Here is a 144,179-nt window from a genome sequence, read left to right as displayed (position 1 = left end):
AATGAATGCAATGAGTAGGCTAAATGCCTGAAAATATCACGAGAAGGGAAAAACTTAAAATGACGTTTAAGTCATAGAGATTAGGTAAATTTTTACACCGGTCTGCCAAATGTATTCGTTTTGATTCAACGATGAGGCTGCCTCTTGCAGGGGAAATGAGAAGACATCTATTTCATTCTACACTTCAATCGTATTTTCAGTTGTAAATGAGCAGCAAAAAAAATGCTTTAAAATCTATGTAATCTTTATAAATAATAAGTATGCATTTTTATATAAAATATACAGAAATATCAGTTGTAAAAATGTCATTCAAAAACAGACCCCTGTGCAACCGACGCAAGCAAGCACACCCTACAATTTCCCCAGAAATTGTACCCTCTCTAGTTGGGTGTGCTTTGCCTTCGGCAAGGGCACAACCTTTGTTCTCTCACATATATATTATTATTTTTATTTCTTTTTGCCCCCCTAAAACTCAGTCAACATTTGGCCTACATAGACAACGTAGGTGTCAAAAGTTTCGTCTTGGTAGCGATTGAGTTGCTTCTATTGGAATTTACGTTCCGTTGCATGGTTTAGGCTTAAGTTAAGTTTTTGTGGTGAAAAGTGAAGCTAACGGTGGCTAATTTGCTAGCCACAGTCACTGACGTCACTAACGTCACTGCGTCACTAACGTCACGAAAACACGCGTGACTACCTTTGGCAGAACATTCGTTTCGCATCTGTTAACTTGGGGGATAGCTAGGCTAACTATAGTTTTACTGCAAGGCAGCTGCAGAAACGCCACAAGAAAAGAGGCCAGGGTGATAATTATTTACTCATTTTACTTTGTGATATGACACACAATTGTGATGTGTAATGTACAATATAAGCTGATATTATTAAGGAAGTAGGCCCACATCTACTTTTGGAAACGGTAGTCTACTATTTCACTGAAGCATTAGCATCATGACATTAGCCTCTGTTGCCCGGGCAACATATACTACAGTGGTCTATGATGCATCTGTTTTCAATCTTTAAAATAAACATTCCTCACAAATACATTTTCGTTGTAGGATTTATTATGACATTACATTACAAGTAAACGATTTGTGGGTGAAATTATCATTACCTGTGGTTTCAAACCAGTGTTGCTCACTGCAACGCTGTAGCCTACGCGAGACACTACAAAAACATCTACACAGCTGTAGGAAGTCAAACGGCGACAGAACATGTTCGGCACTCCCCTTACTTAAATCAAAAGTCTATCTAACTACTAACCTGAACTTCATTGCCACAGCCTAAACGTTGTCAATCTGTTCATGAAAATAATTAATTTCAGCCTAAACCGTACAACGGAACGTTAAATCCAATTCAACCAACGCAATCGCTACCAAGACGAACACAGCAGTAGTCTAGTAGTACTGTACCGCAGTAGTACAATTCACCGGGGCAGCTTCTCCACACAGGGCTATATCGCATTTTGCGTTGTTACTGACAATCATCGCTACCAGTGAGCTTTTTATGAATGAGCGATTTTCCACTAAATAAATGTCAAGCTTATTTACGTTTTGGGGGGCATATTTTCAGTTAGCAGATGGGACTGTCTGAATCGCGATTCCATCTTCTACTGCCGGGTAACGTCGTAGAATAATCTTCAAAGGGGGTTCTTTATGAATGCAATGAGTAGGCTACATGCCTGAAAATATCATGAGAAGGGAAAAACTTAAAATGACATTTAAGTCATAGAGATTAGGTCCATTTTTACACCGGTCTGCCAAATTTATTCGTTTTGATTCAACGATGAGGCTGCCTCTTGCAGGGGAAATGAGAAGACATCTATTTCATTCTACACTTCACTCGTATTTTCAGTTGTAAATGAGCAGCAAAAAAAAAATGCTTTTAAATCTATTTAATCTTTATAAATAATAAGTATGCATTTTCATATAAAATATACAGAAATCAGTTGTAAAAATGTCATTCAAAACCGGACCCCTGTGCAACCGACGCAAGCAAGCACACCCTACAATTTCCCCAGAAATTGTACCCTCTCTAGTTATTGTTGGAATGCTGCTCCAACAATGCAGACTGAAACGCTTAAAGTGGAGGGCAGCTTCGGATGTCGTTGAAAAAATATTTCTAGTTTGCCAGCATTGCCACAATTTTCGCTCTTCATGCTTCATTTTTGGATCAATAGATAGCTAATTTTGTGCTGGTCGTAGACAGTTGTCTGTTGAATCCAACAGACGTACACATTTGTTCAGAGCCCCACGAAAGCGAGACAAAGTCCAACTCTCGCCCCATAGAGACCAATGCAAATCTGGTGACAAAATCGTCAGAGAAAGCAAAAAGAACAAGATTTTGAAACTGCCGGTAGAGTCGTATTTCTGACCGCACAGAAATATAAAGGACATCTCTGGTTTCGGCAGAGTCTTGGGTCTCGGAAAATATTCTTATTTTTTGGATTGTACGTATAGTTTTGCGTCTAGGTTAACTTGTTTGAGGTGTGGATTCTAGCTACATTTCTGTTATTCTCTCCCCCAGCGCGTTAGCAATCACAGCTGCACCATCACCGTGGCAACGACAGACACGCACCACTCAGTCTCACGCAGGTGATTGGTATTAGCTGATTAGTGGAGTCACTAGACAGAGTTTGATAGTATTTCAACCTAATACAATTTACAAGAGGTGACTCTGCAGGTGCTGCTAATATCTCCTTTACTACTATTGCTAATGGAACTGTTTTATTCTACTACGCCAGAGTGCGTTTACTTGACCATGAGAAACCCGATTACTAGCAATTGTCGGTTTATGCCATAAGATTACTCCGTTTACATGTGTAATTAGTTATGCGATTACTCAATAAGTGCGTCTACATGATTCTTTTTATTAATGGTTGTATGCTCCACGGACAAAACTTGCACCATCATCCTTCCTGTATTGGCCCTACTGCTGTATGTTTAATTCAATCAGCACATTGAATCCTACTAAGAAAGCCGAGTAAACGCACTCAATGCACACATCTGCTACTGCTATTACTATCCCAACTATAATTTCAGCTGTTAAGACTATAATATTCTTTTTATGACTAACTAGCCTAGGCCTACTTCTTCTGTTTAACAGTTCAGCTTTCAGATTCTCCCGCATTGTATTTCAGCTCTTAGCGTTGTTAGATGATGCAGTTCAGTTTCCACACTGCCTCTTTTGTGTGACTCACACATTTTTTGACATTCATTTCAGCTTGCGGGTATTTTCTCATTTCTGTATTTTCTGCAATTTAAGAAAAATAATTTCATCTTTCAGCATTCCAACGCATTTTCAGCAGGAAATGCCTTTCTAGTTAATCATCTTCCTCTCCCATTGGAGTCTATCACAGCCCCTAGAACCGTATGGTAAAAAGTTGTGAAATTTGGCACACTCTTTGAGGACAGTCCCCTCTTTATTTTCACCAAGTTTCATTTCTCCCATTCGAGCTAGCGCCACCAACGGGTCAAAGTTGGACTTGTGTTTACACACGTAATTTTTGAACCGTATGACCGATTTTCAAACATGAGGTACCGTTGGATTCCCTGGATCAAGACGAGTTCAACACACCATATGACGTAAATTTCCGGTTATATAGATTTTCCGCCATTTCCGGTTTGATCAAAAACCTTTGAAAGCCTACTCCTCCTACAATTCTTTTCCAATATTCCCCAGAATTGACACACATCATCGTCAGAGCAGCCCTCACTCAGGTATTACTTTCATATTGGATTTTCAAAACCATTTGTCCGGTACAGCCAATCAAAATTGGCAACAAAGCAACACAACATTTCAGGCAATTGTGGCATCCCACTCCCACTCATTGCTTGGTCTTTAGCAAAGGCCCATGTGGATCTTGATGGTATTGCATTTCCGATTTTGTATGCAATGGTTTAAAGTTCTAAAAATCCTGAAACATTGATAGTATAGGCCAAGAGTAACTACCACACCACAAATGGCCCAATATCACCCATAAGTGACGCTACAGGCCACGCCCTGATACACAAAGATACAAGGCTTTCTGGAATGGGTAGGCTCACCAAGCCCCCTCCCTTCACTCCTTGGCTTGAAATAAAAGCCCTTGTGGATCTTGATGGTATTGCATTTCAGATTTGGTATCCCATTGGTAAGTATACAGCATGGATGTTTCTATACAGTGACAATTTGTGAAGAATATACATTTTTCAATGGTTCGCAATGTTAAGAGGAATCCGCCATTGCTGCTTGCAGCTATATTTATTATTATTTTGTACCCATGGGAGTCAATGGCAGCCCCTAGACCAGTACTGTCAAAAGTTGTGAAATTTGGCATGTTGAAACTGCAGACCATTAGTAACTACCATACCAAACATGGGCCATATGAGACAATAGGTGGCGCTACAGGCCACGCCCCAATATGTCAATTTTCAAATTGATGCCATTTGCAGGCCATAAGTCCCAAAATTCTGAAATTCATTACATATGCCTTATTTCATGAGGAACAAAAAAGCCTCTAGAAGCTATAACGGCCGCCATATTGGATTTTTCTGTACAATAAAGATTAAGGAAACACGTTTTTTCGCTACTCCTCCTACATTTTTGGTCGAATTTTCTTCAAAATTGCCATAGATGATCTCCGAACTGAGCCTCACAAAAGTTATCATAGGGATTTCTGATTTTCAAAACCGTTTGTCCGGTAGAGCCAATCAAAATCTGCAACAAAGCAACCAAACAGGACGTTTGGTCAAATCTCAGCAAATCTTTGAGATATCAACACCAAACTTGGTATGTCACGTGGAAGACACTACAACATGTTACCATGTGCAAAGGCAACTTCATACCTCTAAAAATTATTGATATAAAGCAAATCGAATTTATCGCTGACGCTAAAATAATGCTTTACACATCCGCCAGCCAAAAACTGATACTCTGATCCAATCACAAGTTCATATGAAAACTCTTGAGAATGTTTAGTATACAAATCTGAGAAAAAGTTGACTGTAAGATGAAAAGTCGATTTTTAGTGAATATTTGAAACATACATGCTTGGCTAATTGCCCAGCGCGTGCTCCAAATTCTCACACACTCAGCCTTCCCTTGACACACACACATGCTTTCTTGAAATTGTGTGCTGACCAAGCCCCCACCCTCGTTTTTTAGCCCCTGTTTCATTTCGCTTCCAATCGCAGCTTGCCGATACGAATATAAATTCTTTTTCGGCGGCCATTGTTGTTTTCAACTGGAATCGCGTGATAGCCGTGTTGGAGGCAGCCACTTTCGGTAAGTCCTATTTTTACACATTTTAAGCTAGAATTAATGATTGGGTTTGTGAAAGTTCACTACTCTGGAATTATGGTGAAGGTTTTAGCACTTTTAGACCTTTTAGATCGTGAGTCTGAAGTGACGTAAAACCGAACTCGAAAAGTAGCTTTTTTCCTCTGTGTTTTTAATGAGTGAATCATTTTACATCTCGGCGAATTGTTCATCAAAAAGGTCGAGGATGGTAGCCTTTAGGAGAAAAAGCAATTCCCCACAGACCTGTCGGCTCATAATATTGAGTGCTCAGTTAGGTCTACACGAAAAAGGTCGAGGAGGGCAGCCTTTAGGAGATGTGGGAATTGTGCTTTTTGCCAGATGCTCCGATTATTTTTGTGATTTGTGGACTTGCAATTGGAGTGATACTGCGTCCCGGGGGTACATTGTTTTGACGTTAGCCTCAGAGTCAGGCTCGGCTCGCCCACTGGTAGTGTGTAAACAATTTTGTATTTCACTCAATTCTACTCCAAAAACGTCAGGGAGGACTGCTTTTTGTAGACAAGGGCCTGCTAAAGATAGCCAGTATATCTGATTTTTCAAGGCGAGCCTGTTTCATTCGTCATATGCCCTGAGAAAGCGACCTACGTTAGCCAGGCTAGTTTTGCCAATTTCAGTAAGTCAGGCTATTTAAAGGTGTCTGACAGTCAGAATCACTGTTTACAGGCAAAGGTCGAGCTGGGCCCCGTTCGTCGTAAGGGTTGAAGCTAAGTTAATCAATTGTCCCTTTAGCCCGTTAACATTAGCGAAATGAGTGAGAACAGCAAATATCGGTTCGTCAACGGCTGATCCGCATCCAAATCATGTGGTTAATTTCAATCAGGTTAAACTTATCAGGGAAATTGCACGTGCACGTCCTACTTCAAAAGGCAGGAAAGGTCGATCACCAAAACCGTGATTTTCTAACGGTATGATGGCGGAAAAGACGAAAGAGAGAGCGGTGAGGCTATTCTCGCCATCCGAGCAAACTATTATAATGAGTCTGTCTCTACGAAGACAATAAGCATATTATCATGGCTAAGTCAAACACCGCCGCTGCCAGAGCAAGACAAGCAGCTTGGCAAAAAATTGCCGGTAAGCTATAAATGCGAAAGTTTGGGGGAAATGTATAGGCTCATCTTAAGTGCCTCATTACCCCAATCAGATCACATTTCTTTAAATGTGCCTGCTGGCAGTAGGCTTAATGGAAATTAATAATCGAATGAGATCTTGCAAGCGAAAATAATGATCTCAACTCTTTCAGAATAAGTAGGCTAGATAAAAACAAGGACAAAGAGTATCTAATTGATACGAATTCATAGACACTTATGAGGATATATGTAGGCTACTGAGCTTATATCATGTACTATATATGTGTATATGCATGTAGGCCTATGTGTAAATCCCTCTGATTTTATTGACTGAAACATGGCCAGGGAATATGATGAATTGATTCATCAGCTGGTTAAGAGCCAAGTACACTTTTCTTACAGCAACGCTGCGGCTTTGCCAATGTTTTCTGCATCGCCTATACTGTATAAAAAATTAGCCTATACCTGACGCAAAAAAACTCAAGGCTATGCAGAGTCTGAAGCACAGTTAAAGTTTATTGTCAATCTCTTCACATGTCAAGACATAAAAAGGAATCGATATGACGTTTCACACTCTCCCACAGTGAAACATAAAAAGCACAGGCACAACAGATAAGACAAGACATTTCCTAAAACATAGCGTTACATTTTCACATACAGCAGCATAAGCTCATAATAAAGCATAAAGCTTGCTGCGGCGTGTGATATTTGCAAAGTACGGCCCGAGAAGGTCTTGCAAATAAATGAGTCCTTGTCCGCTGAATCGATATCGCTCAAACAAGAACTCATCCGTGTGAAATAAAGGATCTTGGCAATCGCGAAGAACTCTATTGGTATGGAAAGCTAATCGAACTAAAATATAGCTCCTTGGTCAACTGGGTCTCTCAAAAAGGGAGCTGCCATGTTATTTTCCGGGGGTGTGGCAAGCTTATCCAGCTACACTTACGTTAGCCTGCTCTGGAGCAGGTTAGTGCTAATTGATATGTTACTATGGTGATTTATCGAAAGTTGCTTCCACGAACCAAACAGAGGGGCGTTTTTTATCTTAGCCTGAAAATTAGCTCGCTAAACCGCTTAGCCAGCTACGACGAATACCCCCCCTGGTCTTTTGTCAGATGTGTATATATTGACCAGTTTAGAGGTAAATACTCTTGCCAGAGCCTGGAATTGAACCCGTGTTTTGAGTGACTTTGCATGGGACATTTGACAACCTCAGACAGTCTGCCACTGGGCCAAATTAAAAGGCTCTTGTCTTCATTTGCAATGCACCTAGACCATAAGGGGCAATGCTGGGGCCACTTGTAATGTTAGAAAGGCCAGTTGCATTAAACATTATTGCTGTCATATACCATGTTCCTTTGATTAAACGCTGCAGCGTTTATTACACAATGATCATTTGTGGTGCAGCGTTTATTCGAGGGTGGCGTTTATTCAAGGGCAACGTTTAATTAGTAAGAGAGATTCAGTGAATTGTAGCTGCAGTGCGGCCATAGACAAACACAGAATAGACAAGGAGGTCAAACAAAAGCCCAGTGTAAAATGTATGCCGCGCGCGTGTCTACTTTGTGTACAAATCTGACGCAGCATGCCGAAACATTCTTACACTTTAGCTTTTAAACAGAAAGCTGTGCAGAAAGCACTCACCACCAGAAACAGATCTGTAGCACGCAAACTTGGTGTTGATGAAATGCACATTCAGGAATGGTTAAGTCAGCTACCTCGCTACATTGTACACAATATGTTTAACTATATCTATAGGCCTGAATGCAATTGTCGCAATTGCATTACAATAATGTATACTTTTTTTTCAAGTAATGTCTTAATTTTGAATTATATAATTGTATTCAGTATTATTACGTGACTTTATTTTGAAGGCCTTTTGGGACGCTCATGAGTGAGAGAGTCGACAACCTAACAGCAAGCGAAGCACAGACAATTTAATGCTCTGATAAAAGTTTCAAGTTAAAGTTTATTATCATATACTCATAAACATCATTTATAAGTAATGACATTCTTTGTGCTCAATGTCCGTTCAACTTAGAGAATAAAAAAAAAATTATACTGGAGAATGGAGAAAAAGGGTAGAAAAAATAAGAAAAATTGTAGTGCGAAAAGATATTTCAAGGACAGTTCAGCATCCAGATGGCATGTGGGTAAAAACGATCCCTGTATCTGCTGGTACAAGTCCTTATGCTTTTCTATCGCCTTCCAGAGGGCAGGAGGGAGAAAAGACTGTGGCAGGGATGACTAGGGTCAAAAAATGATTCACTTGGCCTTTCTCCTGAAGTGCTGGCTGTAAAGGTCCTGAATGCAGTCCTTGTAATACGCTGTGCAGATTTGACCACTCTTGTAGTGTCTTCCTGTCCTGGGCAGTGCTGTTGCCAAACCATGTTGTAATGCCACCAGTCAGTGTGCTCTCAATGGTCCAGTGGTAAAATTTGGTCAGTATAGTGCAGTCCGTGCCAAATTTCCGCTGTCACCGCAGAAAAAAGAGCCTCTGTTTTGCTGTCCTTGTAACCACACCAATATCAATATGGTGGTCCAGCTCAGATCCTCGCTGAAGTTGATACCAAAAAATCTGAAACTTTTGACTCTCCACAGCTGTGCCCTCGATGTGAATGGGCATGTTTTCCCTGCAGCCGCCTGTAGTCCACTATCAACTCCTTGGTTTTTGCTACATTAAGCAACAGGCTGTTATGCTGACACCAGGATGTCATTGTTGCCACCTCTGCTCTGTAGGCAGACTGATCACCATTCTTGATGCAGCCGATAATGGTGGTGTCATCAGAAAACTTAATGATGGTGTTGGAGCTGTTAGTGGCTTCACAATCATAGGTGAACAGAGAGTACAACAGTGGGCTTAACACACAACCCTGTGGGGCACCAGTGCTAGACTAGTGTTAGACTGGTTGAGGTGATGTTACCTAGCCGTACTGCCTGTGGCCTGTCTGTCAGGAAGTTCAATATCCAGCTGCACATGGAAGGACTGATGTTCAGGTCCTGTAGTTTCATGATGAGCCTGGATGGTACTATGGTGTTGAAGGCGGAGCTGAAGTCGATGAAGAGCATCCGCACGTATATGTTGTTCTGATCCAGGTGAAAGAGAGCAGTGTTCAAGGCCAAAGCTACAGCATCATCTGTATGTTCATATTAAGCTAATGTGGTCTTTATTTTCTCATTACAGCGTGAGTTTAGTTTTAACGTTGGATTTGGAGAAGAAGCTTCAAATAAACCTGTAGCAAGTAAGACACTTGTGCCTGCCAGTGCTTCATGGGAATTATAGTACACTACACTTGTGAATTACTTGTGTAATAAATACTGTGTTTTAATTTAAACCAATTAAATAACCTTTTTCTGATTTTTGGGGGGAGGCGTTTAATCGAGGGTGCCATTTATTACACAATGTTCATTTTTGGTGCAGCGTTTATTCCAGGGCAACCTATAATCAAATAAAAACTGTAGTTTGCTTCCCAGCATTGCAAACACTAACAGGCAAAAGCAGTGGTGCCCACTGCTTTTGTATGTTTCATAGGACTGGCGAAAAAGAGAAGCACAAAGGTACAACATCCTCCCACTACCATTATCTCAAATTCACTCTCCTGAGTTTCCTCAGGACAAGCTGTTTTTGGATTTTTTAAAAGTTAGCAGAAACTATTTGATGGCATTGCATCAAGGCCTAATTGGAGCAGAAGTCATAGGATATTTACAATTGTAGTAGGCCAATAGATCTGTTTTAAAAGTTCAGGGGTGTAATTTGTTGGATATAAAAGGTGAAGCACAGACAAAAGGGAAATCAGATTTTCCTTGGAACCCTCTCGTTGCTGCTCTGTGCTGTTTTTGGACTTTGAAGAAGTTGAATTTGGAATATGATCAGAACTTTGAAAAAAGTATCCACAACAGTGCCTCTGTCAGTTGTGTGTCTATGTAAACGGCAAAGGTAGCCCACATGACCTCTACTTTCTTACTATGATTGCCTCAATGCACTTCATTAAGACGTACAACAGAACTGAAAGCGTAATTTAGGTGGAGGGAGGGAGGGTTGGGGCGTGGAGTGTTACTTGCACGGGTGTGATTGATACCGTCTGGCACTTTTGGCCTTGTTTGAACACACACTGGAGCCCTGTCTTGTAATGTTTCTAATATATATTAAAGAAACTTAATATATATTAAAGAAACTTGGGTTCATCAAAGAGTTATTAACTAAGTAGCAACTAGCAAACGCGGTCAACATGTGCCTTCAGTTTGGTGTGTGTGTCTTCTACTAAAGAACCTGCTGCCATGTCGTCAAGATTGTAGGCCTGCAGATCACAGGAACATTTTTTTTAAAGCTAGTCGTTGCTGCCCTCTGGTGTTCGCAAGTAATAACACCCCCAATAGTTTCACATTTCCCCCCCTCTCTCTTTTTCACTTGTGCCAGTATGCATAATACGGCCGATCAAACAAATTAGTAAATGGCTCGTTATACCGTTTGTGTTTTATGGATATTCCGTAATTCCAAAATGAAACAAAACAACGGAAACCAAGCCTTTCCCCATAATCTGGTTCTGACATCCAAAATGGACAAAACGATATTACGAGGCTATTTTTCATTTTTTGCAGATACCAGCATAAAGGATATGGAATAATCAAACAAACGAGTAAATGGCTCGTAATACCATTTGTGTTTTATGGTTATTCCGTTATTCCAAAATAAAACAAAACAACGGATACCACGCAATTCCCCATCATCTGGTTGACTTCCGAAATGGACAAATCGATATTACCAGCCTATTTTTCATCTTTTGCAGATATCAGCATAAAGGATATGGAATAATCAAAACAACGATTAATGGCTCGTTATACCATTTGTGTTATATGGTTATTTCATTATTCCAAAAAAAAAGAAACAACCAAAAACAAGCCGTTATACTTAAATGTGTGTTCGATTTACTAAAGTGACAAAACGATATTACGGCCCTATTTTGCGTTTGTCAACACAGGTTGCAAATTAGAAAAACCAATGGCCACAAGGTACACGGACCAAAATCGTTACCACAATTCAAATTCAAATGCATTTGCAGAAATGCAAAATGAACGAAAAAGCATTCTGAGCGGCGCAGCAGAGTGACGTCAGTAGCCACTCTTCTTCAGCTCCCTGCTGACCGAGCTAACCATCTTGTTCGGTAGGGAGCGGTGTGCCGGGAAATTGATTGAATTGCCGGGTCTTTAGAGGACGCATCACAGACTGAGCAACTTGATGTCAAACAATGACTAAAACAGTGGCAGAGCTACTATTAATGTGTAAATCTGTGACGGCAGAGTATGCAGCCAAGCTCTCTATGACTTGTTCTACTCGGTCACGGGCATCAGACTCAGATATATTATTAGATTCTACCTGTTCAGCTAATTTTAACAGTGTTTGCACAATTTAAGGGAGCGCCATGGTCTGTGATGCATCCTCTAAAGCAGCGGTCCCCAACCTTTTTTGCGCCACGGACCGCTTTCATGTAAGACATATTTTCACGGACCGGCAGAACGGACTGGGAGGAAAGATAGGCCCTGGACAGCTGCGCTGCTAATGCATGTACATTCTGGGTTTGATGTGATCCTAGTTAGTGACTTCCACACCTAATGCGAGCGCGCGGAGCGCGCGAGAAAAATAGTTTAGCTGATTTGAGCGATTTTTGGGGGGGGAGTTTTATGTAAAATAAAAAGCCGTTCTTTCAATTGACCCATCTTTAAGTTTCTTAGCCTGGTTTTCCATCGTTATATTGTTACTAGCTAGCTTTCAATGTGTCAGTCCCACTGTTGTGTGTGTGACTATAAGCTACGACAGTGACACCCGAAGTGCGTTCCTTATATCCAGTTCAGGCCTATTCCATAATTTTGTTTGATTGCTGTCACGGCAGAAAATCCCGCTTGATGTTGGAAATGGAAGCAGGGTTTTCAGTGCTTTAGTGGCGATCTCAGGATAGCCTTCATACAAAACACCGATAGAGTTGTTGTCTCTAACAGGCTTCATTGAGTGGTAACTATCACTTGTCATGTGTCAAGAGGAAGAGACGCGCATGATACCGTTCAATAAAGCCCACAAACTTGCTAAAAAATGAGTAAACACGTCTTTGCAGAGCTTTTTTGCTCAGGGGAAAAGGCCCGCGGAGAGGGAGAGAATCAGGTTTTTCAGAATAAAACGTCTTTCAGACTCTAGGCCAAGAGTAACTACCACACCACAAATGGCCCAATATCACCCATAAGTGACGCTACAGGCCACGCCCTGATACACAAAGATACAAGGCTTTCTGGAATGGGTAGGCTCACCAAGTCCCCTCCTTTCACTCCTTGGCTTGAAATAAAAGCCCTTGTGGATCTTGATGGTATTGCATTTCAGATTTGGTATCCCATTGGTAAGTCTACACCACTTTCACTACAAGATAGAGGATAAGTTAGAGCGTATGAAATGTGCGTACTTTTGTCGTGAATTCAGAACAGCAGACAGATTTAAGATAGACTATTTTGTTTAAAAGTTATGACAACTGAAGTGATGAGTGGGATAACGCAATTCCAAGCTAGCGCGATGGCTCTCCATAACTAACTTTTTTCCACAATCAACCAAATTGGCCAAACAAGGTATGTACATTGAACTTAAAGTGTACATAATCTAGCTAGATTATTTTTCTTTAAGAAAGTTTCACAGAAATCTGCAAAAATCGAGGCTCAACACTGTCATATCCGACTGTCACGAACAGCCAAACCGGGGGAAGGTTTACTGCAGCTGGCGTTACTACGAACAAAAGCTTCGTAACTGAAAAGTTTTTACTTTTAGTTGACGATATTGAACACAGACATTAAGAAACTTGTCTTTACTCTAAATTTCTTCTCCGTTTTCAATTTGAAGCAGTAAATCTAACACAGGAATTCTCCCACGACATCCGCTCGCTCCGCTTTGACAAATATGTTTTCTCAGTCCACCATACATTAGACAAGCTAATTTTCGAGCACTTTCAATACAAGATACAGGCCATGTTAGAGTTGATATATATATAAATAATTGTGTGGGCAATGTAGAACAGCAGACAGATTTGAAATATGATCTTTTGTTTTAAAGTTATGGCCATTCTAGTGACGAGTGCTTACAACGCTAGCTACGACTGTCATCATACAGTACTGTAGCTGCCATAGAACTGCGAGAACTGGCTACGTCTATCGTTCGTTACCTACAAACAAATGCTTCGTAACAGTATTTACTTTTTATCGGCGATATTGACAACAGAGGTTAAGGAATTTGTCTTTAATCAAAAGATCGTCTCCGTTTTCAATTTGAAGCAGTATCTAGCTTACTGTAGGAAATCTCCCATTGCATCCTCTTTCTAGCTTCTTCGGCTAAAGATGGACGACAATGACGATGCATGCATTATTCACGCCTACGGTGTTAATACAGTCTGTAGAAATGCCACTTTGACACACTTGCAAGAAATGATCCGCTGGCTAGATGTAGCATGATCTTATTTACCACCCACAATAGTTCTGCTTTTTTTGCAGCAGCATTCTGAGTTAGAGTAGCTAGCTTTTCCAGTTGCACAACAAAGTCACATAATGTGACAAGATTGAATTTAAAAAAAAATCACCAGGGACATCGACAACATCGGCAACCCTGCACTATGGATTATTATTTTGATGTCATCTTTAAATTAAGTGTCTGAACAGGACTGGTTGTGCAGGCACACATGATTAGTTTCTCCTTCATCTTGAACCTAAAACCTAGATTCTAGGTTAGAAATGTTGACAATGACCAACAGTTGCTACGTTACAAGAAACAAGGAACCAATCCGATTGGCCAACGCTCTTCACTGTTCCACTGTTCAAACTTTTTTCTGTTTCTACATCTTTCAATTATTAATACTTTTCAGAATGGGTTTTATTCGCCAAGAAACATCACACAGACAAGGAATTTACTGTGGCAGGAAGGTGCACACATTAAACATATAAGAATCTTAAATAAGAAGTGTACAAGTCTAACTAATACTAAGGGTTTAAAAATGTAAAAGGTTTAGTATGAAATAAAATATAAAATGGCTCTAACATAACGCTTTAACATTTATGAAATTAAATAAGATACCCTTTTCATCACTCTTTTTTCTCCTTTTTCAACCGTGAGAAAATATTGCAATGCATAACAATGACAGATATACTTTTAACACTGTCTCACCATTTTGGTTACAAAGCAACACTTTTTTTCACCTTCATACTGCTGACATACTTTTGTCTGCTATGATATTGATAACTGTTATGCAATATACTCTTCATCACTATATTTGCTCATTTTTCTAACTTCAAACTTTTTTCTGTTTCTCAATCTTTCATTCTTTAATACTTTTAATGCTTAAAAATGTATGAAAGTCAATAAGATACTCTTTTCATCACTGTTTTTTCTCCATTTTCAACAGTAAGAAAATATCGCAATGCATAACAATGACAGATATACTTTTAACACTTTTTCTCACCATTTTGTTTTTAAAGCACATACCTCTTTTAAAATGTTGGTAAAACCTTCTTCACTATTCAAGGCATCAAAACAATCGTTTCAACTGCTTACAGCAAACACACACATTTTCTTCAGGAAATGTACCTTTCTAGTTTTTTATTATTGTGAGAATGCTGTTAAGCATTCTCACTATTGTTTTCCTGTTTCTCTTTATTATTATTATTATTATTATTGTGAGAATGCTGTTAAGCATTCTCACTATTGTTTTCCTGTTTCTCTTTATTGTGAGAATGCTGTTAAGCATTCTCACTATTATTTTCCTGTTTCTCTTTATTATTATTATTATTATATCAACTTCTTAGTTCTTCCGCCGTTTTTTGGCCTTTAACTAGTTCTGCATACTTTCACCGATTCCTACAATTCTTGTATCAAAACGTTCAGCTCCTTCATGAGATGTTGGCTATGACTTTTGGTATTTCTCACTTTTATACTTTTTAAGACATTAAGGTTTTTGTGCAAATTATTCTCCCATTAAAAGTAATGGTAAATCCTTTCAAATCATTAAAAAGCTTCCTCCTCTTTCAAACGTAACTACTTCAGCATACTTTCAGCTAGAGACACCATTCAACCTTTAAAATGTTCACAAGACATTCAGCTATTCCCAAATGATTCAGCTTTTTCAAATATTCAGCCAATTTTGAATTATGACAGTTTGAAATACATAAAAATGTTTGCTCCTTCTTGATTTTTATGAATGAGCAGCCAGCAGAGTGGCACACTGCTGGCTGCTCTTTTTCTGATATTCAACTAAGTTGTCAAACAAATTCCTCTAACGTTCATATAGTTTAACGTACAGAAACAAGTTATACCTTAAAATGTAGGAAAAATGGTCCTCTTTCAGCCAATGTAACTACTAAAGAGCTCACATTTACAGATTTTCAGCTATGGGCCTTGAAGCGAGAGCAGACTTTCAAATTCTCTCACTAACTTCAATGGAGAGGTGGGTAAAATCCGTCAGAGAAAGCAGGAAGGAAGACGATTTCGAAACTGCCGGTAGAGACATATTTCTGACCGCACATACATATAAAGGACATCTCTAGTTTCGGCAGAGTCTTGGGTCTCGGAAATTATCCTCATTTTATTGATTGGACGTGTAGTTTTGCGTCTAGGTCAACTTGTTTGAGGTGTGGATGCTAGGTAAATGTTCGTTTTTCTCTCTGCCTAGTTCGTTAGCGATCACAGCTGCTCCATCGCCGTGGCAACCAAACAAACACGCACCAGGAAAGCAAAAGGAACACGTTTTTGAAACTGCAGGTAGAGTCGTATTTCTGACTGCACAGACATATAAAGAATATCTCTGGTTTCGGCAGAATCTTGGGTCTCGGAAAATATCCTTATATTTTGGATTGGACGTACAGTTTTGCGTCTAGGTTATCTTGTTTGAGGTGTGGATTCTAGCTACATTTCTCTTATTCTCTGCCCTCAGAGCGTTAGCAATCATAGCTGCACCATCACCGTAACGACAGACACGCACCACTCAGTCTCTCACACAGGTGATTGGTACGTTTACTTGACCATGAGAACCCCGATTACTAGCAATTGTCGATTTATACCAATAATACGATTACTCCGTTTACATGTGTAATTAGTTATGCGATTACTCAATAAACGCGTCTACATGATTCTTTTTTATTAATCGTTGTATGCTCCACGGCCAAAACTTGCACCATCATCCTTCTGCAACAAAGTGTTGCCGTGTCTTCCTGTATCGGCTCTACTGCTGTATGTTTCATTCCATCAACACATTGAATCCTACTAAGAAAGCCGAGTAAACACACTCAATGGTAGGCTACATCTGCTACTGCTATTACTATCCTAACTATAATTTCAGCTGTTACAACGATAATATTCTTGTTACGACTAGCTAGCCTACTTCTTCTGTTTAACAGTTCACCTTTCAGCTTGCGGGTATTTTCTCATTTATCACTTTTATACTTTTTTAAATATTAAGGTTTTTGTGCAAATTATTCTCCCTTTAAAAGTAATGGTAAATCCTTTCAAATCATTGTTGGAATGGTGCTCCAGCCCCTTTCAAAAATACCTTTCGGTTGCTTTGAAGCTTCAGCTTATAACTTTCTACTAAGTTTCACAATTTTCCGCTTTTTTAGCATGGTCAGCTATCCCCATTCAGGTTTTCAGCATTCTCACTGCTGTTTCGCAGGAACAGCCGTTTCTAGTTATTATTATATCAACTTCTTAGTTCTTCCTCCATTTTTTGGCCTTTAACTAGTTCTGCATACTTTCACCGATTCCTACAATTTTTGTATCAAAACGTTCAGCTCCTTCAGGAGATGTTGGCTATGACTTTTGGTATTTCTCACTTTTATACTTTTTAAGACATTAAGGTTTTTGTGCAAATTATTCTCCCATTAAAAGTAATGGTAAATCCTTTCAAATCATTAAAAAGCTTCCTCCTCTTTCAAACGTAACTACTTCAGCATACTTTCAGCTAGAGACACCATTCAACCTTTAAAATGTTCACAAGACATTCAGCTATTCCCAAATGATTCAGCTTTTTCAAATATTCAGCCAATTTTGAATTATGACAGTTTGAAATACATTTAAATGTTTGCTCCTTCTTGATTTTTATGAATGAGCAGCAAGCTGCTCTTTTTCTGATATTCAACTAATTTGTCAAACAAATTCCTCTAACGTTCATATAGTTTAACTTACAGAAACAAGTTATACCTTAAAATGTAGGAGAAATTGTCCTCTTTCAGCCAATGTAACTACTAAAGAGCTCACATTTACAGATTTTCAGCTATGAGCATTGAAGCGAGAGCAGCCTTTCAAATTCTCTCACTAACTTCAATGGAGAGGTGGGTAAAATAAGTCAGAGAAAGCAGGAAGGAACAAGATTTTGAAACTGCCGATAGAGTCGTATTTCTGACCGCACAGACATATAAAGGACATCTCTGGTTTCGGCAGAGTCTTGGGTCTCGGAAATTATCCTCATTTTATTGATTGGACGTGTAGTTTTGCGTCTAGGTCAACTTGTTTGAGGTGTGGATGCTAGGTAAATGTTCGTTTTTCTCTCTGCCTAGTTCGTTAGCGATCACAGCTGCTCCATCGCCGTGGCAACCAAACAAACACGCACCAGGAAAGCAAAAGGAACACGTTTTTGAAACTGCAGGTAGAGTCGTATTTCTGACTGCACAGACATAAAGAATATCTCTGGTTTCGGCAGAGTCTTGGGTCTTGGAAAATATCCTTATATTTTGGATTGGACGTACAGTTTTGCGTCTAGGTTATCTTGTTTGAGGTGTGGATTCTAGCTACATTTCTCTTATTCTCTGCCCTCAGCGCGTTAGCAATCATAGCTGCACCATCACCGTAACGACAGACACGCACCACTCAGTCTCTCACACACGTGATTGGTGCGTTTACTTGACCATGAGAAACACGATTACTAGCAATTGTCGGTTTATGCCAATAATACGATTACTCCGTTTACATGTTGAAGGATTCATTTATCTATGTGTCTATTCCAATATGTAATGATAGTATTCAATGACACAAATCTGTGTTCTAGAAAGAGTGGTCTGGAGTCGCAGAGGTCCGATAATATCAGCTTTAATGCAGCAGTTGGAAATCAACAAGTACAGAGCTCTGGAGTTGTCTACGTTTCCCTACCCGCAACAGAGTTTGGGTTGGTTCACGAAGTCCAACTGGCTATCTGTCCCTCCCCAGCATATATTTATACAGTGCAATTGAAACACAAGTATCAAAAAAAAGGTTCAGCTTGTTCTCTCGTGCGTCAGGGAGTTGTTCTTGCCTACGCGCGTCCCACCTGCTCGGGTGCCGTCTCCACCCGGTTTCAAGGTTGTTTCTGAAAATGAAGAGATAGAGACACAAAGAACAGCCTGCTTCCCACACCCAGTGTGAGACCCAATGTTTAAGCCTGAGCACACTTCTAAGTTTCATAACTTTAATAAGCACAATGCATAACTTTAATACATGCCTCCTTCATAAATCCTGTTGTTATATTCACTCGTGCACAGTGCCCGTGATGCATTCAGTGATTAAAATGCCACACATATTAATAACTGGGATCATAGTTAGTGCCGTGCCTGATATGCAGCTGGTGATTACAGTTCTAGAATATGTGTTGTAATGTATTATACATTCTTTAATGTGTATTTAGTTATGCGATTACTCAATAAACGCGTCTACATGATTCTTTTTTATTAATCGTTGTATGCTCCACGGACAAAACTTTAACCATCATCCTTCTGCAACAAAGTGTCGCCGTGTCTTCCTGTATCGGCCCTACTGCTGTATGTTTCATTCCATCAACACATTGAATCCAACTAAGAAAGCTGAGTAAACGTACTCAATGGTAGGCTACATCTGCTACTGCTATTACTATCCCAATTATAATTTCAGCTGTTAAAACGATAATATTCTTGTTACGACTACCTAGCCTACTTCTTCTTCTGTTTAACAGTTCAGCTTTCAGCTTCTCCCGCATTGTAGGCTATTTTAGCTGTTAGCGTTGTTAGATGATGCAGTTCAGATTCCACACTGCCTCTTTTGTGTGACTCACACATTTTTTTTATTAATTTCAGCTTTCAGCTTGCGGGTATTTTCTCATTTATCACTTTTATACTTTTTTAAATATTAAGGTTTTTGTGCAAATTATTCTCCCTTTAAAAGTAATGGTAAATCCTTTCAAATCATTGTTGGAATGCTGCTCCAGCCCCTTTCAAAAATACCTTGATGGTGATAACTATTTACTCATTTTACTTTGTAATGTGAAACACAATTGTGAAATGTAATGTACAATATTAGCTGATATTATTAAGGAAGTAGGCCCACATCTACTTTCGGAAACGGTAGTCTACTATTTCATTGAAGCATTAGCATCATGACATTAGCCTCTGTTGCCCGGGCAACATATACTACAGTGGTCTATGATGCATCTGTTTTCAATCTTTAAAATAAACATTCCTCACAAATACATTTTCGTTGTAGGATTTATTATGACATTACATTACAAGTAAACGATTTGTGGGTGAAATTATCATTACCTGTGGTTTCAAACCAGTGTTGCTCACTGCAACGCTGTAGCCTACGCGAGACACTACAAAAACATCTACACAGCTGTAGGAAGTCAAACGGCGACAGAACATGTTCGGCACTCCCCTTACTTAAATCAAAAGTCTATCTAACTACTAACCTGAACTTCATTGCCACAGCCTAAACGTTGTCAATCTGTTCATGAAAATAATTAATTTCAGCCTAAACCGTACAACGGAACGTTAAATCCAATTCAACCAACGCAATCGCTACCAAGACGAACACAGCAGTAGTCTAGTAGTACTGTACCGCAGTAGTACAATTCACCGGGGCAGCTTCTCCACACAGGGCTATATCGCATTTTGCGTTGTTACTGACAATCATCGCTACCAGTGAGCTTTTTATGAATGAGCGATTTTCCACTAAATAAATGTCAAGCTTATTTACGTTTTGGGGGGCATATTTTCAGTTAGCAGATGGGACTGTCTGAATCGCGATTCCATCTTCTACTGCCGGGTAACGTCGTAGAATAATCTTCAAAGGGGGTTCTTTATGAATGCAATGAGTAGGCTACATGCCTGAAAATATCATGAGAAGGGAAAAACTTAAAATGACATTTAAGTCATAGAGATTAGGTCCATTTTTACACCGGTCTGCCAAATTTATTCGTTTTGATTCAGCTATGAGGCTGCCTCTTGCAGGGGAAATGAGAAGACATCTATTTCATTCTACACTTCACTCGTATTTTGAGTTGTAAATGAGCAGCAAAAAAAATATGCTTTTAAATCTATGTAATCTTTATAAATAATAAGTATGCATTTTTATATAAAATATACAGAAATATCAGTTGTAAAAATTTCATACAAAAACGGACCCCCCTGTGCAACCGACGCAAGCAAGCACACCCTACAATTTCCCCAGTAATTGTACCCTCTCTAGTTTCTATAGTTTGTTCTTTGAGAAATGTGTTTCTAAGGAGTGGTCTCGCTATCCATGATGAAGATGCAGATGTTCCCTTCTGAGCAGGAATCTGGTGGAAAGGTGTGGCTTTGTTCACTGTCCTACCACCATTGATGACTGTTCCAAGTTCTTGAATGGAACTTGGATGAAAGGATCATGTTCTGAGTGGATTGATTGTTCAAGCAAAATCAGTCACATTAATGTTTGCATCTGTCTCATGATGCGCTGGACTGTGTGATTTGTAACACTGCTGGGATGTGGAGGGATTGCAATAACGGCCTTGATGTTGATCGATACTTAGATCCGTGCCAACTTTAGCTGAATTTGGTTCTCTTTATGCAAGGAATCCATGGATCCAAACGAACAATTTGGTTTTCTATGCAACGTTTTGTCATGTGGAAGATTTCAGAACTTTGCGTGAATTGTCTTTGACCAAGAGACAGATTCCACGTGTCGCGGCTTTATCATAATTGATTGTTACAGGTGTCGACCATTCAATTGGCTTTGGAACCCAGTGGTGCGTATGCGCTCCTCGACATAAAGCCAGGTTGTTCCCAGTCCAAGACTATACTTTCAGGGATAATTTCTATTGTTTGTTCTTTGAGAAATGTGTTTCTAAGGAGTGGTCTCGCTATCCATGATGAAGATGCAGATGTTCCCTTCTGAGCAGGAATCTGGTGGAAAGGTGTGGCTTTGTTCACTGTCCTACCACCATTGATGACTGTTCCAAGTTCTTGAATGGAACTTGGATGAAAGGATCATGTTATGAGTGGATTTACATTGATTGTTCAAGCAAAATCAGTCACAGTAATGTTTGCATCTGTCTCTTGATGCGCTGGACTGTGCGATTTGTAACACTGCTGAGATGTGGAGGGATTGCAATAACGGCCTTGATGTTGATCAATACTTAGATCCGTGCCAACTTTAGCTGCATTTGGTTCTCTCTAATCCATGGATCCAAACAAACAATTTGGTTTTCTATGCAACGTTTTGTCATGTGGAAGATTTCAGAACTCGGCGTGAAATGTCTTTGACCAAGAGACAGATTCCATGTGTCGCGGCTTTAGCATAATTGATTGTTACAGTTGTCGACCATTCCGTTGGCTTTGGAACCCAGAGGTGCGTATGTGCTCCTCGAAATATAAAGCCAGGTTGTTCCCAGTCCAACAACGAAGACTATACTTTCAGGGATCCCTACTGTAGTTGGTTCTTTGAGTAATGTGTTTCTAAAGTGTGGTCTCGCCATTCATGACCAAGATCCAAATATTCCCTTCTGAAAAGGAATCTGGTGGAAAGGTGTCACTGTGTTCACTGTCCACCACTGACAACTGTTCTAATCTGCCTTTTTGCGGCTTTAGCGTAATTGATAATTACAGGTGTTGACCATTAAGGTGGCTTGGGAAGGAATTGCGTATGCTCTCCTTGAGTTATAAAGCAGATCCTTTTGTATACAATAGCTTCTCTGAACTGTTGCACTTAAGAAGACTGCAGTTGAGTAATTCAGTAGATATGTTCTTACATACTTAAGCAATTTGGATGTTTCTGTTGCTCTGTAGTATTAACTAAGTATTTACTTTCTATGTGCACAATGTGTTTGGATAAAAGTGTCTGCTAAATGAATAAAATGAAAAAAATGTACAGCCAAGACTATCTCTTTCACTAGTAAAGTCCCACAGCATAATGACCCACTTCATCGTAACAAAGTGTGTGGTACATACGTTTCCACATTGTTAGTTCCAACACTTTACATTACTGAATATCCATTTATTAAAGAAGACCATCTTAACCTTCCTTACTAGAGTCCCCTCCTCTGATGAAGACCATACACATATGCTATTCCCATGTCACACATCCTGTCGTCCTCTCATATTCCTGTCTACACAGGACGGTGGAGGAGATAGGAAAGCAGGAAAACAGGAACATACTGCCTGACGGAGGGTGTGGACGGACACACACACACACACACACACACAGTAGTGGTGTGAGAGGGTGGTTGTATCTTCTGATGGTGGCATTAGCTTATACTAGCTCTGTGTTTTCTGGTGATCTCATTTTCAACAGTCCCTCTGATATTTTGTTCGTCATCACTTTGGACTGAATATCAGCTGATAAAGTCATAGTGACTAATATGATTGGCAATATGTTATCTAAAATGTCTCCTTGACTCAAAGCAAGATAACAAGTAACAATGCAGAATATTCATGTATGTCCACAGGAAACAGGATATGTCTGAAATTAGGTTTCCTGCTTTAAACAAAGATGCCTGTTAATAGCACGAGAAGGGACTGTGATAAATGGTACAATGCTTTTGACACACTGTATGAATAATAAAGGTAATGTAATCTGTGGTCAATGTTGTATATTATGTACATGCTGCTATGGGAGAGCTAGCATTGGGGTTAATGGTGTAAAGTAGCTGGAGCAAGACTGTGTACAGTCAGTGACACAGGATGACAGCCCAACTTATATTGTATTTTATATTTTTTATTAGTATTAGGTAGACTTGTACCTTTAGTATAGTTAGACCACATAATGAGGTTTTTAGGATTCCTATATGTTTAATGTATACACCTTCCTGCCAAAGTAAATACCTTTTCTGTGCAAACAGAAAAGGTATTTACGGCTGTGAGCCGTAAAGTGTTTTACGGCTCACGGGAAAAGGAATGGCAAAAAACACATTCTGATTCTGATAAACTGTGACAATTCTGCCAGTGGTTCCTTTAGGGGTCTATAGGCTGTACTCAGAGGACACAACTGATACTGAACCAGTTACTCACAACGTATCACACACACACTCACACATCTGCTCTGCTTGTGGAAATCAAACCTCTGATGTCTTGCAGTTTCCCCTCTCATACTACAGAGGGCAACAAAGCATTACAGTCTCTTCTGAACTGGAAGGGTACAGCACAGAGATCTGAGATTGTGAAGAGTGTAAAATGTCACTGTTGCAGTTGAAATGCTTTGGCCAACCATCTATCATCACGGTGGCATAGTTGGAAATCCTTCTTAGATATTTGCTCTCTGTGCTCTTGCGTCATATCATGTGTCTGAGGTGTGGCAGTCTCCAGGTCACAATGTTCCTTTATAAGAAGTCTTCTTTAACAACATTCTTAGTCCACTAAGCAACAACACAGTAACGCTAACACAATTAGCAGCGGGATGTGAGGTGTCCTCTCAGGTCCCAGGATGGCCTTGTCACTCCACCCTCCTGTCCTACTTCAATCAGACTCACAGTCAGGAGAACTCTAATTCCAACACCCCAAACAAGACCCATGCTATTAATATGATTTTCGCTGAATTCCCAAAATATTATTACTGTATAAGTTGTCATTTAGAGCTAACAATGGTAATAATTATATAAGAATATTGAACTTTGAGACTCAGCAATGTATGTATGTCCACCCTAGTGTACATTGGTTTTGTGCTAGGAAATTTGCAACCGTACTGCCCTATTGATTTTGTTCAATTGAGAGGACATCCTCGGCTGTTTAATGATATCACAAATGTGAACGACCTCAATAGCTGTGTAGTTATAGTTGGTTAATCAAGGTGTAGATGCACAACTGTGACAACAAAAATAATTTAGTTGTGACATTTCTTGCCAACACCCAAACATTTCTGGCATGTTGAACTATATAAAAAAAGCTATTATTAACTTTTCAATCAATAGGGTACTTCCCTTTACAAAAAACATCTTGTTTACCTAACACATGCCAGTAAGTTAACCAAGCATTGCAAGCTTTTCAATCCGACACATTATGGTGACAGCATTCAACTTTAACTAGTGTAATGCCTTGTTCTCAAAAGTAATGCAGCCATGTAATGCATCTGTTGAAGTGTAAGTACAAAAAAACCTGTGTTATGATGGTTGGACTAGGAGAGGGACAGGGAGTTGCACAGCTGGGATGGGGAGAGCACTTCCTGTAGGAAGTAAAGAAAGTAGGGAGAGAGAGGGGGAGAGAGAGGGAGAGGACTGGGTTGAGAAAGTCACGGCCGCCGCTCTTGGAGACTGGGGGGGTGATTCCCATCAATATCATCCTACATGTCAACTAGGGGACGTAAGGTGCCACAACAACCCTGTCTACATCCCCTCACTCTTCATGATGTCAGAGTGTGTATGTGTGTGTTGCATGACAAATATGACAGTTGAAACAAACAGGAACTGAGCCAGTGAAGTCCATGATAACAGACAGATAATGGGGTAGTGATTGATTATGTGCTTTATTGACAGGAAATCCCCAAATTTGATTTCTTTTTTCCGTTCTAGTGGCTAGACAGAAACAAATTCAGTCAAGATGATAAGGCGCAAGTAAATAACCCAACTGAAAATCAGTAAGTGAATGTCTTTATTTAATTCTTAATTTCAAACCAGTGTATATGAGGAATGTTCAACCATCCTAATTCACACACACAACAGGAACACATAACCACATCCAGTAACCTCTAACTTTAAGTAGTGGAGCACGCTTGACTAACATATACACACACACATACATACATATAGTACATAGAAACTGACAGAGAGAGACAGATATGAGGACATTACTGTGAACAGATGGTTTAGACCAAATCCACCCCTTCCTTCTACTTCTTAGGCACTCCTAAATCTGAGCTCAGCAAGTCACTCTGGTATGGCTTATCTATCCATGGGTTTTAGCAGAGATGTGTGACTTGGTTTGAGAACCAGCGTGTCTACAAGTCTGTACAGGTGGTTTAGTAATGATGGTGAATCACAGAGTGAGCATCCAGAGTATGTGTGTATTTACGTGCATGTGAGTGCCATTGACTTTGCTTTTGACCAAGAGATGACATTTCTCATATAAAACTACATCTCCTAAATTTAATCTGTGTGGTGTGTGTGTGTGTGTGGTACAGGTCAAATCGGCACAGGGAGGCAATCTGAACTATCCAGACTTTCCATTGCACATACAGTAGACTTTTACATCATCCGATCAGTCAGAGTAACTTCAGTAAATACAGATACAGTTCAACCCAGTACTTCCAAGAATACATACAGTACAAATAACACAGTCGCTTTTCAGCGGCCCAATGTGGTCATGTCTGGTTAAGCGTTGGTTAAATCTGTTATGTGTCCTGTAATGGCAGAGTCTGTGCCATATCTCTCCTCCAATCAGAAATCAGAATCCAACCATTGTCTCTGTCAGTTCACATCTTTACCAGTCACATCTTAAGACAGGAAGTTCATAGGAGAGTAATAGCTAAAGGGCAAAACACTGTAAGTATAACACACACAAGTCTCTAGAGGGTAAACTAGAAGCATATACAACAATACACATTTAGATCTTGGATAGACAGTTAAGTTGTCATGGTTACCTCCACACCGGTATAGTCCCAGCAGAGTTTAGGGTAACAGTGCTACACAACATGTCATGAGGAACTTTTTGAACTTGGTTGGTATATCATTATAAAGATTGGTTGGGCTGAAGGGAAGGATATGTATTATGTGGTTTTGTGTGTTTATGAAGATGAACCAATGGCTATGCTGCATAACTTTCTTCCACCTTCTGCACAGTAAATCAATGTAGGCCGCTGCTGCAAGTCATTGCATGTAATGCATTTTAATTCAATATCAAATTTCTCTTTGAAATAATTTGGATGTAAAACCAAATTATTTCCTTCAAATTCTTTCAATGTGGAACATTTTGATTCAAATTGGGATTATTCAAAGCAGTTACATGGGCAATGTTTGTAAATTAAATCTGCTGTTATTCTGAAGATTTGTATGCATGCAGAATATCAAGACTAGTACAGCTGGAAAAGTTATGTAGTACTAGACATGCCCCCTTTCTGGGTACAGAACAGATCACATCACTGTAGTTCATGCCACAACTACAGTTATTGATAATGCAGACAACAAATATATGAGGAACAATGGTCTACAGGCAGATTTTCAATATGTATTAGTTCTATGAGGTCTGACGTCCAAAGTGCCAAAGGAAAAAAAGGATCATACAAACCAGGCTAATGAAATAAAAATGCAATTACATTCCCATATATAGAGACACAGAGAGATCCTTTAGTTTTGATGCCAACTTCTCAATTGGGGTAGATACAGTAACTGCTTGACATGCATGTCTGTGTGTGTCTGTGTGTGTGTGTGTGTGTGTGTGTGTGTGTGTGTGTGTGTGTGTGTGTGTGTGTACTAAAGGGTCCAGATATCATTCTCTAAAACCTCTCATTTCTCCCCTTCCCAAACGTATAATAAAAAATAAAATCAAAACATACAGGTGAGAGGAGAGAAGGCCACACCCTTCACATCGAGACAGACTACACAGCATGACTACCACAGGTTCTGCTCTCCTCTCTTGAAGTGTGGTCCTTCACCTATCAACCCTTTTGTCCTCGCTGCCGGCTATCTTCTTCTTCCTCCTCCCGATGGAAAATAGAAAGAGGGAGAAGGGTGGGATGGAGATGGGGGAGGAAGGGGGGGATTACTCTGGGATTTTTCTCTTAGAGGGGGGCACGAGGTGCGACGGAAGGTCGGCGGGCAACTCGTGCCCCTCCAGTTTGACCTTGATGAGATGATTGGCTAAGGCGAACTCCTCGTCATCCAGCATCCCGTCCTTGTCGATATCGGCAAGCTTCCAGATCTTTCCGAGGACCGTGTTGGGCAGCTTGGACTTCACCATCTCCCTCTTGGCGTTGGCGCCTGTCACCTTCCCGTTCACGGGAGACAGTGTGTAGAAGATCTCGTCGTAGGCCGGCTTGTCCCGCGCCACTACCCATTCGGCCTCGTCGATGCCCTCGCCGGCACCCTCTCCGTAGCCATGGCCGAAGGGCCCGTTGAGTGTACCGTCAAAGGCGCCGCCCTTCACCGACTGGTTGGGCCGCTGGGTCTCCTCCTGGCGGACGAGCACCATGAGCTGGGCAATGTCGTGGGCCAGCATGTCATCCACCATGTCCAGCAGCTTTATCTTCAGGGGCTGGAACTTGTTCAGGTCGTGCGACTGAAGCTGGTCCTGCAGGTGGATGAAGAGAGAGGAAGGGGAAGGGGCAGGTTCAGGGTTGAAGTATAAGGTGGGACGTCAAGGGCGAGAGGATACAGTTTGAAAGTTGCACATGTATCTAACTGTCGACTAGGTTTCCATGTTTGTCTCTTTTTGTCTACATTTATTCTTTCTTCCCATGTAGGGAGTGTAGGGAGTCAAATGGCTGAGCGGTTAGGGACTTGGGCTATTAATCAGAAGGTTGCTGGTTCGATTCCAGGCCATCACAAATGATGTTGTGTACTTGGGCAAGGCACTTCACCCTACTTTCCTCAGGGGAATGTCCCTGTACTTACTGTAAGTCGCTCTGGATAAGAGCGTCTGCTAAATTACTAAATAAATGTAGTACTTTGTTCCTCTCTATCACTGACCTGCATCTTTTTCAGGTTGGGGAAGTCTCCTGGTGATATCTGGTGCTCTCTTTCGATGCGGCTGTAGATTTCCCCCAGGCAGCCAATCAGCTCCTTCTTCTTGTTGTCCTTCCCGAACACGCTGGGCATCTCTTTCTTCAGGGAGCTGATAATGTAGGCATGCACCTGAGATAAGCGTGTGTGTATGTGTGTGTGTGTGTGTGTGTGTGTGTGGGAGGGGGTAGGGGGGGTGTAAAAAAAACAAACAGTCAGTGCACCTTCCCCCAAATGTCCCCAAACCAGTATTTTATTTAAGTCCATTGCTTGGGAGCCAACAGAAGAATATATAATATTCTGATATATATATGTCAGGGAATCGGGCTAGTAATCCAAAGGTTGCCAGTTCGATTCCCGGTCATGCCAACTGACGTTGTGTCCTTAGGCAAGGCACTTCACCCTACTTGCCTCGGGGGAATGTCCCTGTACTTACTGTAAGTCGCTCTGGATAAGAGCGTCTGCTAAATGACTAAATGTAACATTTCTCTCCATCCCTCACAAATCTTTGAAACAGGGCACAAACATGTACGTCACATACTTTCCTGCTACCTACACCAATGCAAAAGTGGGTTCCCTTTCCTAGTGTTTTCCCAGAATTCCCGGAGATGAGAGGAAACATTTCCCCCTGTGATGGCTCAGGTGGGTGTAACCCCCCCCCCCCACACACACACACACACACCTCCACCTCACACACACACACCCCCACCCCACACACTTCAGTGGAACACTCAAGCCTGGTTTCCCTTCAGAGGGTGGAAGAGTCCAACTCTGCTGACAGAGGCGGAAGTATAACGCTCCTGTATGGTTAGGAACAGGGGAGAACAGGATGTTGGTGGGAAGGGAGTGGGGAATAGATGAGAGACTCCTGCACACTCACAAACGCCATGTAAAGCCACCTCAGAATACAACTACAGAGACGTGTTTTCACTTCGTAGTCTTCCTTCCCATTTCTCTGTTAACAGCCGGATTTAGCAGAGTGGACCTCCGAAGATATGAGGCTGATGGCCTTTCACAGCCACAGGATGCATGGAGAAAATGATTTCTGTAGCCATCAGCCTCCAAATATCAATGGGAATATCTTTTGTGGATTTAAATACAATGTTTCCATGTGTTTTTGTGAGTGTATGCTTACACACTAGCTATTGAAATATGTTTGTTGCCTGCAGATATACAAACAGAATGAATCAATAACAATTTGATGCATCTGGTAGGGTGGAGGCTAGAGCACAGCAAGGACATAGTCTTGGACCTGGTAAAGTAGATTTGGTGTCTGTGTGTGTGTGTGTGTGTGTGTGTGTGTGTGTGTGTGTGTGTGTGTGTGGGGGGGGGTTCTTTCCCTGTAATACCGATATGTTTGGGCCTCTCACCTTGGCGAGACGGGCCCTCTTGATGAGGTCGTTGAGTTTGCGCAGCGCGGCATTGCGTGGCAGAGACTGGATGTCCTTGAACAAGTCCTGCTCTTCCGCCTCGAACAGCTTCCTGTTATCTGGGATTAGCAGAGGGTGGGACCAGAACGATCCGATGTAGACTCGGATCACCTGGAGGACACAGTAACACAGTGTGTTGTACTGCAGTGTACTGTAGTGTTTTGTACCACAGGGTTTATTTGATGTATTTATTGTCTTGTCTGTTTTCATGCTGCTGACCCCTTTATGAACAGTAAAGAACATATATCTACCTATCACATGACCTTATGAGTGCCTACACATTCAAATGGTTATGAGACACATTTATAAGATTCTTAAGACGATAGCAACATTGTAACATTTGGCAGAGGGAATGGTTTATTTTTTTGGTCAGTCTAGATCAGGGGTTATTGAAAAGGAAGTCCTATAGATTGTAGACCTATATACCAGGGCTGCGTAGGTTAAATACCATTTTTATTTATCTCTTTCGGGCTCAATAATAATACATGCAACCAATTTGATAAACAGTGCCCTTCATCAGGTTTTCTTTTTGATTTTACAAAACTCTCTGGTTTTATGAATAGCTACTTAGGTGTAGGAACAGTATAAGAAAGCTTTCAGCATCTAGTCTTCATTCCAGGCATTAGATAACCTGTAGTTGGTGTTTGTCATCATGAAGACCAGAATTATGCCAAAGAACATTGGCCAAACCTTAGATTTACCTAAATCTACTGTTTGGAACATTATTAAAAAAGAATGCGAGCAAGGATCTAAGTGTCACCTCCAGACCTAGCTGGCACATTTTTGTACAAACCTCGGGCGTGTTAACGATCTTTCCCAGCGACCACATCAGCGCTCCATAGACCCTCATCAGCTGCTGCGTCTCAATCTGGTCGGCCTTGTTCAGGACCACCCGGATCTTGTCCTCGTGGTTCTTCAGAGCCTTGATCACCTCCGAGAACTCGTCCGATATGTCCAGCTTGTGGGCGTCAAACAGCAGGATGATGCGGTCCACGCGCTCTGCGAACCACTCCAGAACCGCTGCAAAATCATAGCCTGGGAGAACAGTGGGATGACCCGAGGAGTGTGTGTGTTGGGGGAGGGGGGGGGGGGGGGGGGGGGGCGGTTAGGGGAGATGTCAAGAAAGAGTCAAAAAGATGGAAGGACAGAAGCGGAAGAAAAGACAGGGGGAAGGAGGGAGTTAATATCAGAGATGAGGTTTCACTGGGTCAGTGACAATTACAGCATTCATAACTACATGCACGATTAAATCCTGAACTGCCTATACAAAGATATACAGATACCCATCCTCTCTCGCTCTTGTACTATACCATACAACAACTCAGTCCTACAAGATAGACCCATTAAAGACACCCACTGTTAGCACTCTTCTAGCCTGGCAGAGGTGACATTCATCGAGAAGAGAGTGGAAACCTAATCCTCTACTTCTCTCCACTCTCCTTCCCTAATGGAGTCATTACTGTAGCCCGAAAACAGTAGTCAGACATGAATATGGGGAAAACGATATTAAGCAGTCGAAGTACATTTCAATGTTGAACTGAAAGAACAATAACAGTAGCAAGGTTGGTTAGATGGTATTAGAATGTTAATCATTCAAATAGGCAGCACAGGATTTAAAGCCAGATCCATATTTAGACCAATGCTCAAAGCCCAGACCCAGATCTCCACCCAGGTCTAGAATGAGTCAGTCAGCCATGTTCCCAGGAGAGATCCCATGTTGCACATAGGATGGAAACAGATAAATGCACACAAGCCAAATCCATGATCTTTAACCACAGGAGCATTACAGAAGCCTTCTTGAGGATTGTCCAGGCACAGTTACACATCTGCTTTACAAACAAGAATGATATCCCAAATAATTATTCCTCAGACATTTCTACAGACCATTCATTGGCACAAAACATTCATGTACTGTTAAAAGTGTGCAATTATAGTCTTTGATTATCTGTCGTACTTACAATATTTACTACTTGTTTGTCGCTTTTGGAAAAAGCGTCTGCAAAATGAATACTAAAACTCAAATGTATATTCTGTGAAAGTTCGAAATCATGTGTTGTGTTGGTGAGCCAGTAAAAGTTTGCTGCAGTGTTACAGGAGATATTATACAATTAGGTGCTATGAAGGACATAGAGGGTTAATATACACATATGTTTCTTTATATTGTGTGGGGAAAGCTCCCAATAAAGCCCTCGGGATTAGATTTAGCCCCTGAAATATTTCGCCTAGTGCACACTGTTGCTGTGTGTGTATGTTGGGGTCTGGCGAGTTTCAATAAAATCCCTTTGCATGGATTTAATAGTCATGGCGGATGCAATCAGGTGAGGAAGGCTCATCATGATAGTAATAATAAAGATTTTTAAAAGAATCAAATGATTTGTCTGGAGCTCTGGTACCATAACATGAAGTGAAGCAGCAATGTTCGGAAGAATGCCTGCCCTCTCCAAAATGTAGCTCCCTAACAGATGTTCTGGTCAAATTTGCAGTAGTGTGCACTAGGTGTTAGCAAGGGGATAGCGGATGACAGGGAAGCCCATCATCATCCTGGGCTCAGCAGAAGACTTGAGAGTGTGGCTAAGACCTGTATGGAGAGCTGGGCCAATGGCATCACTGGAGACTCAAACTGTTCAGGACAAAGCTAATCTACCCAGTAACATTTTTCAATTGCTGGAAGTAGCTCTAATCAAGGAACATGTAAATAAGAAAACATCACAGACAGATGAAACACAGTTTTACATGAAACATCTGCTGGACTGGAAGACAACTCCATAAAAATGGCTCCTACCCTGTCAAAAGCTTTTTATGTACCTGACATAGGTGTGCTTGGCTGAAATTAGGATGTACAGTAGTTTGGCCTCCGTAAACCATTGGGACATACAGTATGTTAAGTTAATATGACAACATCACACAACTTTCCATGTGTCTGGCTTTGGCGAGGACCACTGAGATATAATATAACACAAAATGTGCTCTAAGTGATCTCTATGGCCCAGCTGCATGGGCAGGCTAATGATGCCGCTGGGTTAACTCTGCAGGAGTTAAGGGTCTTTGCAAGGGGTCCTTTCTCCACAATACCTCCATACGGGCATCTATGCAGCCAGCTATAGCCAGCCCCCTCTTCAGTCGCCACTGGAGACAAGGAGAGAGATGGAGATGCACACACACACAACAGGATGAACATGAAAATGTGCGCATTGTTTCAGTGAACTGAAATGGACATGAAGTGACGTTTGATGAGAGGTGTGATCTCGTCTGTCAGTAACCACTTATGGTTTACAGTAACTCCCATAACAGTTCTCTGGAATACTATGGATCTATAAAGTATCTTGTGTATTTGCCTGTGGTCAAGCACTGTGGTGCAAGACTATGGGTCATATTTAGACTGGCTGTGCCCCAGGTGCATCGACTACAGTTCTGCAGAGTGGGAGTGTGAGGGTAAACAAACAGCCAGTCTTCTCACAGAGAGATGACAGGGTTTGCACACATTTATAAGCCCACACACACATGCACACAAACATATGTACACACACGTACACGTCCACACAGACGCACCCACACACAAAAAAACACTGTAATTGACCATAAACACAGCTGCGCTGAGAAGTTTGCACACTGCAGTTCATGTGGGGTGTCAACATAACCAGAAGCAGCAATCATTCCCTTTCCTTCAGCAACGTTTCTGTAATAGGCCAACTATTACCAACTATCCCCTTGACCGCTGGTAACCTTTTGGTATCAAATAATAGTACATTCTTTTTATAAATTAGCTCTTAAAACACGATCATGACAGACTCAAACATGGCAGTCACAAAAAAGGCTTTTTAATTTTGTTTACTTGGAATTTCTTATCTTATTTCATACATTCAGTAGTAGTGGAAGAAAGTATCTCTCTTTTGCTGTTAACGTTCCCTCCATTCTGTGACTCCATCAACAGAACAGCGTGGGATTGTTCTTCCCCAAGTCACACCAAGGGCATTCTGCCTGCTCTGGTATGTGTACTAAATTAGTCTGTCAATTGCCATTGGGTTGGACACAAAGCCAGCAAGACAGACAGCCAGGGCCTAGACCTACTCCCATTTATCTTTCTGTGTGCTCTCTGTGTGTCTGTGCATGTGTGTGTGTGACATAGTGCTCTTGTCACCTCTTGTGTTTTAAACTTCCAGGAATTGAGAGGGTTACACCGTAATACTGGTTGACATAGTAACGCAGGCGCTTAAGCACAGTAGTCCACAATAAAAGAAAGTTATCAAATCAGAGCAGGTAGAACAGGCACAGCTTTAATAATTTATGATTTGTATTGAGGATGTCCTTCAAGTTTCAGTCTACAACAGAACTGAATTGACCTTGTAAGAGCTGGATTAGCAAGATCAAGACCACGCAAGAGTCCATCATTCCAAGCTGCAAGTTATCGGTTTGCTCCCTTTTTCCAGTTTCCCAGGACGACTTCCCTGATGGTTATGTGTAACAAACCATCTGACAAGTCATGTTAAGAATGAATATAAAAGATGAAAACTGCGGCCAACCAACATCTTCTAACACTACAGTCTGAACACTGCAGTAACTGCCACTTTCATGGCCCAGCTAACATCCAGGCTCTCTCCATTTCTCTCGTTTTCTCGCTCTATCTCTGTCTCTCCCTCAAATGCCAAACCCTGGGTAACACTTTAGAATAATGGTCCGTTGTTAACGAGTAGCTATTATGCAAGAAATAATAGGTAGTTCTACATTAACACCGAATTTAATACTATTAACTAATATGGAACCAAGATTAACTAAGCAGTAAGTAATAGCGAATTTAGTACAAAGGTAGTTCCTTGGTAGGTATTTCATTATTACTAAATAAATATATCCTCATTGAGAACTACCTGTGAACTATGACCAATTAAGAAAGAATAAGCAATGAATTACTAATCACAAAAGTAACGTCTAAAAAGTGAACAATTGTGTTTTTTTTACTCTTAACATGGTCATAACATTTCAGAAGCTTGTGCCTCAAATTAATTATTTGTGGAAACCAGTTTATGAATATTAACGTTATAACGTTAATATTATAATATTTGGGGAGGGACGTGTGTGACTGCTATTACGTCTTTCTGCAGCTCAGAAAATATCAAATCCTGGCCGGTCCATATTCCAAATCCAGTCGACTTGGCTTACCGAAACCAATTTACCCTGAAATCCATGTCATGTTTTCCCGAAACCTATACTCTGGTGCAACGTCAATGAGTGAGTTTGGAGCGCTAAATCATTTGGCACATTTTTATGGATGGTAAATATCCAGTATTTGGCTAACATAATCCCTTAGATAACGACTAGGTGAATTTCACTAGAATTTCAAATTGTAGAATTAGTGCGAATTTCGAATGCAATACTATACAGTTTGTATGAATGGGACTTTTTACAAGCTAGCCGACAGCTAGCCTGGCTTTACAGCTAGCAACAACTGTACAATAGCTAGCTGCGTTTTGGGCCACGTTCCTGTTCTCTGAATTGGGTTATCTACAGTGGCGTTTTTATATGTAAAAAAATAGGTGGGGCACAAACCATTTCGAAATATAGGATACATACCATTAAAGCTACAAAACTCCCTCTTGCTACTGATGTGTTTATTTAACACATCAACAAACAGCGTGGCTCCACAAAACACTTTTAACGACAGAGCGGCTTGCTTCTACCAGGTGTTGTAGTGGCCTACACAGGCCTACTGGAGAGACCTTCTTGTGTAATTGGGTGTGCTTTGCCTTCGGCAAGGGAACAACCTTTGTTCTCTCACATATATATTATTATTATTCTTTTTATTATTCTTTTTGCCCCCCTAAAACTCAGTCAATATTTGGCCTACATAGACAAAGTAGGTGTCAAAAGTTTCGTCTTGGTAGCGATTGAGTTGCTTCTATTGGAATTTACGTTCCGTTGCATGGTTTAGGCTGAAGTTAAGTTTTTGTGGCGAAAAGTGAAGCTAACGGTGGCTAATTTGCTAGCCACAGTCACTGACGTTACTAACGTCACTAACGTCCAGAAAACACGCGTGACTACCTTTGGCAGAACATTCGTTTCGCATCTGTTAACTTGGGGGATAGCTAGGCTAACTATAGCTTTACTGCAAGGCAGCTGCAGAAACGCCACAAGAAAAGAGGCCAGGGTGATAACTATTTACTCATTTTACTTTGTGATATGACACACAATTGTGATGTGTAATGTACAGTATAAGCTGATATTATTAAGGAAGTACATCTACTTTCGGAAACAGTAGTCTACTATTTCACTGAAGTATTAGCATCATGACATTAGCCTGTGTTGCCCGGGCAACACATACTACAGTGGTCTATGATGTAGCGTTATCTGTTTTCAATCGTTAAAATAAACATTCCTCACATATACATTTTCGTTGTAGGATTTATTCTGACATTAGTAAACGATTTGTTGGTGAAATTACCATTACTTGTGGTTTCAAACCAGTGTAGCTCACTGCAACGCTGTAGCTTACGCGAGACACTACAAAAACATCTACACTACACAGCTGTTTAGGAAGTCAAACGGCGACAGAACATGTTCGGCACTCCCCTTACTTAAATCAAAAGTCTATCTAACTACTAACCTGAACTTCATTGCCACAGCCTAAACGTTGTCAATCTGTTCATGAAAATAATTAATTTCAGCTTAAACCGTACAACGGAACGTTAAATCCAATTCAACCAACGCAATCGCTACCAAGACGAACACAGCAGTAGTCTAGTACCATCTGCTAACTGAAAATATGCCCCCCAAAACGTAAATAAGCTTGACATTTATTTAGTGGAAAATCGCTCATTCATAAAAAGCTCACTGGTAGCGATCATTGTCAGTAACAACGCTAAATGCGATATTGCCCTGTGTGGAGAAGCTGCCCCGGTAAATTGTAGTAGTACAATTTACGATTTTGCGATTTTCCACTAAATAAATGTCAAGCTTATTTACGTTTTGGGGGGCATATTTTCAGTTAGCAGATGGTACTGTTTGAATCGCGATTCCACCTTCTACTACCGGGTAACGTCGTAGAATAATCTTCAAAAGGGGTTCTTTATTAATGAATGAATGCAATGCGTAGGCTAAATGCCTGAAAATATCATGAGAAGGGAAAAACTTAAGATGACGTTTAAGTCATAGAGATTAGGTAAATTTTTACACCGGTCTGCCAAATTTATTCGTTTTGATTCAACGATGAGGCTGCCTCTTGCAGGGGAAATGAGAAGACATCTATTTCATTCTACACTTCACTCGTATTTTCAGTTGTAAATGAGCAGCAAAAAAAAATGCTTTTAAATCTATGTAATCTTTATAAATAATAAGTATGCATTTTTATATAAAATATACAGAAATATCAGTTGTAAAAATGTCATTCAAAAACAGACCCCTGTGCAACCGACACAAGCAAGCACACCCTACAATATCCCCAGAAATTGTACCCTCTCCTTCTCTCACACACACATGTAAAATTACCACTGTCACATTTGCAAACCTAAATTAGGAATGCAACCAAGCTCAGAACCAATTTGCCTACAGGGCCATACCCGAACAGCAATGAGCTCAACACCACTGACGGCCCCAACAAAGCGGAAATGTTTTGACTAAAGGTTCAATAAACACTAAAATAACAAAAAACTGAATTTTCTGTCTGTTAGTTGATGTGTCAGGCTTCACAGGGTTAAGCATCTGGGGGGCTGTTTCAATAACTATACGGGGCCCTACCCACATCTAACATAATAGAGCAGAAAAAGCAAGGACTCCTGTTGGTTTGCATCAATGGTTTATTATTTTATTATGTGCACTTTCATCTTCATGAACAGGCATCTAAACATAGAAATAATCCAACCTTATTTGATTAAAACAATATACATACAGCGTTTTATGTTGGAATAAGCCTCGCCCTTTCGGTAACTTCACTGCTTAGCTAATTGATTAGCGCAGTATATTTTCAGCTGTCTGGGCTGACTCAAACATCCCCTCAACTTGAATTATTTAACAAAAGCAAAGAAGAAAAAGTGTCTGACTGACACTGAACCGAACTTAGACTACTGGTATCATAAATAGAAACGATGGGCTCCGCGTTTCAGCACCGTGGACATGCAGGTCACCGGGCGCAGGGTTTGAGCTAGCTCTACAGATACTGGACCAAAGAAAGAGGTCACTTTTGGTAGACTGAATAAGCTTTTCTTTTGTTGTCCGATATGTTCAGCACCACTGGCATATGTACGTTTCATTTCTTTTCCTGCTCAAACTAACATTTTACCTTCAGATCGCTTAAATCGGTCACAGGGGTGGTAAACGTCGCCATGGTAACCGCGAGTTCGACCAATCAGAGATATTTACATTTAGTCATTTAGCAGACGCTCTTATCCAGAGCGACTTACAGTAAGTACAGGGACATTCCCCCGAGGCAAGTAGGGTGAAGGGCCTTGCCCAAGGACACAACGTCATTTTGCACGGCCGGGAATCGAACTGGCAACCTTCAGATTAATAGCCTGATTCCAGATATCAGTGTTGTTTTGCTTAGGATTGTGGGTAGTGTAGTATTTCAACAGAAGATAGCAAAAAAGGACTACTCGCTCTTCTTCTTTGCTGACTGATGTTGGCGCCAGACAGACAGACAGCCAATCAGGTATGAAATACAAGATGACGCTGTGGTGGGGCTACCGGCTCTCTGCCCCACTTGGCATCAAATTCGTGTTATCTACATTGATGGATTAGAATTCTGAGCATGCGTATTAATACTTTGCCACGTCCAATGTAAATTTCCTTGTGAGAGAGGGGCTAGCCCATGAGCCCAAGCCCTCGCCCCTCGGCTTGAAGCAACGGCCCCGGTGGATGTAGGTGGTATTGCATTTCGTGTTTTATTCTATTAACTCCAGTCAACATTTGCAAAGCTATCTCCCCCAATAATTTTTGTTCGATTCTCGAACCTGGCTCATACTACTAGCTTTTTCATAGAATAATTTTTCCTGATTTTTGCTAAGTTTGAAACCAATCCGAAATGGGTAAACTAGCACCCCATTTATTTGCTTACGTCAATAAAAGTTGCCTGCAAATGTGCTCGCGGATACTAACAGGGCACGAGCACAAAAGTTCACATTGGCCGATAGCCGATTTACCTGGAGCTGAAAGAAATGGCTTGAGTTGCCTGCCCTGTTGTAGCAAGTTTAGCAAATGGTTGTCACACATACATGAAATGTTGTTAATATAGTTTATTCCCGTTATTTTAAAATAGATTTGATTTTTCGTAAAAACGTTCATGACATGATGGCAAATATTATATTATGTTAAGCGTGAGCATAGATTGTTGACATGTCTATCTGGAGCAAAGACGAAGATTAATAGTACTTTAACTGATAACCACAATAGGAAATTATATATATATTTAAATAATATTAGTCTTGCCTTCAGAAGCTTTTGTTAAACACACTCATTATTCTTTTTTTGATCGTGTCAAGCCAGACTGCTTTTGTGGGACAATGAAGGTCCCCAGTGACTCTATGTTTCACCCCCACTTAATATCTGATGGAAACGTCTTGTATATAGTTCTGTTAATATGCCCCTTTCAAAGGCACGTTCAATAAAGTAGATTATATTTTAGACACACTTCTCAATTTATTACATTATTACCAAGTCTTGTTAGATCACGTTATATCCATTAATTGGCGTTTGGGTTAGGGTTAACCCTACAAAACCAATTGGTTTTGTAGGTTGAACATATAAAACACAAGCCACATTTCTACACTGATGTTAAATTGAAGGCAGTGTGATTTTCGTGGCATTTCGTTTGAATATAAAGTTGACAGTAAGCTATGGTAAATCTGCATTATGGAAGATTTTGTCGTAAAGTCATGACAAAAATAACTATTAAGCTTTCTTTGCCTGGCGAGAACAACGACGGAGCTAAGTGTTCATGTTAACAGTTTATTTAATCCGATACAATGCATTGGAAATCATACTCAAATCACGAAGAAAAAAAACAACATATGTGATGAGTTCCATTTAGAATAGCCCTATATTTAGCCCTATAGGCTATTTCTAAAAAACAAGTGAAAGGAATACTATACAGTGACAGCATACATTTCTGTAAAGTTTGCATCATGTCTCTGATTCTTATCGGACTTGTACCCCATTCTGCCACTGCAATGCCTTAGCTCACACGCTCGCAACCATATAAATCTATGCTCGCGACTGGTTGTCGCAAAGTATGACGTGTACAGCTAGTTGCAAGCGTGCACGAGGTCTCGGAGCTAGGGAAAAAAAGAGCCACTGTTTAAAGCTGGACCGGAAGAGTCGGAAGTGGAAAGATGGCGCGGTCCAGTTTCGTACTCTCGCTTGCCTCACTGCGCCGCTGAGCACTTTTCATAGAAATGAATGGGGACGCCATCTTGGAAGACAAAAGTTGCTTCCTCTAGTTATATTAACTCTATGGGCTAGCCCCACCAGAGCCCCACCTTCACGATTAGCCTCTGCTAATTCGAATCGGCAGAACGCAGTCTGAAGCAGCAAGGCAGGGACCAATGAACATGAAATAAAATCCTAACACAAACTAATGAAACGAAACAATTTAGGAAGATGCTATATTCATAGATAATAAATGATTCGAAGTAAACGAAAAAAAAAAAGAGAAATAAAACATAACAATTTTGTTGCAGTTCTTTCTGTTGATAACAGGTGGGGCACTGCCCCACCTGTTGTATTTCGCAGTAGTGGCCAATGCTAGACTCATTATAGAGTGAGTAGGCCTATACGCTGATTTGGGTTAGGGTTAGCCATGTAGCTACTTACTTATTAAGCCATTATGTTTGACTCAGTTTCTCATCACAGTTTGTTGAATGTGTTGAATGTTTCATTCCAAAATCCAAATTTTTTGTTTAAATGCTAGGTTTCATCATTGTGCCAAACAAAGAATGTTTCATTCAGACATATTTTACAAAATGCTTTATTCTTGCATGTCCATGTGCATTTTTGCATTATGTATGATTTTCTTTTACGATTTAATGTAAGTCTTCCAGTGCATATAATTAAAAAAAATGTTATCCAATCACTGCAGTTGTTTTATATTGTAGATCTTGCGAGGTGACGTTAGGTAGAGGTGATGTTAGTGAGGTGTTAACATGTTTTTCACTTTGAAATAATGGTCCAGATTACAGTTACTGCGGGATGACAAGGTAACGCTTGAGTAATTAGTGTGGAGTTAACATGTTTGTCACTTTAAAATAATGGCCACGTCACAAGTAGTTCCTGCAGGATGACAAGGTAACGCTTGAGTAATTAGTGAGGAGTTATACTGGTTTTCACAAGTAATATAAGTCTATTTTTATATTTGACATATACAGGCATACATTTATGTGAGGCACTAGTGATATTCTAACAAACATTGTAATCTGGAAGATGTGGTTTTGCGCTTATCGCAACATAAATGCAGGATGCAAATTGTTTTTGACAAGAGAACATCGATGTTTATATTCATATCCTAAAGAGAAGTCCTCCTCAGGCGGCTACTGTAACATAAAGGTAGGTCTTTGGAGTCTGAGACATATTGAACTGACACTCAAGAGCTCATAATAGTAAACTAATCCAATCATGAGCGTGTCAGCATCACTTCCTAATTATAATTTTTTTTAAACGAATTATCATTATTTGTATTACACCATGTTTAAGTTTGAAATAAACAGAACATACATCCATCCTTAGGTAAGAGTAGTCACAAGCTCAATCTGTAGCTAACGTATTTGGGGGGATATAATATTCATAAACTGGTTTCCACAAAGAACCCATTTGAGGCACAAACTTCTGAAAAGTCATGACCATGTTAAGAGTAAAACAACCAAATTGTTCACTTTTTAGACATGTTACTTTTGTGAATTTGTGAATAATTACTTTTAATAATTAATTGGTTATTCTTTTTTAATTGGTCATAGTTCACAAGTAGTTCTCAAGAGGATATATTTATTTAGTAATAACCAAATACCTACCAAGGAACTACCTTTGTCGTAAATTAGCTATTACTTACTGCTTAGCTAATCTTGGTTCCATATTAGTTAATAGTATTAAATTCGGTGTTAATGTAGTACTACTTAGTACTTCCTGCATAGCTACTTGTTAACAACGGACCATTATTCTAAAGTAATAGTACAGTCAGACAGAGGTGTCACATTACAGGAGCACTGTGCTATCAGGTGTCAGGTGGCTGAGCGGTTAGGGAGTCGGACTCGTAATCTGAAGGTTACCGGTTTGATTCCCGGCTGTGCAAAATGACATTGTGTCCTTGGGCAAGGCTCTTCACCCTACTTGCCTTGTCTGCTAAATGTAATGTAATGTATCAAACCTTGGTGAAGGTGAAATGTATTAGTTTGTGAAGATGAACATGCCTAGAGCAAGCAGGCTAATGTTTCTTTACCTATTATTCTTTTTTTCATTTTAGCCCAGTGCTGTTTTTGAGAGTGATGTGGTCTTCATTGAGAGAGAGACCAGACAAGGTGACACCAGGTTGTAGAATGTTAGTTAGGGGAGTTCCGTGTGCTGTCGCTACCCTACCTTACCTCACATTTGGGAAGAAATATGCACAGTTTGAAAAACATCTAAAAAATCTAAAATATCAGAATATCAAACCTAGGTTACAGGTTTGTTTAAGTGACAGTCCAGGGCAGAAGGACATGGAAGAATACTGTTCACCATAGAAATTAAATAAAAAGTAAGCAAGTTGTCCAAACATATATCTATATAAACACTAAGGCTTAGATTTGAAATTGACTCGTTAGCAGCAGTAGTAATAGCAGTAGTAGTAGCATAATAGCATTAATAGCTGTCTTCTTAACTTGTTAACTGTGTTTTGATATTGTAGGTACACCAAAGTTCTTTCTGTTATGATAAGCTTGATGATGAGCATCAGAGTTGGGCCTAGATACTTATTTTCAAGCCAATTTGGGTATGTGTGTGTGTCTGCACATACGGTAAGCCAGCCCTGTGTTTGATATTAGAGGTTGTACCACCAGTGTAGAATGTGATTGTGATTGAGTTAGCCCCGTGCAGAGCTGTGCTGCCTCTTAAGAGGCTCTCATTAGGACAGCTATATCTGTCTGTCACACACACTTGCTAATGAGTCGCCCACGACTGTCTGACCCAGGGAACGAGGGGAGTATGTGAGTGAATCAGGATGACCCAGCATGTAGTGCAGTGCAGAGACAAAGAGAGAGCAGTCTTTAGCAGAGAGAGTGAGAAACACAGAAAAAAGAGAGAGAAACAGAGAGTAAGCGGCTAATAGAGTTTTCTAGCTGATGAGACTCCCACAGAGCCCACAGGTGCGGCTCAGGGTCTCCAAGTCACACCCCCAGGGGCAGGACACAGGCCTCTTTAGCCCCACGGGCTAAGAGGAACAGGAAGAGGCTAATAAGGCCACAAGGCCTGAGGGGGAGGTTGAGGCAAGAGGCTGCATAAAACAATGATGGCTGTAATGGCCAAATACTAATGTACTACAGTACACACAAACATCTAACAGATAGACACACAAACGCACACACACACAGACAGACACTGTTATGGCTTCCTAACCTTTGACTCTCCCACAATCTCAAAAGTATTTAACAGTACAGTAGCTACTGTAAAAATACATTTTATAACTGTAATTCATGAAGTTATATTGATTCAGTGGATCTTTATGAGTAGGGCAACAGAAGGTCTATAATACTGCAGCTTTGTATCACACCATGATGAGCATTCAATTTCATAAAAATAACTAACTCGGGAGAAAAGAGAAGTACTGCACCATAGATGAGCTCAGTCAGCATGTTCATAACTGCTGTTTCTCCAGAACCCTCCTGGCAAATGGTGAGCCTCACATATGAATGTGTTTAACAAAATGCTTCTTCTAATATGGTCTCTCTCTCTCTGCTTCCTCCCCCTTGTCCGCCTCATAATCCTTCAGCCCAGCTAGTTAACCCTCTCTGACTGCTTTCACACACACACACACGCGCACGCATGCACACACACACACATGCACACACACTCCCCAAAGGAAAGTGCTGACACCATGGATAAGGGTGATTACTATGGGATAACTGGTGTCTGATGGGCACCAGCAAATGTGAAATGAAGTAACTACCAGGGACAAAAACACACAGCAGCACATGCCCACTGGCATCTACTACAGAAACACTACAAACTTCTTTAATCACATGGAAAGATCCACACAGACATCTGAAGTAACCTGACAATTCCTTCCAAGCTGAACTAAATCTGAAGAAGAAAGTAAAACTTGCTCTGGTCAAACCAAAACAATTGGAGTCGACATGAAAACATCAGTCATGGAGTATATTGAAAGCCTTTCAGTGAAAGAAGAGAGAGACTTTCAATCAGAATTAATTTGATGTGTTGACAATGTTTTCTCTGTGAACGGGAATTCCACAGGGAACACACACACACACACATAGCTTTATCATCTGGAACTCATGTTCCTACATATAGTCATTTAGCAGACGCTCTTATCCAGAGCGTCTGCTAAATGAGCGTTTGTTCCTAACACACAAATCTAAAAAGACACACTATATAACAGCTGAGATAAAAAAAATATTTCACTAAATGAATTTCACTAAATGTATTTAACTGTACGTAAGACATATTTACGTATTCTTTTCCTAACCGAAGCACTTATAGGTCAAGTAGAAATGCTCAAAACACACACAAAGATACACAGGGTCTCAAATATCCTATAAAATCTGTGTGTGTCTGTCAACACAGTTTGATCATGAGTGCATGGAGACTGGGCTCCGCTCTGCGATGGTATTGTCCCTGTAAATTTTGAAGGGTCATTCAGAGTAAAGGATGAAGCTTCAAAACACTGCTCTACGTCTGCAGTATGTGTGTGTGTGTGTGTGTGCGTGCGTGTGTGTGTGTGTGTGTGTACACGTACATGTGTGGGTGGGTGTTGATGTGGGGAGGAAGGTGTCAGAGATTGCAATCAAAACATCAAGACAACGCAAAGTACCCACAATACAACCAAATTGCCTCAACTCTAACATAACCAAAGTGAGAAAACAAGATGGGGTGCTTGGCTGGTCCTGGGGGGGGGGGGGGGGGGGGGGGGGATGTGTGTGTGGGTGTTTTTACCTCTGCTGATCCTCTGTTTCTCGCCAGACAAAATCCCAGGAGTGTCGATCACACTGATGCTCTCTAGCACTGGGTTAGGCAGCTGTGCACACACAAACCTGGACACACACACACACACACACACATTATTATAGTTTGGAAAAAGGTTCAGGCACACCATTGGTTGACTGGCATGTTCGTTAACTGGCTGTTGGACTGGTTGACTGACCAACTGGTTGGTTAGTCATATGGTTGGTGGCTGAATGACAGATTTATCAGCTGACTGAATGAGTAATTGGTCAGCTGGCTTGTTGGCTATCTGGTTGTCTGTAGTGGTCATCTGGTTGATTGGGTGTATGACTATTTGGCTGGTTGGAGAACTGAAGACCAGTGTATCCAACCCTTCTATCTTACTCTTTATCTGTCCCGTGCCAGACATGAATAGAATACAAGCTCCTGTAGATTCTTGTGAGTTTGAAACAGCAACACAACCAGGTCGCCCCTTTCCCTGTTAAGCACATAACAGCATGGCATAAGCCCAGCTGGAAACATCACGGAGCCTCATTCATTGCTCTTTGGCTAGACAAACTGCAAACAAACTGTTTTCCCCTAACCGAAACATTTATATCCTCTCTTATTCCTAGCTCAAAAGGAAACACAACCCATAAACCTCAAAACACCAGTTCAGTCTAATAGTAAAACATGCAGCCCTTGGCTCATTACAAAAACAATGCTACCTTTGAAAGAACCTCATAGTGCAAGACACGCTCAACCTGTGCCTGGAAAACATGAATTTCAATGAACAACTCCCGTTTTTAACGTAGTTGTTTCCCCTACAGAGATGGTTGTGTAAATCTCTCTACATCTGCAAGGATTTGCTCCTTCCCTCTCTCCTTCTGAGGACAGCTGGAGGAACCATCACAGGCCCTTCATTCACAAAGTGTCCCACAGAAACTTACGGTATGAGGCTCAGAGACACGGAGGGCGATTACCCTCACACACACACAAGTTTGTTTTTCTATCCTAGTGGGTCCCGACCATTCGATTCCAATCAAAATGGTGTTATCTCTAACCACTAACCCCTGACCCATAACCCTAACCCAAAGGACATTTGGTATCCATAAGGGTAGTTAAACAAGACCACCTCATATCATAAGACCCAGTGCTCATGTTGACAGTATATGAGGCAGCCTCGGCCAGGAGTAGAAGCGCAATCAGGAGAGGAATGTCGACGATGGTCAGCTAACACCTGCCCCCCCTCATCTCCCTTCCCCCCCCATCCCCATCCCCACCTCCCCTATCTACCATGAGGTTATACTGTCATATTAACATACATGGTTGACTGAGATACTGGTAGGAGACCCTTTCTCTCTCAAAACCACAAACACACCCTCACACATGCACAAGTGTTGCCCCCTCTCTCTCCCTATCTATCTTTTCCTCCCCAAACCAAGTTTTTTCAACATGTGGTTGTGTTTCATAAGACAGCCTCATCCAGCCATCATCAATCACAGACCACACAAGCTTGGCTTTGGATTCTAAACTGACTGGTATTCAGAATCTGATTGAAATTTTGCAAGAGTTGCAAGCGCTCACAAAGCACTAGTGCTTCCAGACAGGTATTTTAGAGACAGAGAACAAAAACAAGGAAAACAAACCCAACTCACTTCCTGAATGCTGCATTCTTGACTTCAGCGTTTACAACAAGGCAACATCGGGTAGGACGAAATAAGGTAAGACGGTAAAACGTCCTAAAGAAAAACCATACAGCACTCAGCTCACCTGTTGAGGAAGGCGTTACCAAAGGCATTGAGCTTCCTGAAGGGTTTCTTGGGGTCGACAACCAGAGCGTTGCCAGGGACCAGCCCCTCCACATCTCCATGCATGACGGCGATGAAAGAGTCGGTGGTGGGCTCTGGACCGATGCGCATCCCTGGGAAGTCCTGCTCTAGGAGGTATCTGAGGAGAAAGGAGAGGTGTTACAACTAGGATGTATCTTAGGAGAGAGGAAAGGAGTTACAACTAGGAGGTATCTGAAGAAAGAGGAGGAGTTACATCTAGGAGGTATCTGGGGGAGAGAGTTACACCAAGGAGGTATCTTTGGAGATTTGAGACAAGAGGAGTTAGACCTAGGTATCTGGGGAGAGAGGAGGGGATTTAGACCTAGGAAGCATTTGAGAAGATAGGAAAGGAGATAGACCTGGGAGGTATCTGAGGAGAGAGGGGAGGAGTTAGACCTGGGAGGTATCTGAGGAATGAGTAGAGATGTACGACGTGGCAGATATCTGACAGGAAGAGAGAAGAGTTCGGCCTAAACTAAGGGGAATAAAGAGCATGGGGGTGATTGATTCTTGCAATGCAATTTAAGAGTGTAATCGTAAAACAGACCTAAGGCTCAGAATGTTCCCCCATCTCTTCTACGTGTGTGTGCATGTGGGGTGTTTGTGTGTGTGTTTGTGTATGTGACATTCATTATAATGTTATTTCCCTGTCACGTTTGGTTTTGTATCAGCAGAAAAAATAGATGCCAAGCGTTTTCCAAAGGGACTACTCAGAGGGTGTAACCATAGTGATGGGACTACAGTCTATCCTTCCAACTCTCCAGCCTCTGTCCTCCAGTCATATCCCCATACTTTCCTCCAGGCCTTTCCCAAAACCTGTCCTCCAGTCCTATCCCCAGCCTCTTTCCTCCACCCACCCCTGTTCACCCATTCCTCTAATTCCCTTCATGTCCAACCCACTTTTTTAACTTTGACAGTGGACATTGGTTATCCAAGAGAGAACGGTCACCTTACCAGCTTGGGTTGTGTCCCTCGAAATTTACAGAAACTCTCAAGACATTTGACACAGACACATGCTGAGCATTTGTGTCAAATGTTTAAGAGTTATGATGCAGTTATGGGTGGTTATGATCATGTTTTAGCTTTCTCCAGCTGCAACAGTGAGGGGACAGCAGACGATCAGAGTTGTCAATGCACGTGAAACAGGATCTGTCGTCTGCAGTCGACCTTCTTCTGCCACTTATCGCAGATCACTCATATTCAGCATCTAGCTGTCAAAATGTCAACCTCACAGAGACATTTCTGGAATTCTGACCTGCCCCCCCAAACCCCCCCCCCCCCCCAACCCATCCCTCCCTGTGTGATGTGAGATGGGTCCACACCCCTAGCAACCAGCAGTAGGTTGTCATTCTCTCTCCTGTGTTTCTCTGCTTCCCTCTCTCTCCTGTCAGCGGGCCTCTGTAGTCTGTCAGATTGGTAAATAGCTCAAGTGTGTGGTGCCGTGCGTATGTAAGAGCTAAACAATCGAGGTGGCATGTGACTGTCCGAGTGTGGCCAAACCCTAAAACGGTACAGCTGCCGCAAACACTTTAGCTTAGAGAACAGAATAGGGCCCAGAAAGCCTGGGTTCAATCTGGGTGTTCTGAGATCCCATCTGTCTCTCATCCTTATCCCAACAGTCTGTATACATCCATGTCCTATTGCACGACTAGCTCTGAACTCGACAAATACAGACCTGACCACTCAAGGTGTTTCACCTTGCTTACATGTAATAAAGTTTAGCATGCACAAACAGTTTTACAACACACATGTCTGGGGCACGACTCCATCAGTGTATTTCTCCACTCTTGAGCAGATAGCTAAGCTGTCTTGCTCAATGTCATCGTAAACTCTTAACTAGACACATCTAAGAACAGCCCATCCTATGGATTTCACATATGATTTGAACTACTACTTGATGTACGGCTTTGGGTTGCCAAAAGCTCACATGTTTATCTTTGACTTAATGGTTCTCAAATTCCTGCTGGAGGGTTTGTCTTGTGCTCCATTATGACAGTCTTCCCCCGCAGTCTAGATATGAATGTAAATATAAATATTTTAATTAAAAGCCTACTATGGCGAAATGTATGGGTTATTTGTTCTCGACTATATGCTGTAAATCACAGGTAAGGGACCTGACACGGTCTGTAACACTGTCATAAGGCATAACTCTGCCCTAAAAACAGCAACGAAAGTGGCCTACCGTATGAAGCTGGTCTTCCCGGTGGAATACTGGCCCACGAGTAGGACCATTGGTTTGTTGTCAAAGTCTGCATCCTCGAGGGCGGGCGAGTGGAACTCGTGGAATTTGTAGTGCTCCTCAAGCGGCAGCAGTTTGGTCTTGTAGAGCTTCTTGAGTCCCTCGCTGACGGTCTGAAAGACCTCTGGATCCTTCTTCCTCCTGTCATCGGTACCCAACCAGCTAAACATGATGGTGCAGGGCAATGGACAACCTTATACTCTACAGGGAATCTCTATGGGGCGGCTGAGGGTGAAGATGATGATGGAGATTCGACAGCGAACAGCCTGTTTTTTTTTGTGGGGGGGGGGGGGGGGGGGAGGGTATTTCGAAATGTGCTTTTGTGGAAGTTGTTATTCTTTTTCTTTTCAATCAATTATTTTTTCTGAAGCATCCTTCATTGGAACAGCTTCCCAGGTCTGTTCAAGGCCACGCAACGCACAAGACACCACTGCATTCAGACGAATAAAAAGCCAGTTTACAACCACAACACATCGACCTTAGAGTATACACATGCACAAAGTCATATCACAGCTACAAAGCCAGATTCTCATTCACGTTGTAGAGGAATCCCCCACAAACAATGATGCACGTAACAAGCTGTCAGAATGTGATCTCGTCTCTTACATTGGGACACAGACGCGGTCAACGCCACCGAATACTTTCTGAATAAAAGATAACCGATCAAATCAAAATAGGAAAAACGGTAATATCGCTGTTGAAAAGCATCTATTCCGTATGCTGCGTAGCTTCTTGCGCGGCCACAGGAATCCACCGGCTCTTTCACTGCAGCACATTTAAATGCCAGTCCGACAACGAAACCTGAGCCGAGAGGAAATACCCAACTACTGGCAAAGCCCCACCCAGTATTCTCTACTGGCTGAAGTCAGTGATGGCAGCGCCATGTTGGCGGATGATGGGAGATTTGGAGGTGGGAGCAGTAAAGGAGGATGTCTCATGGTTGCTGCTCCTCTAGTGGTTGGCCTCTGTTGGAACATTGTTGTCAACAGAAAGACAAGGTGACAGACTTTTCTGTTAGCCCAAGACCACTCAACTATCCATCTCACACACACACACACATTTCCTTGTGTCTATACTTTGAACACTGTTCAAACATTTCTGATCCTTGATCTGCTGCTCTATACCCCATAGGCTGCTTGTCGTTTTGTGTAAAAGCATAGATTAATAATATGTAAAATATAGAATAGGAAAAAAAACTTTTCCAATCAAATAGTCATACTCTCTCCAGAAATTATGCTGTTAATGATTTATCATTAGCATATAGGCTAGAATTTGGAGACGGTCACAGATATTGTTTTCTTCACAACTTCAATCAGCTGGAGACTGTAATCAAAATGTTATTTTTGCACAAGCCTATATTTAAGCATTTGAGACGGTATTATTTATTTGTGTTCCCCGCGCCCGTGAGATGTGGGTAGCCTAGGGCCTAGGCTACAGACCGTTCCTTGAGACGCCCATGTAGGCTACGTCGCTTTGGATGAAAGCGTAGGCCAAATGAATAGAATGTAGCCAATGTAATGTATTCAGCTTCTATGACAGGATGACAGCAAACTATTCAGGCTATGTAGGCTAATATTATGTCCTGAAATTAGCCTTTTGAAATGAAACTTCAAAAATTAAACTTTTGTTTGCAATATCTAATAATATCTTAATTTAAGAATTGACAATACTACACTTCTAAATAATAGGCTACATTTCTAGCCATAGAAATGTAGCTGTAATTCAGATGTAATTCAGATGTAATTCAGTCATTTTTCTGAGGTAGATATCAAGTTAATGTTGCAATATTGACCGCTAGATGATGCTACAACACAACACATTACCCATCATGTTGGCTTTTTCCAGGGTAGACCTAGCCTGCAAGAAAAGGCTACCTTTCAGCAGGCGTGAGCTCGACCTCCCCACCTTCACCTTCCCAAAATGAAAGCGTATGCCTATACAGGCCTATGCACACCCAATTATTAAACCCACATTGACTTGTTCTCAACCTTTGTTCTCTCACATATATATTTACTTATTTATTTTCGCCCCCCTAAGGATCAGTCAATATTTGGACTACATACACAACGGCGGTGTCAAAAGGTTCGTCTTGGTAGCGATTGCGTTTTTTTATTTTTATTTACGTTCCGTTGCATGGTTTAAGTAGAAATTGCGTTTTTGTGGTGAAAAGTGAAGCTAACGGTGGCTAATTTGCTAGCCACAGTCACTGACGTTACTAACGTCACTACGTCACTAACGTCACGAAAACACGCGTGACTACCTGTAGCAGAACATTCGTTTCACATCTGTTAACTTGGGGGATAGCTAGGCTAACTATAGGTTTACTGCAAGGCAGCTGCAGGAACGCCACAAGCAAAGAGGCCAGGGTGATAACTATTTACTCATTTTACTTTGTGATGTGAAACACAATTATGAAATGTAATGTACAATATTAGCTGATATTATTAAGGAAGTAGGCCCACATCTACTTTTGGAAACGGTAGTCTACTATTTCACTGAAGCATTAGCATCATGACATTAGCCTCTGTTGCCCGGGCAACACATACTACAGTGGTCTATGATGCATCTGTTTTCAATCTTTAAAATAAACATTCCTCACAAATACATTTTCGTTGTAGGATTTATTATGACATTACATTACAAGTAAACGATTTGTGGGTGAAATTATCATTACCTGTGGTTTCAAACCAGTGTTGCTCACTGCAATGCTGTAGCCTACGCGAGACACTACAAAAACATCTACACAGCTGTAGGAAGTCAAACGGCGACAGAACATGTTCGGCACTCCCCTTACTTAATCAAAAGTCTAACTACTAACCTGAACTTCATTGCCACAGCCTAAACGTTGCCAATCTGTTCATGAAAATAATTAATTTCAGCCTAAACCGTACAACGGAACGTTAAATCCAATTCAACCAACGCAATCGCTACCAAGACGAACACAGCAGTAGTCTACTAGTACTGTACCGTAGTAGTACAATTTACCGGGGCAGCTTCTCCACACAGGGCTATATCGCATTTTGCGTTGTTACTGACAATGATCGCTACCAGTGAGCTTTTTATGAATGAGCTATTTTCCACTAAATAAATGTCAAGCTTATTTACGTTTTGGGGGGCATATTTTCAGTTAGCAGATGGGACTGTCTGAATCGCGATTCCATCTTCTACTGCCGGGTAACGTCGTAGAATAATCTTCAAAGGGGGTTCTTTATTAATGAATGAATGCAATGAGTAGGCTACATGCCTGAAAATATCACGAGAAGGGAAAAACTTAAGATGACGTTTCAGTCATAGAGATTAGGTCAATTTTTACACCGGTCTGCCAAATTTATTCGTTTTGATTCAACGATGAGGCTGCCTCTTGCAGGGGAAATGAGAAGACATCTATTTCATTCTACACTTCACTCGTATTTTCAGTTGTAAATGAGCAGCAAAAAAAAATGCTTTTAAATCTATGTAATCTTTATAAATAATAAGTATGCATTTTTATATAAAATACAGAAATATCAGTTGTAAAAATGTCATTAAAAAACGGACCCCTGTGCAACCGACGCAAGCAAGCACACCCTACAATTTCCCCAGAAATTGTACCCTCTCTAGTTATTTATAGCTCTGCACTTGTATTTCTGGGTGTGTTTATTTGTGTTACTTTCAAACCGACCCTTTATGAGAAATGGAACACGCAGGCCTATAGTTTAGGCCTATTCTAAAACTGTGGATGGAGATTAAAGCCTAACCTGATTTACTAACCTGAGTTAACTAGGCTACTTAATCAAAAAGATCGGCAGGTGGTGCTGCATCCATTCTCTTGCTTTAGGTATCCTAACTCTTCTCCTCAACTAGCTGATTGTGAACGGGCTGGATGCCAACCAGCGTAGTAGCCCACATTGCAGCTCTCGAGCAGAACCGTCATCGCGTACAACCAACCAGGCAGCTTAGGGCCCCGCCGCAAACACGGCGGTCACCGGCGGGCGCGCGGTTAAGACCGAGAGCACTGCGTTTGACAAGAGCGAGCACCTATGAGTGGGGTGCACTAGGGAACGGCTCACGTCTTTCGCAGTGACTTTCTTCCTGTGTTTCTCGTAGATTACCCTGCGAATAAATGGGCGATTTCTGCTCCGACTGCTTGCGGGAAAATGAAGCGGCTCTGTCGGAAGCTGACTTTATCGTTGGTGGTGCTCGTGTGGCTAGGAGCACTGGTCTACCTACTAGTGTTGAGTCGCAGAAAAGTGCCGGACCTGCGGAGTGAAGAGGACACGCATAGCAGAAAGGTAGTTGTCCAAAAAATGCAGTCAATTGACCTGACAGTCACTTTTTTATCTTTTTTTTCTCAGTATCACAATATCTACAGCCTATTGCATTTAACTTGAAAATAAACTTCTTAAAGCTAAATAACCGTTGACTTAGCCGCTCATGTCAATCCGGGTTGGTTGCGTGCGCGCAGGCAGTGCCCGTGTTTCTATGAAAATATTGATTTAGCCTCGAAAGGGTGTCAAAATTTCCACTCCAATGTAAGAAGTGATTGTGTACAGTAACGAGACTGTGCATGTGTGTTGCCCCAGTTTACAAGTTACAACAAGAACTGAATGCCTAATATCAGCTATTCATTCATTAGGCTTAGTTGCGTTTAAAGCTTTGTGGAAATGCTACAGGCTACTTTTTAATGGTGTTGACATAATTCCACCTGTTTTGATTGTCTGAAATTCATATCCCTTTCTGTTCTCTGGGTTCATTCAGACGTTTTCTCTTCAGAAATGTCGTTGCCTTCGAGTGCCCTGAGGGTCAACTTGTTGGAGTTGAAATGGAGAGATAGACATCAGACTGACAAACAGACACAAACTGTGTATAGAGAGGAGCATGATGGCAATTACATTAAAAAACGCTTTGGTTAATTAATAGACAGTATTTTTTTAATGAAGCAATCAATTCAAAGGATGGCATATGTATGGTTTGTCTCCAGCCTGCACAGATAATGTAAGTTTATGCACCGCATAATTAATGCGAGTTTACTGTAGTGCTGCCGTTCAAATGCTAATGTGGCATTCTCTGTCAATGCAGCCCTGTGGAGTGGGATGTTGTTTACTTACCTGCCTACCGAACCACAGACTGTACATCACATGAGCCAGCCATTCATCCTGACTCTAAAGAACAGACTGGGGGAGAGAGAAAGTGAAGGGGGAGGAAACGAGAGAGAAAGTCAGCTCAGAGAAAGAAATTGGGAGAGGGGTCTCGCTCCATCGGGGTAGTGCTCTGTGGGAGTCTTGGTTTCAGAGAATGGCAGAGAGGAAGAAAGAGAATGCAGCAGATAAGCCGATATCAGCCCAGAGTTGTCTTTATCAGCCCGACACAACTGGGAAAGAACCAGCTTATCAACAAAGACTGACGCAATTGAACACAAAACTGAAGAAGCACACTTGAGACAAGAAAATTGGAGGATAATAGGACTCATATAGGAGACACATGAACAGGGTGAACAGGTTTTTATTGTACTGTGTTTCTGTGTGTGTGTTTGTGTATGGGTGTTTGTATGAGTGTGTGTGTGTCCTGGCTTTCTATTTTCTGTGGTTTTGTGTTCCATTAATCACCGGACACCCCCCTACCTGGCTCACCTGCTGCATCCGCTTCCTGTCACGCACAACACCCGGTCCTCTCTCTATATCCAGTTAAAAATTCCCAAACACAAATCCATCCTAGGTCTAGCATCATTTCAGTCCGCTGCCTCCTCTGACTGGAATGCTCTGCAAAAACATCTCAAACTGGACACATTCATTTCCATCCCTGCCTTCAAAAAAACCATTTCATTCATCCTCACCGATTTCTGTAAATGCTCTCTCACCTGTTAACCCCTGCCCTTATTATTTGTTGTCCTATTCATCCCCATGGTCTGTCTGTATGATCTGTTGCCAACTATCTAGTTTAGTCCTTCTGTTGCACCAATGTTGCCTTGTCTGTTTCTCACCTGCCTGTATCCTCTGTTCATTCCTGCCAGTCAGTCAATGTCTTGATTGTGGTTGTTGTCTGGTGTAAATAGTCTGTGTCTTGCTTTATGTTCTTGTGCTTTTTACATTTTATCCTCTCTGATTCCCTATGTACAAATGCCCTGCTTGTTTTTCTTCTGTATGTTGTACTGCTATGGTTGTGTGCCGTTATGCTTTTAACCAGATTTTTATTCCATAGCCCCCTTCCCCTCTCCCTCAAAAAGCTTTTGCTTTTTGCCAGGCCATCTTTGTAAATAAGAATTTGTTCTTAAATGATTCTGCCTGGTTAAATAAAGGTTAAATTAAAAAAAATAATAATGATTGTATTGAGTCCACGTAGACAGACAATTCTGTCCAAAGTGTGGCATATTTCACACATGGTTGTTTAGATTGGCCTGGAGCTGTGGGTTAATGGTAGCTACCTCGTAACTAAGAGGGGGACAGCTGTCACATAGCACAATTGTTAAATGTAATAGCTAGGTGTATACAGGAGCAACATGCTAATCATTTATTTATTTAGGTGGACAGTCGTTCGTTTAAACCTACACCTGTTCTATTTTTTTTCCTTGCTATATATAAATCCTCTCATCTCAGTTGGTGGGTCCCAATCTCCCAGCTCTCAACACCTGACTTATTTTTCATAACTCATGTCTGTTTTCAGTAGAATCCTGTCGCTCTCCGAACAAACAAGATCAATGCTCCAATCAGGTCTCTCCATTTGTGTTTCACCAACAAATCCCTCCTCAGTGGAGCATAGATGCACACACAAAGGGGCTTGTGCTTTTACTAAAACACATGCACATAAACACACACGCACACATGGGCTTCAGAAATTATTAATTTCATTTTTCAGTTAGGAAATGAGCAAGGGACTGAGAGAAAATGAGTTCTGAGGAGAGAAAAAATAAGTTGTGAATGTGGAAATGAAGATATTTCATACTGGAGATAGAGAGGGAGTATTTTCAGCTCATACTAACCACCAAGGCTAGTGGAGAGGAGTTGTGGGAATGTACCATGATTATAAGGTCTGGCTCCTTGTCTGTCAGTGTGTGTGGGTGTGTGCATGTGTGTTGCGTTTGTGTTTGTGTGTACTTCAGAGACTAACTCACACAGAGCATTTGTGGCTCCACTATATCTGTGGGGGTGGTCTAGCTAAAAAAAAAAAACATAGCTTGTAAACACAGTATGTGGTGGTAAGAAGTTCCCTGGACAATATTTCTGTATTTCTAGGGTCTTAAAACACAGAAAACATACAGAATACATTTGCATGCATAATATTTGTGTAATTTAAAACACATATGCACTGTAAAAAGATGCAGATCACTTTTTGCATCAACAAAAACTTGACCTCACAGTTGGATGATAATTTGTTTTAAACATGAAATCAACAGATTCACACCTCATGTTCTTCCTTCCTCACTGTACTGCTCATTCTGTTATAATTGGCTTGGATTTCTGTCAAGCCGTCTTGTCAGCCTAGGAATTAATGCTTAAAGTTTTCAGAAAAGACTGCTCTAGTCAAAGGAAATTTCCTCAATATCGTTTGTAATAAAAAAATGTTTCTTAAACTTTTGAAAATAGAAACTTGCGCAACAATATATGTGTCACGGCTGGCTGCAAGGAGGACCCAAAAGCGGAGTGCGGAACGGAAAGTTTATTAAAGGACAACTGAAATCTCACAAGCAAAGCTCTGGAACAAAAACAGAAAACAAGCCGTAGAAGGTCACTCAAAAAGGGATGGTCCGAAAAACGTAGTCAGGAAAGGCAGGGTCCGAGATCGGGAAGGCAATCCAGTACGTCCAGGGAAGGGTAAGGCAGCGGTTCAACGTGGCTGGAACAAAGAGCGTATCGCAGGGTCTAGAACTGGTCTCAAACATAACAAAACTCTTCGGCAAAGAAGGAGGGAAAACAGAGGGTATTTATAAGGTGTAATCAGCGCAAAACAGGGAACAGGTGGTGAGAAGGAAAAAGCTGCTGACAGAAAGAGCGCTGCCATGAAACCCAGTGACCACTAGGTCACCCCTCAAACCCTGACAATATGCCACCAAATGAACACACTTTATGTGTAATGCATCCCTCTGGTCAGAATTAATTTCTAGTTATTACATATCAAAACTAATCTATGGCTTAACAGTGTTAGAAAGTAATTTCGGTGATAGTGTACATCTGGACATACCCCTTTATGTTCCCCAGACTTCAAAGTCCAGAAGCTGAAGGTGAGACAAGCTTTTTAACTTTAATACCAGGTTAAAATATTGTTCCTATCGCTGTTACCTGGAAAATACAATTTCAGTGTACCCAATTAACTTAATCTTTTACAATCAGGTTTTACTATCTGTATTTGTCAGAATAATAAGCCTATCCATCATATTTGATTCCAGAACAATCGAGGAGGAGAGTGGCTGCCTTGGCCTGTTGGTTTGACACAAAATTACATCAACGTTTCATCGCCTGTCATAGCGTTTACAGTTCCTTAAATGTGTTTACACAGACCAGCCTCCTCTACACAAGGGTTGCAGAGGCATGCTCCATTACCCACGTGTTAGCTAATGATTTCTCAGGGCTGTGGCCTGGACCAGTCTGCTAAACTGTTACTGGGAGGCTCAACGATGCAGCACGTACACATGTATGAAAACATACACACACACACATAGATTATTAACATTGTATGAATGCATATTGCACATGCACAAACACTTATGTATGCACATCACATTGCCACACATATATTAGGACAGTTATAAGAATTCACTTACTGTGGGAACAGAAACTCACACACACACTCTCACACTCAAGCACACTCTTCATCATCCTCTCATTTTCTGTGTGATCATTATCACCTTCGATATGGTAATGGTGGCGCATAAACACATAGCCCAGACTCCAGCATTCAAAACAGGGCTGATGTGTTTCTGTTTGGAATAAGGGAAAATGATATACTTTTATTTCTAAATGAACTGGCAGTTCTGAGCGGAGCCTTTTTTCGGCTTTGGCGGCCGCATTTGTAATTCTCACTTTTATCCTTCAAGGATTGAGCCATCAGTCTTATTTTGTCTGTACTGTTATCCAGGCCAAGGGAGAAAAAGGGGGAGGAGGTAGAAATAGAGAGATGGAGAGAAGAGAAAGAGTTCAACAGACAGAATAGTGACAGAAAGAAAATAAAAGGTGTTTAAGGAAGACAGAGTACAACGTCTTTCTGGCTTCAAGTCATTTGTACAAAAATGGTCAATGAGCATTGGGGTGTGAGAGGAAACTAGACAAGGAAGGGGTCAGTGCATGTATGTGTGTCAGAGTTAGGCTAACAGAATGTGGGCATGTGTGACATTGCCAAAAATACTGACTATCAATGTGTTTCTTTCTACCTGGTGTAAGATAGGTGTACTTGGTACCCTAACTGTAATCCTAACCCAGATCCTTGGTGTGGAATACCAGACCTCAGATCCTTGAAATGCCAGCACACACCTCCTAAACATCCATCTGGAGTCATTTTTTGGATTGATTAATTTCCCCCTGAACTTGTCCTCTTTTTTTGCTGGTTATGTGGCTGTACGTTTACTACAACATTCTAGCTAGTTAATTGCACATGAAAAGATAAATATCACAAAGGGGATTAAAATAATATTCCTAACATGCCTGACTTTCAGGAAAGTCTATCAGAATATTCCAAGCTCAGCTCGGCTCAACCGCTGCCTCAATAAAAGGTGATAATGAAGAGGATTAAGAGACACACAAAGTCTACACATCTTGAAGAAGTAGGTGTGTGCATGTGTGTCTGTGTGAGTGTGTGTGGGCATTCAGCTTTATTGCCTTTCAACCGCTCTCTCAGCCGGGACTAGAATAGCTGTCTGACCTCAGACAGCGCTGCAGTTATTAGCTGTTCTGTCTGTTGCCTGGAGCCACTTTGATAACCCCACTCCTGCCTTCTTTCCTAGGCCTGTAGAAGAGGGAAGAGAATGGTTGCGTGTATGCTTGTGTGTGTCGGGCGCATGTGTGTCCGTCAGGTTCTACTTTATCGTGTTAGTGTCTCCGCCGGCAAGGTAAACAGGCTCTGAAATTCGATTCGATCAAAAGCAGTCGCCACATCTGCAAAGAGGCAATCGGGAGATTGCCGTCCTGATTTCTCCAAGGAAACTCTGATGCTCATTTATAATTTATTACATTTTGTTTGTTATTGTTTCGGGTGGTTTTTGCTATTTGCTGTTTTGACTCTAGCAAAGAAAAAGAGTGGCAACCTAGTGCGCACACACAAACATACACACACACACCCCTGGAGCTCTTCTGTAGCCTGCAGCCCAGTCACGCCTAAACACTGTAGGCTATATATAAGTAACTTTGCCTTACACATTTTTTCCCTTTTTCTCTTTCTCTGGTAACAAGCAGCTGTGGGTAATACATATTCAATGAGAGAATTGGCGTCTGGCAGGTTGGAGGGGAGCAAAAACTGGAATAGATGTCATTAAGTAAACAGCCTTCCTCTGAAGTTTTCTGAGCTTCCTAGCCGAGACAATAACACACACCCAGGAACGGTCGGGAAGGGAACGCACTACCTGATCGTTCCTGGGTGTTGTGCACCAAGCCAACAACATGATTGTGTGTGTGAGTGTGTTGTGTGTGTGTGTGTGTGTGTGTGTGTGTGTTTGTTATTGTCTCCAACTTGCCCTCTGTTTGCAACCTGCCTACATTCCTACACTGGCATGCACATATGGGTATTCTCTCTTCAGAACCAAAGGCACAAATATGACAGACAAGGTGTAACTGAACATATGCTCCATTACCAGCGATTGACGATTGCAGACATGAGTCATGCACGCTGTTTCCAGGCTTTGGTACATAATTGTACTAGGTTATACCTCACACACTGACTGAATATCCATCTACTTCAAACATTTCAACAGATGTGTACCGGGGCACTTTCCTCCTAACCATCTGTGGGATGCAGCTCACAGAGCCAGTAGCTCTCAGTGTGAAAACACTGAAACAGCTGGAGAGCTGGGAACTTCATCTTAGTCATCGACCTCTGGCTGAGATGGATCTTTCAGTGTTCCCCCGCCCCATGTGAGATCCTCAAATACACTTTCACATTTCACTTTTAGCAGGAACTAAAGCTTACACAGCACACACTTTGTCAGGCCTTAGGAATGAAAGATCATCTGTTTTAGACACACTACCTCCTCAAATGGTTTGTACTGTTCACTATTGTACTTGCCTCCAAAGTGCAGAGGATTGTGGGGTTGGAATAGCCAAGACAAGCAAGCTTGTATACCTAAATAATGCAATGGGATGTATGAAGTCATCCTGGTATTTTGGGGGTGTTCCGTATCAGAAGTACTCTGTACGGTACATAGGATGATAGTGTGCCATTTGAGAGGCAATACCTGTTCAGGTTCAGTTGATGTCATTCCAGTGTCATACAAGACATTCTCCTCCTGACTGAAGATTTTTAGTTCTGGTCAAGGGTTTTAGTTTAGTGTCCTCACCACACGAAACATCCTGTTTACTTGGACACAAGCATGATAATGTGAGTGGAGATACGGATTCAGGAAGTTGACACCAGTAGGCTAGACCTGATAGACCTCACCAATGCTTGCTAACACTAATTGTAGTTTTAGTTACACCTGCACACATTCAGTATTTGTTAGTCAGTGTCCATATTGCTCAGATTCAATTCTACAAGAAATGAACTATAAAACCGTTGAGTTGGTGAGAAATTTAGGTTTTTCTGAGACGCAATATAGAGCGCTGGACTGCTTGTGTGTGGGGGGGAGGAGAACTGGTGTTGGACTGGTTGTGTGACGCATCAATGCTGCTTTGAACTCAACAAACTCTACTGCACCTATTAGGAATGACTGTCACATTACAAAGGCTTCTACGCTTCTTGGTATGATAATGTCATTCATTTGGGTACCATTGAAGTCAGAATAGGGTTGACAATTGTTGTCATAATGCATGAATATGCAAAACAACACAGACAGTTCATGACAATCATGATTTAATCTCTGAATATTTTGTAAACGTAAACAAGCTTTACATAGATCCGGTTTTTACAGCAGAACTGTTGAAGTACCAGCTACTGGAGCCATACATTTGTGATCGTAGGGTAGTCAGGGGCATGCACACGCTGTGAGCGGTCTGAAGATTTCAGACATTCCCAATAGAAAAGTTAGGTAGCTCACTAGATACAGCTCAGTTTTCTCTGCCTTAGGCTGTTAGTGTGAAGGAGACAATGCTATCTTTACCCTTTGGTGTCTGTCACAGTGTTGCCAATCTCTGAGAAATGTGAATTCCTTTAGAGATTAACATAATTGGTTGATTCAAAGAATGCATTTACTGTGTGTGTGTTTGTGTGTGCATGTGTCTGCCAGTGCATCTAAGTTTGCTTTCTGCCTTTCTCATGACACTGTCCTGAATGAGGTTGTCTTCAACCCCAATCTCAGCTCAGTCTTGGGGAGGGAGCTATGAGAGCAGATGAAGAAGGGAAGAAGAGAAACCGAGGGGAAGATGGATGGAAAGAGGTAGACTGAGACTTGGGTACTGTAGTTCGAGGAACGGGGGTCTGACATTCCCCCCTGCTGAGAAACCATACCCTGGGAGACGTGTGTGTACACACCGACATGCACGCACACACCCTTCCTCTCCCTCCCCACACATCAAAGACCTTCAGTCTCATTAAGGAAGTCCCCTAATATGTAGGCTCCCTACTCTATTCATTTATCTCTCCTTCCTCTCCTTACCATCCTTTCCTCCATTCTCTCTTTAATATTCCTCTCTCCTCCATTCTCTTTTTAATATCCCTCTCTCTTCCATTATCTCTTAAATTTCCCTCTCCTTCATCTCCTTAATATCCCTCTCTTCTCCTTATTCTCATTGACATTCCTCTCCTCCTTCCTCTCCTTAAAATCTCTCTCTCCTCCATTCCCTCCCATCTCATGTATGGCAATTTCACTTCTCCATGCTCTACTATTGTGCTCTCCCTACTCCTTTACTCCCTATTTTTCCTTCTCCTGCGTTCCACTTCTTTGTCCTTGATGAGCCCAGATATGTGTTTTTATGTTTAAGTGATGTTCATTCTCATTTGACTTGCTTTTTTCTTCTACTGGCATCGCTTTTGGAAGATCTTTCTTTTTTCACCTGTACAGAAATCCTGAATTGCTACTCCCTCTCTGAGTCACCTCTTCTACCATCTCCTTCATTCCTTGCTCACTTTACCTTATCCCTCACCTCTCTCCAATGTTTCACTTTTTATTGCTCTTTCACTCAGGCCGGCTCTTCTTTTCTTTCCTTCCTTCCTCTCCTCCACCTCTTACCTTCCCTATTTTTTATATCCTCCTCTCTACCATCATCTCTCTCCTCTATCCTCCCATTCTCCAGTGGTAATAAAAAAGCCTTTCCTCTTTAGACAGAGAAGCTGATGTGACCAAGCTGACAATGCAGCAGCCGCCGCAACACCTGTGTCCCCTGTGTGTGTGTGTTTGTGTGTGTGTGTGCAGACCTGTGCATCCATTTCGCTCTCCCATGCACTGTCTCACTGTGTGTCCTTGAGTTGCCTGTATCTGTTTTTCCAAAGGCTTCAACTTTCTTGCCCTTCCTTAAGAGGATAGGACAGAAGTGTGTTTGTGTTATGTGTGTCTGTATGTGTGTGCGTGTGTCTGTACAGTATGTGTGTGTCTGTATGTGCATGTCTGTACAGTATGTGTGTCTGTATGTCTGTGTGTACAGTATAGTATGTGTGTCTTTGTGTATGGTATGTGTGTGCCTGTGTGATATCTATCCTTCAGCTTGTGTGGGTGTGTGTACGTAAGCATGTCAATTCTGTCGACATTTGCATCTTTTTATTACGTTCCATTCAGAATATCACCAGGGATAAAGTAGCAACTAATCTCCATAATTCTCACATTGACTAAAACCACACATGCATGCAGGCACACAGATACGCAGATATGGGGTGTAATCAGTGTCAGCATAGCTGCACACTGTGCATTCACCGCGTACCTGATACTGGTGAATTGTGTAGGCTACTCTGGCAAGTTTTAGAAAGCATGGAATGAATACTACACCTTACAGTATGATAGAAAATTTGGTGTGCATATAAACAGGCAGAATTTGTAGGGGTGAATCGAAATTTCGATTCAATAGGCTATATGCTTACATTTGATTCCCGTTTGCTGTTTAGTGTTACTAAAGCAATAAGATACGAGTTTCAGTAAAGTACGGTTTCCAGGGTGTTGTTAGGCAAACCCTGGAACACGTACTTTATTGACGATAATGTACTGCCTCTCTCTCGTACCTTATTGCTTTTATAATACGGTTACCAGCGAAATTATAAATTGTAAATAAATAGTAAGCTGTCTTTCAGCACAAAATAGTTATAGCCAACAAACGTTGTGTATCCATTTCAATAGCCGAGAGAAAATAGTCCCGTACGTGTGGCTGTTGCTATGCAACGGACAAACATTGTGAACTTCACGTTTGTTAGCCTAGCTAGATCTCGCACCATCTCATTCATTCTCAATGCTCATTTTATAAAAGTTGCCTTTAAAATAACAACAATGACAATGGGACACTTTCAATAAAATAATATTTAATTTAAACATTATATAGGCCTAAACATTCTAAATCATTCAAATGTAGGCACTGGGTATAGGCTATACTATAGTTACGAGTTACTCGATAGAATAAGACTGTTGTTAAGATTTGGTTATATTGATTTGGATATCTCCATTAATTGTGCATCCATGGAACACGTTTCTCATGTCTGTCTCATGTTCTCATGTTACGTTTCTCAGATCGAAGTTAACATGAAACATGTTGTTGATGTGATTACTGTCAAGCTTGAAATGACAACTAATAACGGTCGCGTTATTTTGATAACGAACCAATATGGAACGCTCCTCAGCTTAATTGTAAACAGGTGAACAGTTACTTTTTGAGTGTGCACTAATATAGAACGCTTCCCCTTTAAGGTAAATGTAAAAAGGCGCACAGTATTTTATCGCTCAATAATGCACACCCCAGAACTCCCTCTCAACCAATCAGAATGCTTGATTTCATCCACCCGTATTATAATTGTTTCTATTTGACTGTGATAGTTACGTGACATAGTTAAGTGTTGAAGAAAAAAATCGCACTGCATCAAAACCTTGAAATGTATTGTTTTTCTTGCAGTTTATTAAATTAATTGTTATTAAAAAAAAAAAACATTTAATTTAAGATGACTGCAACCATTCAACATATGACAGTATTCTATTATTATAAGCAAGGCAGCCCTGAGACAAATATAAATCTAACTAGATTTTTGACATTTGTGAATTGATATGAATCGCTAGGACTGAATCAATGTATGGAAAATGCAGAAAGCAAAATAACGCGTCACTGACTTTAGACTACGTTTTTCCTGGTCTGTGTCGGAATTGTTTTCTGAAACTGCAAAATAGCACCAGGGAACGTTTGCGCTGGAACACGACCGCTTTTTTCGCTGAACCGCCACCGGGAGTGCAAATTCATTCCCTAATTTACCGAAGTGCGTCTGTGGAGGGAAAAGTCCGCTGTGCGTCGGGTGCAAAATAGGAATGATACATGCGTCAGTGAACAAAGTCAATTGCGCTGGGTGCAAGATAGGGCCCAATGTCTTACAGTTTGATCGATATCTAGCCGTGCGCACAGGCAGGTGGCATGTGTGCTTCGCATACTGAAACGCCTGCGCACACCTACCCGCCTAGATGCGTGAGCTATTAGAGTTAGACTGTAGAAAAGGTTCTGTTTTCAGCTCAGGTTTTGTAAGGCGGAGCCAAAAAATGACCGATCTACGTCACTTTGACCGATCTACGTCAGATCACTGCATGGCTCCTCCGCTCACCTGGTGAAACGTATAAAAGCCTGGAGCTCACTTGCATAAGAGGGCCTCCAACTCCACTTCAGTTACGACTCCTGCTGTATTGTTATTGTAGCCTACATCAGCTAGCTAGCTAGCTTCAGGATGTCTCCCTCCACCCGCAACTGCATCTTACCTGGATGCAAGAACTTCAGCTGCGCTGCAACGCTATTTAATTTCCATAGTGATGAGGAAAGGAAAAATAGGTGGATTGATTTTGTGAAGAGCCACGCTGATGGAAAGCTTCCATCAACTCCAACAGCCGCCTCTGTAGTGACGATTTCACGGCGGATAGTTTTAACATGGACCAGACGGACGGGGTTCACGGACACACGGCTTCTCTTGCAGCGTGGAGCCGTACCGAGCATCGCCCTCCCGGCCGTTCCTCCTCCGGTCGCACCTGGACCGTCCACCGCCGCCAGCAGTTCATCACTCAGTTCTGTGTGCTGTTATAAGTATACTAGATAACGTTTCCAGAGGTAGCCTGTCTCTGCTATGAGTTAGTGCAAACCGCTAACTTGATATTACTCGGTGTAGAATGATGCTATTTTGGTGAAATGGTAGCTATGTGCTAGAAGTAGCCTATTGGAGAGCTCACAGTCTGCTGTCTCTGGTGTCCATTTTTACTCCTGTGTTACAGCTCAGGGGAACAAGCTTCATTTATATGCATCTGTATGTTTCATTCATTGAACAAATTATCTGGGTCGTAGGTACTTAGACAGGCGAGACCTGATCGCTGTTTCAAAATTAGTGTTTTTAATGCACACGTGCCTGTGCGCACGCCTTATTAATGTAATATGCACAAATTATATGCTGTTTATACACACACCAAATTTTCTATCAAACAATTTCTATCAAATGTGTAGCCCACACGTAATTGACCCGTATCAGGTACGCGGTGAACGCACTGTGCAGCTACGCTGACACTGATGACACCCCATAGTATTAGCCTACACCTCACACACACAAACACACACAAACAATAAAAACTGGAGAATAATGACAATATCATATGAGAGGAAGCTCCAGTACAATGCATGTATTTGAGTTATGGTTGCTGCCTTGGCTTGGTTATTGGTTAAGGATGTGTAGGTGTCTCCAGATCATGACCTGCATCAGTGTAATGATGTATAATGATATGTCTCTCCAGACTCATTACACTTATGACTGGTTATTGGTCTATTATAATTGGTCTCTCCAGACCCAACTTAGTTGTGGGAGTTTGTGTCTGAGCTCATCTAGTCATGTCTGTGTGTGTAGGTGTGTATAGTTTTGTGTCTTTCTCAGTGCGTGTCTGTATGTGTGGTTCCGTCTATTTGTTGGGGGGGGGGGGGGGGGGTGTTGAACAAAATGCTTCTGTGCGAGCTGTAATATTAATGACTAAGGGGAACTTTGGAATCTGTCAGTTTGAGAAAATAATGAGGTGGAAACTGCTGCGCAGCATCTTCTAAACTCTAACAGAGAGCTGGTTCTACCACTAATCCTTGTTCTTCTAAGGACAGCTGGTTCTACTGCTCTGACTGCTTCCACAGAGACAGCTACTGCTGCTTTGACAGCCTCTACAGAGACAGGCGGATACACAACGCCAAAAAGTTTAGATTTTTACTATTCTTGTACTGGATTTTGAGGAGATGAAATACATGTATTGTTGCTAGGGTGAGTGGTGCGGACATTCTCTGAGGCTGTTGTGAACCGTTGTGCTCTTACCTGAGTGTGTGTAACCGATGGGTGCATGCATGTGTGTGTTTTCAGATCTCAGATGCGGAGTGGGATGACCTGCTGGAGGAGTTTGAGGAGAAGAGCTACTTGAGTGTCCAGAGATGGAAGCCAGGAGATGACCCCTACAAGCTGTACGCCTTCAACCAGAGAGAGAGTGAGAGGATCCCTAGCAACAGGGCCCTCCGAGACACACGACACTACAGGTGCTCACACACACACATACACCTACACACCCAGGGTGAGAATTACAGGGGGGTTTGGGGGGGTCTGACCCCCCTAATTAAGACTTGAACCCCCCAAAAGAGGTCAAAACAACAGGTCGGGGGGGGTCGATAAAAGCCCTGGAGAAGAAGTTGACTCCCCCGATTGTCATTGTATAATTCACACTCTGCACACACCTGTCTACCTGTTTGAATGCAAGTTTCTGGGTGTGTGTGCATTCTCATTTGTGTCTCCATATCTGAAGTGTGTTTGGGAGGGATAGCATTTCAGAAGATAGATCCTGGAAGGACTAAATGGTGCTTATTATGGCAGCACATCAGTTCCAGGCTGTCACACATAGGCATGCACACACAAACACACTCTCACACACTTTGTTTCTCTCACACACTCACAAACATACAGTGTATAGTGTCTAAGTGCTTCATATTGTACCAGATCACTCTCAGCTGTCAGAGAAATGCGTCTGGGACCTGAGCAATGGCGTGTTGCTCAATGACAGGAAGGAGGGGAGAGGAAGTGCCTTAAAAACATATGATGTGAAGCTAGTTGTGTGTCAGTAAATAGACAGCAGAGAAGACAGGAGGACAGGGGAAGCTGAGGAAAGCAGAGGGAGACAGAGAGACGAAGAAGATTGCTGTGTGTGTATGTGGGGGGGAGAGGGGGGGAGTTACAGAAGGAGGTGGGAGATGTGAACACGCACTTGTGGATCAGGGGGATAATTGCAGAGTGCGTCGCAGACTTTACATGCGAGCATGTAAAACATCCCACTCTCCAGTTCTCCAATTTAACTCTGAGCGGTGTAATCTTAGATGACAATTAGACTAACAAACCAATGCCGCACTCTGCATCTGACTGGATTGAAGCTGTGTAGACTGGATGGAAGAAGAAACCATCATAATTGTGGCACACACACAGACGTTCAGGGAGCGGTGGAACACGTATACACCCGTGCGGGAGAGTCCACTGAGGAAATTTGCCTGTTGAGCAAGGTTATGTGATGGTGTAGGCTAGATCTAATATTAAAGTATGGATGTGATGGTGGAGACCGAACTTAATGTTGTAGATTGGATCTAATACTGGAGTATGGATCTAATGGTGTAAACTGGATCTGATGGTGTAGACTGGGTGTGACGTTGACCGTTCTCTGCTGCCTCAACATTTTAGAACATTACTGATCACAACAGTTACAGCAGGCACGGATTTCACCAAGGATTTCAAAAAACGAGAACCCTGGATCAGATTATGCTACAACATACAGCTCACATCGGTTCTGTCCAACACCTTCTGTAAACAGTCTCAAACAATCTTTGGTCTCAGACCCAGTCCTGGCCCAGTTCAGCTGTTTTCATTAACCCACCCACCCAGTTAAAACTGGAGTTATTACTGCGGCAGAGTGACTCGTCAGAGACTAAGTGTTGGCCTGGCTAAATGTCTAACTAACCCTGTTCAAGAACCAGCAGGAAGCATACAAAATCCAATCTTCCCACACACAGACTAACATGACATTCATTCATAATGGCTATTGCGACGACAATATGGAGCAATGGATTCCAGTACTATGAGATTATGGATTAGAACCCCGATTTTTCTGTAATATGGGTTTGTGGCTGTCCATTTGTTAGTCCATCTAGGCATTGTAGCCATTGTTGGAATGGTTGGAATTGTTGGTCCTGTCTATCCATTCAGATGTATATATTGTATATATGTAAGACATGCATGAGTCACAGTACTTCCTGTTTACACCCCATCTATATTCAAAATACATGTACTGCCAAAACAAGCTAAATGTGGAGGTAAACAGAATCTGAGAGTAGTGTATGTATTTACTCTGAAATAACTATTGAAAGCGTTTGCTAAATGAATAAATGTAAATTATACAGATTTTCACAGAAACAGAAATATCTACTGAGACTGATGTCTCCCTTTTGTGAGTTTTACCTTCGTTTTAAGATGTGTTTGAAGAGGAATTAAGTTCCAGTGCCCCCCCCCTCCGCCGCCAGTGTCATTGATTGTTTAAATGAGACAAGGACATTTGCTCGCCATTGGTTGTCTCTCCAACTGTCTGTCAAGCATCGTATCGCACCATCGCTGAAATGACAGACAGGTGTCCCCAACTCTGCCCTCCATCCTCTCTACTGGGCCATCTGTGCCATCAAGTGAGAAAGAAAGAGAGTGAGAGAGTGAGAGAGTGAGAGAGAGAGAGAGAGAGAGAGAGAGAGAGAGAGAGAGAGAGAGAGAGAGAGAGAGAGAGAGAGAGAGAAAGGATAAATAAGGAAGAAATATCTTATCTTATCTCTATTGTGTGGGGACAACATATTAAAGCGATTGGTATTGTGCTACAGAGAGCAGTTTGTAGGGATGTTCTGCATGGTAGAACCAAACATTCACACACAAACACAAACACACACACACCTTGGCTTTGGGCTTGGCCATTGATCTCTCCTCCACCACTGAGCTCTTTGTAATTACACAGTAAACACCGCAGTGAAAATAAGTTAATTGCTCTTTGCTGCTGGACCACCTGGTCTCTTGTCCTTCTAAATAAATGGTCCTTCACCAGCAGAATGAACCGCAGGTTGTCACTGCCCTGCAGAAACATGTACACTTGTCTTTGTCTCTCTAGAGTCCATAACTGAGAAAGCTGCTTGTTCATATAAGCCAGCCAAATTCAGATTTAGATTTCTTGTTAACCTTTGACTTTGTCAAAAGACTGTTGCAGTGTAGTCGCACGGGTAGTCTATGTTCTATAGGGTACACAATATGCTTGATCCAGATAACACTGTCTGTGCTTGATGCCTAAGCCTCCTACATAAACATGTGGTATTGTCTCCTTAACCTGTGTAGGCTGGCTGGCCCCCACCTCTTACATGCTAAAGACTTGAGTTTCTGGATGGAGCCTTTGGTTGATGTTTCTCACACCTCATTGTGTGACCTTCTGTTGCATTGATAGTCATATATACTTATAAGGATCAAGATGTGTTCCAACTGGTCGTTTCCCACAGACAATGGTTGGGTATAAAAGGAAATGTGGACCAGTGTTCTGTAGGTCTTCTTCTCCTTGGATCCTCTTCCTCTGGCCTTCCTCTTCTGGGCTCGGCTGTAACTCCTGGATTCTTTCCCTTTCTCTCTCCAATTTACAATAATCATGGCAGAGTAGGTAAGATACATTTTTGTAAAGTTTTTTCTTTAATTCAGAAAGGTTATGAAATGACATCATCATTTAACTTTACTTTGATCAGTCTTGCTCCAACCCATAGAGACAAACAAACATTTGCACACAGTCCAGTTTATCCCTCTTCCATCAGACCAAGGAGTATAGTTATGGTTGTTTGGCTGTAAAAAAAAAAACCCTGCACCTGCACCAGTGTATCTAGGCCATGTCATCATGTGACTGGTACCAGGGCTGACCCTGCTCTCTGACCCTAACCCCCCACCTTGACAGTACCCTTGGCGTCATATTGCAGAGTAATGGAATGCTCCTAAGATTGTCCCCCCTCCCCATTTACCACACGTCTGCCCTGTGACTCTGAAGATAGATTGCACTGAAAGAGAGGGAGAGAAGGAGTGAGGAAGAGAAAGGGAGAGAGACAAACAGAGAGGGAGTGAGAGACAGGGAGTGAGAGAGGGAGAGACAGTAAAAGTGAGAGAGGGAAAGAGAAAGAAAAGAGAGATAGTTGAAGTGAATTGGTGGAGATAGATGGGGGAAAATAATGACAGAAAAAGAAAGGGAGAGGTGCAGGGAGAAATAGGAATGTAGAAAAAAATGACAGATTGATGTGTAGTTCTATGTATGACAGTGGGTGTGGCAGAGAGAGAAATAAGGAGAAGGGAGAGAGAGGGCCCATGGCTCCAGTATTATCATTCGGAGCTGTTTTCTACCTGTACCCTCCCGCTCACTCTTTCCTGCTCCTGTCTTAACCCCCTGGCTAATGAAATCATTCATGCCGGCGGTGTCGTCTAATAATGCAGTGAACAGATTAGACAAGAGGCCTGGACACACTCACACGCTCTATTCACCCACTCTTTTGTCTTTCTTTTTCTCCTGCTCTTGTGCACTGTCAAGGTTTTAAACTAAATATGATCCACATGACACAACCCTGTGATGAAATCAACCCAGACCTACCAAGACAGATTGTACAGCTTCAATAGCCTGTTGGTTGTTTTCTCCCACAGGGGAAAAAGATAATTTTAACGGCAGAACCGATTATATTTTCACAGTGGAACTCCACAAGAGCTTCTCCTTAAATCGCCCTGGAGCTACAAAATCTAGTCAGATGGAAATGCAAAAAGTTGTCATTGGAGGACTGCGTTTGGTTAGTGTGTTGACAGGGTGTTAGTTGGTTTCTATTTATGTCACAGTGGAGTTTGGGTTAGTGTGTAGTCATGATGGTTAGTTAATGTTTTGTCAGGGTGATGGTGTGTTTGGGTCCTGTCGTACTATTTGTATTATGTCTGCGTGTCTGCCTGCCAGCCTGCTTGAAAAAATAGACAATAGAAAAAATGTTTAACGGCCTGCAGATATCTCTAGTTACATGTGAGGCATGCTGTGATCTTCCGAATATAGAGCACAAGGAACTCACCACAGCAATAAACCATCAGGCACTTAGAGAGGGAAGGGGTCTCTACTTTGATATTTCTGACCTCACAAGGGTCCAGACCCCTCCCTGAACAAACTAAGAGTAACCAGTCAGTAAATGTTGTCATGCTCCAGTTATGGATGCAATGCATATGTATTGATGCTGTTTGTTAGCCTGAAGGTATCTGGTAGGTGGTCTGTATGCTAACAGCTACAGTTGGTTCCTTGTTGATGGTCTGGATGCTAATACATGGGTATCTGGTAGCTGGTCTCTATGCTAACCCGTAGGTATCTGGTAGCCAGACTTTATGCTATCCTGTGGGTATCAGATATGCTTCCCAAAGTAGTAAGCTAGCCATACTAAGCTAGTAGGCCTATGAGTTTAAGACAGTGCAAATATGGTAGTTAATATGTATTTCCCTGGTAGCTAGTCTGTAGGCTAACCACATAACTATCTCTTTTTGTTGAGGTATTAAGTGTGTCCCATGATATCTGGCTTCTCAACTACAAGGAGGCCGCATTCCTGTCTGCTCATCCGTGTCATGTTAAACGGACCTTTCCTTCACGCCTGTGTCTGTAACTGGATTAAGGGAACCTGATGATGCACGCACACATTGAACGGCACACACACTATCTCTCTCACTCTCTCTCTCTCTCTCTCTCTCTCTCTCTCTCTCTCTCTCTCTCTCTCTCTCTCTCTCTCTCTCTCTCTCTCTCTCTCTCTCTCTCTCTCTCACACACACACAAACACACACACACACACATTTATTTCTCTACAGCTGGGAGCATATGGCTCTCATTCTCCTTAATAAGTTTTTGGAATAAGGTGAGATGGTAAAAAGGGAGGAAGAGAAGAGAAAGTGACAGGAGAGATAGCAAAGAGAAGCAGGAGGAGACAGAGGTGTTAGACATGGTGGGTGGGTGTACGTTGTGCAAGGTTACTGAGAAGCTGTTAACAGTAAGGCCAGTTTAACACAGAGAGGAGAGACTAGCTTGATACAGCAAAGAATTGCCCAACCTGAGGATTATTGAATTGACTTTCTGCAACACTTTCAATAATATACAGATGCCTGCAGACAGCACAACAGATAGATATTCTGCAGACCAACTAATCAACTAACATATACAAATGTTGAAAGAACACACTGTACTGTAACTCAGTTTAGGAACTCATGATTTAGACATACTTTGCGTTAGGGTTTTCCAGCCTAGTTCTAGACTCATGGAGATCATGGACATTCTGTAAAAAAAGATTTAGATTAGGATTTATTTGTGTTTATTTCTCTTTCTCTCTGTCTCTCTCGTTCTCTCTCTCTTTCTCTCTCTCTCTTTCTCTCTCTCTCTCTCTCTCTCTCTCTCTCTCTCTCTCTCTCTCTCTCTCTCTCTCTCTCTCTCTCTCTCTCTCTCTCTCTCTCTCTCTCTCTCACACACACACACACTCACTCACTCACTCACTCACTCACTCACTCACTCATGCTCTTAGGTAGAGTTGACCTCTTCCAGTGATTTGAGTAGCATAGGGTAGCAGTTTGTCTATGAGCTGATCTACAGATAGATCACAGAGAGAAGAGATTTCCCACCCCCACGACACCCCCGTATCACAGTCTCACTGCACGCCTGATAACCACAGCGCTGCAGGATTTATTGTATGTATCTTAACTTTCTTCTTTGTGATGATAAGATGAGTGCACATACTGGAAAGCTGCACCAGAAATGTCTGCCTGTTAGAGACGATTCCTGATTTAGCCACAGAAATCCTGTATACACTTATTGGAGGCCAAGGTGACTTTGTGCTTGGAAAATATTTTATAACTATTTTGACGTCTGTACAGCATTTGCTTAATATTTTTCCCATTTGGTATTTGTACTGTGAATAGACATAGGCCACTAAACTGCCGGCATGTTTCTTTCACAAACAGGTCATACTGTACGTTATCACTTGTGAAGTTATACTAGTTAGTTGTGTTCAAGCACAGTAAGGGGACAGAGCTCATGATCTGTGTTGCCATGACAGTCAGGAAATCACATCTTACCGTAATAGACCCACAATTCCAACCGGCAAAAGAACAAAATGTTACGCAAGCCCAGGCATGTTTATAAGATTGGTTACATATGCATAATGTTCCTCAATATTTATCCAATCCTCCATCACTCCATCCCTCTCCATTAATTGTGTGTGTGTGTGTGCACGCATGTGTGTAGTTAATTGAGATGGACTACCAGTCTTCTAAATCACATGCATAAATTCACCTTCACAAACATTTGTTATTTTCCTGTTATTCTTCCTGCCTCTGTCTGTCTTTCTCACTTTCTCTCTTTCTCTATCTGTCGCTCTCTCGGTCACACTCTTCCATCCTCAACCCCTCTCCTCTGTAAAGAGCAGTTGTGTTGACAGTTAGCAGAGCCGGTGGCAGCCCAAGGTTGTTACCAGTAAATGTCAAGAGAGAGGACCGGCTACTAAAGTCCTGAGACTCTCTCCACCATGCTCACGCTATGACTCCTATCCTTGCATTCAGTAATGCTGACATTCTAAGCCGCCTTTAAAAAGCTCTTAGTAAATGAACAGTGTACGGATGTCAGTTAGCCAATCATCTGGGAATTAATTACTGCATTAGGGCCTGATCTGGTCCTCAGCCGTATTTCCAATACTCCCCTCACAGCAAGCTATCATTCTGCCTTTTAGCTGCTCCCATAATTGCAGTTCTGAAATTTAAACCAGAGCTTTGCCGTAAATCTTCTGAGGTCTCATCCACATGACCGAGATCCCTTTTCCTCTCCTTTTCTCCCCTCTTTTCATCCTCACCGCTCCTCCCATCTCCTCTGTCCTTTACTCCCTCCTCCCCTGTTTTTCTCTCCCCTCTTCCCTCCTCTTTTGCCTCCCATCACCAATCCCTTCCTTTAGGTTTTTGCCCTCTCTGCCCCTCCCATCATTTCCATCCTTTTCTCCTTTCCTTCCCTCTCCTCTATTCTTACCTCTTCTCCTCCACCCTCTTTTTCCTCTCCTTTCCCCCCTCTATCCATCCGTAGCAGGCTGCTCTTCTCGGTGAACCAATTATGCTTGTAAGTTATGAGCGCCGCTCTTAATGGCATCCAAATGGCCGACACGGCCGCAGAGAAACTCCAGATTTGTAAATCAATACCCTGCGTCCGGGCCAGGCGACGGATCGATAGATCTCCATAATGATAGGAAAGCATTCTGCCGAAAGCCCGGGGGCCATTTCTTAACATTGCAATGAACAACACTGCGATCGATGGGATGTATTCAAGTGTACATATCAATTACAGAGAGCGGCTTTCGACAGTCTGTCGTCTAAGTGCAGGCTGTTTGTAGGACGTATTCTAAGAGAGGGGCCATTAGAGGTTTACTGGAGCAAAAACAATCTCAAAGATGTGTTCCCTTGGTTTTATTATTGTTGTAGATGTGCGATAAGTAGATAGGCCTTGTAAATCAGTTCAGACCACCTCTCTAAAACATGTTTGACTTTTTTGTATTCTACACCTTTGGTTTAGCTGTGAATCTTCTAAGACCAGGGTATCTTTTGTAATGGGGCCTTGCAACACAAGACAAAAACATCAAAAAAACTTCACTTGATCAACTTCACTTGACGGCACTTGATGGTGTTTATTCTATCTCTTTCCTGAATCTGTTCGTGGAGATAAAGCACAAGCATCAGCTATTTAGCCATTCATTGATACTTTTGCAGGCAGATAAAGGGTTTAGTGACCGAAAAAACCTCAATGAAATCTCACACACAAGAGGCTATAGTGAACCACACTAAGACTGGAATAGGTGGATCAGGAACTATAGGAGTATAAAAGGGCCTATTTATTGATTTACAGTTTGTGAAATGAACCATATAATTTATATTTAAAGTCGAATCGTGGACACCCATGATATGATGCTGAACTGTTTTGGACATTATCTGTCTTCCCTTATTGAATCAAACTGCTTCGGGTCGAGCTTCATCTGTTGGAGACGCTTTTGCTTTCATGTCCTACATGTTAGAAATCAGCCAATTTAGTCTTGAGTCTTACAGCCAATTATAAAGAAACGCTGACCCTCTCAACCAAACATCACAGTGCTTCCTCCTCTGTTGCTTGTTAGGCCCTCAGGGGAGAAACTTACAGTACCAGTAGAGGAGGGGAGGAAGGGAAGGAAGGAGAAGACAGAGGGGAAGGGAGAACAGGACATTACATGACAGAGGAGGGGAACTGATAGAGGGGTAACAAAAAGAGAATAGGAGTGAAGGAGAGGAGGACTAAAGAGGAGGACAGGCGAGCAGAGAAAAGTAGGAGAGGAGAATTGGACAGTGAGGAGGACAGGAGAAGAAGACAGAAGAGGAGGAGAGGAGAGCAAAGGAGTACAGGAGAGGAGGAGAGGAGAAAAGGACAGTGAGGAAGAGAGAAGGAGACAGGAGAGGAGGAGAGGACAGTTTGAAGGAGAGGAGAGGAGGGAGGGAGGACAAAAGAGGAGATGAGTCTACCAGACCGTGGCCCCTCATCCCTCCACCTAATAGTTTAGCATTAGCAACGGATGTCATCCACTGGGTGACCATCTCTGCAGCCCTAGCTACCATCACCAGGGTGGACCCTTTGTGCTTGTATACGTCCAAACCCAAGTTGTCATGGCAGCAGAGCTTGCCGAGGGCTTCCGTTCCTCCTGATGCTATTTGCTAATTAGGTTAATTTGGCCGCGTTGAGTACGAAGAGGTCGATTAGGACACTAAGAGCACTGACAACAAAAATGGGGGGCAGGGCGGTATCAATTTTTAGCTTAGGGTTAGAGGATGTTAGCCTGGCTCTGCCCTCCTATGTACTTCCGCTCAATTTGGATTTTGCTTCTGTACTAGGTCTGGGATTTCAGTGCATCAGTCGGTTTTCAGAAACACATTTTTTGTAGGTCCAATCAGCGAACAGAGGGAGTGGCTGAAAACGATGACGTTGATTTCGTGCACTACTTTGAGTTGTAGTTCAGTAATGGCCGCGGAGAAAGATGCGAGCAAAGCTATTCTGCGGCTGTGGCAACGCTGCCGAATATCCATAAGTTAAAGCCGAAGCAAGAACAATCCTTGCTGAGTTGTGTTGGTGGTCATGATGTTGCGGCCCTCCTCCCCACGGGGTTCGGGAAAAGTGTGATTTTCCAGCTACGGCAGCTAGCTCCGTGGTGAAGGAGTTGGCTAAGGCGAACGCTAGAGAAGTTAACGCTTGTCAATGGAGCGATCCCAGACCCTCTGTACAAATGAAATGTACGAGGTTAGGAACAGGCAAAGAGGATGTATCAAGTTGGTAGAAATTTGAGTTGGTCCATGTATCAGAGAAGGTTGGATACTAACTTAGGTACTAGACAGTATATTAGATATTTAGACTAGCACATTAAATACACAAGACTAGCCATACTGTACTGTACATCCCCCTTGTAACACCAACCACAGAAAGGCCAGCACTTTGTACTACCCATGGAACAAAAACAACACAACCATTACAGACAGCATTTAAAGCTGCAATGAGCCCCAACCACAACACCATTGAACCGCTGGTGTTAGCGGTGTTGCTAATGCCATTACCCTACTTACCTCAGCACCCTTCAGTTCTTCAATAGGCTTTTAATGTTGTGAGGCTGATGTTGCCTACATACTGATGTGCACGCTTGTACCCCCGTCATCCACACCTTCCTGGTTCATTTCATCTCATTACTGCTGTGTGAGGTTGCGGTAATGTAAAATGCTCTGGCTGCAAAACTACGCCCTTTTTATAAGAATTGGTTGTATTGAACTGTGTTCAACTGTGTGTAAGTGTTCAAACTTATTTTATAGCTTCAGGAATGTACAGGTTGTTACCTTGTCATGTTAGAGTAAGATGATTCAGAATGTTTGTTGTATAAATGTTTCCTGTATATGTGTTGAAGACTGGTGAATAGTCAGTTTGTTCAGAGCAGCATTACCTTGAGCAGTCTGGCTAAACCTACCTGTCGGTATCAGCTAGAGAACACATACACACTCACCCAACATGCCCCACCCCCAACACAGACACACACAGCATCCCTCCCCTTCCACTCACACACACAGGCTGCCCCCACCACACACACCCACATCCCAGCTAGCAGCATGTTAATCCAGACACATGGCCTGTCGTTTTCCCTCAAGTGTCTCTCACTCATACCTTCTCTACATTGTTTATATGAGACAGGCGAGGCCAGATTGACTTTTAATTGTCTGTGTGGCTTCCCTAACTGTTGCTCTAAACGTTCCTATTGGCCCTGGGAGGCCGTGTGACAGGAAGAGTAGAGCGGAACAGGGATGGATGTCAGAATGGGTCTAATGGGTCCTCTGAGAGGCCGAAAGTCCTGGGGCTGGGCTCTTCATTAATATGCCTGACACACAAAAACACACACACACAAACGGATGCCAACCGGATGTCTTATTTGTATATCTTTTAAGTTTACTAGGTTAGTATTGCTCCCATTTTGGCAAATATTTGTATTTCTATATTTTATCTCTGCTTGACGCTCGGCCAATCCCTGGCCGCCGTCATCAGCAGTCACTGCCAGACTCAGCCTCTCTTCCCTCTCAGCATCAGATCTTATTAGAGAATATAGTGTGTATTTGTGTGTATAAGTCTGTGTGTGTGTGTGTGTGTGTGTGTGTGTGTCTGTGAGCAGGACTTTAAATTGGTGACAGCATCCAATTAAGAAACAGGCAGAGAGCTCTCCGACTGACTGCCCACTAAATCAGCTCAGGCAAAGAGACGGACACCCAAACCAAGGACCCGACCCTGAGACCTCAGAAACACTGTACACACGCTCACACATAACACATAACATGCATGCACACAAATACACACAGACATAACACACACAAATAGACACACACACACAAATACACTCTCTCACATACAAATACAATACACACACACATTACACACACACACACATACACACACCCTCACACGCAAACAAACACATCCGTAATACACATCCACATGCAAGTATGCTCAAACACACAAAGACATCTACACCCAGTACACACATACACTCATACACACACATACACAGTCACACCCACAGACACACTTAGACACTCTACAAAACCAATGATGGAAAAACAACTGTGAGACATTTTATAATCTTTACAGGAATACTGACATGTCTGCATGGAAAAGTTCTACAGATATGCCAAAGCTTTTTATCATTCTGGAATGTCATAGTGGGGTACCACAAAGTTTGAGCAATGCACTCTGTGCTTCATTTAAAGTGTGTGTGTGCATTTCTCTGTGTGTGTATGTTTGAGTGTATTACTCTTGCTTGAACACCTGGCCTTCCTGCTTCATGTCAGTGCAGGTACCGTTTCCCAGAATGCATCAGTGTTAGCCTTTGGGCCATTCTGGATGGCCACATGTTGTTGAAGACAGATGAGAGAGGTATAGCACCCCGGAGCAGATTACACAAATGATCACTCCACCTTTGAAATATCACCCTCCCAGACGTGACTAGACGAGAGACACATCCCCAAACAGTATCTTAGATCATATCACACTTCAAGCGGGAAGTCGCTAGCACTAACACTTCCTGCCACCTGACATGCATCATCTGTCCGTCTGTCGGGTGAAATGACGATCAATGACGATCTTTTCGATACAGTTTTTTTTATTCGCTTTGGTACTATTTTCACAAGTAAGGTGTACATTTTCAAAACTCTTAGTACAAAAATCCAAACTGATCACACTTGTAACGCAGCTAGTCATTCTTTCAAAACCTGATGGAATGCTTTCAGTCAGTTGCACATGTTTTCCAGTCCACATAATCATTGTTTCAAACACAAGATTATTGTAATATGTAATGGGAACATTTGGTTTAATCACCGAAACACAACAGTATGATCTTCTTTCAGTTTAGTACTTTTAACAATCAGTTCATCCAACAGCAAACAATGCAAGATACATGTTTCAAATCGGCCTTAGAAGTGCTGAAATTAATATGTTCCAGTACTATGTAGAAGACAGATTGCACAGTTTCACATTAGGCAATACACTTACATTACTCACATTTACATAATACTAACTAATAATTTCCAAAATATCCATCCTATGTGTAATCAAGTGAAGGATCAATGAAGACATCGTCTACAATCATTTGGGCAAATTACGTAGTTTTTACAATTTTTCAGATATAATTGTAACATAGGTATACTTTCTATTATGTAACTAAATGAGAACAAAACTTAACATTTAGAGGCCCCATGCCCACCCCTCTGACCTCTCTGTTGGTGCCCATGCCCACCTCTCTGACCTCTCTGTTGGTGCCCATGCCCACCTCTCTGACCTCTCTGTTGGTGCCCATGCCCACCCCTCTGACCTCTCTGTTGGTGCCCATGCCCACCTCTCTGACTTGTCTGTTGGTGCCCATGCCCACCCCTCTGACCTCTCTGTTGACCTCTCTCATGCCCACCTCTCTGACAGATCCCTTGTCCACGAGCTCTTCCTATTCCTTGCTGTCTATCCTGCTATGTTGAAAGAAATTGCCAGTGTTTACGCCCCCACTTTTACGTATATCTAATGACCAATTGTGGTTACCCCAATCTAAAATCAAGTAGCAATAACGAGTATTCATCATGTGTGGTTAATTTATATGTTCGTACAAAAACACATTTTATTTCTTAGTTTTCAAAATCAATATACTGTTTATTGCTGAAATGAAAATATATAGGTTTACCAAACGGTTCAGTGATTAACCATTAAGATCAGTTGGATTAAGTGTTGGTCAAATGTATTTACGCAAATTAGATGAGAAGCATATCAAAAGTATTGTGAGAATTGCATTGTGAAAGACAATTACTTCATATGAAAGATATTTCTTTGATGACACACTGATTAGGTGTGGTGAAAAAGTGATTTTTGTGCATTGTACTTTGTCAATTGAACATGTGATTACATGTTTGAAAAAACAAACTTTTTGATGATCTGCTTTGAGTTTTGTACTAACAGTTGTGAGGTTTTACCACATACTTGTGAGAATAGTACCATAGTGAATAAAAAAAACTGTAACTTCTCACGTCGTGCTATGTTGCTAACATCAATATGTTGTCAGTAAGGAGTCGGAGGAGAGAATTGAACCCACAACCTTGCTATTTTCAAGCTCCATGCTCCACCAGCCTCTGACTGTGTATGATCCTCCCCCCTGTGTCTCTGTGGAGACTTCTGTCTGCTGGAGCACATAGCCCAGCTCTGGATATAGTAACTAGGACAGTGTTGCTCGGTACCTGTGGGGCCCCGGCCTGGAGATCCCCTAGGGGCCTACATGGTTACTCATGCACGCACGTGTACACACACACCTGTGCATTGGCATACAGTATGTGCACACACACGCAAATACACACACACATGAGAAGAGGCTGGGACTCTGCTCTACAGGGCTATTGGATGGTGTGTGATGCAACCTATTAAAGGAAGACGAGAGGCCAGGGACTGTACGATGAGAGAGAGGGGGTGTGTGTGTGGGTTGGGGGTTAGGGGAGGGCCTTGGGGGCACACAATTATGCTCAGATGGGTACGTGAAAGGACTGTGTGTGTGTGTGTGTGCTGAGGGAGAGGGGTGGGGGGGGGACGAGTGAGAGTGTGACCAGGGGTCTCATTTATAAAACTGTGCGTAGGATTCTTACAAAAATTGTATGTACGCCCAAAAGCCTAAAATGGCGTACGCCAAAAAAAATCTGATTTATAAAACCGTGCGTACGCACACCTGTAAGCAATGTTCCCTTTATAAATCACAGACTACCCACAAGTGTGCGTACGTGAATCTGCATTTTACCCCGCCCTGAACACGCCCATTTTTAACCATAAATGGTCAATGCAAAGCACCTCATGAATGCTAATCCAGTATATTAATGAGCCTGGCATGCGATTGTTCTTCACGGTGAATCATGGCACATGACAACTTCTCAGACACTGTTAACCTATTGGTGGAGGCCCGAAAACCACATTATTTGGTGGCCGTTGGATCACCAATAATAAAAAAAACAGTGCGAGTGGCGTCAACTGTGCCAGTGATACCGCAAATCGAGATACAATTTGAAAACAAAAGTGTTTTGTTATGAACAAGTAGTCTATTGAAGTCTGGACTGATAACGATGACGTAGAGTGTAGCGATTGCGCGGGATCTTAACGACTGTATTTCCAGTTTTTGACATATGATGATATATGCACAGTATTAAAGAAATATATTTAGTTATACAATGTGTTCTGCAGTTATCTAAAGGTAGGATATGTGATGTTATCCTGTATTCCATGCAGTCGGGCTCGGGCATCTCCCCCTCCTACATCCCGTAGTGGACAATCTGATGGTGAGACATACAGTGCTGAATTTTGATTAAAAATTTGAGTTGGATTGTACAAGGTGTTTATGGAACAATTATCAGTCAGTACAAGCGCAAATAACACTGCTGGATTTAATCTTCATGATAATTATGAAACCGAGTGAAAAAAACGTGTGTAAGGAAAACAAAATATATAAATATTACGAGTAATGTTCTTCCCACATTCACTTTCTGCAGTCTGACTATAGTACGGTCATCTGCGTCATCAATTCTAACTGCTTCCAAAATGTGCGTAGGCCTACGGGAGGGTCAGAGTTTGCGTGGAGGACCGCACATTCTCCCGTCAAGTTTGTTTTTTATAAATCACAACCTTTGCGTGGAAAGTGGCGTACGCACATTTTCAGCCCCGTTTTGTACGTACGCAAGCTTTATAAATGAGACCCCAGGTGATTGTTCTGGGCTTCAGACTCTATCCCATTCTGAGCGAATTGTTGTAGGGCGTGTGTGCAGGTGTATGAATTTTTGTGTGCGTCTGTGTGTAATTTGTGTGTGCGTCTGTGTGTGCAAGACCTGCATTAATGAAAATAATGATCATGAACATGCTGACCTCCATGATACTATAGAAGGCAGCCAACGCTCTGTTTCTCTGATTCAGGGATGAGTAGTAAAAATCATTGCATGTTAAAACTAAGTCCAGTATTATGAATGGAATATAACCGATTCAGAGAGGTAGCAGTCACATAAATATGGATGAGGTAACCATACTGTACATTAATACCGGTAGGAACGTAGGTACAGTTATCCACTTTCTCCTACTGAGTGGGAGGCATGACCCATTTCCATGATGGGGCCTTCGTTGTCAGCCTCTCAGCTAACCTATCGATTTGTTTTGAAAAAGTATGTTTTTCCTTTTCACAAAAGGTCGTTTCTCAGTCGTTTCTCATCAATACATATATTTAGAATCAGGGATGCATTCATCATATGTTTACGACATATAGGGGTAGTGTAGGAGGGAATGTAGGAGGGGTGTGAGGGCGGGGTGAGAACAGGAGGGGGTGGGCAGAGTAAGCGAGTGAGGGAGGAAGTATGGGAGAAAGAGATGGTGGCCAGGGTGAGAGAGGAAGGGTAGTGAAGAGGGTGGAGGGTAAAAATGGATGACATAGCGACAGCAAGCAGGGAATATCACACACAGATCACAGAAGAACACATGGCAGCTCTCCCTCACCCCTTCGCTCCCAGGCTTTGCCTCAGTGGGGAAGCTTCCAGACTTCAGGTGCACTTGATTTCGCTTCAAAGACATCCCTTCTCCAAGGCAGTCCTCAGCCAGTCCCCCAGACGTCCGCTGCTATCGGCCCCCTGCCTCCACTCTCGGTACTGATAGACCATCAGGGTGTGTTAGAAACACCCTGGCTGCTCTCTTCAGGATAACATATGGCTCTGTCTGTTCTCCAGGTCCACCCTCTCCAACCCCCTTCACGCCCACAGATTGCTTAATTCATCACCGTGCAGAAACTGCTTTAAAGGGAGCGCGGCGTGGAGGCCACAGATTCATTGTGTCGGAGCCTCGGAGTGGAAAAACTCTCTCCCTGCGCAGCGAAGCCACATTTATCTTATCCGGTGAATTTCCACAGTGTTGCAGCCCTTCCGCTCTACCCAGGTAGCTGTTGTTTGTGTGTGTGTGTGTGTGTGTGTGTGTGTGAGTGTGTGTGTGTGTGTGTGTGTGTGTGTGTGTGTGTGTGTGTGTGAGTATATGTGTGTGTGCATGTGTGTGTGGGAGAGAGACAGAAAGCATAAACAGCATTCCCACTGCATATGATTATGAGAAGCCTGTACATAATGCAGACCTGGGGCTGTCCAAGAGTAAAATATTGTTTCCTGCCTCTTAAACACACTCAAACACCCTCTTACCACCCACCAACAGTCCCTGGGGTACTCACACACACACACACGTTTGCTGAGGATTACTCATTCCGCTCCTCTCCTCTCAAAGTATTTCACACTAGAACCTTATCAGATAATTCACACTAAAATGCATGTTACCTCTCCTCCTTTTTCTTCTCCTTTCCTTCTCTCCTCTCCAGTCCTCTCCTGTTCTCTCATCCTGTCCTCTCTTCTTCAGTCCTCTCCTGTCCTCCCCTCCTCTCATCCAGTCCTCCCCTCCTATCCTCCCTTCCTCTCCTCCAGTCCTCTCCTCCTGTTCCTTCCTGTCCTCCAATCCTCTCCTCCCCTCGTCTCCTCTCCTCCAGTCCTTTTCTCCTGTCCTCTCCTCCAGTCATCTCCTGTCCTCATCCCCTCCCCTCCTCCATTCCTCTCCTTCTGTCCCCTCCTCCAGTCCTCTCCTCCAGTCCTCTCTTCCTCTCCTCCAGTCCTCTCTTCCTCTCCTCCCCTCCTCTCCTCCCCTCCTCTCCTCCAGTCCTCTCCTGTCCCCTCCTCTCGACCAGTCTTTTCTCCCCTCCTCCCCTTGCCTACTCTCCTCCTGTCCCATCCTATCCTCCTGTCCCCTCCTCTTCTCCAGTCCTCTCCTCCAGTCCTCTCCTCCAGTCCTCTCCTCCTGTCCTCTCCTCTCCTGTCACCACATAGAGCAGTCTTTGCTCCTCGTTTGATTAGTCAGATGGAAATCCTCAGAAAAGCAGGTAAAGGAGAGACAGACAGAAAAAGAGATAAAGAGACTTACAGAGGGGAAAATAAATACATCTGCTCATGGTGAAATGGAATAGCAATGTATTAATCTCGTTCTGTTTAAATGTGATTCAGGGTCTGTGAGCTCAGTCACTCAGAGAAATGAACAGCATCTTATTTTACCATGTCAAGGTAGGTCAAGGTATCTTTATTTCGTACCCGTAGGTAAAATTGTTGGTTGGCTGGTTTACACAATGTTCTTGCATCTTACTATAGCACATAACTGGCAGGCTGGTTTGATACCCGGTTGTGGGTGCATAATTTGTTCAAAACCTTTTTGTCTACATCTATATTGTTGTTGAAAGGTTGTGCTTGATGGCAACAGTCCTGATATATCACCCCTCTGTAAAAAGGCAGACAGAATTTTCTCACAACGGGCCCTATCTTGCACTTTGTCAACGACGCAAGTATCATTCCTAGTTTGCACTCGACGCAAAGCGGACTTTTCCCTCCACAGACGCACGTCGAAATGACCTTGCGCTCCCGTGGGCGGTTCAGCGAAAAAGGAGGCGTGTTCCGGCGCAAACGTTCCCTAGTGCTATTTTGCAGTTTCCGAAAAACAATTCCGCCACTGACCAGGAAAAACGTGGTCTAAAGTCAATGGCGCATTATTCAGATGCTATTTTAAGGGCGCAAGCTTAGTCCGTGCGCACTGCTGGCGAGGCCAGGGTCTTCTTTCTGCGAAGCTACGTTATATTGTTTTGATTTATGGCGTGTTACATTTCTTCAATGATTATAAACAGATTTTCATGAGAAATCTCTATGTATGTGAACATGATTTGTAACAATTGTTGCAATTTTCTCCCACGCCTGTTTAACCGAAGCTAATTTGGGTGGGTTTCTTCTCCCATCTCCATCAGAATCAGAATTTGGTTTATTCGCCATGTAGCCTATTTTACACAAACACGGAATTTACTGTGGCAGGAAGGTGCAAACAATAAACAAATATGGGTCTTAAATTAAGTAAAAAAGTACAATTTAAAAAATAAAATATAGGGTAGGCTATATAAAAATAAGAATAAGAATTTGAATGAGTAGTATGAGCAGGCAATTTAGTGCAATGACAAAACTGCTCTGCCTTTCCCTTACAATGTCACTTCTCTATCTGTTACGGCACTGACTAGAACGTCGGTCTCCGCTGTGAACCGCTCCTGGCATGCGGCTGGCAAATCCGCCGTTATAATAGCAATCCCATGGAACAAGCGCTGCTCTTAAAGGGAATGTGAGATGACGCTCTGATTGGTGTTTTGCACGTTATGCCCAAACCACACCCATTAGTAATGTAGCTACTTCGGACCTACCCATTTTAGATTTGCGCCAGGCGCAAAGTCATTTATCCCGCCGGCAAAATAGCAACCGAGCCGGAGTCCCGCCCACAAAGTTACTTGCGCTTTGCGTTTTGATACTTGCGTTTCAGATCGTTAAAATAGGGCCCAACATCTCACTGTTTATAAATTGTCTTCAGAGGGACTGTGTGAATGTTCATGAATGTTTAAAATACCATTAAAGTTGCAGATAGATGATTAGAACTATTTTGGTCTCTCTCTCTGAAGAATGAGGCAATGTTGTGCATGTGTGTAGCGTTTGCATTTGCATGCGTTTGTGTGTCCGTGCATTTGTGTGCATGAATTGTTGTTGTTGTTGTTGTGTGTGTGTGTGTGTGTGTGTGTGTGTATGTGTGTCTGCGTCTCTGTGTGTGCATGTTTGTGTGTGTGAGGGGGGATGCATGATTGTGCCTGAAGGCAGAGACATTTGATGAAGATCCTGTTTCAATGCATTTGCAATTCCCTGTGAATCTGAGAGAGAATCTGGAAGATTCTATCTTCTCATATTATCTGGGACACAGTGTAGCATATGTGTGTGCGTGTGTGTGTTGTAGGGTCTATTTTATTTCAGTTAAAATAAAGAAAAAACAATTTCACATCAAGAACATATTATACAAAAGTATTTATATAATAAATTGGGATTTGTTTCTGTATCGAAGAGAAATGACTGAAACCCTACTGCACAGGTCAGATATGGAAGCAGAATCCCTCATCGGTGAAGGGATGCAAATACTGTCCCTACACACTTGTCTTTACCATCCAGACTTGCTACCAGAGCTCTGGTGTGGCTTCAGCATGAATGATGCACTGAACCTGTAATTGTTCATTGATGCCAATGGCAGAAAAAGTGCGGTACACATGAGCAAGATGTGTCCATGACCTCTGTTGACCTCTCCAAAGCCTTCAACACTTTGAACTTTTTTGGAAGGTCCTCGTTTGATACGTCTGCCACCGGGGAAACGTGTGAGCTTGCCGTGCCTTTTCCTTTAACGGGTGAGGAAACCGGGCTCCTGGGGCCCAGTTGTACCGCAGGGATCTCTTAATGTTTAAGGTCTTCGTCCCATGTGGGACCTTTGCTTTTATGAAGGCTCCAATCTGCTACAGAGCGGAAATCGTTACGCTAGAGTTGAACTGCGCACACAGGGAAAACCCTTTCTTCTCATATTTCTTTGGTGACTTTTGTTATTGCATTTTTGGGCATTGTCACCTTGAGCCGGCCCGCCATCCTCCCATCCTCCCATCCCCTTTCCATCATGGCATAGCAATCTGCTCTTCCTGTTTAAGTTTGCTGGCTCTGAAATGGTGAGGATTCCTTTCGCTCGGTCAGATGCAAGTTCTGTTCGATTGTTTTGTGTTTTAATTTGACGTGAGGATTGATTCGGCCCCTAGATGAAGCTGATTAGGAGACATTTTCAGGCAGTTGTTTCGATTCTCGCCGAATCACTGGCGTACCAATTCGCCTAATAACTTGGAGTCTGTGGAGAGTGGTGATTCCCTTCAATTGTTTAATTTGGGTCGGGTCTCATGCGGTCCAACTTTTACCACACTACCATCTCTATTTGCATTAAAAGTTGCATGCAGACAAGCAGGCTATTGCACTGTGAACTGCTCCACTGGCATAACAATGCACACCACTCTCTTTTCCTACATCATAATTGATTTGGCCGACTGGATATGTTCTTAACCCGTACAGGTACTTTGAAAATACAAAGTAATTTCAATTAGAACTGAGAATTGCCAGATTCTTCGGTGTCAAACTTTCCTCCAGAAGTTTGGAGAACGCTTCTCAGTTGTTTTTTTTACATTGTCCAAGACAAGTATTTTCTCAACTTTATGTAGCGTGAAAACACTAGCGTTGGCCAATCGGATTGGTTTCTTGTTTCTTGTGACGTAGCAACGTAGCATTTCTAGGTTTTAAAATTTCAAGATGGAGGATAAACTTATCGTATGTGTCTGCACACCCAGTTCTGTTCAGAACAAAGTCACTAATGTGACAAGCCTGAATTTAAAGATTACATTAAATTAATAATGCATGGTGCATGGTTGCCGATGTCGTCAGTGTTCCTAGTGTGTTTTTATAGCTTACTTTTAAATTCAGTCTCATCACATTACGTGACTGTTCTGTGCCACTGCTAGCTCGCTAGCCCAGCCGACAAACGACTGGTTGAGTGACCGGTGGCGTAACATGTATTCTACTGTAATCTTGCACTAGTAAAAATTCGGTATTTTTACATAAATGTTGTGTAAAAGTGGTATTTTGATCGATATTGTGAGTACATGAACCCAAGTCTGCATGCTTGGCCATGACTACAACAGTGACCTTAGAGAACTACAACTCTCTATTAACTTGTCTAACACGTCCCGAGCGTGGGGCCCTGTGGGAAGGCAAGCGGTGCAGAGCGTTAAAAAACGCTGCAGTTTGAACACACCGTAACGCTTACCCTTCCCAGGTAGCACATATCCCATGAGTGGGGCCAAGCCAGCGCTGTCCAGGGTGCTGAACCAGGCACCTGTTTGGCACCTGCTCCAGACTAATGACAAACAGGTCTGTGCTCCAGTGGCTCTCTCTCCCTGGACGCCCAACCCCAAGCACCCGCCCCCTCCCCCCTCGGAGCAGCTGTGAGAGCTTGCAGCAGAATAACGCCGTCCCTGTTATGTTGGACCAACTGGCTACTGGTGTGTGGACCCAAATGCACGACTCCACTGAAGGTATGGTTGTCTGGTTTATTGAAACTGGGGTGAAGGAGAACGAAGGAGATCCGGTGGGGCAGGCAGTTGTGGCTGGCAGGAAGGTGTGGCAGGCAGGCTGATGAACCGGAGGATGTGGTCTGTAGCAGGCAGAGAGAAAACAGGATATTAAGATGGACTAGATATATTACCATAGACTAGCAGCCGATACTAACTTCTGGATGAAGCGTTGAACTGGCGATGAGTGACTGGTAAACCGGGGTTGAAATACTGTGGTGCTGATGAGGGGATGGGTTGCAGGTGTGTCAATTACACAGGAGAAATGAGGTATGGCATGAAACCTGGAGCCGGCACATGGGGAAAACAGAAACCCTGGCCCGGACCCGCCCCCTGGCGCCCAGCGCCCGTCCAGCGGCACCGGGATGGGCACGGCGAAAGTCCCGGATCAGGGCAGGGTCCATGATCCGGGAACGAGGAACCCAGCAGCGTTCCTCTGGACTGTAGCCCATCCAGTCCACCAGGTATTGGAAACCCCGGCCGCGGCGGCGCACATCCAGCAGCCAACGCACGGTGTAGACGGGATGACCGTCCACCATCCGGGGGGGCGGAGGGGCAGGGTCGGGAGGGCAGAGAGGACTGGAGGACACAGGCTTGAGATGGGAGACGTGGAACACCGGGTGGACCCGGAGAGAGGAGGGAAGCTTCAGCCGGACAGCACAGGGGTTGATGACCGACTCCACCTCAAAAGGACCCACGTATCGGGGTGCAAGCTTACGGGAGTTCACTTTGAAGGGCAGGTTCTTGGCCTGAAGCCAAACCCTTTGTCCAGGGGTGTATGTCGGAGCAGGGGAACGGCGACGATCGGCCAGGCGCTTGGATGAGGCAGCTTCCATCTCCTGGTTGACGCGTTCCGTTTGGCCATTGGTCTGGGGATGGAACCCTGAGGATAGGCTGACCATTGCCCAAACGGCCTCCACACCTGGGACGTAAACTGGGGCCCTCGGTCAGATACGATGTCCAGAGGGATTCCATGAAGGCGGAAAACATGGCTGACCAGGAGATCAGAGGTCTCTCTGGACGACGGGAGCTTGGGTAGGGCAGCAAAGTGAGCAGCCTTGGAAAACCGGTCAACTATGGTGAGAACAGTGGTCATGCCATTGGATGGAGGAAGGCCGGTGACAAAATCTAGGGCAATGTGGGACCAAGGGCGGCTTGGTACCGGCAGCGGGCGCAGAAGTCTAGCTTGTGGACGAGAGGAGGTCTTGTTCCGTGCACAAGTGGTGCACACTGAGACAAACGAACGGGTGTCAGACGTCATTGTGGGCCACCAGAAGTGCTGTTGGAGGAAGGCCAGGGTGCGGGTAATGCCTGGATGGCAGGTGAGGCGGGTGGAGTGGGCCCACTGGAGAACTTGAGTGCAAACGGAGTCAGGAACAAACAGGCGGTTTTGGGGTCCCGTACCTGGGTCTGGCTGTTGTTGCTGTGCCTGAGTGACCAACGACTCAACCTCCCATGACACAGTAGCAAGAAGGCAGGTGGGAGGCAAGATGGGCTCAGGAGGGGAGTCCCTTTCGTCTGGAGCATGCAAGCGGGAGAGGGCATCCGGTTTGGTGTTGCGGGACCCCGGACGGTAGGTGAGGTGTAAATTGAATCTGCAAAAAAACAGGGCCCACCGCGCTTGGCGAGGGTTGAGGCGTTTTGCTGACTGAAGGTAAGTAAGTAAGACTTTATTTATATAGCACATTTCATACAAGAATTGTAGCTCAAGGTGCTTTACATAAAATCAATAAAAACAATAATACAAGTGATAAACAATTCAAACAAAAATAAAAATCCCAATAAGATCTCTGTTCAAGAGAGAAAACAACTTTAACTAGAGAGGGTACAATTTCTGGGGAAATTGTAGGGTGTGCTTGCTTGCGTCGGTTGTACAGGGGTCCGTTTTTGAATGACATTTTTACAACTGATATTTCTGTATATTTTATATAAAAATGCATACTTATTATTTATAAAGATTACATAGATTTAAAAGCATTTTTTTTGCTGCTCATTTACAACTGAAAATACGAGTGAAGTGTAGAATGAAATAGATGTCTTCTCATTTCCCCTGCAAGAGGCAGCCTCATCGTTGAATCAAAACCAATACATTTGTCAGACCGGTGTAAAAATTGACCTAATCTCTATGACTTAAACGTCATTTTAAGTTTTTCCCTTCTCATGATATTTTCAGGCATTTAGCCTACTCATTGCATTCATTCATTAATAAAGAACCCCCTTTGAAGATTATTCTACGACGTTACCCGGCAGTAGAAGATGGAATCGCGATTCAAACAGTACCATCTGCTAACTGAAAATATGCCCCCCAAAACGTAAATAAGCTTGACATTTATTTAGTGGAAAATCGCTCATTCATAAAAAGCTCACTGGTAGCGATCATTGTCAGTAACAACGCAAAATGCGATATAGCCCTGTGTGGAGAAGCTGCCCCGGTAAATTGTACTACTACGGTACAGTACTAGACTACTGCTGTGTTCGTCTTGGTAGCGATTGCGTTGGTTGAATTGGATTTAACGTTCCGTTGTACAGTTTAGGCTGAAATTATTTATTTTCATGAAAAGGATTCACAACGTTTAGGCTGTGGCAATGAAGTTCAGGTTAGTAGTTAGATAGACTTTTGATTTAAGTAAGGGGAGTGCCGAACATGTTCTGTCGCCGTTTGACTTCCTAAACAGATGTTTTTGTAGTGTGTCTCGCGTAAGCTACAGCGTTGCAGTGAGCTACACTGGTTTGAAACCACAGGTAATGGTAATTTCACCAACAAATCGTTTTCTAATGTCAGAATAAATCCTACAACGAAAATGTATATGTGAGGAATGTTTATTTTAACGATTGAAAACAGATAACGCTACATCATAGACCACTGTAGTACGTGTTGCCCGGGCAACACAGGCTAATGTCATGATGCTAATACTTCAGTGAAATAGTAGACTACTGTTTCCGAAAGTAGATGTACTTCCTTAATAATATCAGCTTATATTGTACATTACACATCACAATTGTGTGTCATATCACAAAGTAAAATGAGTAAATAGTTATCACCCTGGCCTCTTTTCTTGTGGCGTTTCTGCAGCTGTCTTGCAGTAAAGCTATAGTTAGCCTAGCTATCCCCCAAGTTAACAGATGCGAAACGAATGTTCTGCCAAAGGTAGTCACGCGTGTTTTCGTGACGTTAGTGACGCAGTGACGTTAGTAACATCAGTGACTGTGGCTAGCAAATTAGCCACCGTTAGCTTCACTTTTCGCCACAAAAACTTAACTTAAGCCTAAACCATGCAACGGAACGTAAATTCCAATAGAAGCAACTCAATCGCTACCAAGACGAAACTTTTGACACCTACGTTGTCTATGTAGGCCAAATATTGACTGAGTTTTAGGGGGGCAAAAAGAAATAAAAAAAATAATAATAATATATATGTGAGACAACAAAGGTTGTGCCCTTGCCAAAGGCAAAGCACACCCAAAAAGTAGGAAAACCCTTTTGAGATAAAATTACTTAAATGCTTCGGTAAAAAGGTAGGTTTTAAGCTGTCTTTTAAAAATGTCTAGAGTGTTTGCTTCCCTAATATTTATGGGTAATTTGTTCCATAGTTTTGGGGCGTAATTGACAAAGGCCGAATGTAGCCAGCGAAGGTAGGAGAGGTTCTTGTGGTCTGTCCAAACTACAAAGGGCTGGTCAGAACCCTCCAGCCAGTGGCGCCACTCCTCCAACGCCAGCTTCATCGCCAGCAGCTCCTTGTTCCCGACATCGTAGTTCTTCTCGGCGGACATGAGCTTGCGGGAGAAGTAAGCACAAGGGTGCAGCTTCTGGTCTGGGGGGAATCATTGTGACAGGATGGCTCCCACTCCAGTGTCTGAGGCATCAACCTCAACCACAAATTGTAGTGTGGGATCAGGCTGAGTGAGGATTGGGGTGGAAACTAATCGTCGCTTTAGCTCCTGGAAGGCAGCCTCTGCCTCCGGGGTCCACCTGAAGGGTGTGGATGTGGACGTGAGGGCTGTGAGTGGAGCAGCGACCTGGCTGTAGTTCCTGATGAAGCGGCGATAGAAATTGGCAAACCCCAGGAAGCGTTGGAGCTGCTTCAGGTTGCTCGGCAAAGGCCATTCTGTTACGGCCATCACCTTGGCTGTATCCATCTCCATCCGCCCTTTGGAAGTTACATTGCCCAGGAAGGATATGGAGGATGCATGGAACTCACATTTCTCTTGTTTGATGAATAACCGGTTCTGGAGGAGGCGTTCAAGGACTTGACAGACATGTTGAGTATGTTCATGGAGGGATCGGGAGAAAATGAGGATGTCGTCGAGGTAGACAAAGACAAACCGGTTAAGCATATCACGGAGGACGTCATTTACCAGGGCCTGGAACACTGCAGGTGCATTGGAGAGTCCACAAGGTATTCAAAGTGGCCCAGCGGAGTGTTGAAAGCCGTCTTCCACTCGTCCCCCTCCTGGACGTGCACCAAATGGTAGGCGTTACGCAGGTCCAACTTGGTGAAGACGGAGGCATCCCGGAGGGGAACGAATGCCGAGCTGAGGAGCGGCAGGGGGTACGTATTCCGGGTGGTGATGGCTTTCAAGCCCCGGTAGTCTATGCAGGGTCGCAGCCCTCCATCTCTCTTCCCTACAAAGAAAAATCCCGCCCCCAGTGGGGAAGAGGACGGACGGATGAGGCCTGCTGCTAGCGAATCCCGGATGTAAGATTCCATGGCCTCAGTTTCGGGACGGTAGAGGTTATAAAGACGCCCGCTAGGGAGGGGCGCGTCTGGGAGAAGATCAATGGCAAGGTCATATGGGCGGTGGGGTGGCAGGGACAGGGCATCTTGTTTACTGAATACTGGCGCAAGGTCGTGGTACTCCTGTGGTACTGTGGACATGTCTGGAGGAGCCACAGAGGTGGGGGAATCGGCAGGGTCCGGGGTGGCAGCCGACCCGAGACAGCGCTGGAAGCAGTGACTGCCCCATGAAGTAATATCCCCGGTAACCCAGTTGATGTGGGGATTGTGGAGCTGCAACCAGGGGTATCCCAGCACAAGAGGTGACAGTGGGAAGTCGATGACATGGAGTTGGATTGTTTCGTGGTGGTTGCCAGCAAGGAGTTTGAGAGGAGCAGTTTGTTGCTCAATGTGGGCGATCCTTTGGCCGCTTAGCCCTCTGTCTACCACAGGTGGACTGACGGGTTCACAGTCCAATCCCAGTTGCCTGGCCATCTCCCGGTCAATGAAGTTGCCGTCAGCTCCCGAGTTGGTCCAAGCCCTCATGAGGGCTTGGACCAACGTAGAGACTGTGCGCCATGTGAGTGTGACACCAAGGGTTGAACGCGGAGGGGATGAGCAGGCTCGACCCGTCAGTACCTCCCCTACTACTGGCAGGCCCGTTCGTTTCCCGGGCGAGTAGGGCAGGTGGCCACCAGGTGTCCAGGTTGACCGTAGTAGAGACAGGCACCCTCGGCTCTTCTGCGTGCCCGCTCCTCAGGAGTCAACCTTGCACGCCCGAGCTGCATGGGCTCAGGCTCACTGTTCAGATGGGTACCAGGGGATGCCGGTGCTCGAGGCGGAGGTGACTGTGGGCGTCTAAGGGGGGACAAGGGACGTGGCTGGGAGCGAGGAACCCTTTCACGGCGGCGCTCACGGAGCCGGTTGTCCAACCGAATAGACAAGGAGATGAGCTGTTCCAGGTCGGTTGGTTCGTCCCGGGAGGCCAACTCATCCTTCATGGTCTCAGTCAGTCCCTGGTGGAAAACGGCCCGCAGCGCGACATCGTTCCAGCCGCGAGTGTCCGGAACTCTATGGTGTAATCGACCACACTGCGGAGACCCTGACGGAGTGACGTGAGGCGCTTCCCAGGATCCGGCCCCCCTTCAGGGTGATCAAACACCTTCAGCAGCTCTCATATGAGGAGCTCAGCGAGCCCCCGGTGGTCCACACCGCGGTGGCCCAGGAAAGCGCCCTTCCAGACAGAGCACTGATCACATAGGCTATCCTTGCCTTGTCTGTGGGATAGGATGACGGTTGCTGTTCGAATACCAGGGAGCACTGAAGCAGGAATGGACGACAATGTCCTGGCTCACCGGTGAAGCACTCTGGGGCTGTGACATGGGGTTCTCGGTGGTAAGGAGCAGCGACAGGCGGGGACTCGGCCGGAGGAGCAGGAGAGGCCTGGGGAGGCTGTAAGGACCCCAGGGCAGCCAGGACTTCTCCCGCGAGGGTGCGGGAGAGGTTCTGCATGGTTTCCTCATGACGTGCCAGTACTGCACCTTGGTGGCCGAGTACCCTGCGAACAGGATCGGTGTCCGAGTCGGCTGGGTCGCTCATGGCCAGTTCAAACTGTTAAGTTGGACCAACTGGCTACTGGGGTGTGGACCCAAATGCACGACTCCACTGAAGGTATGGTTGACTGGTTTATTGAAACTGAGGTGAAGGAGAACGAAGGAGATCCGGTGGGGCAGGCAGGTGTGGCTGGCAGGCAGGTGTGGCAGGCAGGCTGATGAACCAGAGGATGTGGTCTGTAGCAGGCAGAGAGAAAACAGGATATTAGGATGGACTAGATATATTACCATAGACTAGGAGCCGATACTAACTTCTGGATGAAGCGTTGAACTGGCAATTACACAGGAGGAATGAGGTATGGCATGAAACCTGGAGCTGGCACATGGGGAAAACAGAAACCCTGGCCCGGATCAGGCCGGGGACATAACAGTCCCTCAATGTCCTAAAGTCCTCCCGATATCCGGTGGGTATCTTGTCCTCCGAACTACATCTGTTCTCTTAAGGCGGAATTCTACTACTCCGACTCCGTTACGGACAGACGGACGGACGGAGTTGGACGGATTGGTTGAATTTATAGTACTCCGAGGGCTGTGGGTGCGGAAAACAATTCACCACCAGAAGAGTAGGTGGCGCAACGTTTTTTTGTAAGTCGTCGTCGAGTGTTTATTTACCTAGGTTGGAGCAAATTTACAAATTTGCCGTTTCATCAATAAAATAAGCACATTTTCAGCAACTACACTGCCCATTTCTCGTCCCATTTTAATTCAGATGCTGATTTACATGTACTGTTTAGATGAAATATGAATTGTGAAAACTTACAGAAATGGCGGTCAAAGGATTCTGTTTGTCCTGTTTATCACGGCAACCCCGCCCATGACGCAAGAGGTTCTTAATACGGACCAATCACAGCCAAGGAGTATCCGTAAAATGATGGACGGACAGACGGATAGTCAGGAAAATCAGGAGGTGCACATAGAGCTCTCCGAGGGGCTCGGAGAGGGCTCGGAGAGGGCGTTCCATGTCGGAGAGGGCGTTCCCTGTGTCCGTGAAAACGGAGTAGTATAAATCGGCCTGTAGTCCTACACTCTCCACCTCTCATCACCATACTGAATTGTCCTGTAGTCTGGAGACTGCAGCACAGACTAGGAAGTCTACATTAGAGTTGGGAGGCGTCATTGGATGTGAGGAAGAAAGCATACTGTTTTGCTTTCAGGGCTTGTGGAGCATCAGTAGGGATGACCTGGGGATTGTGCGATGTTTGTAATAATATGCAGCTGTAGAAAGCAAGAAAATATGGCTTCCTGTCTGCCTGCCAGCCAGCCTCGATGCCTGCCAGCCAGCCTGTATGACCAGTCTACAATATACCCACAGACACAGAAGAGGTTGGAAATGAACAGCTGCTGTAGTGCCTTTCCACTTGGGTTAACTCCCACTCTGTGTGCCAGCTGTGTGTGTGTGCATGTGTGTGTTTGTGTGTGTGTGTGTTTGTCTGTGTGTGTGTGTGTGTGGGCACACACATATCAGAAGAGAGGAGTGTTGTCAAACCCCTCCCATTCCACCCTCCCCATCCAAATCTAGGCCCCTCCCTCCCTCTCTCGCTGTGTCCCTTTCTCCCTGTCTCCCTGTCTTTATCTCCTTTCAATTGAAATGGGTTTATTGGCATGACAGAATTTGTTTTTGCCAAATTAGTTAGTGGGAAAGAGAAAACTTGACTCTAGAAATATGATAAACTGATGAAATATAAGGTAACAGACACAAAAAACATTAGGAATTAAACTTTTAATAACATTTATTTAAAGTTAAATTATAAATTATTTACATTACATTATTTAAAACATGCAATGACATGCAGCTGTAAATTAAGCCTTGATCTGGGATTTGGTGGAACTGCAATCGACCACAACTAGCTAGCTAGCTCTGAGTTATCTCTGTTTCCTTACGCAACTGAAAAACGTATTTGCCAAAGTCCATGCTCTACTGTTGCAGCGATAGTCCCCATAGAGAAAGGTAATCAACAGCATGAGGAGGGCCATCGTACTGCTGACCACCACAAATGTGTGGCTAGGTGGGGAGAAACAAATGACAAAATGGACATTGAAAAAGTAAGAGAGTTTTCAGCTCATACATTGATGGTTGTTTTCTATTTTACTGTTGGAGTTAGCCACACAGATAGTCCACTTATGGGAAATTACATGATTGTTACGACATCTTGCATAGGTTATTACTTGTCTTATTTATTTCTTCAAACTATGACAGGCCAATTTGGATTTTAATGTAACATATTGTAGCATTCCAATCTGATTTTATTTAGTCAACAATGAATCTAGGTAATATTGTTGCTCTTGATTTGTTTAGCTAAGGTCTTGGGGGTTCAGTTAAAAGCGCAGACATGTTTTTGTGCCAGTTGCCATACTGTTACTTTGAGCTTGAATTGTGTGAATATCAGGGCTGGTCTTGTAACCTGAACTTGAATGGCATTTTTCTGAAAGAAGGGACTGAGAGAGACAGAAAGAGAGAGAGAGGGAGAGACAGATACAAACAAAAACAGAGAGACAGAGAGCAGGAGAGGTTATTACAAGGGTAGTATACTAACTGAAAAAGAAGCATCTCCCTGCCTGTAAACCATGTGCCACAGAATATCAGTTTATGTGGGTGTGGGTGTGTGTTTGTGTCCTATTTCCTATATCAGAAGTGTTCAGTGTTCTCTTGGTCCAACAACAATGTGACAGGTGTTCCACTCAGCCTCATTCCCTGAATTCTGTGTATCTGAGGGTGTGTGTGTCTGTTTTTGTGTACCTGTGTGTGTCTGTGTGTATCTGAGGGTGTGTTTGTGTGTGTGTGTGTGTGTGTATTTGTGTCTGTGTGTGTACATTTACATTACATTTAGTCATTTAGCAGACGCTCTTATCCAGAGCGACTTACAGTAAGTACAGGGACATTCCCAGAGGCAAGTAGGGTGAAGTGCCTTGCCCAAGGACACAACGTCATTTGGCACGACCGCTCAGCCACCTGACTCCCACGTACCTGGGAGTCTATGTGTGTGCTTGTGTGTACCTGAGGGTTCTGTGCCTGTAAGTGTACCTGAGGGTCAGTGTGTGCGTGTGTACCTGAGGATCTGTGTGTGTGTTTGTGTGCGTGTGTGTGTGTGTGCGTGTGTGTGTACCTGAAGGTGAGAGAGTATGTGCTATCCCTAGCTTGAATGTATGTGTGTGTGTACCTGAGGGTCTGTGTGTACCTAAGGGTCAGTGTGGGTGTGCATGTGTACCTGAGGGTGAGTGTGTATGTGTGTGTGTGTGTATCTGAGGTAGAGTGTGTGTTTGTCTAAGGGTGAGTGAGTGTGTGTGTATGATCTTCTTTCGCACCACCTCTCACCCCGGTTTCTCTCACCTCAATGTGAACTTTCATTATGCTTCAAGAAAACAGCCGGGATGCATGCAAGCTAGCACCCCACGAACACAGACACACATACACACACAAACACACCTATATTCACACACACACACCTATATACACACACACACACACACACACATACACAGACGAGCAGCCCCCAAACAGCAGTGATCAAATATGAATGACTCCAGCACCATCTGCATGTTAATCTACACAGTGTCTCTGTAGAATTTTCCCTCCCTCACTCCATATCTCCTCATATTTTCCTCTCTGCCTCTCGCCTGACTCTCATAAACATCCTACAAAACACACAGATCCGACACAGTTCTCCACGTCTGTAGAGGTTATGGAAATGTTTTGTTTTTGTCTCTTGCCATGTGACTTTTTCACGCATCAACAGAAAAGCTGTGTGTAATATTGTCTGCTAGTCCTTTTGAGCTTATCTTACATGCCTCTTATACGCCTGTTACATTGATCCCCTGATGTTTGACAGTACAGAGAGAACAAGACAGATGAGGGGGAAAAAGACATGCAGAGCACATGCACACGCTCACACATACACATTATTACACGCTCACACTCATGCACACACACATTCACATATGCTCTCACACATTGTTGAGGACAAGAAGGATGTCATTATCAGTGGGATCTTCAACGCCTGTCTGTCAGCACTTTCCTGCTATTTCTAATCTCATTGGTGCACACCGTAAGGAGAGGGTGGTGGAAGGCGGAGAGAGAGAGAGAAAAGAGGGAAAGAGTAGAGGAGACAAAGGGGTAGTTGAGAGAAAAAGAGATAGGAGAGAGATGTTTTGATGGTTCAAGTTCAAGTCTTTTATTGTCAGATGCACAGAACAACACAGGGTCAGACTGGGTACTGAAATTCTTTGTACAAGACAATGCAACCTGGCATAACATGATATATAATCAGGCCTACTCAGAACATAGGTTACACCTATGACAAACTAACATATAATAAACATCCTAAATATACAAAATAATAACAATAAAGTATACTAAACCTATAATACACATAATATACTATACTAACCTTAAAACCTATACTAACATAGAGTCAAGTAGGGTACAATTAGTGCAATATTGCTGATTGTGCAACCAGCAGCTGAAAGTGCAACCAGTAGCTGAAGTGACAGTGTGTAAAGTGACTACCGTATTTTTCATAAATAAAGTCTTGGTTTATACCCTGAAATATGCTGTAAGATCGCCTATACTCGTGCATTGCTACGTATATTGTTCCCGTATTAAGTACGGCATATATTCCAGTGCGGTTTATACTCAGATTTACAAACACAAAGCTCCCATTCTGGTGCGGTTTATAGAAAATGCGGCTTATTTTCCGAAATATTCAGTAGTGTGAGTGTCAGACATCCCAACCTGCAGAGACTCATTTCCGGGAGGTTGGGTCCATGCCAAACTTATTCAGTCTCCTCAAGAAGAAGAAGCGTTTTCGGGCTTTGACGACCTTGTCCGTGTGAGCAGACTAGGTTAGATCATTGCTGATGTTCACCCTGAGGAACCTGAAGCAGCTGACATTTTCCACTTCGGATCCGTTGATGTGTAGGGGTTCATGCTCCTCCTCCTGCCGCCTCCTATAGTCCACAATCATCTCCTTAGTCTTGCTGACGTTGACAGAGAGGTTATTGTCCTGACACCATGATGTCAGGGGATCAACCTCCTCTCTGTAAGCTGACTCGTCACTGTCAGAGATGAGGCCCACGATGGCTGTGTCATCAGCAAACTTAACAAGGACGTTGGAACTGTGCGTTGCCGCACAGTCGTGCATGAACAAGGAGAACAGGAGAGGGCTGAGCACACAGCCCTGGGGGGTGCCTGTGTTGGTGATCAGTGTGGATGAGGTGCGGTCACCGATTCTCACCACCTGTGGCCTCCCCGTCAGGAAGTTGAAGATCCACTTGCATAGGGAGGTGATAGAGAGGGGAGAATGTGGTGTTCGGAGTGTGGGATCACGATTTTCAGCTGGGTTACAGGTGGGTTAGCTACTTCTGTCACAGAGTAAACACACTCAGACACACACACCTTCAGCTAAATGGAGATTGAGTGGAGAAAAGTGTGGACAAATACAAATGCCCTTTACGGACCAACCAAAACTGCTAAATACATTAAAAACAAATCATTAAAAAGTTTCTTCTCACCTTCTCTGGTACATGTAGATGTATTTGTGTGACCCTTCTCTCTCCCTAGACAGAGACAACCAAAGAGAGGGTCATAACAGTAATGAATAGCAGTTGTAACAGCTCTCATCCAAACTAAACTACCGCAGTCTGGTCTTGCGCTGTTGCAGGGTTTTGCCATGTAAAACCCTTCCAGGACCTTCTTAACGACCTTAACCAGGTCACAGCTTACCCCAGCCACCCCTCCTGACTATAAATGGCTGTCTCAACCCCACAGTTTTCGCTGTGCTTTTTTGAACCTTCACTTTTTGATGAATGAAGGAAAATGTCAAGGATACTCTGAAAAAGGTTAATTCAGTTATCAAATGTCAGTCATATATCATTATGAGAGGAAAATGCCAATATGCCATTTTATACTCATACTCCCTGAATTTCATTTGCAGCCTTTCCCTTCCTCTTTCTATTCTCTCTCTCTCTCTCTCTCTCTCTCTCTCTCTCTCTCTCTCTCTCTCTGTATATCTGTGTGTGTGTATGTGCGTGCGTGCACACACGCTAAACCCATTGTAACTCCCTCCTGGTCTGGTCAGGAGTGTTTTAATGAGTTCCTGTGGTCTCATCTTTTATTCATGTTTCTGCACCTCAGCACTCCCACTGTTCCAGTTTGTCAGCATTATCATTCTGATCATAAGAACACACAACCTGCCCTTCGTTCACTAACAACACTCATAGAAGAACCCAGAAGAACTTTCTAGACAAAGGTTGAAGATAATACAATCAGCTCCTCACAGGGTTGTTGGAACCTCCAATGGTTATTTATGACCTAAAACCACACAGGTTATGGAACCAGAAAAAAGGTTCTACACGAAAGAACACATAGGCTCCCATCATTAGAGATTGTTTTAGTTTTTGAATTCCACAATACCCTAACCTGAAACCAGGACTAACTGTCTGAGTCTTATGTTTGGTTTAGTGATTTCTGATTTCTTATTCCCTTTCTCCTCCCTCTCTCCCCCTTCTCTTGCCTTTCTTTCAGGTGTACTACACTCCACTATAATCCTGACCTGCCTTCCACCTCCATCATCATCACCTTTCACAACGAGGCTCGCTCCACCCTGCTACGCACTATCAGGAGGTACAGTGACATCAAACAAACTGACCGTACTTTTTTCCATGTGCACAACCCTTTGTCCCTTCCCCTCCCTGCCCTGATCCCTCGCCCTGGTGGCAGATTCATAAGATGTTACGTTACTCAGCCTACTTGCCCTTGTTAGTTTATTTTAACTTCATGTCCATTTCTGTGTAAGCAAGAAGTAAAGAGAGCAACTTGAAAACCGATGTCAAATAGGGAGTCAGGTGGCTGAGCGGTTAGGTAAGCGGGCTAGTAATCAGAAGTCTGGCTCAGCTCCAGTCCAGTTCCGGTTCAGGGTTCTGGCTTGGCTTCAGATCATTACAGCAAAGTTACTGTAATCAGCACAGATCTGCCCTGTCTCTTTACAGTCACACACACACACACCACCCGAGGGCCAGCTCTTTGACTGACCTCCACCCTGCAGTAAGCTCTGCTCTCTCAGCCAATTAGAACCAATCCCTCCCGGCGGACTCAACTGCATCCCTATTACTGTCCTGTGTGTGTGTGTGTGTGTGTGTTTGTGTGTGTGTCAGAGGAAGGTTAGCGATGTGCCTCGGGCCGTAACCAGGCAGAGGAAGTGTTCTCAGCTCCAGACTAGCATGTCTCCTCCCTCAAGCTGTTACTGCATGGCACTAGAAGGCCTTATCTTCTGAATGAATCAATTTGCAGAACACTATTTACATTTATTCATTTTCATTTCACTATCCTTCTCTCTCTCTCTCTCTCTCCCTCTCTCTATCCCTATCTCTCTCTCATATATATATATATATATATTCCTTTCTTGTTCTCTTTTCCTCTTCCTGCATCTTTGCTGAGAGGATACTCTGACTGTACATGCTCAGTCTAGGTTGCTCCCCAAGGATGGATTTACTGTACCTACCCACAATGCACTGTGACACATTGCCTTGTCAGAATCTTAATGCATTCTGGGTAAACACATCCCGAGGTAGAGATGGCGTCCATCAGCCATGTGTGTTTGAATGTGTGTGTGTCAGAAAGGGAGTGTTTATATGTACGTGAGTGTGTGTGTGTGTGTGTGTGAGAGAGAGATTGTGTGTATGAGAGAGAGTGTGTTTGTATGTGTGTGTGAGAAAGAAAGAAAGAGAGAGAGAGTGTGTGTGTGTGTGTGTGTGTGTGTCAGTGTGTGTCATAGCTGCCCCGGCAGTTTCTGACTATAATTAAACCCAGCTCCAGTCCTGTAGCCCCAGCCTCCACCTGGCCATGCGGTTGCCTCTAGGCTTGGAGCTAATAGGAAAAAAACAACTACAACAACCTAGCTAATCTCCTGAGCTTTCTCTACATTAATCAGGGTGTCACACTGTGTTTGTGGGTAGGTGTGTGTGTGTGTGTGTGTGTGTGTGTGTGTGTGTGTGTGTGCGTGTGTGTGGAGAAGAACAGAGGTGGAAAAAAGAGTAAGGGAGGATATGTTACATGAGAAGTGGAATACATAACAAAACCCTTCCAACCATTAACAAGCTTCTTGGAGAGTAGAGAAACTGAGCAGTGTGATGCCACTTGACACCAAATCCTATAATTATGTAGCAAGGATACACAGTGTAATAATGTAGCTGGGATATACAGTGTAATAATGTTGTGACGATGCACTATATAATAATGTAGCGAGGATAGACTTGTAATAATGTAAAGTATTGTAAAGATGTAGAGAATAATAAGTCACAGTGTAATAATGTAGTAAGGATATACTGTAAGCTACAGGAGAATAAAAATGTAGAAACAATGTTCATCATAGGGTTTTGGTGTTGGGCTTTCTCCAACAGTGTCAAGACTGGCTCCTGGAGAGGCCAGTAGACAAAGTCTGTGTGCGTGTCTGTGTTTGTTTGTGTGCATACATGTTTTTGCTTTTGTGTGTAGCCTGTTGTAGTTTCTTTATGTAGCCTGGAAGCGGCATTGATCAAAATGCTGGAAAACACAAAAAACATAGCTGGATTTACCTTCTGAGAGGATGGCATTCTAAGAGAGAACACACACACATTCTTGGGTGAGAAACTTACATGTACACACATCTGCTGCCTTTAAACACACACACATTCTTGGATTAAAGAAACACACACGTCTACTGCAGCGTTTTTCCTGGGTCAAAATGGGTCTTCGGTGCTCCAAAAAAAAAGGGTATATATATATTCTTTTTTTTCCTTCTTCTTTCTAATCAATGTATTTATTCCCAGGTGTTTTGCATGTTTGGCTACTTAAAGACACCTTACACTCATGAAGTATGTTCTAAATGGCATAAATGCTGCCAATTAATAATTGATTAACAACTTATTGTAAATGGTCAGTAGCCTAGCTTATCGATTAAGGTAGGCCACACTGAAGCATGTACACTGCCTGCTTCATTTGATCTTGATAGGCTAAGTATTTTGTAGCAAATTATAACAATAAATCCACTTTTTATTAATTAAAACTACTTCAGCATTATAATGCACCTAAAATATAAACCTGAGCAAGGGCATCAATCGCTATCGAATCAACAGACAATTTAGCTAGCAGGGGAAGAATACAAACAACGAAAATCACCAGTTAACTTGATTTACATTTGCAAGAACTATAGACTTATACAATAACAGGCTTAAATGAACTGACAACATAAATTATACGATTTACAGTTCTCAAGGACGCACACACGCAATCTCAACTGCGGTGTGAAGCGCGTGCCCGTGCAATTCTCCGACATGCACTCTAACAATCACTACTGATAGACAGCCTATAATTTAGTACAGCCTGATTTCTGATACCGTGGCGGCAGAAATGTAGCCATAGAGGAAACACTGCCCTATATATTATCATTCCAGGTTAAGAATACCAATGGAGACTGCGTTGGAAATCGTAAATCAAACTTTTGTCAGCATTTTGAGTGGAAATTTCCTTTGCATTTTTACAGGTGTATTCGTTCACGTCGGGCTGCCCTCGCAGCGGAACGACAGTTTACTGGCCGCTCTGTCGCGCAACTCACATTTGCTTGTTGATCAGACAAGAAGACACGCTTATCAACTCAATTACTATTTATCAAAACAGAACGAGGGTTCGGCTGTAGCCTACTTGAAACATACTATTGAGAACATTCGCTGACATGCATTGCACGCGTGATGAACACAGCTTGTTTTTTGTTTTTCATTGCAGATTTTTTTTTGCCTTTGGCGCTCGGGATTTGTCATTGGCGCTCGGGAAAACGGCTTTGGCGCGCGCCAAAATTTTCTCTATGCAGGAAAAACCCTGTATTGAATACTCGCACACATACATTTTAGGCTTAAACACACACCCACACTTTCATCATCTTGGGTTCTTAAAATAAAATACTCTGCGTCAAAACAAGCTTGTTGATATTGAATTATACCGTGATCTACTGATACATGTTGTTGTTGTTGTGGTTCTGAGAATACTCCAGTTGAGATAGCAGTCTTATATAAAATATAATGTAAATGTTATGAGGTTCACCATATCAACATGTGGGTTGCGAAGAAGTTGATTGCTTCCTTTCTACACTCTCCAGTGTTGTAATACCCATGGGGAGTTAACAATCTTGCATGTCCCCCCTCCCCACCCCACTACCACCTCCCCCCTTACTAGCTTGGTTATCAAGGAGGGAGAAAAAAACGGTTAGACAGAATTGAAGAGCAAAGATGATAGAGTGAAAAAGAGCGATAGAGAGGAGAATAGAGAAAGAAAGAGACTGAGATGAGGAAAGAGAGAAACAGCATGAAACATAAAAAATACCAAAAAATATTACGAGGCAAAAAAGAGTCAGAGACATGCTGATGGAAAATAAAAGAAAGTAGAAAGAGGTCCAGACAGTGATAATGGTATATTTTAGATGGAGAAAGAATAGTTAGAGATAGAGAATGAAGGGGAGGGGTGGAGAGAGATGGAAAGAGATTGGGTGAGAGAGGTGGCTAGAGATGGAGTGAGAGATGAAGAGAGAGAAAGCAAGAAAGACAGAGACAGACGTATCGAGATGGAGAGCTTCCCGTATCGCATGCTCCAGTCTCACTGATTAGGTTGTATTTAGGGTCTGAATCAGGCTTATCTAGGTCTGGGAAAACCACACACATAAACCAAACATGTGCACACACACAAACACACAGGCACACACACACACAAAGTCTTTACACACAAAACCTCATACACACACAGGCACCACCTCCCCCCCCCACACACACACACACAGTTAAGACACACACATACATACTGTACACACATACAGGAGAGCAGATTTTTGTCACAGGCTGTAATAAAGGCATGAGGATCCAGGGGAGCTGTAGGAGGGATGGAGCACAGGAGGGCGGGAAGGGAGGGAGAGGGGCAGGAAATCCAGAGTGATGAATGGAACCAACATGTAGGCAGGGGACGACCAGACCCATGAGGCTGACAGCCCTCCAATTACTCACCCAGACTGCACAGAGCGAAGGAAGAGAGGGGCAGAAAGAAACAAAGGAGGAAGAGAGAGTGGGATGGATAGAATCCTGTGAGACAAACACTCATGTGAGAGACAAACAGACAGAAGGTCGACAGTCAGTCAGACAGACAGACAGACAGACAGACAAAAAGAAAGACAGATGGAAATATACATAGAGAGAGAATGTGTGTGCGTGTTTGCGTTTGCACAGGTCCCACTGGTGAGAACTTAAAAATGAGGCAATATGAGAAAATCAAGCTGCTTGTTTGATGGTCTTAACTTTAATTTCAGGAGTGAGGGTTAAAACTATGGTCAGAAGTAAGGTCAAGTCAAGGGTTTGAGTTAGGTTAGGGGCTCAGGGGTAAAAAAAGAGGCCTAATTTGGAGGTGAATTAGAGGTGTTAAAGGGAGAAAGAGAGCAAGAGAGTGGGAGAGGCAGGAGGGGGACAGGTAAAAGGAGTGAGATGAGGTGGACAGAGGGAGGAAATTGTGCTGCAGAACTTAAAAGGACTTGAAAATGTATTTCTGTCAATCACAGTTTTATACCGTCAACATTTCCATCATTCAGAAAAATGGAATTCCTACCATAGACCAGTAGAGATTGTCACTCAGTATAGATCTCTTAAAGGGATACAGGAGCAGTATTCCAGGAGAGGGACCCAGGGCCATCCTGACCAGGTGCTGGTTGAGGGTCTCAGAGGTTTGAAATGGGTGAGGAGAGAGGAAAGAAAAGGATGTTGGAAAAGAGGAGTAGAAGGAGAGGAGAGAAGGGGATTCTGGAAAGGAGGAGTAGGAGGAGAGGAGAGAAGGGGGGACAATAGGGTGAGGTGTAGGAATAGATGAGAGGAGAGACTGAGTGGGAGGAGAGGAAAGGAGACTGAGGAGGAGGAGCGCAAGAGGGGTGGAAGGGAGGAGAGAGAGGAAAGTAAGTGTTGATTTGGTGTGGGATTAAAGGTGAATTTATCTGAAGGAGGTGCACTCCTCTTTCTTCTCCATCACATCCCATCTCATCCCCTCTCCTTTTTATCTCTCTTCCTTTCTCCTTGCTCCCTTTTTCTTTTCTCTCTTTCTCCTATTCTTTCTGCTTCATCTCCTCCATCTCCTAGTCTTTTCCAACCCTTCATCCTTCTCTCCCCTCTCCCCTATCCCTCTCTTCATTTCTCTCTCTCTCTTTCTCCCGTTCTATCTCTCACCCTTTCTGCTCCATCACCCTCTCATCAGTGCACTGCCCCAAGAGAGAGGGAGATGCAGGTTTTATCCAGAGAGATGGGAACAGAGTTGGGAGGGAAAAGAAATAAAGACTGCTCTCTTTTTTATCTCTATGCTCCTGTAATTGGAAAACAGTTCAACACATTTTCTGAAGACGGGATGGTTGTGCTTAGGTTGCTGCCCCCGCGACCCGACCCCCGGATAAGCGGAAGATGATGGATGGATGGGATGGTTGTGAATAGTTAGTGTTCTGACCTGGAAAACATTTCTAAACTTACTATTCTGATGCCTTGTATTTTGTTCAACGCCTTAGTGAATAAATATAATCCATCAGTCAAAATGCATTGTAATTGTTACTTTCCAAGAGTTACAAAATTGTAGTTAGATTTGTTAGGATTAAGTACCGTATTTCTTCGAATAAACGCTGCAGCGTTTATTAAATAACGTTCATTTTTGGTGCAGCGTTTATTCGAGGGCGGTGTTTATTTGAGGGTGGCGTTTAATTAGTTAGAGAGATTTAGTGAATTGTAGCTGCAGTGCAGCCATAGACAACTTCGTTGCTGGCATTGTGACAAATGAATCATGCAGCTAAAAACGCAGGTTTCATTTAGGCTACTCTCGCTGACCTCCTTGTCTATTCTTTGTTTGTCTATGAGTGCGACAACTTGATAGCCAACTTCTCATTGGCTATCAATTAGGTGTGCGTTGGTAATACAACTGTCTCAAATAAGTGTTCTACATTGTGTCAAAATCTGAAGCAGCATGCCTAAACGTTCATACACGTTGGCTTTCAAACAGAAAGCTGTGCAGAAAGTTATGTACATGTGTAATAAATACTGGGGTTGAATTTAACCAATTAAATAACCGTTTTCAGATTTTTTTGGTGTAGCGTTTATTCGAGGGCGGCGTTTATTCGAGGGTGGCGTTTAATCGAAGAAATACAGTATTACCTTGTGTGGTTAGGGTTAGGTATTAGTCTTGTGTGGTTAGGGAATTTCCAAAGAGAGTTACACTTCACTAAAACAGAATTCAGGGCCCTTTGGTCACTTTTTATTGAAGACAGAACATACATTAGCATTACGGATGTTGAGGATGTAATGTAGTTAAACTCTGCATATAAAAACTGCCCGACAGCTCCATAAAATTGCTAACTAAGGTGCCACTTGAGAGGTGGTTAATTGTAGGCGTGAGTCTGATGACCCAAGATCACCCGAGAGGCCAAGAGGGAGGTAGCTAATAGTGATGATGAATGCAGTGAGCCCTGTGACGATTGCGTTAATGTGTGTGTATGGATGATTGATGTATAATGTGTGTGTATGCTTGTCAGAGCGACAGTTGTCTTCTAACACTTTCCAACACTAATCCTCCCCCTCTAGTGTGCTGAACCGGACTCCTGTTCACCTCATCCATGAGATAATCTTGGTGGATGACTTCAGTGACAATGGTGAGTAGCAGCTGTGCCTTGTGGGAAATGCAGTCCACTGCCAGCCAGGATGGACAGAGTGGATGAAAGGAGGAGAAGACAGAGAACAGGGTCACATCCCATTCCTCCAGAAATGTTCACCTTTGTTTCCTCAATGATGGATGTCTTGTTAGGCTTTGTTTACACAATATGGTAGAGAGATAAGACTTTAGTGGATGAGGGCAGGCGATGAGTCAGCAGTGGATATGGGCAGGAGATGAGTCAGTAGTGGATGATGGTAGGAGATGAGTCAGAAGTGAATATGGGTAGTAGATGAGTCAGTAGTAGACGAGGGTAGTAGATAATTTTAATGGAGGGAGAGCCAAGAGGGACCTGTTGAATCAGACAGGGACCTGGTGAGACCACTGTGGATGATCAGCAGAGGAAGGGAGGATTCAGAGACTGAGCAGCAAGGACCGACATTAATGAAGTTAATTTCCAATGCCACATACAGTAATGAGTGAGAAACAGTGCTGAGTATGACATTAAGTATCAAACTCTTTTTCAGCAAACGACTGCCTTCTACTCACCAAGCTGCCAAAAGTCAAGTGTCTTCGCAATGACAAAAGAGAAGGTAATATTCTTCAGCTTGTATGTTTGTCCTAGCTTACTCCATCCCAGTCTGAGGAGGTAACAGTGTGTGGATGAGATACCAGCTGGAGACTGGGCCCATGCCCAAGACTTGATCACCTCCAGCAGTAGCTGGCTGGTGTATGACTCCAGGGGTTCAAATCTGGGTCAAATTTCAGAGAAAAAAAACACGTATCCTACTAAACTAAAGCTGTACTTACAGTAGGAACTAATATAGGTGGGGATGTGTGTGTGTTTGTTTTTGTTTATGAGGGAGGGAGGGAGCACCCATTTGCAGTGTCAGCAGCTATTAGTGACTAGGTTTGGGTTAGAGTAGAAATCCATTAGTGTGTCAAACATGCTCTCTCACACAACCACACACACCGGCCTTTTTTTTACATGTGAATATGTCATCTTGAAATGTGTGTGTGTTTGAGATGTGTTTGAGGTGTGTATGTATACCTTTGTGTGTATATTTGAGGTGCGTGTGCGTGTATGAGATGCGTCTGGTCACTCCTGTAGTGTCTGAATGGGAACAGACAGAGAGGGCTGACCAAGTAATGAGATGCCTGTCAGGCTGATGGAAAATCTCAGACTTTTTAATCTCTCTGCTAGAAACACCCTATGTAATCCACAATCCAGCGCCTACCATGGCTGCAGGTCCAGATGCTGCTTGTCTACCCCCCCCCCCCCACTCCCTGTTGCAAGTCACGTGTTTTTGTAAATGTTGTTGTGCTTATGTGCTGAGGTTTTTGTCTGTTCCCACACTGTACTCCTCTAGGAGCATTGTCTGGGTGTTGCCTTTTTCTCTCCTCCTCTCTCCTCATGTTATGCTGTAACTTTCTAGTCTCGTCCTGTCTACCCCCTTGTCATGTTTGTGTATTAGAAACTGCAAGTGGCAGCTCGGATCTAAGATGGATTCGAGAGACCGCAGATAGAGTGCGGCTAGTTTGGTTTGTTAAACGTTTTAGATCAACACTTGTATTATTGTTTTTGTTGATTTTATGTAAAGCACTTTGAGCTGCAATTCTTGTATGAAAAGTGCTATATAAATAAAGTCTTACTTACTTACTTACAAACACATTCTGCAAACACACACTCTCCCTCACACGTGCACACACAGCAATCAGATATTATACTGTGACAATACCTAATCAGCTGTGAAAATCATTACAAGTCCAATTAGATAGTATCTGTGAGCTGATCCTGGCTTTCCTCAATAACAAACAGCATCCTTAGTCTGCTGAGATCCCCTGGTGCATTACAGCTAGGAGGTTTCATTTAAACACACACACACTATCCCTCAAGTGCACACACTATTGCAAGCACACACAGTCTCAGGGTGTGTGTGTGTGCGCTCGACAGTGTAGTTAACAGCCCCCTGAGGTTGGGTTGAGACGGTAAATTGTAAATGGTTTAGGGTGTTTAGACCTGATTGTCTTTTTAATGCTACAAACAGCAGAAGCTGTTAGGCCATGTCTACTCCATCAACTGTGGAAGGGAAGGTAATCAGTACTGCTTTTCGCACACACACAAACACACACTGTCGCTACGGTCTTAGTAGGGTCGCAGCAGTCAAGGCAGATACGTCCTTTGGCATTCTGTTCTTTTCAAAGTCAGTCTGCACCTAGCAACTGTTCGACGTGTGTGTGCGTGTGTGGGCGGGCGTGCGTGTGTGAGGGTGTGAAGCCACCCATCCAGAAAATAAAGCGTTATTGAGGATGAAATGGGATTTTTAATTGGCTGCAGAGTGTGTGTGAGAGCAGCGTGGGGCGGCTACCTCTCTCACAAAGACGTCGTGTCCTGTGTCAGGCGCTATTGATCTATCTGCCTGTTTAGCCTGGACAGCATGTCCCCCCATTACACAGACACACACACACACACATACACACTCATACACACACCCTAACTATAGAACACAGAGGAAAAGAATAAAAGACACACTAACAAGAGAAAGATTAGGTAGTCTACTACAAGTAGGCTTAGATGTCACTAGATGGTTACTAATACTATAGGAAGACGCAACGAGTGTGACCCCTGTGTGTCCTGCAGGTCTGATTCGCTCGCGGGTGAGGGGGGCGGACTATGCCTCCGCAGGGGTTCTCACTTTCCTGGACAGCCACTGTGAAGTCAACAAGGACTGGCTCCCCCCCTTGCTGAACAGGATCAAAGAGGTACCCCCACACGTGTGTGTGTGTGCTAGCAAGTGTTTGTGTGTGGGGGGGAGTTGTTTGTGTACCTTTGTAAGGTTAAGGCAGCCTCCCTTCTGAAGCTTAGATCTCTCAGTAAGGAATTTGGATATATCTGGATAGCTGCGTTACATACTTAAATACTTGGACAGCTGTGCTACATACTCAAATACTTAGACAGCTGTGTTAACTAAGTCACATCAGAATGCACGATCACAAAGGGGGTTTTCACAGTGAAGTGAAGGTCAGATTCAGGTCCTCCTGTTCCTGAACAAGGCGCCCTCCGACTGGCCCAGGTGCACAGAGGCAGGCCTTGTCTGCACGAGATCGATACCTCAAACAGAATCAGGATTGATTTTAAACTGGGGGACTCATCCATCACTGCCTCCATGGACCCTCGTCTCTCTCTAAATGCAGGACGTATTGATCTGGGCTGAGGTATAACACATATTAATAAAGCATGCTGCTGCAGGAGAAGCCTTCCTTCTATAATGCCCCTGCCAGGTTGAGTCAATGGGGGGGGTCCATACATGGTTCCATACCCTGGGTCTTTGTCCAGAATGGAGGCCGCGAGTGAGAGTTATGGGGATTCTTGACGTTTGAAAACTTCACATGCACACTGTGAAGTCTGTGAAGCCTGGGGGGTGGTCACACACAACCTCCCTGACCAAACAGCATGGCAGAACAGGGGAAGCAAATGGCTTTAAAGATTTATGTGCGTGTGTGTTTGCTCGACTGTGTCATCTACCGAAAATGTTTTTTTTGAACAGAGGCAAAAACAGGCAAAGAAAGTATCAAATGATGCGGAGTACGTGCGCGCCCATACAATCAAACATCTCCTGTTAGCAGTGTCTGACCTGTAACTACACAGCCCCTAGTTGTCTCGTTAGACAGAGAATGCTTGACCTTGTCACTGTGACAACCCGCTTAAAGTAACATTAAAATCAGTATCCATCAAAGTCCAACTTCAAAAGGTCTGGCTTTAGACTGTAATATAAACACAGATTTTTTATATTTAGCCTAATAAACTGTTGTGGTAGTTTTACAGGTTTTAAAGAGCAGCACTGGTATTCCACTCAAACAGTCCTACCTCACCTGCCTGTAAATGCCAAGAATCTAATGGTGTGGCATGAGGTCAAAACCCATCAGAGCTTTACTCAATGCGGTTCAATATAAATCACATACAGCTGCAGTTCAATATAAATCATATACAGTCCATTAAGTGAAGTCCAGAGGCTGTAAAGGGGCTGGTGTTGCAGCCAACCAGACAAAGGCATACTGTTCGGATGCAGATATACGTGTTACATTAGCATCAGTGCATCAGAGTACAGCTGCAAGGGAGTGCAGCTGTATGTTTTTACAAAGTAGTTTAAAATGAATATTATCATCGCTAGAAATGAAAATGTTTGAAATGTATTATTTTAGCAACAAAAGATAATTTTGTCAACAACATTTAAGAAGTGCAAAGGTATTAAAAAGTATCAAGAACATTTAAGGAATTGTATGTATTGACAAATACATACAAATACAGCAAATACAGTTGTCAGTATTGTGCCCAATGTGAGAATAGAAACAGTACGTTTGTTCTAGATGTATGGTAGTGATACCCTGGTATACCCATGGTATACCATCAATCTAGAGAAGAATCCATGGAAATTTAACATCCATGATGGCCAGTGACTCAGTCTGGTCCTGGTGATTCAGTCTTATGAACAGGTTTGAGCAAGACCGTTTTGACTTAACTCTCTGTCTCTCCAGGACCCTAGCTGTGTGGTCAGTCCAGTCATCGATATCATCAACATGGACACCTTCGCCTACGTAGCAGCATCCTCAGACCTCCGCGGAGGTACGTCTCTGCTCCCCTCCATCCTTCTGTCTGTCCCTCCCTCCATCTCGATCGATTTTTTTTACAAAATGACCATCGAGTGTCCATCGGCAAAACAAAAACAGCAACCAAACTTAGGTAGCCTATTCTTAGTACAGAACAACAAAAAATAACGCTCGCATCCAGCAGAGCTCTCAAGAGATGATCCTGAAGTCTAACGTGCACTATGAACATAAAACGTGACAATACCTGACAAATGACACACACAAACTCACACCTTAAATACATAAACATAATTGGCTACAGCCGAGGACCAACAAGTACACAGGTGCACGTCGTTACGCATTCCTAGTATTCAGGAGAGAGGGAGCGTCGTGGCCCGGATCTGCCAGTAGACGTAACAGTACCTCCTCCCTCAGGGGCGGCTCCCGAAGACCCAACACTGCAAGACAAAGTACAACCCCTACGACGTGGCGCAGGCTTCTGTGGGTACCGTCGGTGGAAATCCAAGAGGAGAGAGGGATCCAGGATGTCGCTGCCTGGCACCCAGGACCTCTCCTCTGGACCATACTCCTCCCAATCCACGAGGTACAGCAGTCGACCCCCACTTTGCTTCGAATCCAGCAACGAGCTCACCGCGTAAGCCAGGTCCCCATCGAGATCTAGAGGCAGAGTGGGCGGAGCGTTGCCAGGCACACCCTCATCAAGAGAACCCGCTACCACCGGCCTGAGAAGAGAGACATGGAATGAGCGAGACCCTCGGTAATGAATGAGCATGACAAGCCTGTACGTTACATCGGTTATCTGTCGCTGAATCTCATATGGTCCTGTGAATCGTGGGGTCAACTTGCGGCAGGCACCCCGCTGTGGGGTATTCTTAGTGGCCAACCATACTCGATCACCCGGATGCAGTAACGGAGCCTCACTGCGCCTTCGATTTGCCTTTAGTTGGGAACGACGGACTGCTTGTTGTCGGCAAACATGCGCAGCATTCCAGACCATCTCCGCCCATCTAAACCAATCGTCTACTGCTGGTATACTGGTTTGGCTGGGATGCCAGGGAGCCAAAGCAGGTTGGTAGCCCAGGACACATTGAAAAGACGTCAATCCCGTAGAGGCATGATGTAAAGAATTCTGGGCATACTCTACCCAGGGGATGACGTCTGCCCACTGTCCCGGCCGGTCCATGCAGTAGCTTCTCAGGAATCGTCCCAACTCCTGATTTGTTCTCTCCGTTCGACTGAGGATGGTAACCAGAGGTCAGACTCACAGAAACTCCCAACCTCTCCATGAATGCCCGCCATACTCGTGATGTGAACTGGGTGCCTCGTCGGAAAATGTGTCCTCGGGTATCCCATAATTCCGGAACACGTGTGTGAACAACGTCTCCGCAGTTTGAAAGGCTGTGGGCAACCCAGGTAGAGGCAGGAATTTACAAGCCTTCGAAAAACGGTCAACTATGACCATTATGGTAGTACAGCCATATGGGAGCAGTAAGTCTGTAACAAAGTCTATTCCGATGTGTGTCCAGGGTCGTTGCGGTACGGGCAAAGGGTGTAGCTTAACGTATGGCAGATGGCAAAAACTCTTGCTTTGTGCGCATATTGAACAGGAGGACACATACCTACGAACGTCCTGCGCCATTGTCTCCCACCAATACTTGGGTTGAAGAGCATGTAACGTTCCTGCGATTCCGGGGTGTCCGGACATCGGTGTAGTATGCGCCCAGGCCAGTAGTCGGTCCCTTATTCCTGAAGGAACATATAGCAATCCAGAAGGACAAGAGGGAGGAGAAGGTTCGCTCACCAGGTTCTGACGAATGTCCTCATCCACGTTCCACATGATTGGGGCCAAAACATGGTTTGGGGAAATGACGGATGCCTCCTCCCTGGGCTCATCCTCGGCCTCATACATACGCGAGAGAGCATCCGCTTTCGTATTCTTTGTGCCTGGTCTGTAAGATAAAACCGAATCGCACAAAAAAAAGAGCCCATCTGGCCTGTCTTGGGTTGAGTCGTCTTGCGGCGGTTAAATATTCCAGTATGCTGATGGAAATGGCATTTCTCCGCCTTAGCGTAGAGTCGATGTTTGAGTAACCGTTGTAGGACTTCTCTGACCTGCTGCACATGCTGGGTGTACGACAAAGAAAAAATCAAGATGTGGTCAATATAAACAAGCCACACCGATTCAGCATGTCTCTGAATATCTCGTTTATGAAGGATTGAAATACAGAAGGAGCGTTGGTTAGACCGTAAGGCATGACTAGGTATTCATAATGACCGGAGGTGGTGCTGAAAGTGGTCTTCCATTTGTTCCCCTCTCTTATGCGTACTAAGTTGTAGGCACTTCGTAGGTATAACTTAGTGAAATATTGAGCACCGGTAAACATCTCCACTGTGGTTTGTATGAGAGGCAGATGGTACCTGTATTTGGTGGTGATCTGGTTCAGAGCTCTCTAGTCGATGCAAGGACAAAGTCCCCCATCCCTCTTCTTCACAAACAAGAAACTCGAAGAGGCGGGTGATATTGACTGCTGAATGAACCCTTGTTTCAAGGCCTCCTGTATGTATACTTCCATGGCCTCTGTCTCCGCATATGACAATGGATAGACGTGGCTCCTGGGCAAGGCAGCACCTGGTTTCAAATCAATAGCACAATCCCAGGACCGATGTGGAGGAAGCCTTGTGGCTTTTTCCTTAGAAAATACCTCTCCCAGATCATGATACTCAGCTGGTACTGGCAGGAGAGTTGAACCTGCCCCCTCAGGACTCTAATGTCGTAGAACCCATGGTAAGAACTGAACATCTCTCCTGGCAGATAGGCGACCATCCTACAATGCTCCTTTCTCTCCATGAAATGTCCGGATCGTGTGTGGTCAGCCATGGCATTCCCAGTACCAGTGCATACGCTGGAGCCTGTAAGACATAAAAACTCCTTGTCTCCCTGTGATTAGTTCCAATCTGGATCGTAATTGGGAAAGTCCTGTGCGTGATTGCCCCCTTGCCTATAGGACGACTGTCTATCGCCCGTAGAGGTATGGGAGTTTTTTAATGCAACGGTGGTTACATGCAGCCTCTCTATCCACCGTTCATCGCTTTGCTCCATTGCTTCCTCATGGACTGGAACAGTTAGTAGAGAGACACTGGACTACTGCATGCTCCTTTTACGCATCCTTATCAGACCGTCTAACCGGATTGCCATGTGAATGAGTTGGTCCAGGGAGGCCTCCTCATCTTGGCAGGCCAGTTCGGTTTGCAGGTCCTCTCGGAGACCGTTCCGAAACAGGGTTACCAGGGCTTTGTTGTTCCATCCACAGACTGAAGCCAGGGTTCTGAACTCTAGAGCATATTCTGCCGCTGATATGGCTCCCTGTTTGATCCGCAGTAGCTTCTCTCCTGTCTGCTTACCCTGAGCGGGATGGTCAAAAACGGCTCGAAATATAGGTCTCGGATATCCTCATAGGAGTACACCTCAGGTACTGATATCTCCCACAACGCAGTAGCCCATTCCAATGCTCTGCCAGCCATACGATAGCCGCTACCTTCTCACGTCCCGTGATGTCACCAGTCCGATGCCAGAAATACAGTTCGCGCTGGAGTAGAAAACCTCTGCATTTCTCTGGATGGCCGTCATATATCTCCGGTAAGGACAATTGTAACCTAGAAGGGACACCTCTCTCTGACGATGGTATCTCAGTGTGGCCCACTTCTGTGGATTTAAATATTGGAGACGACCCACAACCTTGTCCAGGGTTGTATGTAGGTCCGTTAACTGATGATGATGGCGTTCCAAGAGAATCCGATTCTCAGTCACGGTTCCTTTCCAATTCTCTTGCTCGGTTTCCATTCCTTGTCCTTCGTTTGGGTCAGGTATTCTGTCACAATGTAGTTGAGTCGAACGAAAAAACAGGAGACGTATGATGCAGGAGGTTGTAGTTTAATGGAATGTCCATCGGCAAAACAAAAACAGCAACCAAACTTAGGTAGCCTATTCTTAGTACAGAACAACAAAAAATAACGCTTGCATCCAGCAGAGCTCTCAAGAGATGATCCTGAAGTCTAACGTGCACTATGAACATAAAACGTGACAATACCTGACAAATGACAAACACAAACTCACACCTTAAATACATAAACATAATTGGCTACAGCTGAGGACCAACAAGTACACAAGTGCACGTCGTTCTCACGTCGCATCCCTAGTATTCAGAAGAGAGGGAGCGTTGTGGCCCGGATCTGCCAGTAGGCTTAACAGCAGCCTAATACTGTATATATAATTACACTATAGTTTCTCACATATAGTTTAAGCTTGCTTGGCACCATGGCGCTGTTGGACAGCTTCTCGCAACACACCAAACATAATGGAGTCAGCGTTGTCTCATCCCCGGTGAAAGTAAATCCGAATGAAAGATAGCTCTCACTGTATTGTTTCGAGCTCACCGTCTTTGCTTTCTTTTTACCACCACTCAGCTGGGTCAGAATCTTGTCCAGGGCCCAGTTCGGAGTTTGCATTTTTCCTTTTTAAAAACTGCTCCATCAAACTGTGATCTGTCTGACAGTGATCTGTCGTATTCTCATCTCTAAGAAGGAACGAGGCAATTAGCTACCTGCTGCTACCCGGACGAATATTACATTACTCTGCCAGTCACTATATTGCAGCACAGACACTCGACAATGGGATATTATTTGCAGATAATAATTAATAAATGTATTTTAAGACTAATTAAGTGAAATTCGATCATTTCTCACAGCACACCTGACGATCTCTCATGGCACACTAGTGTGCCACGGTACAGTGGTTGAAAATCACTGCTCTATCCATCTTCATCCTCTATCTGTCTCCCCATTCTTTGTATGCAACTCTACATCCCAGCTCTACATCCCTCCATGAATGCAGTACCCTCACTGCAGTAGCGGACTCACCTTATCCAGCTATTGCTTTGGTATTGATCTTGATTTAGCAAAACCCAGTTATTTTCTATATCAACCATCACATACAGTATATAGGGAACAAGAAGGTGGATGGAGGATGGGTGGGTGTATAGAGAGTTTGACTATGGAACTAGCTAATCAAGACAATAACATTAGTTGCAACTTGTGAACCATTTACAAAATGTTTTTCCTAACCCTCGACATTGATCCCTGGATAGTGAAAGAGTTGCTGACAAAACAAATACTTGGATACCCACCAAATGCAGAACATCACATGCTTTTTTGCCACTGCAGTTAAACAATATAAAGCTAAAACAAGATCGCTTTACTGCGTATTTCCACTTGATGCCACACAATCGTGTTGATTGGACAGGTGTGGCCATAGTTCATCAAAGAAAAAAGTTGGGCTTTAGAAATAGCTTCATTAGTATAATTGTTTGACAGATTGATAGAGGGAAAGAAAGTGTGATAGAGAATAATGTGAGAGACAAGGGATGCGATAGAGAGGAGATAGTGTGATAGATAGATAGATAGACAGAGAGAGAGAGAGGGGCAGAGAGAAAGAGAGAGTATGTGATAGAGAGGGGACAGTGAGAGAGAAAGAGAGTGTGTGATAGAGAGGTAATGTTGTGATAGAGCGGGGATAGCGTGACAGAGAGGGGATAGTGTGATAGATAGTGGAAAGTGTGATCGAGAGGGGATAGAGAAAGATAGATAAAAAAAAAGTGAGGGAGAATGATAGCAGGAGAGAGAAAGGGGGGGAAAAGAGGACTGGGATGAAGAATGCTGTATTAGCAGTCCTGGGTGGGCCTGCCAAATCAGCTCCTCTCTTTTTCTCTCCGCACACACACACACACATACTGTATTATCTGTGCAAATATCCTTCTCATGCATATGTAAGGCCTTGAAGGACACAGGCCAGGGGGAGGGGCTAATAGCCTGCTAGAGGTTATCTCAAGGTCCCACCTAGGCACACCTTCGGCCAATAGGCTGACTCTCCTGGTGAATAATGAGTGTGATTAAATAAGAGGCATGGGAATGCCGGCTTCATTACTCTCAGAGTAATAAAGCATTTGATGAAAGCTCCGAAGGGCTGTGGAAAGTTTATCGACCTATCTGCTACCTCTTCAGTCCTTTCGGCCCCTTCTCTCTGCCTTACCACCCCCCCACCACCCTCCACCCCCGCCCCACTCCTCCCACCGTCCCTCTCCTTTTTCTCACACCCATAATCCCTTTGTCGTTAGTTGTTAGTTCTACGTCTCTTTGGCCCTGTACTGATCTCACACTGAATCTTTCGTTGTTGAGGTATTTTCTATCTCTCTCTCTAAATCTCAATTTCCTTCTTTAATTTTGTCCTTTTCTCCGTCCTTACAAGCATTCATATTAATTACCTGTGTGTGTGTGTGTCTGTTTCGTCCCCAGGGTTTGACTGGAGTCTCCATTTCAAGTGGGAGCAGTTGTCTGCAGAGCAGCGCACCCAGAGAGCTGACCCCACCGAACCTATTAAGTAAGAGAAGGCAAGCATAAAGAGAGGAGAGGAGAGGAAAGGAGAGGAGAAACGAGAAGAGAAGAGGAGAGAGGAGGAGAGGAGAGATAGGGCAGAGGAGAAGAGCAGAGTAGAGGAGATGAGAGAGGACGAGAAGAGCAGAGGAGAATGGAGGAGGGAAGAGGACGAAGAAATTCAGTAGGACGCTACGTAGAAAGAGTCCTGTTGAGCTAAGTGAAGTTGCACATCACACACACACAAAACACGTACAAATCATCATTAGGAGTAATGGGACTGAGACAGCACCAGGGATATGGAAGAGGCTGGTGGTAGAGGTGTACAGATGGTGGGAGCAAGGAAGTGCACGGACACCCCCCCCCCCCACCCCCATTTCATCCCATCCCTGAGCCTCTCTCTTCTCTACAGAGCACACAATAATGTAAAAGACTGAACATAACGTAGCTACGTTAGCCTGCTGCTGCTACATAGGCTATTACTTAGCTTTGGTTCATGTAACGTAGCATGATTATACGTCAATATAAGGCAAGGTAGCGTAACGTGAAGCAAACGTTACAAGCTGATGCTGCATATTATTCGAGACACAAGTGGATTATTATTTTATTTTTTTACTATTCACAGGGCATTTGTCGTTATCTCCATTACTTCACAAAGTCATGTGAAAGTGGAAGGGTTTTCTCTCTCCTTCACTCGTAGTGCACCGGCGTGAGAATACAAACAACGTCATGTGTGACTGGGGGCAGAGGGCAATGCTGACGTTATGGTGGCAAAATAAATTAACACAGAACTGGATGATATCGCAATTTATTTTATTTAACTTTACTAATGATGGGCTTATCGTATTGATGCATCCACAAAAACAAAAAAAAGTTTATTTACTTTCTCCAGAGGGGCAGATCAGCCAATCAGGATAAACGAGCTGTTGCCCGGGCAACAATAGCCCGTACCTGTGCACCTGTGGGAGCGTATTTTCTGTGTAGGTTTGCGTGTGCCTCCGTTCCTGTGTGTGTATGCGTTCACAATCCTGGCAGACATCAGTCACTATGCTCTGTCAGCCCCCCATGTCACGATCATCTCACACCCGCCTCACAACCAAAGCTCCCGCCAACCATTGGGAGTCCGTGAGTCACAGGTGGGTCACCATCCTGTTGACTTGGCTTTTCCACAAGTCTGTTGCTAGCTGAACAGGGTGTTAACTACTGTTTGTTCTGCCCAGGAGTGCTTCTCATGTTCTGCTGTTGTTGTGGGGAAAAAGGATAGGATTCTGTACAGACAGAGAAGGCGGAGTGGGGAGGGGGTGCTTAACGAGGAAGGAAATTGAGGAAAGAAGGAAAAAAAAAATGTGAAGAAAGTAAAGGAGAGGGAAAATAAAGCAGAGGAGAGGGATAGATGAGGAGCTGGATTGTGGGAACGGGATGACAGGAAAGAAGAGATATGGGATTTTAAGCATGGTAGCGTACTTCGGTGCTCATTGGCTGGCTGGATGACGAGAGGAACGAGAATCTGTAGACAGACAGGGAGTGAGGGTTGAATGTTCTGTGGATATCAGAGTTTGCAGCCCACACTCCTGGCTGTGATTTAGTAGAACAGACGTTCTGTCCAATTAAAATTGCGGCCCCACCCCAATACCACCACCTCCCACCGTGATGGATATTTAAAGATAAACACATCGTCATTGATGGAATTGACTGGTTTGTAAGATAATAGATAGGGTTATGATTTATGTATTACAGTCCAGAGTGCAGACATTCCTCAGTCAACCTCTTAGCTGTTGCCTATGACATGCATTAAAAGCACTATGATACAATGAAATCTATGTATATGACTTGTTAGGTATTCTCTGGATTCTGGTTCTCTGGAGCAAACAGCAACTGTCTTTTGTGTTTAGGAAGCAGATTATACTGGCACTGCAGAGACAGTCTTGTAGCACGGTGCAAGCAGACGCATTCTCATCTCCGTTTACACAACGATAGACCTCAGAGGACATGTTTTTGTTCTCTCCTTCTCTTCTCGCACTTTCTTATGCATTGATTGGAATTTAATGATTTATTCTTGGTTAATGGGATCATATTAGTTGTTTGATAACTAAATATTTATATTTTATAGATAAACTTGTTTACCATTCAAGCTCTATTATTTAGTCATTTAGTCATTTTATTTAGTCATTTAGCAGATGCTCTTATCCAGAGCGTCTTACAGTAAGTACAGGGACATTCCCCCGAGGCAAGTAGGGTGAAGTGCCTTGCCCAAGGACACAACGTCAGTTGGCATGACCGGGAATCGAACTGGCAACCTTCGGATTACTAGTCCGACTCCCTCACCGCTCAGCCACCTGACTCCCTATCTATCTGTACGTTATTACTTTTAAATTGCCTAATCTAGTTCTTGCATTTTTTCAGTAGGGGTTTTCAATCGTAGAAGAACAACATGCTCTACATGAAACATGAAATGTACAGAAAAATTGAAAAAGCTCAATATAGGTATTTAGCTATTACATTTACGCATTTAGTAAATTCTACTTGTAGAAGTATAAAAGCTAAAGGATAAAATGACATTCTAGACATTTCTGCACTTCAAATTAATACCCAGGATTTTGGAATGCTAGGTTCAACAAGCAAGTGTCCACATACTTTTTGCCATTTTGTGTATGACCCTAACACCCACATACAATCCTAAACCTTATATTTTTCCTTACTTCCTCCCACCCATCCTTTCTTACCTCTTTCCCAGAACTCCCATCATTGCTGGCGGCCTGTTTGTGATTGACAGGTCGTGGTTCAATCACCTGGGGAAGTACGACACAGCCATGGATATCTGGGGCGGGGAAAACTTCGGTGAGTGCTGACCAGGGCGGTTTGTTTTGAAGACGCAGACAGCCTTCTCTGCTGACTCAAGGAAATCACACACTAGGTTGGCTGTTTCATATAAAATATTGATATATAGAGATATATGTAAAGTATATCCATTATACTGTATATACAGGTTCACAAACAAACAATAACTCTGACAAACACAAAAGACATCTACAGGCACAGCTTGCAGTATTTACAGAGCTGTAGCTAGACATTTGGGATGTCAGCCTGATGTTACACAGAAAATGTGGAGGATTATGATGGTAAGTGGTTTCACTCCTACTGTACACACACACTTGGACGGTTATTGAATAGTTCTTTATTTGTTGAATTGTTTGTTTCTGCAGAGATTTCGTTCCGGGTTTGGATGTGTGGGGGGAGTTTAGAGATTGTCCCCTGTAGCAGAGTGGGTCATGTCTTCAGGAAGAAACACCCCTATATCTTCCCAGAGGGCAATGCCAACACATACATCAAGTAAGACTAAACAAATACGCACCAATAAACTCATACGGAAAACTCAACTATAAACTCTTAAACAAAAACACCATTGTTGTCATTACCAAGTTTGGGCATTTGTGCGTGTTTGGGTACTTGTATGTGTGTCCCCCACTTGTAATATTATGCAAATAATTGCTGTAATTAAAACACACTGCCCCCTCTTTCTTAGCAGTCCTCTTATCAACGGCATCTGTTTATGTTTAATTAAAAGTCACAGTTCTGATTTAAATATGCAAAACGAGTTACGCTGTTCTAATTTGATTATCAAGATGGTTGTTGTTGTTGTTGCAAAGCACCCTCTCCCTATGCTCGAGGTTCAACCAGGGATTCAACCCCCTCCCTTCTCTGTCTTTCTGTCTGTCAGTCTGTCTACTGGTCTGTCTGTCCCTCTGTCTGTCTGTCTGTCTACTGGTCTGTCTGTCTGTCAGTCAGTCTACAGGCCTGTCTGTCTGTCTGTCTGTGTGTCTATCTGCAGGCCTATATGTCTGTCTGTCTCTGTCTGTGTACTGGTCTGTCTGTCGGTCTGCAGGCATGTCTGTCAGTCAATCAGTCTGTCTGTCTGTCTGTCTGTCTGTCTACAGACATGTCTATCTGTCTGTCAGTCTATAGGCCTGTCTGTCTGTCTAACTGCCTGTTAGTCTTTGTATAACTTACTACACAAAACCACATTAGCCTTCAATGCATAATTAATGATTCCTGTCACCAGAATGTGTTTGTGCAGCAGAGTTTTGCACAGCTAATAAATAATTACTCTGAGGTGTGTATGGTGTGTTAGGACGGCAGAGCAGGTGTATGTTTATGACAGGTATTGTGTGGGCACATTTGTGTGTGTGTAACAGCAGCACATGTTAATGTGTTGTGTGTGTTGTTTGTGTGTGCGTGTATTAGAGGCAGGTTGCTCATTGTGACCTTACAACAACAATGCCAGCTAATAGTTGAACCTGTGCTTTGATGTGTTCCCTTTGGTACCGTGTGCTGTTAGTGTTCTTATTGGTTTCAATCAGCCTAGTTGTGAATCTCATCTGAGACTGTTTATTAACCTGACTCACCTATAGCAAAGTATTTTGGATGCATACATGAGTCAATTTTACACCCCGCACACACTCTCACACATGCTTTCACCCACACACAAAGTGTCAAATACAAACACACACTCTCACCCTAACCACAAAGACACCTGGTTTCGCAGACTATCGCACAACTTTTCTCATTTGCTAAGATTGTTTTATTTAAACTTGGATCCACTTGATATCCATCCAACCTAACAAGCACAGCAGAGTTCTTTTTTGTAAAACCGTAAGTCATTTTCATGTTGCTTTCACACACACTGCAAGAAATACAATACATTTAAAAAATGTATTGAAAAACCTGGACATTAGATGTCAAAATGAATGTTTCAATTTAGATAGTTCATTTCATGTCATGCAGTTTTTATTGTGAGAGTTTGTTCACCAGTTTGGGGTTGAGCGAGACTGCTTTGAAAGTGAATTATAGCTGGAAAATGTGCTTAAGCAATCTAGACAAATTCTTGCAAACATACACTTTAAGGCTCACATGCACACTTACACACCTACCTTTGGAAAGGTTCTGTGTTGTTAAGGGAGTTGTATTGAATTGAAAGACTTGAATGTCACTCTATAGCTTCGTATACAACGAAATTAGGAGTGCTACTCCACTTGGTGCATTATACAAAGAAACAGCATAAAAACAAAAAGCAAAGGTCCTACCTCATGATAAGTACACACAACAAGATGTGTGGTGGCGTGTGTGTTGCGCGTGGGTAACGTGTGTGTGTAGCGTGTGTGATGCAACGCAGTGTGGTTGCATGTTGCAGGAACACGCGACGCACGGCCGAGGTGTGGATGGATGAATTCAGACTGTTCTACTACTCAGCTCGCCCAGCGGCTCGCGGCAAATCCTACGGAGAGTGAGTCCCGCACTCGCACACGCGCACACATGGACATGCTCAAACATGTCGAAGCATGCTCACGTATTCAAACACTCACGTCCACACACACACTCACGTCCACATGCTCAAATGCACATACATGCCCCAACATGCACGAACACACGTTTAGACACACACTCAAACACACAAACACACAAAGGTTACGACACATGCTCAAGTCCTCACACATGCTCAAACATGCACACACAAAGAACAAGAGAGATTTTGTGTGGGTGTGTATGTGTGTGTGTGTATGTGTGTGTATGAAGCTGTCTCTGACCTGCGCCCAGTGCATGGCAGCATAGTGTCCAATCCTCCTGTTGATCCTCCCATCCTGTCTCATTAGTATCCGAGGCAGGGAGGACCTGCGCAAGAGGCTGAAGTGCAAAACCTTCAAGTGGTATCTGGACAACGTCTATCCCGAACTCAAGTTAGTGCACATGCACGCACAGAGACTCTGGAACGCACGTCCACGTAAAAAAATACAGACATCCAATCACGCATACACTCACAGATATCTACACACACACACACACTACCACACACACACGCAAACACATGTGCGCACTACCACACACACACACCATTATTCCTTTCAAAATATGTTAATCACTCCCTTTTGTATTCACATTCTGTGTTTTTCTCCCCTGATTGCCTGGAATCCCTGAGGCTTTATCATCAGAACTGAGATTTTCAGCTCAATCTGCCTAATGGAAACACACAGGAAGTGGAGCGTTAATCCCACTGAACGAGAGATGAACAGGACGGTCCCGGGGGGAGGGGGGGGGGGGGGGGTTAACTCACCTCAGCCTGGTCTGAAGATAACCTCTCCTAAGATGAGAAGAAACATTGCTGGGAGAAAAGCTGAGTGCGCTGGGAAATTAGTGCGGAGAGCTCACTAGAAAATCAAGAAAAGAAAATCAAGTACGGGAAGGAATTTGCAGAGAGAGACAGACAGAGACAGATCGAGAGAGACGGTGAGAGAGACCAAGAAAGAGAGATAGGGGCAGAGAGAAACAGGTGGAGACTCAGATAAGTATACCTCGTGATACAGAAAACCTCATCTGATACAGGTCTCTTAGCCCCAGCGGGCTGTACTGAGTTGTAGTCCTCCGTGGGACCTTTACGTTTGGACACTCCATGCCGTGATGTGGATCTGCAGTCTTACTGGTTCAAGTCCCACTTCAGCCACTGATTGCCGGGGTTGAATGGGACCTCGGGGTTCAGTCCTAAACTTAAATCTAAAGAGAATTAGATCAATCTGGGAGAAAAATTTTCATGTGTGGAGAATAACAATCGTGGGTGAAGCTATTGGGAACGGGCTTCCAGTCTTTGTTGTGTCCCATAGTGTTTTTGTATCTTTATGAATACTGAACATGGACGTGTAACTTTGTCCGTGTTGTCCATGGGAATGGGGTGTATACTGTCCGTCTCAACACGCCTGTCATGTGTTTGGTCCAGGGTGCCAGACGATGCAGACTCCAAGTCGGGCATGATCCGCCAGAGGCAGAACTGCCTGGAGTCCAGGAGGGATGAGGGGCAGGAGCTGCCCGTTCTAACCCTGGTACCGTGCATAGGCACCAAGGCTATACCTGCCATCAACCAGGTATAGGACCCCTGCACCCCTCCCCATCTGCAGTATACACACACCGGATGGGAGGGGTGGGGGTTGGGTAAGGATATGTCTGGCCTGCTTGCCTGCCTCTGTCTGTCTGGTTGGTTAGCCAGCCTTCTGTTATGCCTGTCTGTTTGATTTGCCTGCCTGGCTGTTTGTTAGACCTCTATCTGTGTGAACTGGTCTGTCTGTCTATGCAACCAGATTTGCCTGTCTGTCTGTCTGCCTATCTGTCTGTCTGGAGGGCTGTCAGTCTAGAAATGTCCTGGTTAGTCACTGTAGCAGAGTCTGTCAGAACAAAACATCCATTAATCCCCTCTCGTTCTCCTTTCCACCTCTCCTCTCCCATCCCTCCCTGCCTGTGTCCTCCTGCTCCTGTCATGCTGTCTGTGCTTCTCTCTGTAAGCCATCTGACAAGCATCAACACGCTCCGGGGAATATCCACCCAGCCTGATGCGCCTCTGATACGCCTAGCTTAGCTGCCACATATGCTGTCTCTAGGTAGTGCGCGTACATTCAACTTAACATGGTGTTCTACAGTGAAAACAAATGTTAATTCTGAAAGTAGCGCCCTTGTGTTGACACCTTAGAATAGAGCAAACCAAGATGGTCTGTTCTTTGTAAGGACGCTAGTCAGAGTTGAAGCGTCCAAGTAAGGTTTATTGGGTTTGCAGTCTTTCTATGGTTCACATGTACCTCCCTTCCTGTTCCTCATCCTTCTGGCGGAACAGGAGTCGCCTGAAGACGAGTTGCAGACCTGAGCCGAGCTCTCGTTAGCCGAGAGGGGATACTCAACCAGGTGGCTAAGGGCTCATCAAGACCAATCATCCACAAGACAAGTGCTTAGAGAGGTCATTTGTCCAAAGGGCTGCCATTTTCTTTCCCTTGACTGGGTCAGTGTAAGATTGATCAGGGAATGGGGTGGGGGGAGGTTGGGGAGGGTGAGGAGGGAGGGGAGGGGGTCAGCTCAGGGACAGTAGATTCTCTCATGCCTCCACTCTGACTTGTGGCTTGGCTCGGACTCTCAGCCTAAAGACTTGCGACCAATGCTTATGACAGAACACATTACTTCATGATTGTTGTATTTGTTGTATTTTGCTGTGGTTTTTGTTCTACAGGGTTTGTGTCAACATTACAGTGCTTCCAAGGTTCCTATTAGTTAGTCGACTTTTGTGAGGAAAATGAACTGCATTCACTCACTTATTGCAACAGTTTTTCACCAGCAGCAGAAAGCTTGTGGTGTCAAAAAATATATATTGTGAGTGTGTGTGTGTGCGTGGTACATAATATGATGTGCAGGGTGTGCATTATTGTCCCTACAAAGCTCATTATTCTGTCTAGTATGCTGATTATACCTTAGCCTGGAAGAACTCCAGATTGGTAGACAAAGGCCAGTAGTCGATGAGCAAACTGTAAATTATTCTGATAAGGAAAAAAACACAAACTAGTGTCAAGGTAGCTATCTGAAAGTTGGCTACTAAACCCAACGGGGCCTCGACTTGCAGCATGAACGGAAGTCTTCAAAGCTCTGGCAGGTATTTATAATGTATGATCAAATTCCATTAAAACATGAGTGAAAGGTGCAGGACTGACTCTTTAGACCCGCTTCAGTATTCTAGATTATAGAATGTTCCGTCACCATGCTCTGTGGAGCACAGGTATGTGATAGATTATAATGAACAGAGACACCCACAAGGAAAGGCACCACTACTGCTGTCTAATTAGAGTTATAGCCATCCAGTTTAATCCTATCTGACTGGGTTGTGAAGCTGCCCTTTTCTGTCCTCCTTCCCTGTACCAGGAGACAGTCAGGGTTGGGATGTGTCTCAACACTCTTCCCTTGCTTCCTACTGGTCCAACACCTGACTGAAAAACAAGCCCACAGCACTGCATCCCAGGAGTCTAAACCAACACAATTAATTCCTATAGCACAAGCTTTTATCCAAAATTACACACAGAAGAGGAATTGAACTTGTAACCTTTTGATTTGCAGTCAAGTGCTCTATCCACTGAGCTGTACATACAGTATCTCTAAGTAGTGTCTTGTCTATCTGCCTAGGGTGTGGCTGGGACTAGGGCTGTGTTTGACCTTTTCTACCCTTGTCTTTTAGTCTCCTGGGGTGGTAAACACTCAGCCAGGTGTGTGTGTGTGTGTCTGACTGACTCAACATGGCCCACCTTCAGTTATCTGACATCTGAGGTCCTCTTCCTTCATCTATATTTCTGTAGGAAAATGCTCATTACTGGACATGTCTCCCCTGCTCTATACAGTGGCCTGCTAGGCTACGGGTCTCTCTTGTTCTATACAGTGGCATAGGCTGATAGTCTCTCCTGCTTTATACAGTAGCATAGGCTGCTAGTCTCCCCTGCTCTATACAGTGGCCTGCTAGGCTTCTAGTCTCTCCTGCACTATACAGTGGCCTGCTAGGCTGCTAGTCTCTTTTTTGTAAACCTCCCTGCTAAGCTTGTAGCTTCCCTATACTGCCCTCATAACTGGTGGAGGATTATACTGTAGTAAAGCATCCCTTGATGGGATTTGAAAGACATTCAGACACATAACAAATGTATTTGAATACATACATTTGATACTCCACACAGCCATAAAGTGGCATATGTACTCATATTCCAACTAAAACCTTGGACAGTTTCCAAGGTTGCAGGCTGTAGGTATTGGTAAGCGCAACTACCAGTGTAACATGGACACACACACAGATTCCTTTGGTGTGTGTGGTGAAGACACAGATGCTTTATAGTTCGTCCTTGAGGGAAGGAAGAACCAATAACTGTAAAGTGAGAGTGCAGAGCAACACACACACACTCACAGCAAGGAGGGCATGTGAAAGCAGGCCCCAGGCTCTATTTGGACCGGTTTCATAAATAGCCATGAATGCATGTGTCTGCCACTCCACTGTAGAAACTCCGGGCCCATCAGTGAATAATTTAATGATGTTTTTTAATTGCATCTCGTTGTTCTGGGTCTGGTTACGGGCATTATGTTACGTTTTTAGCCGCTGGTTTGGTCATCTTTCAAAATTGGAGTATATTGGATGGGCTGTGTGTTTACTGTGTCCTGTGTGTGGGTGTGTGTGTGCGTGTGTGTCAGTCTAAAGTTTGCCAGCTCAGTAATATTCCCCAGCCAAGTTCCTCTGGAGACACACTCTTATTATTTCATGATGTATGGAATGTTCCTCCAGAATGCGTCCACTCCCTCAGACAGATGCACCGAAGGCGTGGGCATTGGTGTGTGCAGGGCTCTTGTGTGTGCCCTGCTTTGTATGTGTATGTGTGCGTGAGTCTGTGTGCTGTGCTCCAGAGACATTTTTCTGCTTGTGTCGAAGAATTTTGGTAAAGGAACTGTGACCATCCGGTCCGGTATAGTGGTCTGCCTGTCTGTCACATGGAGGTTACACTTGTATGGGGGAGGGGTTACAGTTACACTCCAACACACACTCACTCTTTCATTCATTCATTCATCCTGTGTTACTCCGGTTTGCTAATGGTTTATGGATGTTATTTCAGTATTGTTCATGTACAATGAATGTGTTCTGTGGAATATGTTATTTTGTATGCTTTATTATGGATGTGTCTTTAGGAATGTATTATTTTTAATGTGTTAGGTCTGTGTCATTAGGAGTGTTATATTTAATGTGCTAGGTCTGTGCCATTAGGAATGTGCTATTATGTGCAATTGGGAATGTGTTCATGTTAAGATATTATGAATGTGTCATTATGATGTAGAAGTATTCCTGTGTTGTTGAAGTGTACGCCATATGTAACTTGTGTGTGTTTCATGTATGATTCATGTGTGTCAGGAGTGGATCTACACACACGGACAGCAGATCCGGCAGCAGCAACACTGCCTGGCTCTCTCCACCACCTTTCCCGCCTCCCAGGTGCAGCTCATGCCCTGCAACATGGGCGACGGAAAACAGGTATCACTCTCCATGAGGCTGAACACCCACCCTCACACACACACACACAGACACACACACACACAAACCATGAGGTAACACACAAACACACAAAACAAAACACAACAATGCATTCTCCCACACAGGGGCAGGCCAAAATTATGCGCACATGCATACACTCATAACCGCTCACACACACACAAACAAGCATCTACCCTCCGCACACACAATTGCTTACCTGCAGACCTATCCAGCAACCCCCTGCAACAAACAAGCACCTCTGGCAATTTAGTGAGCCATAAATCACCCTGCTCCTCCACACGTCCACTTCCTGGTGATAGGACAGGCACTAGTATAGGGAAAACCTAGGAGAGTTGTTACTGGACCTGCATGTTACTGATGCTGTTTCCAGGTAATAGACTGTAAGGGTTTCTGATTTGACATGATACCTCAAGGAGTTAAACGGGACCAATGTTCAGCAGGAAAAGTGTCTGGCTGAATATGTTCTGTTCTTAACGTTCAGGTAGTGTGTGTACATCTCTGTATCTCTGTCGGGGAGCACTCTAATGCTAAGTGGAACTGATTAACCTGATTGTGGTCAGACCGTCTCCCCCCTGCTGTGCGTGCGCGCGTGTGCCTGTGTGTGGGTGGTTGTTTTGAGCAGCAAGATTATGTGTTGTTGTTTTGTTGTTTACATTGTTTTGTTAAGAGGCTGAGGAGTGGATGAATCATTTCTGGTGATAATGATGTGCTCTGGAAACCATGGGAGGAGAGGAGAACAGAGAGGAAGAAAAGAGAAGTCAGGGGATGAAACAGAAGTGAACAGGGGGATAGGAAGAGAGAGGAGGGGAGAGTAGAAGAGACTACGTCTTTGATCTATGAAACCATCCAGTGTGTGACTGACAGACGGCACAACAGCTAAGCTTACCTCCAAAACAACTGTTGTTGGATAATAACAAGATTTCCCGCAAGTTGTTATAGCACTAGACTAATACAGGTAACACACACACACAGTCACACACAAATACAAACACCTACCTGTCTAATAAAGCTCCCAGAGCTACATGTTCCACCAATAGCTGGTAGAGGGGAAAATAGCATTGATAGCTAATTAGAGCTCCCCTCGGGAGACCTTTAGGCTGCCTAAATACACAAACACACATATATATTTAACATTATATACTGTACATATACATATGTACAATACATTGTAAAGGGAAGGACAAGAGTGTGGGTGAGACAGAGAGGAGTGATAAAAGAGAGCATGAGTGGGAGAGGAAAGGCAGAGAAAGAGAGATGGGGGGGTGGGCAGTAACGACTTTTGGGGCTCCATGGGATCTGAATATTAATTGGTTTAGCGTTTAATTATTTGTTCTTCCTCTTTTCAATTAAAAAGTGCACACCCCCATCACCGCGGCACAAAAGAGGAAGCGTGTCATTGAGCCAACTGGAGTGTTGCAGTCCTTTGATCTTGAAGGCTTGTTTCTTCTCTCCGCCTCTAAAGACCTGCAGACAAAGGCTGTCTCTCTGTCTGTAGGTCTCATATCCGCCCTGACAGATACAGGCGTGATACGCCTCAGCAGTGTGGCCCTTCTCAACACACACAGGCACACTCTCTAACAACTGACTGGTGTTGTAGAGAATGGGAAAGTATTGTCCTTGTTGTCTTGTTAATATCCTGTTGTTGTGTTAAAATGCTAATGAATTTCGCAGGAAGAGTACAGGAGGACAAATAAGATTGTGAAACTTTTTGCCGACCCTGGCCAGAGATTGAGACTAGAGTGCCATCTTGTGGTGAAAATCAACATTGAAGGAATTTTAAAGGAATCCAGGCTTTGCGTACCATAAAGACATTTGAACTCAGTTTTTGACCAGAGATTTGTCACCGTGCCTTGACCATTGATTTTTGTTTTGTCCATATAGCTCATTTCATTTTGTTGTTGATACTGACATTCTTTATTGTTGTTTGCTAATACAGCGCTGGCAAAAGTCTGGGACCCATCTGGAACACCTGGCCTCCCACTTCTGTCTGGACAGTGAGATGGCTCTGGACGGCCTGGACAGCAGTCGTATGCTGGTCATCAGCCCCTGTGAACTCTCTGCCTACACCCAGAGATGGGAGGTGCCCTTCTCATGACCTCTGGCTTTTGAACTTTTGTTGCCACCGTTGCACCGCGGCACTCTGGGAGATGCAGTTTCTTTAAGCACTACAGCAGAACTACAACTGTTGTGCCTAGAAAGCTACTGTAACCAAGAGCTTGGAGAGGAAGAGTGGGAGAAATTGAGAGAGAGACACAGAGAGAAAGAGAGAGAGGGGAAGAGAAAAGTGAAGAGGATTAGGTTGACTTTCTTCTTCTCTATTGTTCTCCTATTTTACAGAGATACTCATGAGATGTCAGGAACTGTGCTTGGTGTCAACGAGCAGCACACTGTTTCAAACGCTTCCATGTCTGTCACTGAAGCCCTGGAATCCCTGTTGAAGATAACCTAACTACATCTTATCCAGCGATTGATGGTTCAGAAGTCTGACACAGTAGAGAAGCATTGTTATGGGGCCATTTGGAATATGAGGTTAAGGGAGATCAAATGACTGATTTTGATATCCATTTTTGGATTTCTGAAAATAAGGTTTCATAATTTTCATTTCATTTTATTGAAATGGTGGTTGCATACATATGATTGCAGTGACCTGACAGCTAAATGCAGACAGCACACACACCGATCTGCTGTTGTATTTTACTGGAAATCAAATAAAATATGACAAGTGAATCTCTCCTTACCCTGATAATTACTTAAATGATATGGGTGAATACAGGTAAAGTGGGACACTTTCAGAAAAATGGTTTTGTATGTAACTTTCTTCCATGAATGCATTGCCACATAATCAAACATGATACATTCATGAAAAGCTTAAAGTCTCCTTTAAACCCTCCATAAGGAAAAAAACATGAAACACCAAACACAGGAAGCATGACCCTTTTTTGAACCCTGGGATGCTGGTCGTGTATTGCATGCCGCACTATCTGATCAAAATGACAGTTCTCTTTACAGTCAGAGCTTGCGTCGGTGGGGCTTCCTTCTATTCAAATATCTTTGTGAGTGGGACTGATTTTGGCATCAGGTTGGTGGATGTTACTGCCAATCATTAACCTCAGTAAAATACTTCAGAAACAGAAGCCTGTATGTGGACCCTTAGGATGTCCTGTACCTGTTAGTGGAACACATGCTGCCCACACCTCCTCTCCGTCTCCCCCTGTTTCCAGAAGCCTCAGCCTCACCTTCTCTGTGTCAGAGCTCAGAAACACCTGGAAGTCGGGGTGGTAGTTTGGACCGTAGTTCCAGTGGATCTGAACACGCTGAAACACAGATGAGAGCATTGTTAACAGTTAAATCTGAACTGTTCATAACCATCTGTCTGGTTTTGACGAGCCTAGGCCAGTGGATAATTAGGTACGAATGTTTAAAGGGAAATTAATAAGAAAACAAACTCAGATAATATAAAGGTTGTTTTGAGCCTAATGTGACATCGTCAGACAAGAGTATTATGAGGTATGAGTTTACCTTAAGTTGGATCATACCGTATCTCCCTCCACCATATTACAACAGAGACTGTAGACTTCCGCACGAGAGTGTGCAGTCTGAACACAGAGCTATGTAGGAGCTCAATCTCTGCATCCTCTCCACCTCCAACATGACAATACATTTCATTCTCTTGGCTTTATCTTATCTAATAAAGGATTATCTTATTCAACCACTTTAAATTCATACTTTTCACTGCTTTTTGGCACAAGGTAAACTGGACCACCATAGCAACTGATATACTGATGTGTTTTGGGTGTGTTGGAAGGACTGTACCTCCTGGAGTGGAACGTTGTGTGGTGAAACAACCAGGTTCAAAAGAGAGACTTGTGATGGTGGAAGGGCAGCACCTGCCCCCTGATGGTGAGGAAGGGTATGAACCGTCTCATCAGGCCCCATAGGGACAGGTCTGTGATGTTCACCACCACATGTGTGTCAGTCACCCTCAGGGGAGGCAAAAGCTCCACATTATCACCATTGACATGAGCCACAGACAAGGAGGTATTTCAGAGCTGAGAAGGGTGTAGCACAGAGTCAAACCGTAAACACGATGATAATCTGAGTACCTCAGTTGGTCAGTTGCAGACTACATTAGAACAAGAACACCCGACTTTGCCTTATGACACCTCCTCCACAAGGAACTGACCAATGAACTATCTTACCGCATCAAGACACTCCACCTTCATTCGGATTATGAAAACCAACAACCAACAATCACTCATTGAGTCCATTGATACCGCGAGTCCAGTGACACCAGACAGGCATTCAAAAGGATATCGCCAAGCTTCTCGTGGGATTCAACAAGATTAGTGATTGCAACACTACCTGAACGATTCTTCAGAAATACCCAAACGCAATTCTAATTGTGACATTACTGCGATCTCAGTCTCACCGCAGATTGAAAGGAATACTTTGACAAAAGGACCCTTGATCGAATTACACATATTTGTTTAAACTACAGCCAAGACTTAAACAGACTCAGCTTTCGACCCACAACTTCAACACACCGGCAAAAGTAAATGCGACTAGCTATCTTACTTGTGACATTGGTATGAAGTAATGTACAGTATATTGTGTGTGTTTGATTAGACTACACCTAAAACTAACCCTCGTTAGTTTACCACTACACCATTCCCGTTATTAGACAAGGCCTGATTCTCCTCCCCTTTCCCGCTCTTTTCATCTGATTCGTTGTTTGTTTTGTTTCATTTGTTAGCCTATCATACTCTTACTAAAACCAATAACAAATATTTCCAGTACAGTTCATTATATTTCCATTTACTTCAATAAATCATTGTGTATAATTTTGAATAACGTAATCTATTCCCTCACGTTATATGATCTGCTCTACACAAATTAATTCCTTCAGGAATTCTGATCATTGCATAATAACTAGGAAACATCATAATAATTTCCTCAATCTCCCCAAGCCAATATCGAGGTGGTGCCCCGAGAACTTAATACTTGATTAGAAATCGATCAAATATATATATTTTTAAACAACCACATCCCGCTACATGGGTAACCGAGTATTACTGATTCTCTCACCAAAGAGAATCTCACAGTGTGGGAGGTGCAGCTGACAGACAGAGCCCTGAGGACAGCTGATGTTGAACCGGGATCCTGCAGGGGTCTGGCCTGTGGAGTGCAGCAGACCTTCATTCCTTTGGACAGTTCTGTATAGTACTTCCCCCTCTCCCTCCATCTGAAAGGCCAGACCTGTCAACCTGCACTGGAACACACCTGCATGGGGGCACTGGAGCCTGGGGGGACACAGGACAACAGTGATTATTACCTTCATGGTAAAAATACAGAGAACAAGATTAAGAATACCCCTGATTCCATAGAAATGAACCATCACCTGTATGAAGTCTCTGAAGGTTGTGATGTGAATTCAGGGCAGGCATCACAGAAGTTGGGATCTGGAAAGAGAAGAGACATTCAAATCATCAAAATCTATTATGTAACTTTTTCACATACCTGATGCTTTGGAACAACAATTGTACCGGAGCAGATAATCTGGTAGTCTACGTACCGGTCCTTGTTGTTCCCTGTTGTGTGCAGGTTCAGTGTTTAATCTGGTGTGTGGAGATCTCTGGGGTTTAATCCCTGAGCTGTGGTCAGACGGTCTGGACGTCTGGGAGCCGTAGCCAAAGCTCCTCAGAGACAGGACATCAGATCTACCACCTCCCCACTCTGTAGAGAAAGAGAGGTGTCAACGAGCAGCACACTGTTTCAAACGTTTCCATGTCTGTCACTGAAGCCCTGGAATCCCTGATGAAGATACTTAACTACATCTTATCCAGCAGTTGATGCTTCAAAAGTCTGACACAGTAGAAAAGCGCTGCTATGGGGCCATTTGGAATAGGAGGTTCAGGGAGGTCTATAATGACTGATTTTGATATCCATTTTGGGATTTGTGATTTTTTTTTGAAGAATATTCATTTCATGTTATTGAAATGGTGGTTTTATTTACAAATGATTGCAGTGACCTGACAAATTACCTGACAAATGCAGATAGCACACACTGACCTATCTGCTGGTATTGCATATATACAATATTCCATATTGTACTGGAAATCAAATAGAATATGGCAAGTGAATGTCTTCTTACCTTCATAATTAAATAATCGATATACCTGTAGCCTATCCCTGCCACGTTCACTACAAGCAATTAATGTGATTGTAAAGTTTAATTATTGAACGTTTAGTTGTTTAAATATTTCATCAGATGCTGATGGCACGAGTGTAACAACCCATTTTCTACAGCCCCAGAACCCTTAGACCGCAGAGACAAAGCGGTGACTCCACATTCATGCGTTTTGAAGTGCAGAGGCCAGCTATTGATCAGACTGCACAAAGGCGAAGAACCTGGAAGACGGAGGCGCTTGACATGTCATAGTCAATAACGCACAAAAACCTTTTGCGAGTTATTTCGGTTGGAACCGGTATCGAGCGCAGGTACTGTATGTAGTAGCTAGCTCGGAACTTAATCGCCCTTGGATTAAGGGTGGAATTTCGGTGGAATTTTAACTATGTGGATGATATATAACCCTGACGATTTCAAATCGTTTTAAAAATAAATGTTTAGTTAACAAATGTTTGAATAAGATATTCTATTCTCAAAGTGACATTTTCGATGTCCTCCTTTTAACATTTATGACCTGCATCGGCCCCCTTATGTTACACAGCTGGAGGATGTAGTTTTTCTCCAGTCTTTACACAATACTTGTGTTGAACGCTTTAACGTTAAAGAACTACAAAGGATCTTGGCGCTTAACATTGACGATTGGACTGGAAAGACTTCAGCATCAGGATATTTTTAAAGTTTTGTTGGTGATTGTTTTTGCTTATGTTTTTTTGTATCGACGCGGTAATCTAGTTAGCTAGATACTATGCCAGTCCAAATGAAGACTCGATGTAAGTTATCTTGCTAAACCAGCTATCTTTAGCGTGTACTTAGGCTAGCTTTCTATTTATCCTAGTCTAGCTAGCTAGCCTACCTGCTGCTGTTGCTACAACATGGTCTTTTGTAAATTGGTGACAGATATCCTATACTACCACCTTTTTAGCTGTCGTTCAAACAGAATCGCATGTCCCTTTCATCCCGCAGTCGACTCATGTTTCTCCGGCGCTTGACTTCGTTCGGTTACAACTGGTCCCCTCCATCCCCGGCCTTCAACGACGGCTGGAGGACCTTGCACTTCACCCGGACTCTATGTTTGCCGGGTGGGCCTCCCCGGCCAGTACCTTTAAACCTCAGACAACACCTCTCCGGTGCTTTTCGACTTCTACACCCCCACAGCTGGACATGTAACCCAGAGAAGGGGTTAACGTTTCTCGCACTGCCTCAGAGGTCCCTCCACCTCTCTAGCGGACTGATGGAGAGGTCGAACAAGGAACCGCCGCACAAGCCGCCCCCCCACAAGCGGAGAAGGAGTACGGAGGACCATGGTTCCAGAGACAGTTCCGAGCCGCGCCTCCCCAAAACAGAGAATTCGCGACACACTCGCAGCTCCACGACCAGTCCCAACTACTGGTTTAAGAATGGGGCAAACAGAGAACCACCTCCACAAAATACCAGCGCCGGCCCACAGATGCCAACAAAATTGACAGCACGTAAGTCCAGTCTACAAAGAGACCGTATAGTCATTGTTTTGTATGAGGTGGATAGCTCTCTGTAGGATAGGACACTGTATTTTAGCCAGGTGTAGCATCAGCCCTTATCTTTCTCTTTGTGCATATCAAACCACCATCTCTTTACCTCTCATTCTTTTTCTCTCATTGCAATCTTGCTCTTCTTTTTCTTTCTTTCTCTCTACAGCTTTATACAGGGGTTGGGAGGAGTTCAGCTCCTTCTACGAACCCCAGCAATCTTCCAACCAACAGAGGTGTGAGTTCTCTGTGCTCACCTATAACATCTTGTCCCAGGACCTTCTCCAAGACAACGCCTACCTGTACCGCCATTGCACAGATTCAGTCCTGAGCTGGGCCTTCCGCTTGCCCAACTTGCTCCGAGAACTGCAGCTCTACGACGCCGATGTAAGGTTTCGGTGTGTGTGTGTGTGTAGTAGGCTCCCTAGTTCTCCAGCCAGACTTGTCTGTGTCACTAATGTCTGTGTCATTCTGGTGTTCTGTGTCTAGATCCTGTGTCTCCAGGAGGTGCAACACAACCACTATGAGGAGCAGATCAGACCTGCTCTGCAGGCCCGGGGTACGGTACGCCTCTCCCTGCTCTGCTACTGTACGACTGGACTAGAACAGAGCTCATGTAGTGACGGCAAGATAGAACCATAGAACCACAAGAGGGAGCCATAGGACCATCCGTATGGAAACTGTTTTGGTGACATTCTTATTTGTCCAAACAGTGACTTGTGGTTCTCTGTTTTGAAGGTGATGAGTTATCCTTTCCAGAGGCTTTTTTTTCTCAAATGGATGTGTGTGTGTCTGTCCAGGTTACTGGTGTGAGTACAAGCGTCGAACTGGCGGCAAGCCAGACGGTTGCGCCGTGGCCTTCAAGAGAGACAGCTTCTCTCTTCTCTCCCGTCACGCTGTGGAGTACCTCCGACCCGGGGTCTCTCTCCTGGACAGAGACAACGTGGGCCTGATCCTGTTACTGCGGCCGGCAGGTGGCACCGACCAATCACAGCCCTCCTCCTGCCTGTGCGTGGCCAATACCCACCTGCTGTACAACCCCCGCCGTGGCGACATCAAGCTGGCCCAAACTGCCCTGCTATTGGCTGAGATCGGACGCCTCGCCCACCTGCCTGATGGTACGCCATGTCCAGTGGTGCTTTGTGGAGATTTGAATTCAGTCCCCTGGTCTCCCCTCTACTCCTTCCTCAGACAGGGTTGTCTGGAGTACGAAGGCTTGCCTACAGCCTGGGTGAGTTTAACTACCCCCTACCCTTATCTACAGCCAGGGTGGGTTTAATTACATCTACCCTTACCTACAGCCAAGGTCAAAATAGCTACACCGCTATCTTGTAAGCTTAACAACCAAGGTGGGATGTGCGACACCCTACTCCACAACCTTACCTATAACCAATGTAAAAATAACTATGCCCTTATTTAGGGTCATCCCCAAAACTTAACTACAGCTCCCACACAACATTTACCCTACCATAAAGGTGTCCGGTGTCTAAACCTGAATTTACATTTTAATGTGTTTCCATTTCCATTTTATGTTCATTTGGGTAGAACATGGCATAATACAGTTTCTGCATCAGGCTTCTCTTGCAGAATGTATGTAGACATCAAAGTACTGTGTTTGTTTGTGCGATGGCTCATCCATGACCTCCCCTGTGAAGGTGTCAGGACAGGAGGAGAACCCCAGGGGCCAGCGTGTCCTCTCTGCCCCCATCTGGCCCCCCAGCCTGGGGATCAACCGGCAGTGCCAGTACCAGACACAGTCCAGTCCAGGTAATACAAACCCATGGACACATGGCCTCTGGTCTCTCCTCTCTTGGGGTCTGTTATCTCTGGTCTGCTCCTAGATGTAGATGAGGGTCTGTTCTAATGTCTCTCCTCTCTGGTGTCTCTGTTCTCTTTCCTGTGTTCTTATGTATATTGACGCTCTCTCCCTGCATTCTAATATCTCTGCCCTCTATGTGTTCTAATGTATCTGGTGCCGGTTCTCTATGTGTTCTAATGTCTCTGGTGTCTGTCTGTTCTGAAATCTCTGCTCCCAGATCCAGCAGCAGTGGGGCAGCCTCCCCCCCCAGCCTTTCCCCCCAGCATAGAACACTCCCTCCTCCTGTCCTCGGCATACTCCCACCTAGTGCATGATGGGAGGCCTGAGATCACCACCAGCCACTCACGCACCTCCATCACTGTGGACTACATCCTGTACACCCCTGGAGCAGGAGACGTGGCCGCGCACACAGGTACATTTACATTTAGTCATTTATCCAGAGCGACTTACAGTAAGTACAGGGACATTCCCCCGAGGCAAGCAGGGTGAAGTGCCTTGCCCAAGGACACAACGTCAGTTGGCATGACCGGGAATCGAACTGGCAACCTTCGGATTACTAGCCCGATTCCCTCACCGCTCAGCCACCTGACTCCCTGGTATACACACACACACACACACACACACACACAGTGTACTACTGTAGCAGTCGCTACACACCTTGACCTGGGGATGTGGTGTTACAAGCCACACACACAGACAAATACACATCTCATGACATCATCTGCCACTGCTCTTTTGTGGTAGCCTATATCATGTGACTTGTTGTGTGTTCTGCTGCAGTACAGCCTATGGACTGACACTAAAGGGGCACTGTGGTCCACTCATCACACACCCACACACACCAGCTTGACGTTATCAAATTTAACTGTGTCTGTTCTTCACAGAACACAGTAAGGCAGCTCCACTTCCTGATGGGCGGGGCCTGCATCTCCTAGGTCGACTGGGATTGGTCGGACAATCCGAATTGATGAAGGTCAAAGGGCTGCCCAATGAGCATCACTCGTCGGACCACCTGCCCCTCCTTGCCCGATTTTGCCTCTGTCCCTGAACCAGAACTTTCTGCCAGCACTTGTGCACACAGACACATCAAGGAAAAGACACATGTAGATACACACAATCATAAGGAAGCAGCAACAATCCTCCACCTAATCAACTGACTGTGTCATATCATTCTGTTCTCATTTGAACAAGTGAGACTTTGGGAGAACTGGAACGGACTCTTCTTTCAGCTGTAACTTTGGTCTCTCAGTAGACAATGAACACCTGAGATGTTTACATTTACTCTGTAATTGTGTTTAATTTTTTAGCGGCTGATATTGTGCTTTAATGTATAGTATGAATGGCAAAAAGGGACAAGACATTTTGTTTTGTTTTTTTAGATGGTAAACACTTTTATTTTTATGCAGAACGATGCATTCATATCTGAATGGAAGTTACTGCTGAGATGTTGATATAAATAAAGATGATGATTTTATTTCGATATTACTGAGAACTGTTGTAAATGACAGGCAGTTTCACTATATATAAACTTGGAGCAAGAACACAAAGTTTCTGTATCTCTGTCCCAATATTGGATTAAAATAGTTGGACGTCAAAGTACATAGTTGCTGGTTAACCTTGTTACACAATTAAATTAGTGTGTGTGAGAGAGAGCGCGGGTTGAAATGATTCTTTGCGGTTGCATTCCGGACAGAACGCAGCTGCAATTTTGAGACCTTTTAAGTTGGTTTGGATACCCACCAACATAGTGGTGTTGAAGTGCTTACAATGTTAGCTTTGTTTAAATGTGTTTACTTTGTGGGAAAGGTGTGTATCTGGGTCACCTAGCTCAGCCACACAAAGCAAAGGTTGAGGGCCTTAATTCTAATCCTATACTTTATACAATATAATCTGAAAAAATTCTCTTTGTGAACCATCTGAAGACACTACCTTCTAGTTCCCTCCAGATCCTTCCCTCCCCTTCCTTCTCTGAGTGGAACAGCAGGTGCCGTTTAATTGTTAATAGAAGTACTCCAATGTTATTTTCACCTATCCTTCGATCTCTAGCCTGCCAAAACATTACTAGTTAAGGAAAGCAGTATAATTTAAACTATTGGGTTGTACCCATAGATTTCTGATTTAGACCACTCAAGGGGTGGATTAAAAGGCATCTTGTGTATGTGTGTGCGTGTGTGTGTGTGTGTGTGTGTGAGAGAGAGAGAGAGAGAGAGCGAGAAAGAGAATCTCAGACGTTTGTACCCCAGTCAGGTTCTTGAGCTGGTAATGCTTTGCTGACACAACCAAAGTCTCTGATGCAGCTTTGTTCTGGGATGAAAGTGGTTCCCTGCTCTGGCAGGGCGATCACTGGAACATCACGGCACACACACACGTACCCGCACACACACTGTCAGGGTAGACACTCAGATCAGATGACTCAGCTGTAGGAGAGATGGTGGAGGAATCCTAATACTCTCACGGTATCTCTTCCTCTCTCTTTTTCTTCCCTCTATTGCTCTGCCTACCCTGCCTTCCACTCTGGGGATCTGATCTGTTTGAAAGGAATGAAGGAGCTGAACTTGAACTCACCGACAGGATACCGTTTCAGCAGATGGGACACATAGTGAGGGCTCAACCTTGGGGTATTGGGACTCACCCTAGTGTGTGTGTCTGACTCTACAGTGGGAAGTAAACTAGCCTTTCTCCCCTGAGCTGCAGCATAGATGAGAAATTACGGATTAATTTGCTAAATCCGCTGTAAATCCTTGCATACCCATTGCGCACGCACGCACACACACACACACACACACAGCTGCTGCTGTGAGAAGATTATCGCAGACATGCCACTCCGAAGCACAGCACACGGACATTCATAATACATTCTCGCAAAGGCCTGTTCTCAAGGGACCTGAATTCTGCAAAACCACTTGTCAGTCTCCAATGCACACAAAGGAAAAACTGCAAGAGACACACGACTAAAAACATATATCATTTTAATTATAACAACAACACATGCTACAGTTCATCTGACCCACTGTGTCAACATGTAGTGGTACCAGTGGGAGATTCTGTTCAAGAGGGTTTCATCTTACTCAAGTGTTTATTGGAATCAAGGCTTACATACAATAATAATAATAATAATAATAACACATATCACACAAATAATAATCACTGTTGTCAGGTAGAAAACCAGAGAGGTATTCGCATGTCACTGTCATGTCACTGTCTGCTATTTTTGACAGGACTTAAGTATGGATTGTTTCTTTGTGATCTAGTGAGTTGGCCATTGGGCCTACTACTCCCCTCAGTCTTTACTCTAGTATGATGGCTTGGTTGGTTGTTTGGAGCAAGGTGTTTCAAGCACCAAGTTTCCGGGTTCAATTCTCCAGTACAGAGGAGTGGCTTTGGGGTAGGCGCATGTAGTCAAGAACCACTCGTCAACATCATACTACTGGAACCCTTAGTGGTCACAGCTCTTTCTATGAAACCACACATCATCCATAACGTCAAGTTTTAACACTCTTGGATCAAAGATAATAATGAATACTGAAACAACTCTTCGTTCTACTGACAGACATTCTATTCTCATAAGTGAAAAAGTCCTTTTGAAGGGGCCATATTCAGAGTTGAGATTATGCGTTAGGCACTTAATAGTCTTTGCGAATTGTGCACCACTCAACAAAACGACTGGACCTCGGATTTATCTTAGATTGACCTCACAAGGACAATTTGACTGATTAAGCATTGTTCTCACTACAGCATGTTTTTATGAACTTGTACGCACAGGGTGGTAGTGGTACAGGATATTATTTTGTGTAGATGCTGATAGTTTACTCAGAAGGAGTTGGGAAACATTTGTTCTCTGGAAAGTCTTCTGACCACATATGTCCCCAAAGTACTACGGACTAAAAAATACAGCAGAGGCCATTTTGAAAATCGCATTTACAACGTCATTAGGAATTTTCCCTAAACCGAGAGTAGATATTCAAACACCGGTTATGTTATATTTTTTGCCACAAAATTTTCACTTGAGATTAGATTTTTTTTTTATAAAGAAGGCTAGTGATATGTTTAAGTGTCTTAAATAGATAGGCTATTCTTTGGTTTGGACTGACTGTACCAAGTGACAGTCATGTGTTAGCTGCAACAGGCCCTGGTAGCATCTCCAGTCATTCTACTAGAACTGTAAAAACATTCCATGCAAGTCTGGATAATCCTTTATACCGTATATAGCCATTTAATCAGACAGACACTTTGATAGGTGTGATTAATAATAATTTCAGTCTATATTGGCTTTAGGCATAGAATTACTTTCTGAGACAAATCATTTGTTTGCATTCAACTTTGATAGCATATAAGCTATTGGTTCATGTTGTCGCTTATCGTTTGGATTACTTTCATTTCCAGCACTTTTACACAACTCTGAATATGGCCAGAAGCACACTTGGAAATAGGATGGGTTAAGATAAATGACTCCAGATAAA

The 144,179-nt window shown here is 43.4% G+C and overlaps 3 protein-coding genes and 3 non-coding genes across 8 annotated transcripts; 5 read left to right on the top strand and 1 right to left on the bottom strand.

Moving 5' to 3' along the window:
- The first annotated feature begins 20,824 nt into the window (after positions 1–20,824).
- On the top strand, positions 20,825–21,032 carry LOC136948556 (small nucleolar RNA U3). Its single transcript, XR_010877352.1, has one exon. It is a non-coding gene; the product is annotated as a small nucleolar RNA U3 (small nucleolar RNA).
- Positions 21,033–21,423: 391 nt separating this feature from the next.
- LOC136948470 (small nucleolar RNA U3) lies at positions 21,424–21,636 on the top strand. Its single transcript, XR_010877325.1, has one exon. It is a non-coding gene; the product is annotated as a small nucleolar RNA U3 (small nucleolar RNA).
- Positions 21,637–22,034: 398 nt separating this feature from the next.
- On the top strand, positions 22,035–22,243 carry LOC136948585 (small nucleolar RNA U3). Its single transcript, XR_010877355.1, has one exon. It is a non-coding gene; the product is annotated as a small nucleolar RNA U3 (small nucleolar RNA).
- A 4,763-nt stretch (positions 22,244–27,006) lies between these two features.
- On the bottom strand, positions 27,007–49,637 carry ehd3 (EH-domain containing 3). Its single transcript, XM_067241067.1, has 7 exons — positions 48,823–49,637; positions 46,582–46,758; positions 44,821–44,918; positions 30,500–30,741; positions 29,647–29,817; positions 28,244–28,408; positions 27,007–27,845 (listed from the first exon to the last, which is right to left on the bottom strand). Exons 1-7 carry the CDS (start codon positions 49,047–49,049, stop codon positions 27,318–27,320), a joined length of 1,608 nt encoding a protein of 535 aa, XP_067097168.1. The 5' UTR covers positions 49,050–49,637; the 3' UTR covers positions 27,007–27,317.
- A 3,204-nt stretch (positions 49,638–52,841) lies between these two features.
- On the top strand, positions 52,842–132,966 carry galnt14 (UDP-N-acetyl-alpha-D-galactosamine:polypeptide N-acetylgalactosaminyltransferase 14 (GalNAc-T14)). 2 transcript variants are annotated; one of them, XM_067241065.1, is made up of 15 exons: positions 52,842–53,150; positions 66,478–66,647; positions 101,147–101,245; positions 108,238–108,305; positions 108,832–108,897; positions 110,946–111,067; positions 112,841–112,928; positions 119,261–119,345; positions 122,073–122,176; positions 122,542–122,668; positions 124,527–124,619; positions 124,987–125,070; positions 126,102–126,246; positions 130,068–130,187; positions 132,145–132,966. In XM_067241065.1, the coding sequence occupies exons 1-15, from the start codon at positions 53,016–53,018 to the stop codon at positions 132,301–132,303; spliced, it is 1,665 nt and encodes a 554-aa protein (XP_067097166.1). In that variant the 5' UTR covers positions 52,842–53,015; the 3' UTR covers positions 132,304–132,966. The 2 variants fall into 2 exon arrangements, with proteins under 2 accessions (XP_067097166.1, XP_067097167.1); XM_067241066.1 differs by lacking the exons at positions 52,842–53,150; positions 66,478–66,647 and adding an exon at positions 96,626–96,669 and having other exon boundaries at positions 132,145–132,964.
- Positions 132,967–137,096: 4,130 nt separating this feature from the next.
- angel2 (angel homolog 2 (Drosophila)) lies at positions 137,097–141,303 on the top strand. Of its 2 annotated transcripts, XM_067241064.1 has the most exons (8): positions 137,097–137,165; positions 137,359–137,864; positions 138,070–138,287; positions 138,390–138,459; positions 138,701–139,131; positions 139,556–139,667; positions 139,937–140,131; positions 140,604–141,303. In XM_067241064.1, exons 2-8 carry the CDS (start codon positions 137,366–137,368, stop codon positions 140,765–140,767), a joined length of 1,689 nt encoding a protein of 562 aa, XP_067097165.1. In that variant the 5' UTR covers positions 137,097–137,165; positions 137,359–137,365; the 3' UTR covers positions 140,768–141,303. The 2 variants fall into 2 exon arrangements, with proteins under 2 accessions (XP_067097165.1, XP_067097164.1); XM_067241063.1 differs by lacking the exon at positions 137,097–137,165 and having other exon boundaries at positions 137,338–137,864.
- Positions 141,304–144,179: the final 2,876 nt, after the last annotated feature.

The sequence above is a fragment of the Osmerus mordax genome, chromosome 8 (genome assembly GCF_038355195.1).
Source record: "Osmerus mordax isolate fOsmMor3 chromosome 8, fOsmMor3.pri, whole genome shotgun sequence".
In the NCBI taxonomy this organism is placed as follows: domain Eukaryota; kingdom Metazoa; phylum Chordata; class Actinopteri; order Osmeriformes; family Osmeridae; genus Osmerus; species Osmerus mordax.
Note: the sequence above shows the minus strand (reverse complement) of the source record. Positions and strands in the feature narration are given on the sequence as shown.

Bases quoted from the DNA above. Each gene is read 5' to 3' on its own strand.
- ehd3 (XM_067241067.1), bottom strand. From the start codon at position 49,049: ATGTTTAGCTGGTTGGGTACCGATGACAGGAGGAAGAAGGATCCAGAG. The intron at 44,919-46,581 runs GTGAGCTGAGTG...GTGTGTGTCCAG, and splicing joins GGTAACGCCTTCCTCAACAG to GTTTGTGTGTGCACAGCTGC. The intron at 29,818-30,499 runs GTTTGTACAAAA...TGTGTCCTCCAG, and splicing joins AGATCGTTAACACGCCCGAG to GTGATCCGAGTCTACATCGG.
- galnt14 (XM_067241065.1), top strand. From the start codon at position 53,016: ATGAAGCGGCTCTGTCGGAAGCTGACTTTATCGTTGGTGGTGCTCGTG. The intron at 124,620-124,986 runs GTGAGTCCCGCA...CTGTCTCATTAG, and splicing joins CGCGGCAAATCCTACGGAGA to TATCCGAGGCAGGGAGGACC. The intron at 125,071-126,101 runs GTTAGTGCACAT...TGTTTGGTCCAG, and splicing joins AACGTCTATCCCGAACTCAA to GGTGCCAGACGATGCAGACT.
- angel2 (XM_067241063.1), top strand. From the start codon at position 137,339: ATGTCCCTTTCATCCCGCAGTCGACTCATGTTTCTCCGGCGCTTGACT. The intron at 138,288-138,389 runs GTAAGGTTTCGG...TTCTGTGTCTAG, and splicing joins TGCAGCTCTACGACGCCGAT to ATCCTGTGTCTCCAGGAGGT. The intron at 140,132-140,603 runs GTACATTTACAT...TGTTCTTCACAG, and splicing joins AGACGTGGCCGCGCACACAG to AACACAGTAAGGCAGCTCCA.